General features: G+C 32.4%; 1 protein-coding gene across 7 annotated transcripts; it reads right to left on the reverse strand.

Moving 5' to 3' along the window:
* Positions 1-18549: 18549 nt before the first annotated feature.
* Positions 18550-106046, reverse strand: LOC139486850 (minichromosome maintenance domain-containing protein 2-like). Of its 7 annotated transcripts, none has more exons than XM_071271916.1 (22): positions 105975-106046; positions 95611-95730; positions 84092-84152; positions 80209-80267; positions 75900-76006; positions 75499-75603; positions 73219-73323; positions 66026-66093; positions 62901-62993; positions 59827-59924; positions 56724-56741; positions 54883-54949; positions 53834-53899; positions 51743-51822; positions 49604-49778; positions 47336-47425; positions 45696-45876; positions 38533-38674; positions 35570-35709; positions 29564-29673; positions 25380-25453; positions 18550-18720 (listed from the first exon to the last, which is right to left on the reverse strand). In XM_071271916.1, the coding sequence occupies exons 1-22, from the start codon at positions 105999-106001 to the stop codon at positions 18646-18648; spliced, it is 2061 nt and encodes a 686-aa protein (XP_071128017.1). In that variant the 5' UTR covers positions 106002-106046; the 3' UTR covers positions 18550-18645. The 7 variants fall into 7 exon arrangements, with proteins under 7 accessions (XP_071128017.1, XP_071128015.1, XP_071128016.1 ...); XM_071271914.1 differs by lacking the exon at positions 105975-106046 and adding an exon at positions 105754-105867 and having other exon boundaries at positions 80218-80267; XM_071271915.1 differs by lacking the exon at positions 105975-106046 and adding an exon at positions 105754-105867 and having other exon boundaries at positions 53834-53887.
* Positions 106047-126230: the final 20184 nt, after the last annotated feature.

Raw genomic sequence — 126230 nt, forward strand, 5'->3', positions numbered from 1 at the left:
TTTAATCACAATCCAAATTTAGAGCTGAATCCAGCTTGAATGTTGTGTCCATACTTGCCCTAACCGTTCAGGGTTCAACCTCTGCGGTCGTATAAAGCTACGCCCTGCGGAGCATCTGGTTTTTAGGTAAAGATCATAAATGCAATCAACACGCCTAATTGGGCCATATTTTCAAAACTGTTTAGCTAGCTATATTTTCCATACCGTTTCACTATTTTTGAGAGCTTAAACACTGTGCATTGAGCACATCAATCTATTCGATAACATTTAAAGAAATTTACCAATAATATATAGTTTCGGATTATTTTATTAGTGATTTTTGTGTTTTTATTAGTGAAGTCTCTTCAACACAAAATCAAATTATTATTTTACAAGTAAATAAAGGGTTTGATTGGGAGCAAATTATAAATTAAAAAAGTAAATTTTCTTTTAAAATGATAATCACCTATACTTGTTAAGACCAATAATATTAGAATTTTTACCATAAATTATTATACACAATCAGCTAATCTTAAACTAAATCAGTTTTTGAAATAGTTCTAAGCATTTAAAATCCTGAGAAAACAAGCTTTTTATTTTCACATAAGTCAGTTTGTTAAAAAAAAAAAAAAACTTTTTGAACTGGTGTTTCATTTTTTCTGCTATTGTTTGGTTTTGTGAAACATTTTAAGTGTAATGCATTGAGTTTAAAGAGAAAAATTATTTTTATCTCTGTAGGGAGAGGGGATAGATATTTCTATAAAACTATATTCTGATTCCAAACTTTCAAAATATTTTGATCAAGTAAAATGAAGAAAAATATTCTGATTTAGTTTTTGACATAAATTTTAATGTTAATTGTTTAATTAGGTGTAAAAATAATCTGAATAAAAGAATTCCTTTAAATGGTTGTTCCCTTAGTAAAACTTAATGATGTTAATGATTTTTGTTATGATAGATTGTTTTGTGCAATAATTTGTTCATATTGTTGATGCTTCAATGTTATATTCAAATTTAAAATCAGCAAATGCCAAAAAAAAAATATGTCAAAATGTATTAAAAAATAAATCATTGAACAATATTTTGTAATTATTACTGTTAGGACATATTAAGTACTTAATAAAGGCAGCAGCAGTATACCTCTGTTCAATAGTCATCAATCCATTAAGAGAAAACAAATCTGGGTTACAAACAAAAAGTGAAACACTTGACATATACACTCTTGAATACTGTTTAATAGACAGAGATATATGATCATCTCGAGAATATTGTTTTGAACATTTATTAGGATATGATATGGGCTTTTTGCTCAGTATTGAAGGCTGTGACCTATAGTTGTTAATTTCTGTGTCATTGTGGAGAGTTGTCTCATTGGAAATCCAACCACATCTTCCTACTTTTATATGAGTAGGCCACTTAAAAACTTGAATATGGTTTCATTTATTAGTGAGATTGACACAAATCAACCACTATTACTGTGGTGACATCCCATTAGTCCAACAACCATTATTCTGACAGCCTATTACTCTGACAACCCACTATTCTGACAGCCCATTACTCCCGACAGCCCACTATTCCGACAGCCCATTACTCCGACAGCCCACTATTCCGACAACCCATTACTCAGACAGCACATTATTCCGACAATGAATTTTTCTTATGTGTATGGGTAAATTTTCTCTAAAAAGACTCTGTTCTCTATAATATTAGTGATTGTCCGTTTTGATCCCAATAATTCTTTCCATGCGGGATATAAGTCTCAGTATATTGGAGTTGATACACATGCTTATTGCAACTGCTCAGTCCTTACCCTGGTCCCTCTTTTGTTTTACGTGTCTGGGTATTTTATTTTTCTTTACATTTCGTCGTTTGTGTGTCCACTGTCAGTCTGTGCTGTTCTAGTTCGCTGTGTTTTTTGTGTCTGTCTTTATCTTCCTTTTTTCACTAGATCGTTGGTTACCCCCTTTCGCGTATCAGGGGAGTGAGGTTTCATCACTTTTAACTACATAAAGAAATATATCGGATTTGGATAACACTACCTGCCCTCTTTGGTTGCAACACTTTCTACCCCATCACTCATCTGTGTTTTATTTAAATTAATTTTGTCGCAGAAATAAGGGACTAATGCAGCGTCAGTCAAATTGAGAAAACCAAAGAGACAAATACATACCCAGATCCTTAAAAATAAGATGACAAATAGGACGAAATATGTGCTCAGAAAAGATTACCAATTCCAATTATGAATACGGTATCATGTTCAGGAATGTGAATCCACGAAATACGGAGACAGTATATAACACTTCTAATAGCGATCGATCAGACATAGTCTGAGAGATGACACTCAATTTATTTGTAGTGATACCAATTGTATGTCCCGAGCTTATTTCAAAATCTAGAAAAATATGCCTCTTTTATAATGGTTGAAGGAAGTGTAGGACTGATGATTTACAACAAAACTTATTACGAAAAACAAATATGACAGACATTTCGGCAACTTCTATTTTTAAAAATATTCATCGGGTCGATGACTGTTTATGACATAGAATTATGTATACAGTCAACGTATTTTGACTGCTCAAATAGAACGAGTGCAGTATAAAAGCAATAACAACTAGTAAGAAATATAAGACAATGTGTGACATTCTTGTCCTGCTTGTGTTTTTCTCAAATTGTCTAATTGTAAAAACTTACTACATTATGTGTTTTGTGGCAAACTTGACACCTATTTTTCATATAAGGATTGTTTTCAAGGAGAAAAATATTTAGATATCATTGATTTTAAGAAAGGAAGTTCATATGTTAATTAAGAATCGGTGCTCACCCATTACATTAAGAATTGAAAATGCTAATTTCAAAAAATCGTAATGTACAGCTGATAAAGTTGAGGATGAGCGTCATTTTTCAATCGAATGCTCACATTATCAAAATTTGAGGGATGAACTCTTTCAGCGTATTCAGTCTAGCACATGTCAGAACTTTAAAAAGTTAGATAAATATGATAAATCTTCGATGTAAACACAAGACAACTTTACTATTATAGGGGAAAAATGATGATTACAATGTTAGTTCTTTTGAATTATGTAGTACATGGTTTGATACGACTATTATTTGTTATCAATGTGCTAGTTGATTTTTTTTCTATTTTTGTTTTGGGTCCGATTGTGACTGAGGCTTACGGGGTTATAAAGATAATTATATCATATTACTATGATATTAGTATTGTAAAGTCTTAATGTTGACCCAATCATTATACTGCTGCTTTACAAAAGTGGGAATATACTGTTTTACCTCTGTCTGTCCGTCCATTCAACCGTCCACTCGTCAGTCAGCCAGTCCATCAGTTCGTCCGTCCGTCCCATGGATATTTTCGTTGCATCTTTTTCATGAACGACATTACAAGGATTTCTGAAAGGTTTATTGAAGTCGGCTATATCATGTGATACGTTTTCAGATTCATTACTCAACAAATTCCTGTTTACCAAACACTTTTCACATGACAACCAAGTTGAAAATTTTCGTCACATTTTTCGCAGGAACTACAATACAATGGTTTCTGAAATTTGGTTTCAAGGTTTATATAAGTAAGGTATACGGTGTGAGGCTTTTTCAGATTCACAACTCAACAACGAAGTATTTGTGCGGGGCCGGCATCATCAGTAGCTCGCACCATCACTGGTTGTTTTTGATTTATATGGTGTTTATAGACCCTTTAATTTGGAAAATGAAATGATATTTCCTGTTCTATTCTATATACAGATTTCGAATTGAGTGTATAGAAAGTATTCGAACTACCTCAGATTCATGATATATATACGGAGTTATTTGTTAAAATATATTATTACATATCTAAACGTACAAGTTTTATTTTACCCTGATACCCTAATACTTGACTTGATAAGTGTCGGACTTATGGGTTGTCGGAGTATTGGGCTGTCGGAGCAATGGGTTGTCGGAGTATTGGGCTGTCAGAGCAATGGGTTGTCGGAGTATTGGGTTGTCGGACTAATGGGTTGTCGAACCAATGGGCTGTCGGACTAATGGGCTGTCGGAATAATGGCGTGTAACCATTACTGTCACAGAAAATGAGACATATGTGTTGCTTTTATGCTGAGACCACAGAGGTGTCAACAATTTGTTAGTTAGTTTGATGTGAACTACTTGTGATAAATCAATGATATTTTCAATAAAGTTGCATTCCTACCAGTATATATAAGTTTGACAACTGTTTCAAGGCCTGGCTCAGTAGGTAATGGTCCAGTGACTTTCAATTAGCAATGTTGCATTTTATTTTTTATTTTTTTGCCAACAGTCGAGACATATCTCTGTATCAATGGTTTATTTAAATATAAGTAGTTTAATTTTGAAGAAAAGTAAAACACAAAAAATATATATTTTAGTATTGACCTATTTATATGGCATGGTTGATACGAGGGTTGGCTGAAAACAAAACTTTACAATAAAAGAGATGATTTCAGCTTCCCAATTGTGAACCTTCCATTTCTTTGTAGCAACATTCTAGCAGTGACGAAGTATACATCTCCCAAAAAAGAGGGACGAAAGATACCAGAGGGATAGTCAAACTCATAAATCGAAAATAAACTGACAACGCCATGGCTAAAAATGAAAAAGGCAAACAGACAAACAATAGTACAAAAGACACAACATAGAAAACTAAAGAATAAGTAACACGAAACCCACCCAAAACTGGGGGTGATCTCAGGTGCTCTGGAAGGGTAAGCAGATCCTGCACCACATGTGGCATCTGTCGTGTTGCTCATGTTATAACAAATCCGGTAAATAGTCTAATTTGGTAGTTCACATTCATGAAAGGGAAGGGGATTGTAGTTACGACAAAAGGAACATATCCGATAGCATCTGTGAAACGGTTAGTTGAAACATATTTATTTATAGTGGATTGGGAAACAAGTTTTGCAACTTATATTAATCCCTTTCCACTTTGCGGGTGTGAGTGCTGCCTTGTAGCGGCATTAGTCTACACATTTTCGAAATCTACAAGGGTGTCTTTAACGTGCAAGAGATTTGGTTCTCTTTTTGATATGAGCGTCACTGATGAGTCTTATTTTAGACGGAACGCGCGTCTGGCGTACTAAATTATAATCCTGGTACCTTTGATAACTATTAACACGGATCAGCCATGTATCGCGCCCTTCCGACGGACTATCATCGTTTCCTCAAGACCATACTCGCAAATGGTGTCAAGGGAGAGCCGAAAATTCAGTCCCTGAAATTTTCATCCCAGAACGGGAGTCGAACCGGGAACCTTTGTGTTTATAGTAGTCCAATGCACTAACCACTACACCACGGCTCTCGCCAATAGTGAAACGGTTATTCCATTGGCGGTCAACCAACTCGTGATGGCGTCCGTAAAATTTACAAAGGGATATTTCAACTGCACCATTTGGAACTCTTGGTTTTATAGCTTCCTTTTGAGTAGCAACCCTCTATCAAGAAAATCATGATAGGAAATACAAGCACGGGAATATCGTATCCATTGGGAGATATATACCCGTATGCAGGTGCTGTTGGAATGTTGCTACTTAGAAATGAAAAATTCACAATTGGAAAACTGAAATCATCTCTTTTGTCGTAAAGTTTTGTTTTCAACCGACCCTCATTGTCAATTTATAGATGTAAGTCAAAATATGAGGCCGACTTAACTGTATCTGTATCTGTAGTATCCTTTATCTCTAGTTCGATTTTTTTTTTGGGGGGGGGGGGGGGGGACTCACAATTTACTATATATAGGCAACAGTAGTATACCGCTGTTCAAAACTCATAAATCTATGGACATAAAACAAAATCGGGGTAACAAACTAAAACTGAAGGAAACGCATTAAATATAAGAGGAGAACAACGACTCAACATTAAAATGTAACACACAGAAACGGACTAAGCTTTGACAAAATCCGATGAGAATAACAAATATAACATCAAAACCAAATACATGAATTTGGGATAGAAAAGTACCGTGACACGTCTTATAGTAATGTGAATTCACATTCAAATATAAGAGAAAATAAACGACACAACGGAAACACAACGTTAAAATGTAACACACACAGAAACGAACTATAATATAATATAATAAGAATAAATACACTGATGATTATCCTAAGACCATCATAATACACCTCTCGTGTAGTCCTAACTTTATGACCAACTTTAAGAAATGTCCTAATTTAGGACAACGTTGTGAAACCCACTTAGGACTAAGGAAGGACGTATAACTTACATACGTCCTTGGACTAAGATATGTCATAAGACCATCCTAAGACAGCTTCGTGAAACTGGGCACTGGTCCCCATCAAAATTTGATAAAAAATAAATATCCCACACATTTATATAAAAAAAAAAAGAAAACATTCAACAAATAACATTTTGATAAAACCGTATACTTTTTGAAGTTTTTCTGCTTGAGGATGGTAATTTGTAATGAATGATATTTTATATACTGACCGACTTTAGAAACGCAACACTAGATTATTTTTTATAATTCTCACTTTCAAATGATCAATTTTTTTGTAAGGTAGTGGCTATTTGACCGGTACCGGTCAAATAACCACTGCCTTTTTGTAAACAAACGTATGAACAGAATGTTCTTTCATTACTTCAATGTTTGAAAAAAATGCCAGGTCGAAAGTTGAATATATTACGTCATTTTCAACGTTCAAATGTTGTGGTATACACTGAAACTCCCTTTATCAATCACCGTGTAACCGTCAAAAGCAATGACTGCCTGTAACAAATGCCAAAATGATTATCAGAAAGGTCAACCAATTCGGTAGGTTTAATAACCAAAGGTAAGTCAGATGTTGATTTTTTCGAATGAGAAAGAAGTATGATAAGCATAAAAAGTAGTTGTATGAGGATCAAACATGATTTGGTAGAAAAAATCTACAAAATGAGTGTTGCGTTTTTAAAGTCAGTCAGTATATTTATTTTCAACTTTGTTCTTTTGAAATGGTCTCTAAAAAGTAAAATCACAAAAATACTGAACTCTGAGGAAAATTCAAAACGTGAAGTCCCTAATCAGATGATAAAACACATCAAACGAATCAATGGACAACAACTGTCATATTCCTGACTTGGTACAGGTATTTTCAAATGTAGAAAATGGTGGATTGAACCTGGTTTTACGGTGTTAAACTATTCACTTGTATGACAGTCGCATCAAATTCCATTATATCTTCAACTATGCGTGAAAAAACCCCCAGACATGATATGTTTAACCCCGCCACATTATGTATGTATGTACCTGTCCCACATTGTGTTTATGTTGTATGTATACTATTAGATTCTATATACCTTTCTGTTTACATCGTTCACATCGTATACATCGTGATGTTGACAATGTCGTGTCAACATCGTGTTTATGTTACATATATCGACTTTATACCTCTCCGTTTACATCGTCAACAAATTGTATACATATCGTGATGTTGACAATGACAATGTCGTTTTTATATCGTCAACATCGTATAGATGTTGTGAAACATGTCTTTACCTTTGTGTTTACATCGTTCACAACGTATACATCGTGATGTTGCCAATATCGTGTCAACATCGTGTTTATCGACTCTATAACTTTCTGTTTACATCGTGATGTTGACAATATATCGTCTTTATATCGTTTACATCGTTAACATCGTATTAATTATATGTACCAAGTCTATACCTTTGTCAGGGGCGGATCCAGGATTTTGGAAAGGGGGCAAATGTTTAAAAGATCAAAAATTTTGCGACCTTTTTTTGGCTAAAAAATATGAGATAAGTGCAATATATGCACTTTTAAAACGATTTCTGGCGTGAGGTATGCATATTTTGTAGTTCCTGAAAAGTGTAAGGGTTTGACATTTTCGATGCTGTATTCTTCCTATTAATTAATTGTCTTTCATGAAATGATAGTACGGATTTAAAGCTATGTACTGATAAATTTGATGTAGGACTTTTCAGTAAAAAAAGACATGGACAATTCTCGCTGGTTTGTTGTAAGTTTAGTTATCGTAACCTCACATATTTCATGTTGTTTACAAGATATAAGTCGGGTATATGAAGGACACGAGCTAAAAAAGACAAACATGCACTATTTATCCAAATGTTTGGTTGATATGTTTCACCCAACAAAATTAAGCGGGGAAGTGAGGGATTCCAAATCAACCAAAGGCTACGAATGAGTCTGAAATGACACCGAATTTATGAATGGCGGTCGAAAAATGTAGACATAAAGGCTACTTCCAGGAGGCAGGTTGCAGTCTGGTCTTAAAAAAAGTATTCAACATATCAGTTCGGCAAAACAGACCAATTCAGGGGTAGAAATCCAACAACGGGTTGCGTGATTAATATGAAAATTTCAGGCCAGATATATCTTCTCGAAATGAACAATTTTATTTCGCGTCAGATTTGCTCTAAATGCTTTGGTTTCAGAGATATGAGCCAAAAACTGCATTTTCCCCTATGTTCTATTTTAAGCCATGTCAGCCATCTTGGTTTGCGGGCGGGGGTCATCGGACACATTTTTTAAACAAGAAATTGGTTAAAGGGGTAGGTCCAGTAAGACCCCTTTTTGGCCCACAAATATAGCAGTTTTACAAAATTGTTAAAATGTAAACTTTTAGTTCTTTATTGGACAGTGGAATGCTTCTGCTACATGAATATGGGCTGTTTTTGACAATACAATGCACATATATCGGGTACTAGCACCATAAAGTCATGCTAAATTACTGAAATCTTCACAATTCTAGCATTTTAGTTAAATTTTAGGCGGTTTTCGTGTAAAACGAAAGTGGCCGCATTCGTGTTCATCCTTAATATTGAAATGTAAGTTGTATTTTATTATAATACATAACATATATAAAGATTGCGGATGAACACGAATGCGGCCACGTTTATTTTTGACAAAAACTAACTGAAAAGTGACATTTTTCGGCATATTTGATAGATTTTTCGTATTTGAGCTTGAATCGGATCGTTTTTAATGACTAAATCAGTTAAAATATTTCACATAAACTGATTGATTCAAATGAAATAGACACTTAAGTGTTTAAAAAGTGGTCAAAATCTTTCGTCAGATGAACCTGAAATTTGAGGCCAAAATCGGTCCTTACCGGACCTACTCCTTTGTATTAGTAGTGTCAGAGGAGGAGATTCTTGTAGGATTACAAAACTAGAGGTTCTTAAGAGTTTTTGTCGCTCACCTTGGTCTATGTCCATACATTATTGTAACATGTATTAAACAAAGGACACAGATGGATCTATGACAAAATTGAATTTTGATTTTAGTGATGTGTTTGTAGATCTTACTTTACTGAACATTCTTGCTACTTACAATTTTCTCTATCTATAATAAACTTGACCCTTTAGTTACAGACGAAAACATTTTGTAAACATTTTGGTCATGTTGACTTATTTGTAGATCTTACTATGCTGAACATTATTGCTGTTTACAGTTTATCTCTATCTATAATAAGTATTCAAGATAATAACCAAAAACGACAAAATTTCTTCAAAATTACCAATTCAGGGGCAGCAAACCAACAACCGGTTGTCCAATTCATCTGAAAATTTCAGGGCAAATAGATATTGACTTGATAAACAATTCAGATTTGCTCTAAATGCTTTTGTTTCAGAGTTATAAGCCAAAATCTATATTTTACCCCTATGTTCTATTTTTAGCCATGGAGGCCATCTTGGTTGGTTGGTCGGGTCACCAGACACATTTTTTAAACTAGATACCCCAATATTGATTGTGGCCAAGTTTGGTCAAATTTGGCCCAGTAGTTTCAGAGGGGAAGGTTTTTGAAAAGTTTACGGACGCCAAGTGATGAGAAAAGCTCTTGGCCCTTTGGGCCACGTGAGCTAAAAAGGGTCTTCTGAAGATTTTAACCCCTATGTGCTAGTTCTAGCTATGTGGGCCATCTTGAATGGCAGGCAGGGTCATCAGACACATTTTTTAAACTAGATACCTCAATGATGATTGTGGTCAAGTTTGGTAAAGTTGGCCCAGTGGTTTAAGAGAAGATTTCTATTAAAAAAAAAAACCCGGACAATGACACCAATGATGACTTTGTAAATTTATGATTTGGAGACATGTTGACTTATTTTTTGATCATTTTTGTTTTTTTTCACTTAATCTTTTAAAGATTCTTCACAGTGTAGATACTATTCTGTACGCTATCCGGAAGTCGAGATTTTCGAAGCGAGAACTTTTTGGATCACATTTTAAATTTGTTTGATATGCTATATTAAACGGTAAAATGTTCATCTGTACAATGCTTAATGATTAATTCAGCTGACATCTATATTCACAAATGGTTTAAAATTAAATTTAGCACATTCATTATTCGTATCTTTGCCTTAATCAAGAGATTTTCAAGTGCATCACTAAGAAAAATCAGTCGGTGAACCTAAAAACAATCTTTTTGAGATCTTACTGTACAAATTAGCGTAAGAACCAGACTTAATTTACTAAATAAAGTATATTTAAAGTTGTGGTAAAAGATTCAGCCAGTACTTTGAAGCCAGAAATAAGAAAATTACACTTGTTTGAATTTCTCACTGTACGATCAGTCTCGCTTGTATATTTTGAAACTGTATGATCAGTCTTTATTTCACTGTATTCTAGTGGTGATTTCAAAGTTATTTACGATACATTAGAAGATGGCATTTTTCTAAATAACACAAATATATTTAAATAAATTCACATCCTGAAAACTTATCAAACATGTTTTAGCTTGATAGCGTGTACTCGACTTACTACATTAAGTATAAGGATGTTTGAATGTTGCTGAAATAAGAGAAAGGTTTTTTTGTTTATATAAAATTCAAAAATGTCCTCCGTTATACTTAAAATTGTATTTTTATTTAATTGTTATATAAAAATGCATGTATCATAGTTTACAAACAATCGAGGCCGTACTGTAGCCTATAATTGATCACAGTTCTTTCACTTTGTTTTGGATGTAGATCCGTCTCTTTCACACTCAATTGTACACCACTTTGTAAAGCGGTGGTTTATAGTGGTAATGAAGTCCGTCTTTCCGTTCGTCCGTTGGACCGGTACAACATGTTTCGCCGGTTTTGTAAGCGCATCTCCTCATAAACCACTTAATTTACATTGGGGTTTCCAAACATTTTTAAATAAAGAGGAGGTCCAATCCAAGAGAAAAGTCATTAACAAATATAGGTCACCGTATGGCCTTCAACACATGATAAGCAAATCCAATACCACAAAGTCAGCTATAAAAGGCCCCAAAATGACAATGTAAAACAATTCAAACGAGAAAATTAACGGTCTTATTTATATAAAAAAACGGAATGTATTTCGAATTTTATTAAAAATCTTTTATGGGTTTTCAAGATACGGTCTTGAACATTGCATTATATGGGGGCACCCATCAGGTATTTCCAACCTTGACCTCCAAAACCAACTGTTAAACTTTTGTAAAATTGCTTCATTTTTAATCAATTAACGTATTATGGACCTTCTATTTCGAATTTTTGGTAAAAATGTTTTTGATATTTTTATATCTAAAATACGGACTTTGTCATAACCTTATATTGGGCGAACCTATTTTATATCCTACACTTCCTTCAGACACTTGTCATAACTTAATGAATCTTTTTTTTTCCAGATTCCTTATCATTAAATTCAATTGTGAACCTCTTATTTTGATTTTTCGAAAATTCACCAGTTTTCTATTTCCATGATAAGGACTTTTCCACTACCTTATTGGGTGGTACCCGTTTACTATACGCAAATTTAAAAAACTTGCCATATATTAATAAAACTTCCTCATATTCGTTATTAAATGACGCCCCTGTGCACCTATAATTTAGTTTTTTTGGTGGTTTATTTTTTTTCCAAAACATAGACTATAGAAGTGGCGGGGTATAATTTCGTTAATTCTTTCCTCAATACCGAAAGTTTTTAAACAAAGCTTTCTCTATTTATTTTTTTGTCATTTTAAAAGAGACAGGCTTGATGTATGTTATCACCAATTTGTCAACAGCAGACGGTGTAAATAGTCTTTAAAAATGTAATCGTTAAACATATAACTGCAACGACACAAAGGTCCACAAGAGAATCATGTATTGCTTTTTAGGCATTTGATTTTAAGTAAGACTGACAGGAAAAAAATATAATTATTTTGCCGTCTACAAAAATCATCAGAAATATATTTGTAATTGTCTGATGAAAGAATTTACACGTTATAGTTCCATGGACACAATCATAATATCACTTAGACACGTATATACCTTCAAATTGCCGGGTTTTTTTTTCTTCAAAATCACGACTGGTCATACAGACAAAAAATCTGAAATCGCTTCTAGAATACAGTCAGTTTTAGACTGATCGTACAGTAATTTATTTTGGGATCCTCAAGGAAAGCATATTTTTTATTTGAAATACGAACATTCTACTTAAATACGGTAAGAATATTGAAACAGTATATATTTAACTGTAAACTGATGCAAATATTTGCAATAAAAGATTAGTTGCTTTGTACTACGAGAGCAAAATTGTCAATCGATTTCACTTTTTTCTATGAAGTTGGCGTGATGCACACGTATATTTCAAATTCTACTGCATGTTTTTGTTACAGTTACTCATATTTATGATGCTATACATACTTTTAAGATGTGCAAAGCACTTAATAGATATAGGAGTAAACAAATGATGAAAAAAAGCACCAAAACAAAACCGTTCTGTTAGCCAGTTTGAAATCCTCGCTTCGAAAATCGCGACTTCCGGATAGCGTACAGAATAGTATCTACACTGTGTTCTTTAAAAATTGTGAAAATAAATATTTATAAACGGAACGGAAACGGAAACAGAAAGATATTTTTATATGGACGGAGTCTAAGTGGGGAATAAAGAACTATGACAATCAATAGATCTTGTCTTGCTGGTAATGTTTGGTAATACAAGCTTCTATCTATTCATTATATATTTGAATATAACAGGCGAACATGCAAGTGAGAAAATTCGTCATATAAGGTCGATAACTCCTATAAAAAGTCATCTGACCGTTTTGACGCGAATGGACAGAAGGTAGAGCTCAACATTCTAAAAACATTAGATGATGAAAACGGGAAACATGTCAAAGAGGCAACAACCCGACGAAGTGACCTTTCGAAGGCCACCATTGGGTCTTTTACGCAGCGAGAAAATCCCGCACCCGAAGGTGGTATCAGCTGGTCCCTAAATAAATTGTGTACTACTTTGGTGAAAATGGGCTTCACACTAAACTCCAACACATATAAAGGAGATTAAATTTAAAAAAATTAAAAGATTTTACAAAGGCCAGAGGTTCCCGACTTGGGACAGGCGCAAATTTTTTTTTGTTTCTTCTTATGTTCTTATGTTGTTATGTTATAACACTGCCCCATGTTAGGGGAGGGTTGGGACCCCGCCACATTCTGTATGTATGTCAAACATCAAACAGGTCCAACAGGCCGTTGATTCTAGGGTATCTCAAGGAACTGTTCTGGGTCAGGTGTTATTTAGTAAATGATATCAGTGATATCTTGGAAAATAGGGTGTTTGGCCAGTAGAAACATCCAAACGATCAGATGCATAGTGTAAAATTAAGCATCATTGCCTTCATTAAAAAAGAACAGAGCAGAATGACTTTTCAGTTGTCTCAAACATAGCACCAAAATCATTGAAGACTGTCAATATATAAATAAAAGTAACTTGCTTTCAAATTTCAATATTCCGTTTATGTAAATGAATAATACATGCTATGTTAACGGGTGTCACATGTGAAGCTGGGTCTATTTACCCTTCCTGAGCAACTGAGATCACCCCAAGTTTTTCGTGGGGTTCGTGTTGCTCAGTCTTTAGTTTATATGTTGTGTTTTGTGTACAATTGTTTGTCTGTTTGTCTTTTGGTCTTTTTGGTCTTTTTTCTTTTTTAGTCATGGTGTTGACTTTTTTTTTGTTTTTTTTCGACTTCTGAGTTTGAATATCCCTTTGTATAGTGAGAGATTTGTCATTTTTTTCTCTCATAAATATAAAGTATTATACAAGTTTCTATTCTAGTTCCCTGGTTTCAATGTCGGATTTTGTTACGTTTTCTTTCCATTATACAAGAAAAGATACAACGAAAACCACCAATGCAGAACAACGCAACATGACACACCACATCACTTATCTTGATTCAAGGCAATTAAAAAAGAAACAAAAGAAAAAAAAATGATGCAAAGGATTTCCCAAAAAATTTAGTTCTTCACAACCTATTTATAGAATCGAATGTCAATATTTTTTTATGCCTATAGAGATTTTTTTTGTGTTGTTTGGTTGCTATCTTATTGACATTGATCAAACTTTTTTTTAAAGGACAGTCGAACAGACTATCCTGAATCACAGGAACAACGTACGAAATGGCCTTATCACATATTCAGTTTTAAACATAGTCTCATCATCTCCTTGTAATTATTTCAATACTCCTTATGCTTTAAAATCTTTTATTTATTTCTCTGTTTGTGTCTTGTACACGTGTGTAATACTGTATAAAGCATGCCTATGTAGATAAAATAACCAAAAAGAAAAGATGTTAATTCTTTCTGTTTCCGTTTTCTGTTCCGTATTCCGTTTCCGCCGTTTAGCAACACCCTTTGATTTCAGCTGATATATTATTACTATATTTAGAATTTATCTTCATCTTTTATGGTTTCTATAAATATGGGTATTGTATAAATCATCTTCAAAACAAAATAAGAAAGGTTCAATTAATGATTTTGACAGGTTGGCTTATTTGTACTTGTAGATTTCATTGTGCTTAAAATTTATCCTTTTTTGATTTCTCTCTATCTATCATAGTAATCAAAAATGAAAACTATGTACATCATAAGCCTATTTGGCTGGCTGAAAATGACTTGTATATATGAATGTAATTGTTTGTTATAATGTTATATTTCAGGTTGTACTTTTTAAATATTAAAATGTTCATTCAGTCATTCTATCATAGTACCTGTAAAAAAGACAAAAACAAATGGATAACCAGATGCTCCGTAGGGCGCAGCTATATACGAACGCAGAGGTTGAACCCTGAACAGTTGGGGCAAGTATGGACACAACATTTAAGCTGGATTCAGCTCTAAATTTGGATTGTGATTAAATAGTTGACACAGCATAGGTTTCTGACACAGAATGAATGTGGTCTAATGAACTTAAAATATTTTTTTTGCCTTTGAGCAATTCACTATGCTGTTGAATATTAATCCTCTCAAAAAAATGTTTGAAGAAATTTTCTTTTTATTGTGAAATTAGATATTTCTTGCTATTGCGCAATACTGTGCAATTGAAAATATTTGCTATTGCACAATACTGTGCAACTGAAGATTTCTTGCTATTGCGCAATACTGTGCAATTGAAAATATTTGCTATTGCACAAAACTGTGCAATTGAAGATTTCTTGCTATTGCGCAATACTGTGCAATTGAAAATTTCTTGCTATTGCACAATACTTACTGTAATATAATAATTTTGGATCCTGATTTGAATCAACTTGAAAACTGTGCCCATAATAAAAAATCTAAGTATGTGTTTAGATTCAGCAGATCAAAAAAGCCCAAGGATTCAATTTTTGTTAAAATCAAACTACATTTAATTTTGGACCCTTTGAACCTTAATGTAGACCAATTTGAAAACGGGACCAAAAATAAGAATCTACATACACAGTTAGATTCGGCATATCAAAGAACCCCAATTATTCAATTTTTGATGAAATCAAACAAAGTTCAATTTTGGACCCTTTGGGCCCCTTATTCCTAAACTGTTGTGACCAAACCTCCCAAAATCAAACCCAACCTTCCTTTTATGGTCATAAACCTTGTGTTTAAATTTCATAGATTTCTATTTACTAATACTAAAGTTATGGTGCGAAAACCAAGAATAATGCTTATTTGGGCCCCTTTTTGGCCACTAATTCCTAAACTGTTGGGACCAAAACTCCCAAAATCAATCCCAATCTTCCTTTTGTGTTCATAAACCTTGTGTCAAAATTTCATAGATTTCAATTTTCTTAAACTAAAGTTAAAGTGCGAAAACCAAGAAAATGCTTATTTGGGCCCATTTTGGCCCCTAAAATTTCCTAAAATATTGACACAAAAACTCTGAAAATCAATCCCAACCTTCCTTTTGTGGTCATAAACCTTGTGTTAAAATTTCATAGATTTCTATTCACTTTTACTAATGTTAGAGTGCGAAAACTAAAAGTATTTGGACGACGACGACGCCAACGTGATAGCAATATACGACGAAAAATTAAAATTTTTGCGGTCGTATAAAAATCATTGTATAAGGGCAATAACTCACATTTTTTCCATCTTATTGCTCTTGTCATTTGTACACTTTAAAAATTTCGCTTAATCTATTAAGTCTTCATGATAAAAAGCAAAAATTTCAAAAAAATTGTAAAATTGATATTTCAAGGGCAATAACTCCAACATGATTTATCATTTTTTTTCTGAAATGGTTGTTAGAAATTAAAAATACTTTATATGAATGTGGATTTAATTTGATGTGGGATGATCAAATAATTGCTAAATCTGATAATATTAGTAAGAATGTCAAGAAATGTTTAAGTGATAAATTTATGTTGAACTGGAGTAATAATGTTATGAATTCTGCAAAATGTCTTAATTACAGAATATACAAATCTGATTTTTGTTTTGAGAAATATTTATCGGTGTTACCATCTGATCTAAGAATGTATTTATGTAAATTCCGTTGCCTTAGTAATAAATTGCCCATTGAAACGGGCAGATTTTTTAATATTGATAGATCTGAAAGACATTGTAATCTTTGTAATGCTAATGAACTTGGTGATGAGTTTCATTTCTTATTCAAATGTACCTTTTTCAACAATGTAAGAGCTAAATTTTTACCTTTAAATATATGTAAAAACCCAAATGTTTTAAAATTTAAAGAATTGATGAATACATCAGATTTATTTACACTTACTGGAATAGCAAAATTTTGCAAAAGTGTTAATTAAAACCTTTTAATACATGTGCTTAATCATGTTACTATAATTTGTACTTCCTGTCAAATATTTGTATTAATTTATATATATACTATTATTGCACCTTTGTTAACCATTTTGTTCTAATGTAAATATGTTCACACTTTTATTGTTTGTTAAAAAATGTTGTACTAACATACCCCATGTGGGGGCTTTAGTGAAATAAAATGTCTTATGTCTTATGAAAATTACATAGGAGTTAGACCTTGACTTGTTCTTCATGTTTATTCCTGACAGTTTTGCTGTTAAGTTGAGATATAAGCCAAAAATTGAAAGGAAAAGGTCCAGGAAGACCCCTTTTTGGCCCCAAAATATAGCAGTTTTACAAAATTGTTAAAATGTAAACTTTAAGTTATTTATTGGATAGTAGAATCATAGGCGGATCCAGGGGGCCCTGGGCCCCCTTTTCGTGGGAAAAATTTGGTTGATTATATAGGGAATCATTGAACCATGACTGGATTTTGATTTCATTAGTCTAAAACTGAAGTCGTCTTTAAAATCCAGATTAAAAAACTTAATAAACTGTTATCACAGAAATATGTCTCGCTTTTTTGCAATTTCAATAATGCAAATGTTAAAATTAAAATAGCAACACTTTAACCTGTATTTTGCAAATATTCAATGAACTATGACTGAAGATACATGGTTAAACAATCTTAATGGAAATGAGATGTGCCAATGCTGATACAACTGCATACCAAATACTATTGACTTATCATAAGTAGTTCCCTTTAAACAAACCTAAACAAAAACTAATACATGTAAACTAAGCAAAATCTCAAAGTCATTAAAAGAGGGACGAAAGATACCAAAGGGACAGTCAAACTCATAAATCTAAAACAACTGACAACGCCATGGCTAAAAATTAAAAAGACAAACAGAAAAACAATAGTACACATGACACAACATAGAAAACTAAAGAATAAACAACACGAACCCCACCAAAAACTAGGGGTGATCTCAGGTGCTCCCGAAGGGTAAGCAGATCCATGACTGAGGGGGCAGGGTCAAATAATCTCCATGATTATGAGATGTGCAAATGCTAATACAACTGCATACCAAGTATCGTTGACCTACCACTAGTGGTTCACCATAAACCAACCTAATCACAAGCTAATACATGAAAATTAAGCAAAAGTTTCAAAGTCAATAGACCATCACCGAGTGGGCAGGGCAAAATAATATCCATTTAAATGAGATCTGCAAATACTAATACAAATGCATTCCAAATATCTTTGACTTACCACTAGTGGTTCACCATAAACTAGACCTTATCACAAACATATAGGCCAGAAACAGCATACCTATGTCTCACTTTTTGAATCCATCAAGCGAGACAAAGAAGGACTGAAACATCCACAACTAGCCAAACTTCATAAGTGTACCCTTTCAACCAAGGGTAAAGATTCTCTTTCAATTCCATATCTCCAATCGTGCTATTAAATGAATAACAGACAAGTCAAGTCTACTTGTCATAAAATAAACTTGGCCTTGGGTTCTTTAAAAAAACAACAACATCTGATTCATAAACTGTTTATGCTCAACACAAATGTACCACCATCTTTAAATATGTTCATATGCTTTGTTCAGTCTTTGTTCACCAAATAAATCTTGTTCACTCCTCTCTGAATTGCTGGTTGTTACAGAATCTAATGAGATTTACATGGAATTGTCTCATCATATGGTCATTCTGGAAAAAAAATATTTTTAAATAATTTTGTACTCGTTGAAGATTAACATTTTTGTCTCCATTGATATGTGTAGCAGGAGACATAGAAATACAAGGCATTTGTTAGTTTGTCTGTCTGTTGGTAGAGCATCTTCTGTTGATAGCAGTTATGTGTGATTAGATACACATCTGAATTTGGATTGACATAATATAGGTTTCTGACACAAAATAAACTTGGCCTTGGGTTCATCTAAACTAGAGGCTCTTAAGAGCCTGTGTCGCTCACCTTGGTCTATGTGCATTTTTGTCATGTTGACTTATTTGGGGCAATATGCGCAATTGTTTCTACATAGGCGGTAATGGTAACGTTTTCTTCTGTTGCTCAGCCCATATCATAAACTTGTATATGTATGATGGCTTGTTTCGAAGCTGAGACATTTCGGGGTACGAAGTGTGATTTATTTTTCCGTAAATTAGCTAACCCCGAGTATTCTTTTGCGATGTGGCTCCTCATGGTAAAAAATCCCATTTTTGACACAATAAGTTCTTTAAAAATTTCATACTTTGAACAGATTTAATGGCTCCATAGTTTTTATACATTTATTCTGTGTTCCCTTACTTTCTAAATTAACACAAATGGTTCAGCTCAGTCATTTGTTTATCATAGAAATGTGTCAAATATCACTACACAGAGATTTTTTGTTTACACGTGACTTTTGAGTTCCTCATTTCAAGGCGCATTAGGGATATTGTCCCATTTGTAGATCTTACTTTGCTGAACATTATTGCAGTTTACAGTTATTCTCTATCTATAATAGTATTAAAGATAATAACCAAAAACGGCAAAATTTCGTAAAAATTACCAATTGGGGGGCAGCAACCCAACAACCAGTTCTCCAATTCATCTGAAAATTTCAGGACAGATAGATATTGACTTGATAAACAATTTAATCCTTTTAAGATTTTCTCTTAATGCTTTTGTTTCAGAGTTATAAGCCAAAATCTACATTTGACCCCAGTGTTCTATTTTTAGCCAGGGTGGCCATCTTGGTTGGTTTGGCGGGTCACCGGACACATTTTTTGAACTAGATACCCCAATGATGATTGTGGCCAAGTTTGGTTTAATTTGGCCCAGTAGTTTCAGAGGAGAAGATTTTTGTAAAAGTTAACGACGCCAGACAATGATGCCAGACAATGACGCCAGACGCCAAGTGATGGGAAAAGCTCACTTGGCCCTGTGGGCCAGGTGAGCTCAAATGGAATACAACATCTGATTCATAAACTGTTTATGCTCAACACAAATGTACCACAATCTTTAAATATGTTATATGTGCTTGTTCAGTCTTTGTTCACCAAATGGATCTTGTTCACCTCTCTGAATTGCTGGTTGTTACAGAATCTAATGAGATTTTGCGTTTGCACAATACTATGCAATTGAAGATTTCTTGGTATTGTGCATTTGGATATGTCTTGCTATTGCTCAATACTATGCAATTGAAGATTTCTTGCAATTGGGTAATACTGTGCGTTTTAAGATTGCGTGCTATTGTGCAACAATGTGCAATTGAAGATTTTTTTTCTATTGCACAATACTGTGTTATTGAAGATTTCTTGCTCTTGCGCAATACTATGCAATTGAAGATTTCTTGATATTGAGGAATACTATGTAATTGATGATTTCCTGCTATTGCACAATAATGTGCTATCGCACAAAACTTCATGTAATAATTTACACATCATGTTTGGTGTGTATCTCATGCCAGCCACATCAGTTTTTTATGCTTTTATATACAATGTATAAAATCAGAAATAATCAATGCAAAAATTCATTTTTATTTTTAAAACACAAAAAAATTATGAAAATATTCCCCTCCCCCTTTAAGTAATGACCCCCAACTCAATTCAGAGAGATTCATACACTTAAACACAAGTTATTGCCTGGAAACTAGAAAAATGCTTTTTTTTACCCCTTTTTGGCCCCTAATTCCTGAATCATTGACGCAATTACCCCCAAACTCACTACCAGCCTTCCATTTGTGGTATGGTATCTTGTCTTGCATTACCATTTCAGAGAGATCCGTATCTTGCATTACAATTTCAGAGAGATCCATACACTTACAAACTAGTTATTGTGTGGAAACTAGAAAATGCTTGTTTTTGGCCATTAATTCCTGAACGTTTAGGGCAATTACCCCCAAATTGAATCTCAGCCTCAAAGATCCATACACTAACACACAAGTTATTGTCAGGAAACAACAAACATGCTTGTTTTTGGCCGTTAATTTTTGAACTGTTGGTACTATAACCTCCAAAATCAATCCCAAATTTTCTTTTATGTTATTGAACCTTGCTGTAAAATTTCATACAGATTCATTCACTTAAACTAAATTAATTGTCTACAGACAATGCCTCTGCGACCACCCACAAATACATAAATATATGACACAAAACTTTGTTTTCTAAAAATTAGTGCTGATTTATATTTTAAAAAGAGAATGGTCCCTTGAAAATATTTATTAATTGAAAAATTGCATTGCAATCAAAAGTCAAAATTTTGCCTGATTTTAATCAAAATTTTATTAAGGTTTATATCAGCAATGTATCAGACAATTTAAACTAGATGCTCTAAAAAGCCTGTGTCACTCACCTTGGTCTATGCATATTAAACAAAGGACAGAGATGGATTCCTGACAAATTGTGTTTTAGTGATGGTGATGTCATTGTAGATCTTACTTTACTGAACATTCTTGCTGCTTACAATTATTTCTATCTATAATGAACTTGGCCCAGTAGTTACAGTGGGAAATATTTTGAAAAAATTTACAAAAATTTAATAAATTTATGAAAATTGTTTAAAATTGACTATATCACCCATCAGATTTACTCAAAATGCTTTGGTTTCAGAGCCAAAAACTGCATTTTACCCTATGTTCTATTTTTAGCCAAATCCCCCATCTTGGTTAGCTGGCCGGGTCATTGGACACATTTTTAAAACTAGATACCCTTATCATGCTTATGATGATTGTGGACAAGTTTGGTTAAATTTGGCCCAGTAGTGTCAGAGGAGAAGATTTTTGTAAAAGTTAACGACAACGGATGCCTGACGCCAAGTGACCTTCAGGCCAGATGAGCTAAAAACTTAAAAAGTACTAATAGCTCTTGATGGAAATAAAACATTATAAGGATACATTAACACTCTTGATGGATATGACATTTATAAGGATACATTAACACTCTTGATTGATATGACCATTATGTATCCTTACAATGGTCATATCCATCAAGATTGTTAATACATCCTTATAATGGTCATATCCATCAAGATTGTTAATACATCCTTACAATGGTCATATCCATCAAGATTGTTAATACATCCTTATAATGGTCATATCCATCAAGAGTGTTAATGGTCAATATGATATCCATCAAGAGTGTTAATGGTCAATACCATATCCACCAAGAGTGTTAATGAATCCTTATAATGGTCATATCCACCAAGAGAGTTAATGAATCCTTATAATGGTCATATCCATCAAGAGTGGTAATGAATCTTTATAATGGTCATATCAATCAAGAGTGTTTATGAATCCTTATAATGGTCATATCCATCAAGAGTGCTAATGTATCCTTATAAATGTCATATTCATAAAGGGTGTTAATGAATCCTTATAATGGTCATATCAATCAAGAGTGTTAATGTATCCTTATAAATGTCATATTCATAAAGAGTGTTAATGAATCCTTATAATGGTCATATCCATCAAGAGTGTTAATGTATCCTTATAATGGTCATATCCATCAAGAGTGTTAATGTACCCTTATAATGGTCATATCCATCAAGAGTGTTAATGAATCCTTATAAATGTCATATTCATAAAGGGTGTTAATGAATCCTTATAATGGTCATATCAATCAAGAGTGTTTATGTATCCTTATAAATGTCATATTCATAAAGAGTGTTAATGAATCCTTATAATGGTCATATCAATCAAGAGTGTTAATGTATCCTTATAAATGTCATATTCATAAAGAGTGTTAATGAATCCTTATAATGGTCATATCCATCAAGAGTGTTAATGTATCCTTATAATGGTCATATCCATCAAGAGTGTTAATGTATCCTTATAAATGTCATATTCATAAAGAGTGTTAATGAATCCTTATAATGGTCATATCCATCAAGAGTGTTAATGTATCCTTATAATGGTCATATCCATCAAGAGTGTTAATGTATCCTTATAAATGTCATATTCATAAAGAGTGGTAATGAATCCTTATAATGGTCATATCAATCAAGAGTGTTAATGTATCCTTATAAATGTCATATTCATAAAGAGTGTTAATGAATCCTTATAATGGTCATATCCATCAAGAGTGTTAATGTATCCTTATAATGGTCATATCCATCAAGAGTGTTAATGTATCCTTATAAATGTCATATTCATAAAGAGTGTTAATGAATCCTTATAATGGTCATATCCATCAAGAGTGTTAATGTATCCTTATAATGGTCATATCCATCAAGAGTGTTAATGTATCCTTATAAATGTCATATTCATAAAGAGTGGTAATGAATCCTTATAATGGTCATATCCATCAAGAGTGTTAATGCATCCTTTGATGGATATGACCATTATAAGGATTCATTAACACTCTTAATGAATATGACCATTATAAGGATACATTAACACTCTTGATGGATATGACCATTATAAGGATACATTAACACTCTTGATGGATATGACCATTATAAGGATACATTAGAACTCTCATGGTGGATATGACCATTATAAGGATTTATTAACACTCTTGATTGATATGACCATTATAAGGATACATTAACACTCTTGATGGATGTGACCATTATAAGGATACATAAACACTCTTGATGGATATGACCATTATAAGGATTCATTAATACTCTTGAAGGATATGACATTTATAAGGATACATTAACACTCTTGATGGATACGACCATTATAAGGATACATTAGAACTCTCATGGATATGACCATTATAAGAATTCATTAACACTCTTGATGGATATGACCATTATAAGGATTCATCAACACTCTTGTTTGAAATGACAATTATAAGGATACATTAACACTCTTAAAGGATATGATATTGACCATAAACACTCTTGATGGATATGACAATTATAAGGATTCATTAACACTCTTGATGGATATGACCATTATAAGGATACATAAACACTCTTGATGGATATGACCATTATAAGGATACATTAACACTCTTGATGGATATGACCATTATAAGTATTCATTAACACTCTTTATGAATATGACATTTATAAGGATTCATTAACACTCTCTATTGATATGACCATTATAAGGATACATTAACACTCTTGATGGATATGACCATAATAAGGATTCATTAACACTCTTGGTTGATATGACCATTATCAGGATTCATTAACACTCTTAATGGATATAACCATTATAAGGATTCATTAAATTTCTTGGTGGATATGACCATTATAAGGATTCATTAACATTGTTGATGCTTACACCATTAAAATTTATAAGCATTCTGGATGGATATGACCATTATAAGGATACATAAACACTCTTGATGGATATGACCATTATAAGGATACATAAACACTCTTGATGGATATGACCATTATAAGGATACATAAACACTCTTAAGGAGGCTCGAGGGTATAAAAATTTCAGAAAAAAAATAAATATTTGTTTTTCATTTCAAATTTTATTTGTTACCTTTTGTAGTTGTTACTTATCATATGGTACAAAAATCATTCAAAACAAACAATTCGTGTTGGCCCCAGATGACTTTTAAAATGTATACATCATTGAAAAAGTTCCAAATTATCTCCCTTTTGTGGAAAAATGCCATTTTTTGGCTTTAAAATTGAAATATCTTTTTTAACTCATAGGTGACCTATATTTTTTAATATAATTTCCATATAAGCTGTAAATAAACTAAATTATTGTAAAATTTGAGCGATTTCTGTAATAAATTTCTTTCTTTTTTTTCCATATTACCTTTATTTCTCCTATTACTTCAACAGAAACAAACCACCTTTACAAAAATGTATGCTTCTTTCGAAGGCAGATTGTGAGCGCAAATGAACGGTGACCCCACTTTTTTATTTTATTTTTTTGTTAATTATAAGATAAAGTTCATTTATAGAAAAATATAGAGAAATCCTGTATAAATGATTTAGACCCGCGAACCCCCTTAAAGGATATGATATTGACCATTAACACTCTTGATTGTTATGACCATTACAAGGATACATTAACACTCTTGATGGATATGCCCAATATAAGGATTCATTAACTCTCTTAGTGGATATGACCATTATAAGGATTCATTAACACTGTTGATACATATGACAATTATAAGGATACATAAACACTCTTGATGGATATGACCATTATAAGGATACATAAACACTTTCAAAGGATATGATATTGACCATTTACACTCTTGATGGATAGGTCCATTATAAGGTTACATAAGGATTTATTAACACTCTTGATGGATATGACCATTATAAGGATACATAAACACTCTTGATTGATATGACCATTATAAGGGAACATTAACACTCTTGATATCGATGGATGTGACCATTATAAGGATTCATTTACACAGAAATGTTTGTAACAATCACTAAATATACAAACCTCTTTTCCAAAGAACTGGTGTTTGTTGTCATGCTGAACATGTGGGCAGGGCTGAAGACTCAGTAATGAATGACCTATAATTAAAATAAATCTAGTAAAATCTCATACACATCAGCTCTTTACAACTGATTTTACAGATTGTCATTATAGTCCAGTCAAACTAAGTTTGAACCTCAAACTAATTGCAACAGAAAATGTTTTAGTTCTAATCTATATAGCATTAAGCCTAAAATATACACAGAAAAAGTCCCATAAAATCTAACTTGAGGAAAACTTAAAATCAGCATTTTTAATTTCTTAAGGAAATTAACATTGGAAAGGGAGATAACTCTGCAGAAATGAGTCTTTTTTGTCAGTTTTGGGTTGATTTTCTTAAAATTCTTGTAAAATAACATACTTTGATGGGGTTTTAAGTTTGTATTTGACTATAATATACAATCTTCTGCTGATGAAATGTAAACAAGAGGCTGTCACAACGACAGCAAACCGGATTTATTAACGTTTATTTGTGTCCTGCCAATATCACAAGAACCATAACTGATGAACGGTGAAAGTGAAAATCGTCAATATCAAATTTGACCTCCATTTTGTCATCAGTATCAACATATTAAAATTTGAAAAGCTTAGGTTGAATGGTTCATGAGTAAATGCAACAACATGAATGGAAACACCATTTTTCGATCTTTCAAGAACCATAACTCCTGAACGGTAAAAGTCAAAATGGACATTATTGAACTTGACCTCCATTTTGTCATCAGTAACAACATATTAAAATTTGAAAAGCTTTGGTTGGACAGTTCATGAGTAAATGCACGGACAAGACTGGAAAAGCCATTTTTCACTTTTTCAAGAAACATAACTCCTGAACGGTAAAAGTCAAAATCGTCATTATTGAACTTGACCTCCATTTTGTCATCAGTAACAAAATATTAAAATTTGGGAAGCTTTGGTTGAACAGTTCATGTGTAAATGCACGGACACGACTGGAAATGCCATTTTTCCATCTTTCAAGAACCATAACTCCTGAACGGTAAAAGTCAAAATCGTCATTATTGAACTTGACCTTCATTTTGTTGTCTGTAACAACATATTAAAATTTGAAAAGCTTTGGTTGAACGGTTCATGAGTAAATGCACGGACAACATTTGGTTGACGCCCGACCGCCCAGCCCCCCGACCGCCCGCCGTACATCCCCAAATTAATAACCGACATTTTTTCACAAAAATCCGGTAAAAAAATGAAATGTTATGGGTATTTTTTTTTTTTTTTAACTTTTCATTAAAGAAATTGCAAATTTATGGCTTCGTGACCATTTTGAAAAAAAATGTGAATATTTGGTATTGTTTATATCTGTAAATTATATTTTTTCAGCAGCTACCTTGTTTAAAGAAACTTTAAACCACAAAAAGAAGAATATCTGCTTAATTACTTTTATTCAATCTGAGATTCTTTACCTGATGGATGTACGTATATATATATATATAATTAGGTGATCTAAGGTAAAATTAAATAATTCAAGAATTCGAAATTCATAAGCTGAAAGAATATTAGTTGAGGATCAAAATAAGCTAAAACAATATTGATAGGTCATGGAGCTCCTTTTAAGAGATATTTGATTTATAAAATATGGCGGGAAAAGGCTGACTCGGATTTTTACCTTATACTTACATTGGTATTATTTAGGTCTCAAGTTAAAAAATAGATAATCCAGAATCTGCTTACATTTTTTCAAATGACCTTTTATGAGCTATGAAGTCTTATGCTAAAATATAAATAGATGTTATGGGGCAAAATATTTTACCTTGTATCATATGGAAAAACATCAAGAAGTCTGAACATTTGACACTTATTCCAAACCTCCTTAACATGCTGAAAAATCTAATAAATGGTCAACTTATGAATTATGAAATCGATAAAACATATGAAAACACCTTAAGAGTTGTTTGTTATACTATAAAGACGGCTAGAATATCAAGAATCAATACATTCAGTTGAATAGAAGTGGTAAAGTTATAATTTTGTATCAATTTTCATTGATATTTCTGCCTTGTGGCAGAGTTATCTCCCATATCAATGCAAATCTCCATAGAAATTTTCAAATTGTGATTTTTTACCAAATTGATACTGACAGAGAAACTCAAAATTGATATAGTAAAAGTCCGAGAAAAACGGAAGTTACAATTTCCTGTTATTGCTTTTGTGTCAAAAGGTAAATAGGTAATTAGCCTCGAGTAATCAATGAAGGTGTTAAGGATTAGACTGTATATACAGCAATTAAATAGTATTGGCTATTACCTGGTGATCAACTAGCAAGTTAAGACACAAGCCTGGATGATTAAAAGTGGAATACTGACAAAGATTAAGTTGTATAAATTTAACTTTAATTTGATGCTGTTGAAAACATTGAACAGTTATATTACTGAACCTCAAAGACAAATGTCTTTATGAACTCAAATATATTTATGCCTACCACACTTCTTGCAAAGCTGACTATGGTGACCCTAATGACTTGACCATACATATGGAGACAGCTACCCACGAGAAAAGTCACAAAAATCCATTCAACACCACTGTTCAGTAGTGCTACCAAAATTGACAATGTAGCTCAAGCAGAGATTGCATACTTCGATAAAAATTTCCAAATCTCCAGTTGTGGAGACAACTCTGTCACATGTCTGCATACATGGGCCTTTTATGGTATGGATTCATAAAGTATGTTTTACTCATAGTTGAAAGGTATACAGTGACATGTAGTTGTTTGTTCTTCAGAAAAAGAGCTTCATTGGCAATCACAACTTAAATGAGTTTTGTACAACCTTAGTAACTGGTACCCTTTTTATTAATTGTTTCAGAATATAATTAATAAATGGTCCTGGACCACAATTGTCGTCCCTTGATTTTTCGTTGTTCACGAATATAGTCCCTAGTGTTGACAGTGGGTTACTTGCCATTAATTTTTATACCCCTTCCAAATTTATTTCTCCTTGTTTAATGCCTCAAATTGCAAGTTCAGGGGTGAAATTACACTGTAAAAAAAATTGGGTCTAGAATTTTAAAGGAAATTAGTGATTTGGTCCAGCTGAAAAAAGTTAAAAATTAGCACTTCGGAAGCTGTCAAAAATTTTCAAGACGCCCTAAACATAAAATTGTCCATATTTTGATTTAGAGCCAATGAAGTTTTCTATAATTTTGATATAATTTGTCCCAAAAGTAGTACAACACACTGTAAAAGTTTCATTTAAAATTCTGGACCCAAATTTTTTTACAGTGTAATTTCACCCCCTACTTGCAATTTGAGGCATTAAACATGGAGGTATAAAATAGATGGCAAGTAACCCACTGTCAACACTAGGGACTATATTCGTGAACAACAAAAATCAAGGGACGACAATTGTGTTCTCGGACCACTTCTCTTTATACTCTTTTTTATCTGAATTAGTTGACAATGATAACATGTTGATTTGGAAAACATGTATCCTTATACAATAGAACTTTGTATGCCTGCATATTTATTAAGTTAATCTATGGTTATATTTATTTATTTAATTTTAGGTGTTTTAACGCCACTTTTAAGCACCGCTTTTGGGCTTCTTTTGTGACAGCCAGTTTTTATTGGTGGAGGAAGCCGAAGTGCCTGGAGAAAACCATGACCGTCGATAGGAAAACTAAGAATCCTATTCAATTAACCACCCGAGTGGGGTTTGAACTCACAACCCTAGTGTTGAATGGCTAGTGATTACAGTAGTAACTACTTAGTACTTAAACCACTCGACCACAGAGGTCCCCCGCTATGGTTATATGAATATCAGGCTGGTTTTCAAATGAATTTTTTTGACCGATAATAATGAAAAGTAAATTATCATGAAAAGAATGTTCAGATTTGCACCAAACAAAGCTTTCATAGTAATTATATATCAAATTGCACTATATTCTTGAAAAAAAATTGTCAAGCATTTTTTTGTGAATACCCTTTTTGTTTTTTTGAAAGTATAAGAGATCCAGGAGTTTTATAAAAAAATCATATTACATAATCCCTTTTTTTTCCTTAAATGATGTTGTCTGATATGAGGACTACCTCTGTTTATTTCATTTCTATTCAAGTAAGGTTCTAGAAAGACTTTCATTTTTGAACACTGTTATCGGTTCCTATAATATTTCCTTATTACTTAGCCCACTTTATGTACCTAATCTTTCTGTTAAGGACTCTTCATAGATCCAAATAGCCATTAAACCATCTTCAACTGTTATTTCACTTCTCAGACTAAGTCTAGCATGACTCATTGACAGGGAATATCTACAATATTTGTGATACAAAAATTAAAGCAAGCAAACTCAATAATTCTATCATAATATCTGGCTTTACTAACACCTCTAACATTTGGGGTTTTATAATCCCATATTTTCAACATTTTGCACTCACATGTAGGTGTGCAATTTTTATTATTTTATAATTTTTGAACACAAAACTAAATTCTGCTACCTTTCCACTCTAAAGGAGTTGGTTCAGTAAGACCCCTTTTTGGCCCCAAAATATAGCAGTTTTACAAAATTGTTAAAATGTAAACCTTTATTTATTTATTGGACAGTAGAATGCTTCTGCTACATAAATATGGGCTGTTTTTGACAATACAATGCACATATATCCGGTACTAGCACCATTAAGTCATGCTAAATTACTAAAATCCTCATAATTCTAGCATTTTAGTTAAATTTTAGACGGTTTTCATGTAAAACGAAAGTGGCCGCATTCGTGTTCATCCTTAATATTGAAATGTAAGTTGTATTTTATGATAATACATAACATATATAAAGGTTGAGGATGAACACGGATGCGGCCACTTTCATTTTTACCAAAAACCATCTGAAAAGTGACATTTTTTGGCATATTAGGTAGATTTTTCATATTTGAGCTTGAATCCGATCGTTTTTAATGACTAAATCTGTTAAAATCTTTCACATAAACTAATTAATTCAAATAAAATAGACACTTAAGTGTTTAAAAAGTGGTCAAAATCTTTCGTCAGATGAACCTGAAATTTGAGGCCAAAATCGGTCCTTACCGGACCTACTCCTTTGAAATGAATAATATTTGAAAGAACTATTATGATGTTGCCTTTTTAATTTTAATTTCATGACCAACAACATAAGTTATATGTTTTAGACAAGAAATCTTTGCAAAAGCCAAAAAAAATCTTTGTAAAACATTTTAACTGATTTGTGTCAAATTTTTTTCGGGTATGCTAAAGAAGGTAGTTATGCAAGTAGGTAGGCAACATCAAACAATTTAAATTTATTTTTGGCATTATATATGTTTCTAAAGCAAAAATTACATGATTTTGTAAAACTTAATTTTCTTGGCCAATATTATGGCACTAATCACATCTTATGAGCATTTCTACCATAAATATGACTTTGACTGGATTTTATTCATGATTCTACCACTATATAATTCATGATTATACCCCTATGTAATTCATGATTCTACGCCTATGTTATTCATGATTCCACCCCTATGTTATTCATGATTCTGTTATTTTGAGTTAACACTTCCTGTTTGTTGACTGGATGTTTATCTTTGTCTTTGTTGATTCTAGCTAACAAACATAGTTTTCCTGTTACTCAAAGCAACTGAAACAAGAGGCTCTCAATAATTATTTTTGCTTTTCAATATAAATTAATTAATGGCTTAAAAATTCTATCTAAATGTTCTTGATTAGTGTAACATTTTCTTCAAGAGCAAAAAATACATGTTACTCCTATGTTTCATTTTAGCCATAGTGGCTATGTTTCTTGATCTACAAGGAAATAAAATACAAAATTTATACTAAATACTCTGAAACTCCTTCAGCCCAATGTGTTGAATTTGATACAGCAGTTTCAAAGAAGAAGATTTTTTAAAGTAAGCAAACTAGATGAACAAATTGTTAAAAATTTTCTTTAAAGGGTCAGTGACAATTTTGGTCATAGAAACTTATTTGGAGATCTTACTTTGCTGAACATTTTTTTGCTGTTTACAGTTTATTTTAATTATTAATAATATTCCAGACAATTACCAACCAGATGATAATTATCGAACCCTGAACAGTTGGAGCAAGTATGGACACAACATTCAAACTTGATACAGCTCTGAATTTGGATTGTGATTAAATAGTTGACACAGCATAGGTTTCTGACACAGAATGAATGTGGTCTAATGAACTTAAATAATTTTTTTGTTGCTTTTGAGCAATTCACTATGCTGTTGAATATTACATGTATTAATCCCCTCCAATTTTTTTTTTATTTCTGAAATCTGAAATGAGAAAAATTGTTCCCCCCACCCCCTCTCCAATTTTTTTTTTACCTCCCCCTTTCCTGTATTCCAAAAATAATTTCAATTCAAATTTCTAATTCAGTTTGTAATACTACTCATTTAAATACATCATAAAATATTAAAATATAAAATGACATACAGTCATGGTTAAAATATTAATTAATATGGGGACAAAGTCCCCTATTACAGTAGAAAATTCAATAAAAAAAAAAAAAAAAAAATAAATAAAAAATCGGGAAAATTTCCCGAATTTTTCATTGGAAAATCGTTCAATTTTTTTTTTGTCGTGTTTTTTAATTTCCGGATCTGCGCAGAACACATAACTCTACTTCCTTCTTCCAGTCTTGTTGTCGTGAGACTTTGATTAGTCTAGTAAAATATAGGAACTCAAGGAACACAATACCGATATTTCATTTTTAATCATTCTTTGTCTTTGGTATGAATAAAAGTTAGGCCTACCTGATGCATTGCGTTTCTTTGTTTACATTGAACATGACGTCATAACTTAAATAACGTCACAAGTAAAATCCCTAACAACAGAACCAAAATCGGAAACGTTACGGTATTTCCGTATCTTTTTTTTTAACAAATATTTAAAATACAAAAAAAATAATTTAAACAAACTTCGTCCCCATTCACAGGTAATGCCTGCCTCATATTAGTAACTTCTAAAACAAAATTACAGCTTATCATCTCAAGACAATCATCATTTCTAAAATACATAATTTTCAAGCAGTGTAAGGGAGGTAATCAAACATATATATAACAGTATTCATAAAATGGAATTGGATTACCTCCATTAACCAGAAAAACCCTTGTTTTTTCCCCTTATTTGCTCCCATTTGCTCAATGATTTGAGCCAGCCTTACCTTTGTAGTAAGAAACTTTGTAGTACAATTTCAGAGAGATCTATTGTCTGTAAACTAGAAAAATGCTTGTTTTGGGCCCCTTTTGGCCCCTAATTCTAAACCTTTCGAACCATAACCACCTTTAGCAATCCCAACTTTCCTTTTATGGTTATAAACATTGTGTTAAAATTTTATTGATTTCTATATACTTATACTAAAGTTATTATCCGGAAACCATCTGTCTTCAGACGACGAAGACGTGATACCAATATACGACCAAACAACTTTAATTTTTGCAGTCGTATAAAAACTTACTTAAAACTTCCAATTTAGTGGCAGCAACCCAACAATGGGATGTTAGATTTATCTGAAATTTTTAGAGCTGATAGAACTAGACCTAATGAACATTTTTTACCTCACATCAGATTTGCTCTAAATGCTTAAGTGTTTGATATATAAGCCAAAACTGCATTTTACCCCTGTGCACTTTTTTTAGCCATGGCATCCATGTTTTTTTGACACAACAGAAAATAAAACACAAACTTTATTCCAGATATCATAAGGACCATTAAGCTTAAGTTTGATTGGAATTGGTTCAGTAGTATCAGAGAAAAAGATTTTTTGAAGTTAGTAAACATGATAAACAAATGGTTTAAAATTGTTCTCAAAGGGCAATAACTCCTAAAGGGATCAATTGACAATTTTATTTGAAGATCTTGCTGAACAATTTTGCTGTTTACAGTTTCTCTTTATCATTAATAATATTCAAGATAATAACCAATAAAATGATCTGCAGGGTGCAGCTTGATACAACCACAGAAGTCAAACTCTGAAGAAATAATGGCCAATATGGACACAACTTTCAAGCTTGATACAACTCTGAATTTAGATTGTGATTAAATATTTGACACAGAAGGAATGTGGTCTAGTGCACTTAAAAAAAAAAATTTCCTTTAATGGTCCAATATCCAAAATCTAAATACATGGATTGATTCAGCATATCAAAGAATCCCAAGAATTCGATTTTTATGAAATCAAACAAAAGTTTAATTTTGGACCCTTTTGACCTCAATGTGGACCAATTTGATAATAGGGCCCAAAATTCAAAAATCTAAATACATGGATAGATTTAGCATATGCGATCCCACTGGCACTTGAATCAGAATTTTTTTCCCTATATACCTCAATATAACACAAGGTACTTAACTCGCATTTTAGAAAAATGTACGGCGGTGACGAAATTTCGTTATATGCCGATTTTTCACCCAATTAGTAAAATTGTATAAGATACTGCGAAAAAAATCTAACAAGTGTTATTTGTGGTATGTCTAATAAGTTACGAGTTTCCTTTTTTAGACACAAATCTTCCCATTGACATTCTTGGTAAGGATTTCAACGGATGATTCCGACAACAAAAGAAGGCGTGTTATACACCATAGAGAAGATAAATCAATTTAGATTTACGACAAAACAAGTATTAGTGAGGTTGACAGCCAAGAAATCGGCATATAACATAATTTTGTCACCGCCTGACATTTTTCTAAAATGCAAGTTAGGTACCTTGTGTTAATATATTAAGGAATATAAGAAATTTTTTTTCTGAGACAAGTGCCTGTGTGAAAACCCCATACATTCAATTTTTGTTGAAATCAAACAAAGTTAAATTTTGGACCCGAATTTGGACTAACTTGAAAACTGGGCCCATAATCAAAAATCTAAATACATGTTTAGATTCCGCATATCAAAGAACCTTAAAAATTCAAATTTTATTTAAATCAAACACATTTAAATTTTTGACCCTTACGACCTTAATGTAGACCAATTTGAAAACGGGACCAAAAATTAAAAATCTAAAATCACAGATAGATTTGGCATATCAAAGAACACCAATAATTTGATTTTTCATGAAATCAAACAAATTCTAGTTTTGGACCCTTTGGACCTCAATATGAACCAATTTAAAAATGGGGCCCAAAAATCTAAAAACTAAATACATGTTTAGAATCAGCATATCAATGAACCCTGAGAATTCAATTTTTGTTAAAATCAATCTAAGTTTAATTTTAGTCCCTTTTTAATGTTGACCAATTAAAAATGGGACCCCAAATTAAAAATCTAAATACAGGGTTAGATTTTGCATATCAAAGAACCTCATTAATTCAATTTTTGATGAAATCAAGCAGAGTTTAATTTTGGATCCTTTGGACCTATGTGGACCAATTTAAAACCGGGCCCAAATTCCAAAAACTTAATACACTGTTAGATTTAGCCTATCGAAGAACCCCAAGAATTCAAGAATAAAACCCCATTGAAATTGGTCAAGAAATAAGCAATTTATACAAATAAACTCATAGATACCAGGATTAAATTTTGTATATACGCCAGACGTGCGTTTTGTCTACAAAAGACTCACCAGTACACTCATATCCAAAAAAGTAAACAAGAGGATCTCAAGAGCCTATAATAATATTGGTCACCTATTATTTTTTTGCTTAAATCTTTCATCAATGATTAATTTTGCTTTTCAATATATATTAATGAGTGGCTTAAAAATGTGATTTAAATGCTCATTGTATCTGTCATATTTTCTTTAAAAGCAAATAAATGCAATTTACCCATATGTTCCATTTTAGTCATAGTGTCTATGTTTCTTGATGTACAGGGAAATAAAATACAAAATTTATACTATATTCATTTGAGAAGATTTTTAAAGTTAAAAAACATAAACAACTTGTGTAAAATTGTCCTTAAAGGGCAATAACTCCTTAACAAGTAATTGTCTGGAACCTGAAAAAAATAAACTTCCTACTGTCCAGACAAAAAATAAACTACCTACTGGCTAGAAAAAAATACCTACTAGCTAGACACAAATGGAACCCTAAAACCTGTCCATAAGTATGAATATTCAATATCTAGACCCAAACCTAACTCTGGTTAATAATTGTCTCATTGGAAATGACAATTTTTCTTAAAATTAAAATTTGTGTAACTAAATCTTATAATCAATCAGCAAACAAGATGATACTTACAATGTTTTCAGGGCTGAAACAGGTACTTTAGAGTTACTTTCAGAACTTCTTGTTTTTCTACTGGCTAAGTAATATCCATGTAACAAACCTTCACATTCTTCAGTCATATTAGGACAAATAGCCTTCACATATCTGAGAAACTGAAAAGACTAGAGGCTCTCAAGAGCCTGTGTCGCTCACCTGTTAATGTGTTTACTGATGTCGGCCATCTTCGTTGGTAGGCGGGGTCATTAGACACTTTTTTTTAAAATAGATACCCTAGTATTATGATTGTGGCCAAGTTTGGTTAAATTTGGCCAAGTCGTTTTAGAAAAGATTTTTATACAAGTTACAAAAATGACGAAAAGTTGTTCAATATTGACTATAAAGGGCAATAACTTAAGGGGTCCTCTAACAATTTTGATCATGCTGACTTATTTGTAGATCTTACTTTGCTGAAGATTATTGCTGTTTACAGTTTATCTCTATCTATAATAGTATTCAAGATAATAACCAAAAACTGCAAAATTTCCTTAAAATCACCAATTTTAGGGCAGCAACCCAACAACAGGTTGTCCGATTCAACTCAAAATTTGTGAGGGGATATATCTTATTCTGATGGACATTTAAATCTTGAAAGATTTGCCCTAAATGTCTTAGTTTCAAAGATATAAAGCAAAAACTGCATTTTACCACTATGTTCTAACTTTAGCCATGTCGGCCATTTTGTTTGGCAGGCTGGGTCATCGGACACATTTTTTAAACTATAAACCACAATGATAATTGTGGCCAAGTTTGGTTAAACTTGGCAAAGTAGTTTTGGAGAAGAAGATTTTTAGAAAAGTTACAAAAAATGACGAAAAGTTGTTAAAAATTGACTATAAAGGGCAATAACTCCTTAAGGGGTCAACTGACAATTTTGGTCATGTTGACTTATTTGTAGGTCTTACTTTGCTGAACATTATTGCTGTTTACAGTTTATCTCTATCTATAATAGTATTCAAGATAATAACCAAAAACTGCAAAATTTCCTTAAAATAACCATTTCACAGGCAGCAACCCAACAACAGGTTGTCCTATTCGTCTGAAAATTTCAAGGCAGATAGATCTTGACCTGATCAACCATTTTACCCCATGTCAGATTTGCTCTAAATGCTTTGGTTTTTGAGTTATAAGCCAAAAACTGCATTTTACCCCTATGTTCTATTTTTAGCCATGGTGGCCATCTTGGTTGGTTTGACGGGTCACGCCACACATTTTTTAAACTAGATACCCCAAGGATGATTGTGGCCAAGTTTGGTAGAATTTTGCCCAGTAGTTTCAGAGGAGAAGATTTTTGTAAAAGTTTACGGACAACGGACGACAGACGACGGACGCCAAGTGATGAGAAAAGCTCACTTGACCTTTCAGGTCAGGTGAGCTAATAAAAAACTGTGCAGGATATTTTCATCTATTAATATATAGTAGTATTTAAACATTCAAACTCATCACAAAATGTTTACTTTCTGAAAGGACAACAGGAACTTCTAACACTGCCAGAGCCTTTCTGTTGTAACCTTTATAGTACCTATACGTTATCATAAGTATATTAATAACTTCAAATTACTTGATATAATTAAACACATACAATTTCAAAGCAATGCAAATAGAGACAAAAGTTTTAAAATCAAATATAACCTAAATATTTAGCTTAAACTCTCTCAAAAACTAACTCAGACTACTAGACCTGCGGTTGGTAAGATTAGTAATTCCAATATTCTGATTAAGTCTTACTTTTAAACATATTCTAAATTTTTTAAGGCATTGTATTTGATATACATAAATATTTGTTTTTGATCGTACTGTCATGTATTGTGAGTTTTATGTGAGGCCATGGAAAAATAATTGATGGTTTCCCCTAACAGTTTTTTCTGTTGTTTCCTGAATGGTATTATAATAAACATTTTAATGTAGAGGCACTATATAATGTTTGAGAGACAACACCAACAACACAAAACCTGTCATCTAGAGGTGACCTCATGGTCTTCAACACAGTGGAAACCCAAGCACTGATGACAAGCAGTAAGCTCTGAGTAGCCCCAGTGACAAAACATAGTGCACTTTACTTTATTTAAGATTGATCAGTGATGAAGGAGATCAAAACAGTTTAAATCTCCCCAAAATAAACGAGTGAAGTGCAGAGACAACTAAAAGTGTTGGAAATATGCAAGATTATAGTTATGCTATAGAAACAAAACATAAAGATATAAAATTATGCAAAGTAACAAAAAAAAAAAAAAAAGCCTGTCTGCTGGGTCTAAAAATAATTTCCATGTTAGGGGAAACAAACAATTAATTTTCCTTGGCCTGAGGGCCTCTGGAAGACTACTGACAGTTGTATTAAACCTTGTCCTCTTTGAATAAAGAATTTATTATTATGATTTACAGTTAAAATAATAAAGCAAGCAAACCAAAAGTTTAAATCCCTTGCTTGCTAACTTTGTTTGGTTGTTTGCTCAGACATTACTACAGTGAAACCTGGGTAAACAGAACCCTGATAAATCTGAATTTCAGTTTAAATCGAACAATTTTCAAAGTCCCACAAAATTTCCCTATCTGTTAACGTTCTAACTTGAAAAAACCGTACCCTGTATATAAAACATAGTTGATTGGACAATGGATAGTATATTGGGAACAATTTTGATATTCATTCACCAATCAAACCTTTGTGTATAGTAAACAGACTGTTATACTTCACCTACTCATTGAATTTAAGTGTCAATCTTAATTATAATGTCTGAGCAAACAACCAAACAAAGTTGGCAAGCAAGCTATTTAAACTCTTGGTTTGCATGCTTTATTATTTTAACTGTAAATGTCTTGTCAGCTAGAACATTATTTCTTGTGGCATTGTAGGCAATCATAAAGAAGACAATGTATTGGGAAACAGTAAAGGAGAATATCTATATTATAACGTTGACACGTTTCTGTACAAGATATACTACCTTATGAAAGTTGTCTTCTGAGATGTTAGATTTTAAGTTATGTCCCATGGATAAGGTCAACTGATGATGTGCACATTGTAAATAAACTTGTTCATTGGTATTACTGGGACCATAGTCTGTAAAGTGTACCACACTAAAACATCTGTCAAAAAATTACAAAATACAGTACACAAAAAGTTTTTTTAGAGCAAACTCATTCTTATTTGTCAAACTTCAAAGCAGGGGCGGATCCAGCCATTCTAAAAAAAGGGGGGGGGAGGGGGGTTCCCAACTCAGGATAAAGGGGGGGTTCCAACTACATGTCTCCATTCAAATGCACAGAAATTATTGCGAGATTTTTGTTATTGCAAAAAATGTGACAGAGTTGTAAACGCAATAATTTAAACTCGCATTTTGGAATATTTCATATGAACTAAACAGGATTTTTCTCAAAATCGTAAAAATTAACATCGCATTTAAAGGGGCACTAGCTACGAGATATATAAAAAATCTAAAGTTTGATTTTTTTCTGTTCAATCAATAATGAAAGTGAAATAGTGAAATAACAATTCTCTTTTTGCAGACAAAAAGGTTCAATTTTGTCAAATTACGCTAAGAAACATTGATAATTAGTAATTCACTTGCAAGTGAATGAGCCGACCTCTTTAAATCCGTATTCATGTGAACTTCAATTTAACCCCTAGCTAGAGATTGACAACGCATGCATTGTACGTGTACTGGTTATTTAAAGAAAAGAATGTCAACAATGAAAGTGAAACTACGGTAAAACATTTGATTACTAATTCGGTGCACATAAAATCATTCTTATACGGTTAAAAACAATGAGAAACATCTATTTTTAATCTATAAAATAAAATCAAACAGACCCATAAAAATCCAATTGCACGTGTTGGTTTAATCTATTCATATCTTTATTTATGTTTACATCGCTTATATGGTCATCTGAGGTCAAATCATATCGATAGTTAATTAGATGGCGTCTGGACTAAAATACACACGAAACGAACCTATATATTATCTACCCCATGCTCTGTAAATTGTTTATTTTAGACTTTTGATAGTTTGGATAAATGTTTTACATTGTTATAAATCAAATATGAGAATTTGAGTCAAATCCGTGACCATGAATTTGACAACTAGTGCCCCTTTAAGTCGAAAATGACAAAATTACAATAATAAATGCATGCAATAATTTCTGAATTTACAGTATAAATAGTCATTTAGGAGCAAATAAGTAGTCAACATTAAAAATTTGAAGTTTTGTCCTGCAAATCAATTTTGCTTGATAAAGTATCTCTCTTTCTGTTACAGTTTTTAAATTGATAGCCAAACTTGAGGCTCTGAAGAGCCTGTGTCGCTCACCTTAGTCTACGTGCATATTAAACATTATAGACAAGAAAAGAATTCATGACAATATTCTCTGTTTTGATGATTTTGTATTACTCATTTTAGTCTGTATAGTTTCTCTCTATCTTTTAAAGTTTTTGCCCAAAACACAAAAGGATAAAAAAAAATCACTCCTGTAAAGAGTGACAATCTACTTACTATTGGCAAAATTTGACTTGTTAGTAGATCTTGCCTTGCTGATTTTTTTTGAGATTTAATGTGTCTATTACAATTTTTATACTATAAGTCAAATAAAGGCAACAGTAGTATACCGCTATTTCCAAATTCATAAATCTATTGAGAAAAAAACAAATCTGGGTTACAAACTAAAACTGAGGGAAGAGCATTAAATATTAGAGGAGAACTATGACACAACAGAGACACAACATTAAAATATAACCCACAAGAGACGAACTATAATATAACAATGGCCATTTTTCTGACTTGGTACAGGACATTTCAAGAAAAAAATTGTGGGTTGAACCTGGTTTTGTGGCATGCCAAACCTCCCACTTTTATGGCAATGTTAAATTGCAATAAAAATTACAACATTACATGACAGGACTACAACACAAATAAATGGGAGAACAAAAGTACAAAGTTGAGGAGAACAAAAAGTGCAAAGTTGAAGAGCACAAAGGACCAAAAGTTCCGAAACGTTGCGACCAATACGGCTAGGGTTTTCTGCCTGGGTCAAGAACATCCTTATTATTGCAAAATGCAAAAAAAAATTGGTAATCATCATCATTTGAGGGCAATAAGTCTAATAAGGAGTCATCTGACAATTTCCCTTTAGTTGTCTTAATAGTAGAAATTGTCTTGCTGATCATTATTGTATATTTATTAAGTTTCTATCTATTTAATATAATTTTAAAAGATACAAGACAAAAATGCAAACAAGAGTGCACACACTGAAATGTCTCGCCTTCTTTGTTAATCATTGATATCATGTTGATAGTCCTAAATATAAAGATTTATTACAACTGTCACATAAACTTAACATTAATCACGAAAACTAAACATTGACCAACGAACCGTGAAAATGAGGTCAAGGTCAGAAGAACCATGCCAGGCAGGCATGACAAGCTACCAATTCTTCCTTACAACATATACAGTTGACTGATTGCTTATAGTTGAAGAAAAACACACCAAAACACAAAATCTTAACACTGAGCAATGAATCGTGAAAATGAGGTCAAGGTCAAATTAAACCTGCACGACGGACATATAAGTCATAAAATATTTCAATACACCAAATATAGTTGACCTATTGCACATATTATTAGAAAAAATTACCATAACTCAAAAACTAAACTTTTACCACTGAACCATGAAAATGAGGTCAAGGTCAGATGACACCTGCCAGCTAGACATGTACACCTTACAATCATTCCATACACCACATATAACATACAGTATAAGTAAAACAGACCAAAACACAAAAACTTAACTATAACCACTGAACCATGAAAATGAGGTCAAGGTCAGATGACACCTGCCAGTTAGACATGTACACCTTACAGTCCTTCCATACATCGAATATACTAGACCTATTGCTTATAGTATCTGAGATATGGACTTGACCACCAAAACTTAACCTTGTTCACTGATCCATGAAATGAGGTTGAGATCAAGTGTAAACTGTCTGACGGGCATGAGGACCCTGCAAGGTACGCACATACCAAATATAGTTATCCTATTACTTATAATAAGAGAGAATTTCACATTACAAAAAATCTTAACTTCTTATTCAAGTAGTCACTGAACCATAAAAATGCGGTCAAGGACATTGGACATGTGACTGACGGAAACTTGGTAACATGAGGCATCTATATACCAAGTATGAAGTATCCAGGTCTTCGCACTTCTAAAATATAAAGCTTTTAAGAAGTTAGCTAACACCGACGCTGCCTCCATCGCCGCCGACATCACTGTCCCTATTTCGAGCTTTCTGCAACTAAAGTTGAAGGCTCGACAAAAATAGGTAAAAATTGCCCTCATAGGGCAATAACTCCAATAAGGAGTCATCAGGCGATTCCCTTCAGTTGTCTTAATAGTAGATCCTGTCTTGCTGATCATTTTTGGATATCTAAGATTCTATCTATCTGTTATAACTTTAAGATATAAGGCAAAAATACAAAATATTGGTAAAATTCATCAGCTAAGGGCAATAAGTCAAATAAGTAGTCAACTGATGATTTTGAATATGTTTGACTCATTTGTAGAACTTGTTGGACACAATTTTTATACTAGATTCTCCTATAATAAGTGTGGCCAAGTTTGGTTCCAATAAGCCAAAGGACAATTGATGCCGCATAATGAGAAAAAAGTCATGTGACCTGATCAGCAATTTGAAGTTCATATAAAAACAAGTTGGACACTGATGCCTCCACCTTTATAATGTTAATGAGTAGAGGCTTACTCATGTAATCCTTTGAAAACTAATTTCAAGAGAAAAGAACTAAAACTAGAGGCTCTAAAGAGCCTGTGTCGCTCACCTTGGTATATGTGAATATTAAACAAAGGAAGCAGATGGATTCATGAAAAAATTGTGTTTTGGTGATGGTGATGTGTTTGTACATCTTACTTTACTGAACATTCTTGCTGCTTACAATTATCTCTATCTATTAAGATCTTGGCAAAGTAGTTTCAGTGGAAAATGTTAGTAAAAATTTACATATTTTATGAAAATTGTTAAAAATTGACTATAAAGGACAATAACTCCTTAGGGGTCAATTGACCATTTTGGTCATGTTTACTTATTTTTAGGTCTTACTTTGCTGTACATTATTGCTGTTTACAGTTTATCTCTAGCTATAATAATATTCAAGATAATAACAAACAAGAGGCTCTCAAGAGCCTGAATCGCTCACCTGAATTTTTTTGGTTTAATCTCTCATCAATGATTATTTTGGCTTTTCAATTTATTTAAATGTTCTTTGAATCGTCCTATTTTCTTCAAAAGCAAAAAAATAATCATTTTCTCCTATGTTCTATTTTAGCCATAGGAGCTATGTTTCTTGACATACAAGGAAATGAAATATAAAATTTATACTAGATACTCTGAAACTCTAAAACTCATTTAGCCTAAGTTTGGCTGAAATTGATACAGCAGTTTCAAAGGAGAAGATTTTTTAAAGTAAGTCAACATGATAAACAAATTGTGAAAAAAGTCTTTAAAGGGCAATAACTCCTTAAGAGGTCAATTGACAATTTTGGTCAAATTGACTTATTTGTAGATCTTACTTTGCTTAACATTTTTGCTATTAACAGTTTATCTGTATCTATAATAATATTCAAGATAATGACCAAAAACTGCAAAATTTCCTTAAAATTACCAATTAAGTGGCAGCAACCTAACAATGGTTTGTTTGATTCATCTGAAAATTTCAGGGCTGATAGATCTTGACCTAATGAACATTTTTACCCCGTGTCAGATTTGCTCTAAATGCTTTCGTTTTTGAGATATAAGCCAAAAACTGCATTTGACCCCTATGTTCTATTTTAAGTTATGTCGGCCATGTTTTTTGACGGATCAAAAATCGAAGCACACACTTTGTGCAGGATAATATAAGGAACAATCATGCTAAGTTTCATCCAAATCCATTCAGCAGTTTCAGAGGAGAAGATTTTTTAAAGTTAGCAAATATGATGAACAAATTGTGAAAAATTGTCATTAAAGGACAATAACCCCTTAAGGGGTCAATTGACAATTTTGGTCAAATTGACTTATTTGTAGATCTTACTTTGCTGATCATTTTTGCTGTTTACAGTTTATCTTTATCTATAATAATATTCAAGATAATGACCAAAAACTGCAAAATTTCCTTAAAATTACCAATTAAGTGGCAGCAACCCAACAATGGTTTGTTTGATTCATCTGAAAATTTTAGGGCTGATAGATTTTGACCTAATGAACATTTTTACCCCACGTCAGATTTGCTCTAAATGCTTTCGTTTTTGAGATATAAGCCAAAAACTGCATTTGACCCCTATGTTCTATTTTAAGTAACGGCGGCCATGTTTTTTGACGGATCAAAAATCGAAGCACACACTTTGTGCAGGATACTCTAAGGAACAATCATGCTAAGTTTCATTCAAATCCATTCAGTAGTTTCAGAGGAGAAGATGTTTGAAAAATTGTTAACGACGAACGACGACGACGACGACGACGACGACAACGACAGACGCCAAGTGATGAGAAAAGCTCACATGGCCTTTTAGGCCAGGTGAGCTAAAAACGGCAAAATTTTCTTAAAATTATCAATTTAGGGGCAGCAACCCAACAACCGGTTGTGAGGTTAATCTGAAAATTTTAGGGCAGATAGATCTTGACATGATAAACAATTCAACTCAGTCAGATTTGCTCTAAATGCTTTGATTTTTGAGTTATAAGCCAAAAACTGCATTTTACCCCTATGTTCTATTTTTAGCCATGGCGGCCATCTTGGTTGGTTGGCCGGGTCACGGAACACATTTTTAAACAAGATACCCCAATGATGATTGTGACCAAGTTTGATTAAATTTGGCCGAGTAGTTTCAGAGGAGAAAATTTTTGTAAAAGTTAACTACGACGGACGACGCCGGACACCGACGGACACAAAGTGATGGGAAACGCTCACTTGGCCCTTCGGGCTAGGTGAGCTAAAAATAATCAAGTTTCAATTTCAAGATTGACAACTATTGACGTGCTGAGATTATTAACTAAAGGCTCCAAGGAGCCTGTGTTGCTTACCTGATATTCTTATTTACAATTGATGCATGAAATACCGTATAGAGGGCTATTTTCACAGGTGTAAAATTTCGGGATTTTCATTGAAAAAGGTATACGAAATATTTTGGCAGTTATTATTTTGGCGGATTCAAAACTTTTATCAATACCTTTACATGTCCACTTTTAAATTGGCAGAACTTATTTTGGTAATTTTGTTCTATCTGCGAAAATAAGTGAAAATTTACACCCTTCAAAAATAACCCTCTATACAGTAATGCAACCTTTATACTTTTGCTTTAGTTTCAGAATAATAAGCAAAAAACTGCATTTACCCCTATGTTCTATACTTTTTTTTTAATCTTTCATCATGCATATTTATTAAACTGGATACCCTAATAATATTTGTGGCCAAGTTTGGTAAAATTTGTGTCAGTTGTTTAAGAGGAGAAGTCTTTTGTAAAAGATTACAAAAATTTACGAAAAATTGTTAACAAGAGCCTGTCCGAGAAACAGCAAGCCAGATTTTTCTGCAGATGTCAAACCCTGAACAGTTAAGCAAGCATAGACACAAAATTTAAGCTGAAAAGCTCTGAATTTGAATTAAGATAATCTTTCAAGAACCATAACTCGGTAAAAGTGAAATCGTGAATATCAAACTTGACCTCCATTTTGTCACCAGTAACAACATAATAAAATTTAAAAAGCATTGGTTGATCTGTTCATGAGTAAATGCACAGACACAGCATAAGAATCATTATACTGTCCAGAGTAAAATGAAACATGGAATCCTTTCTTTTGCTTTACACACCCCTTAGATATACTTACCGGGGATTTCTTTAATTGCGTGGGTACCAATGTTCGTGGATATTTTATTTCGTGGTTTTGCCGAGGTCTGCAAACAAGCCTATATAAGCTTTGTCATTCGTTGAACATTTAATTTCATGGTTTACCTGTACCCAAGAAATCCATGAAAATTGGTATCCAACATATATTTATGAATCCACAGTACTCCAGAGAATAATGAAACATGGAATCCTTTCTTTTGCATCACTATTATACTTACTCCAGAAGTGTATTTGAACTATCATTGATATTTTGTCCTTTGAATGGATCATTACTTTGTCTTTGTTTGAATGGTTGTGTGTATCCCCATACATGACATGACAGTGTCTCTTCTAACTGCTGTGGCAACCCACCAGTATATCTACTGCTAATATCAATGGTAAACTTCCTTTGTCCTAAACCTGTAAAACATTTGTATTGATATTCCTTTAAATTATGATCAATTTATCCTAAAATCAGCAAACTGTTATACAAATACAGAAATTAGAATCAGAAATCTAATTTGGCATTCAGTGAGATCATATCATAGGGAACATGTGTACTAATTTTCAATTTGATTGGACTTGAACTTCATCAAAAAACTACCTTGACCAAAAACTTTAACCTGAAGTGGGAATGACAAACAGACGAACAGACAGACGGACCAAGTTATACAGACAAGAAAAAATAATGCCCCTCTACAATTTAAAGTGGGGTTATAACATAATGTCAGTTACATTAGATTTCAATATAGAAAATATCCATCAACATTAGACTGTGAACCATAAAATTTTAGATTAAGTATAATATTATATTAGTTATAACAGAGGGACCTCAACATCATTCAAGACAAAGAAACTAAATTAAATCTCTCTGAAAAAAGGAACATAACATCGTCCTCTATTGGAAATAGATAGAAACAGTTGTCACTTTATTGAAGGTGCTCTTTTGTCATATTGTTAAAATTGGTGCTAACTGGAAATCACATCATCACCACATTTAAGCTTAGGGCCTCATCTGAACATTTGAGAGTCCCTACTGGTTACCTAAACTACACACAACAAGAGGCTGTCACAACGACAGCAAACCGGATTTATTAACATTTATTTGTGTCCTGGCAATATCACAAGAACCATTACTGATGAATGGGGAAAGTGAAAATCGTCAATATCAAATTTGACCTCCATTTTGTCATCAGTATCAACATATTAAAATTTGAAAAGCTTAGATTGAATGGTTCATGAGTAAATGCAACAACGTGAATGTAAACGCCATTTTACGATCTTTCAAGAACCATAACTCCTGAATGGTAAAAGTCAAAATCGTCATTATTGAACTTGACCTCTATTTTGTCATCAGTAACAACATATTAAAATTTTAAAAGCTTTGGTTGAATGGTTCATGAGAAAATGCACGGACACGACGGGAAACACCATTTTTCAATCTTTCAAGAACCATAACTCCTGAACGGTAAAAGTCAAAATCGTCATTATTGAACTTGACTTTCATTTTGTCAGCAGTAACAGCATATTAAAATTTTAAAAGCTTTGGTAGAACAGTTCATGCATAAATGCACGGACAAGACTGGAAACTCCATTTTTCAATCTTTCAAGAACCATAACTCCTGAACGGTAAAAGTCAAAATCGCCATTATTGAACTTGACCTTCGAATAGTTGTCAGTAATAACATATTAAAATTTTAAAAGCTTTGGTTGAACGGTTCATGAGTTAATGCACGGACAACATTTGATTGCCGCCCGCCCGCCCGCCCGCCCGACAGCCCGCCCGCCCGCCCGCCGTACATCCCCAAATCAATAACCGACATTTTTGTCACAAAAATCCGGTTAAAAATATAAGTATATTGAAAGGAAGCTTTTTTACCTGATTGAATTTGTTCCTTTGTTGATTTTTTATATCTTTCTATGTCTCCAATATAGCACACACCATTCTTTGCCAAATGAAATGATCCAGCTAAAACACAAATAACATACAGAGAGACAAATTAAACTTTTAGGAACTGTTTTACTGTCAAAAGTTGTCGCTCTTTCATCTACAGAAATCTATGATGCATTAGAAAGGTTTTGTCATGGCAATTTTGGGGACGTAAGTGACAGACTGGACAGCCAGAACTGATGGACACAGGATGGACAAGGGTAACAATTAATGCCCCCTCCATTGATGCAGGAGCTTTAAAAAAATAGTCAGAGTTTCATAACTTGTAAAAGAGGTAGGATAGGACGCACAGAGAACCGTATCATTTTTCGCATGAGGCAACACGCAGGGGATGTTACATGTACTATTTTTGAAAATTTTGCTCTTATCATACCTTATCCTTTATGGTTTTAGATTAGGTACATGAACAGTTTCAAATACCAAACAATTTGAATTGAGAAAAACAGACTATTTTTTTTGCTAGCTTACAGAGGTCTCTTATCCTTTTCCTTTTATTTACATAGTAAACAAGACATTTGATGCGTCCATTATGTTTTGCGTACACAATACCTGTCAACTGATCTGTATCCTGCAGGTGACACACAAGAATTTCACCCCTCACCTGGGATTTTTCAAATACCTGCTGGGTCGTTAAATAACTTGGGTATTCAGAAAATAACCTGATTTCACAGGGATTCTTGAGCCTTCAGACTGACTTTATTTTCATTTCCATTGTAATACTGGCAAATTCATAATTCTTTCTGTACAGGAAGTTCAAGTAGCTGTGTAAACTGTCAAAATAAGTGACCCACCAGGGGCGGATCCAGCCATTTAAAAAAAAGGGGGGGTTCCCAACCCAGGTTCCAACTTATGTCCCCATTTAAATGCATTGATCGGCCAAAAAACTAGAGGCTGTCAATTTTCATTGAAACGTCAATAGTGCATTTTTTTTTAATTTGATAAATAAACAGTAATAATTATGTGTGTTTTTATCTACATTTGTGAACATTTGATAAATATGAGTTATTTGAAAAAACAAATTGCACAAATTTATAAGACATTTATATAAAACAGAGTTTACAAATAATTAAACAGAAAACAGCTTGTGTCTTCTAAAACAAAAAAAGTAATGTATTTCTGTGGAAAGGAAAAATACTTAAAAAAATCTGAATTTTGAGCAAATATAAAAAATTTCGACCTCATTTTACTCAAAAAAGTAGCACATGAAGGTATATATTTCTTATTACATTATTACATATTTGATTTAATAAGGCAAAAAATAGCCTTTACGCAAATTGTCAGCAAAATTTCAATATTGGATCAAAACTGTATCGTATGCCCTTCACACCAATTACCTTTCCTGAAGGTCAGCAATAATTAGTATATTTCAAAATTGTTTGACAATCAAAAATTGAGTTACTTCCTCTTATTTTTCACCTTTCACAATATACTCCTTAAATTTATGTTGTTTTTTTTTAAAGATTAAATCTAAAACGAATTGAATACAAATATATATTAGAATACTACTTTTAATTATTTTTTCCGTTTAAATAACAATAAAAAAAATAAAAAATTTCTTTTTTTTCCTTTTTTCTCTACTACCTTTAAATTTTTCACTTTTTTTTCTAATAGATATAAGGAGATGTGGTATGAGTGCCAAACCAACCGTGCGAGGCCTGTAAAGCCTGTCAACGAGACAACTCTTCATCCAAGTCACAATTTATAAAAGTAAACCATTATAGGTCAAAGTACCGTCTTTAACACGGAGCATACTACTCTATTATTAACATAGTTTGTTTGTTTGTGATCTATAGCCAGTAAAGGTTGTTAAAAACTTCCATTATCACATTCTTTGAACTATATAGACTGTATATCTAAGTGTATCATAGGTAAACACAGAATGAACAACTTAAACCAGTTTTTGCTTGGCTTGAACTGATAAAGTATCAATCAGTATTAACATTAATGTAGCTATTGCTAAATAGGTGCAATGAATAATAATATAAAAAGTTTTAAATTATTTTCAGTGTCAGAATAATTATGTTTTAGAAACTGTTTGATTTAAAATATACAAAAATGTTTGCTAAATACTTATATTCTGCTGGAAAAAGTTTGTACACCTTGAGATTTTTTCTTCAATGCAGGTCATGACCTGCATTTTCATTTTCATAGGTAGACAGGTATATGATAAGACTACCCCTTTTTATCAATGCTTACCCTCAATGAAGTATGGGGAACTTTCATACTTGTCACATGTGACTTTTCCTGACATGTGATTGGTGGAAGTATGATTACATGTCTTATCTGCAAACTGTTTACCATACATCAATAACCTGTGTATAAGAACAGTATCCTGTCCAACAGCTAACAAATGTAAGGGGTAACCATCATCCTGTTAAATGAAAACACAAAAATTGTTAATAATATTTAATTGAATATTTCACTCAAGAACTTGAAGATCTATTGGTACTTTTCTTAACTAGAGGTTCCAAGGAGCATGTAATTCAAACCTGCCCACTTTGCATTCAATTGATACAATGCAATAATTCAAATAATTTCAAGCAAAACAAACACCAACAAATGTAATATAATCCTAAAAGGGCAATAACTCCTGTAAGGAGTTGACTGATGATTTCAGGATTGTTAACTGATTTGTAGATCCAAGTGTACTGTGGATCATTTTAATTATTTAAATGTTTTCCAAAAAGAAACATAAACTAATTAAAAATTATATTTGCCAAGTTGTCCTGAAAGTAGATCTTGTTCTGTTTTTAATATTTTCTATGCACAGGTTCTCTCTGTCTATTATAGTTTTCACAAGCATTTTCTTTCAATGACAATAACTCCTATAAGCGGTAGACCATGGATTTATACCATATGTCCTGCAGATGATTTCTGCTGCTTACAGTTTCTATCTATTTACTGTAGATTTAGCCATAAAAAATAACACAAAAACAGGGTATCTATTTATATCTATATTTATGTTTATATTTGGTTATATAAAGGGACAGTCTCACAAGGTCTAGACTAAAACACACAGGCAATGTTGATACATATTATAGAGCCATGATGCATTGTAAATTGTTTATTTAAGACTTTTAAAAAATTTGAGTTAAATTTTAGACGGTTTTCATCTTAAATGGAAGTGGTCACATTTGTGTTCATTCTTAATATTAAGTGTAAGTTTTATTTGATGATAATAAATAACATTTCATGATTGAGAGTGAACACAGATGCGGCCACTTTCATTTTTGACAAAAACCATCTGAAAAGTGATATATAATGACACATTTGATAGATTTTTCATATATTAGATGTAATGTTTCATTATAATACGTTATTCTGATTTGCTATACTGGAATCTCACATTATTCCTTAATCAACTTTATTACACAATAATTACATCAGATGTATGTTTCATTTTGATACTTTATTCTGATTGACTAACTGCACATCACGTGTTATTCTGTAAGCAATTGCATTGATCAATAAAACTATTCATTCATGATAACACGTGGTCCCACAATAAAGTGCACAGGTGAATTAAATAAAACAATAATAAAAATCATGTTTTCATGACCATTGCTAAAAAAATGTGATTATAAGTATTGAATGCTTCTTTTTGTAACTTCATAGGGTTGTAAAAGCGTTGACTGTGAGCACATTTTTAGTATGAAGTGCTTCGGCGCTTCATACAAAATGTACTTCGGTCAACGCTTTTACTCCCCAATAAAGTTACAAAAAGAAGCATTCAATTCTTAAATACAATTTATCATTGATGATGACACAAGGTCCCTCAATAAAGTGGTAAATTAAATAAAAACTTAATAAAAATCTTTCATGATCCTAGCTAAAAAAATGTAATCATAAGTATTGAATGCCTTTTTTTTTCTAACTTTATAGGGTTGTAAAAGTGTTGACCGTGGGCAAATTTTTAGAATGCAGTGCTTCCACGCTTCATACAAAATGTACTTTTGTCAACGCTTTTACATCCCAATAAAGTTACAAAAAGAAGCATTCAATTCTTAAAATAAATTCTGTCCATTTCATGATATTCAATTATTTCATTCCAGTTTCTAAACAAGAGCTATATATGAACTCACAATGCCCTCCATCACTAAGCAACCTTGATTACCTCCCTTTTTTAAAACAGAAAATAGAAAGGAGCGTTTTGTTATCCTTGTAAGCAAAGCTTGGAGACATGATGTGTATTTTTAACAGATTGTTAATGTGGCATTATAAAAAGACTATGTTTTAAGATTCTAAATTCATTTATTTATAGTACTTTTATAGTTAACTTAATCATTAATCAATTCTTCTATTTCATTGTACTTAATGATAAATGTAGTATTCTACCTGCTTATCTAATAGTGTTACTAAGCTCAACAGTATACACATCTTCAATCTGATGTACGTCCCAGGTGGGCAAATCTGATCTGTAATAACAATGCAAAGCAGTTAATCAAGGTTAATTAAAGATAGAATAAACAGCTGTGCCATGAGCGCATGATACGTCTGTTAACTTATGTGCGTTTTCAAGGAATACATTTCAATAACTTCTCAATGTCATATCAGGAATTTAAAAAAAAAACCTTAAGACATAATCTTAATAGATATAAATCAGTCACCAAGGTTTAATGAAACTGCTCAAAGCACTTAAGGATATTATCTGAAAACTGGAAAATTCCCCCTTTTTATGAATAATATCCAATAATTCAGAAATGTAAAATCTAAAGAAGTAGGCCTAATAAGTACCGATTATAAGGTTATCTGCATGTTGATATCGTAAAATATCAGCTGCGAGACATAATATGAAGCTTTTTGTCGAGTGAGCGTAGAGAACGAGATCAAAAAGCCTTCATATAATGTCAAGCAGCTGATATTTTACAATATAAATATGCAGATAATCTGATAATCGATTTATCGGGCTATATTTGCGTGTTTCGGAAGTGTTTTCTTTGTTTCACCAGCACACAAAAGATGACTTGATAAGTTCAGGTCAAAGTTATTAATGTCGGTTCAAACATTATGGCGTTGCTGATATGTCCTGGTCAAAGTTATTAAGGCCCGGTCAACGTATTTGACGTCACAAAGACATGATACGGAATAATATTAAGAGCTGAACAGAGTGATATAGACAGTGGGACGACCGATAAGACCCTTTTTATGGTCCCAAAATATAGCAGTTTTACAAAATTGCTAAAATGTAAACTTTTAGCTATTTATTGGCTAGTAGAATACTTCTGCTACATAAATATGGCCTATTTTATACAATGCACATATATCTGGTATAAGCATCATTAAGTCATGCTAAATTACTGAAATCTTCACCATTTCAGCATTTGAGTTAAATATTAGATGGTTTTCGTCTTAAATGGAAGTGGCCACATTTGTGTCCATTCTTAATATTTAATATAAGTTGTATTTGAAACATATATAAAGATTGAGAGTGAACACTGATGCGGCCACTTTCATTTCTGACAAAAACCTTCTGAAAAGTGACATATTATGGCATATTTGATAGATTTTTCATATCTGAGATTGAATTTCAGCTGTTTAATGACGAAATCAGTTGAAATCTTTCACATTAAATTATTGAAACGACTGAAGTAGACACTTAAGTGTTCAAAAGGTGTCCAAAATCTTTCATCAGATGAACCTGAAATTTGAGGCCGAAAACAGCCCTTAGCTAAATACGAAAATAAATATAAACAATTTACCAAAGTTTCAAGAAGACTGCTAAAAGCATTTTTGAGTTATTGTCTAAAAACTGGAAAATCCTCTTTTTTGTAAAGTACAAAACCCCATAACTCAGAAACATAAAATCTAATATTATAAAAAATTTTAAAAAGCTCTTGTCAAATAGATATAAACAATTCACCAAAGTTTCTTGCAAATTGGTGAAAGTGTTGTTGAGTTATTGTCCGAACACTGGAAAATCCCCCTTTTTAATGAATAAAACCCCATAACTGGGAAACGTTAAATTTAAAATTTATACAATATGAAAGGGAGCTCATGTCAATACATATGAACAATACGCCAAAGTTTCATGCAAATTGATAACAGTGTTTTTGAGTTAATGTCTGACATGTTGACGAAGGACGGACGACGACAGTATACCATAATAAGTCCCGTAAACAGGCGTAAAAAGAACCAGGATAGAAAAGTTTGTCCAAGTCTTAACATATTTTAAATAATAAAAAAAAGGTCCAGTGTTAGCATATCCAGACATGTATTTGTATGGCAAATATGACTGTGTTCATGGTTAAAGAAACCCTGCAACCAAAGTATGAAAAAAATATGGGTACTTTAACACTCAATACCAAATTTCTACTGTTACTCATATCCATTTTTTGACCAGAAAACCTCATTTTAATCTGTGTTTAAAAATTTTAATGGTCTTTGATATAAACTGTTAAAAGTTCTAGATCTAAAATAAAACCTTACCAGCAAAAGAGTAGGCTAAATTCAACACAAAACTCCATGGTGATGACTTACAATCTAAAATAGAAGCTATAGATATTTGTCATCACAGTATAAGTATAAATATGCACTGACTATCCAAACTTATCAACAACAAAAAAGTTAATTATTTGTTTGCACTTGATCCTCATTTCTTTCATGTCACTCTTGGACATATATAAACCACTTTATTCTACTACTAAATTTGACTATCAATTATTAAGTATATATAACGTAAATAAAAACTGATTTTTTTTTTTGTATTTATAAAAACAAATGTTATCTAAACTTTTGATATATTACGTAAATCATAAATTAATATAATTTATGTTTATGTTTATATCGTGTTATGTGACCGTAAGTTGTTTTCAGGTTCATCTTGACAGTTAATTAGATGGTGTCTAGACTAAAATACACACAAGACAAAGCTACATATTACCTGTAAGTTGTTTATTTTAGACTTTTTATAATTTGAATAAATGTTTTACATTTTTATACATCTAATATGAGGGTTTGAGTCAAATGGGTGAATATGAATTTGACAGTGAGTTCCTGTATAAGAGTGGTTCTTCTTCATTTTCTAGTGGCAAAACCTGAAATCGGACATCTTTCAAATACTGTAAATTCAGAAATTATTGCAATGTTTTTATTATTGCGAAAAATGCAACAGGGTTACAATTGCAGAAATTTAAACTCAATTTTTGATTTTATATATGAATTAAACAGGATTTTTCTCAATATTGCAGATTTAAAATTGCATTTTAGTCTTAAATGACAAAATGGCATAAATAAATGCACACAATAATTTCCGAGTTTTACAGTACCACAATCTAGCATCATAAGGTACTGTTCATTATTACATAGAATCAAAATTCCTTTTGGCCTCACCTGTTGCACTCATTGGTAGTGATTTAGATAGCAGAAAACCATTAAATCATCTCACATGTCCAAAAATAAGTCAAAGTACATGTATTTGACATGTATTAAACAGACTGTAAACCAAATTATTCATTACTAAAACATATTTACAATACCTTCATATAAATCTGTGATGTTCTTTGGAATTTCAGTTAAAAACTTAGGTATGGTTTCAGAGGTCACCTGTTAATTGAAATAATGTCTTGAAACAGTATGTAACAGTAACTTGAGTAAGCAAAGATTTTTCTCAAGTTTATAAATATTTCTAAACTTGAATAAAAGAGGTTGAACCCTGAAAAGGTGGGGCAAATTTGGACACAATACTCAAGCTTGATACTGTCTGACTTTGGATTGTGATCAAATTTTTGTCCAAAGTTTCTGACACAATAAATGTGGTCAAAGATCTTACCAATACTGTGCAATTGAAGATTACTTCCTGAAACTTTAAAAAAATTTGAACCCCTTAAAAAAATTGGAAAAAAAAATCCACTCCCTCAACTTTTTGAAACTCCTCTTAGAGCAATAACCTCAGAACTAAATCCCAGCCTTTCCTTTGTAGTATAGAACCTTGTAGTACAATTTCAGAGAGATCCATACACTTACACACAAGTTATTGCAAAAACAAGTCAGCACAAAAACCTAACATAAAACATAAAATTGACCAATGAATCATAAGAAGAGGTCAAGGTCAGATGAATTCTTTCAGACAGACATATACAACTTAATATCATTCTATACAACAATCATAGTTGACCTATACTGCTTAAAGTATCTTAGAAATAGACCTTAAATTAACTAAGAAACAATAGAAATAAGGTTAAATCAGACAGACATTGATACCTTACAATTATTCCATACACAAAATATAGTATGTCTTCTGCTTGAAAGTATCTAAGAAATAAACCTATTGGTCATAACAAAAACTATGACAACATTATCTTCTGAGAATAGAGATTTATTACGAGAAGGACATGAAATATTAGGATTATAAGAATGCTTTCTGCAGTATGTCACAAGTTTTAGAGATAAGAAAAAACATAGATTTTTTTATTTATTCAATGGCTTTGTGTCAGGAAATTTGTGGCATACATTGGTACAAAAACATGATTGGAATACAGTAATTGACACAAGTATTTTCAACAGTTTAAGTTTTCATTTCACTCAGTACTCAGTCTCAAAATATTTGTGATACATACCAACACATATGCTTCATTTTATGGGCACTACAAAACATAGCTTAGATTATAATAAAAAGAAAAATAAATTTGATGCAGGTAGTCTAAAAGAGAACATTTCTCCTACCTGCCCCATTTTTTCAAAAATCTGGATAAAATTTACTTGTTAATCTAAGTTGGCATTACCAATATACTTTTTTTGAAGTAGTTGTGGCAATGTTAGTTGATTGGAAGGATGAAAAAAAAACATTTTCATGTTTGAATGGTTTTACACTTTTTTGGACACTTTATAGTTGGCTGTTCGGTGTGAGCCAAGGCTCTTATGTTGAAGGATGTACTTTGACCTATAATGGTTTACTATTAAAAATGGTGACTTAAATGAAGAGTTGTCTCCTTGGCTCTCATAAGTCATCTTCTTATATCTATGAACTTTATACAAATGAGGATCAACCACCCAAAGTTTGGGGGGAATTGGGTTCAGCAATTTTGGAAAATATTTTTTAAAGTCTTTATGATGACAAAATCAAGTCTCAATAAAACCATGCAATTGTATAATTATGTGAATCTTCTTCATGCATTTGGACAATATAGATGTCTGATAACTTGTATAACGCACTTAAAATAACGCACATGGATACACCTCATTACATGACCTTTTTTGAAAGTACAGCCTATATTCAGATATGATAAATATGACCTTTGTTGACCATTTGAATACTGTATATGTCACAAATAAATTCTTATGATAGCATTTTGTAAACAATTTATATCTATTAACTTACCTTCATGATGTTGTTTGCCTAAAAAATTAAAAAAAAATTAAAGAACCTTGTTGAGGGCGCTCACATACCCACGTCTCCACATTGTCACCGGAGAAATAGAATAACGAAGAAAAAAAAAATTGTTTAAGAAAATAAAATGGAATCATAATTTCCTGTCCATATGCACAACTACATAGTATGTCCTTATCATCTACAAAGTTTCATGAAATTCTGATGTGCGGTTTCAGAGGAGTTGTGATGACAAAATGTTGCAGAGGTATATTGAAGCAAATAAGTTCAAAGGGTTGTAACTCCTAGAAAAAAATTGAATCATAATTTCCTGTTGATATGCACATCTATGAAGTATGTCCTACTATGTACAAAGTTTCATGAAATTCTGTTGTGTGGTTTAAGAGGAGTTGTGATGACAAGAAACGGGAGTGATGGACTGACGGACAGACTGACGGGCGGATAGGTCAAAAACATTATACCTTCCGCAACTTTGTTCCGTGGGGTATAATTATAAACAAATATATCTTTTTGATGATTAAGTTGGCTTATTGCTTATAGCATCTAAGAAACAAAATTTATTATGAAATTAAACATTGAACAATGAACCAAGTAATGAGGTCAAGGTGGAATGATACCTGCCAGACAGACATAAACACCTAATAATCATTCCGTACACCAAATATAGACCACCTATTCTTTATAGTTTAAGAAAAAGACCAAAAACCAAAACTGAACAATGAGCAATGAACCATAAAAATGAGCTTAAAGTCAGATGACACATATCAGTTGGTCATAAACACTTTACCAAATATAGTTGACCAATCACTTATAAGTTAAGAAAAACAGACCAAAACACAAACTCTTAACATCTAAGCAATGAACAGAGAAAATGAGGTCAAGGTGAGATGAAACCTGCCAGATTGACATGAACATTGTACAGGGATGGGGTAATCCTATAACTTATTTTAAGAGAGAAATCAAAATTACAAAAAAATCTGTAACTTTTTTTCCAAGAAGTCACTGCGTCTAGGACCATAGACTTATGACAGGTGGAAACATAATAACATAAGGCATCTATATACAAAGTATGAAACATATAAGTCTTCCATTTTCTAATATATAAAGATTTTAAAAATAGGTTGACACCACCACATCTACAAGATCACTATCTCTACAGAGGTCGCAGGCTCAACAAAAAATACCCCTCTGCACATAAAGGGATATAACTAGAGAACTATAAAAGTGATGTCATCCAAATTTGAATGGTCAGTTGGATGAGTTACATTTTAAGTAAGTTTTTAAGTGTATTTTTATTGTAAATTGGAATGTTGAGAAAAAGACTATAAAAAGCAACCCAAAAGCTTTGAATATAAAAGGATACAGTTTTGCTTTAAAACCTGATTTGTTCTGCTTAATATTTTTATTACTGCCCCAGACCTACAATTCTGTATGGTTAATATAGAGGGTTTCATATGGAAATATTGATTGAATTGAATTTTCTTTTGTTTTGTCTAATTTAATAAACAACTGCGCTACAAGCGCATGATACACCCGTCTTCTTGTGTGTGAAGTTTTATGCAATAATAAGTAGTTTCTGGGATACAGCACAATATGTGAAACCCCAGACCCTTTTTTTTTTTTTTACCAAAAACTCAATTACTCTAAATAAAATTTTGAATCATCACCAAAAAGTATACAGATCTGTTGATTAATATATAACTAAGAAGTGTGTAAAGTTTTAAGCAATAATCATAAATCATTTTTGAGAAACGGCACTACCTGTGAAAACACACACACACACACCCTTTTTTTTTTATTACAAAAAACTCAATACCTTATAAATAAAATTTTGAATCATCACCAATAAGTATACAGATCTTTAGATTAATATGACTAAGAAGTGTGTAAAGTTTTAAGGAATATAAACATTTATGGTTTTTGAGATACGGTGTGACATGTGAAAAAAAACTTAGTAACTCTAAAATAAAATTTTGAATCATCACCAAGAAGTATACAGATCTTTTGATTAATTTAATTAAGAAGTGTGTAAAGTTTTAAACAATAATCATAAATTGTTTTTGAGATACAGCGCGACATGTGAAACCCCCCCTTTTTTTACAAACTAGAGGCTTTAAATAGCCTGTGTCGCTCACCTTGGTCTATGTGCATATTAAACAAACAATCTGAAAAAGGACACAGATTAGTCCAGTCAAACTAAGTTTGAACCTCAAACTAATTGCAACAGATAATGTTTTAGTTCTATTCTAAAGCATTAAGCCCCAAATATACACAGAAAAAAGTCCCATTAAATCTTACTGGAGGAAAACTCAAATTTTGCATTTTTAATTTCTTATGGAAATTAACATTGGAAAGGGAGATCACTCTGCAAACATTAGTCTTTTTTTTGTCAGTTTTTGGTTGATTTTCTTAAAATTCATGTAAAGTATGATACTTTGATGGGGTAATAAGTTCATATTTGACTATATTATATAATCTCCTGCTCATGAAATGTACAAAACCAAAGTATTATGGGTATTTTTAATTTTTTTTTACACATGTTTCATTAAAGAAATTGCAAATTTATGGCTTTGTGACCATTTTGAAAATATAATGTGATATTTGGTGTTGTTTATATCTGTTAATTATATTTGTTCAGCATCTAACTTGTTTAAAGAAACTTTAAACCACAAAAAGAAGAATATATTCTTAATTAGTTATATTCAATTTGAGATTCTTTACCTCAACATGCTGAAAAATCTTATACATGGTCAACTTATCAATTATGAAATCTAGGTTGTAGCTTAATAAAAGATATGAAAACACCTTTAGAGTTGTTTGTTATATTCTAAAGATGGCTAAAATATCAAGAATAAATACATTCTGTTGAATAGAAGCAGTAAAGTTATAATTTTGTATCAATTTTTATTGATATTCTGCCTTTTTTTGCAGAGTTATCTCCCTTTTCAATGCACATCTTCATAGGAATTTTAAAATCATGATTTGGGATATAATACAATTAAGTCATCTAACTTCAACAAATGACCTCTATAGCTAACATGATGTTTCTCCCATTATATCTTTCCTTATAAGTCATCTAACTTCAGCATATTACCTCTATAGCTAACATGATGTTTTCTCCCATTATATCTTTCCTTATAAGTCCAATCACGTTGTATTTCTCTCCTAACTCAACACCTCTTGTTATGTCATCTGTAAACATAATGGTAAGGCTATTAGAAAAATGTATACCAGTCTTCTAAATGTTACTTACCAAATAAAATTGAGAAGGAAATGGGATATGTGTCAAAGAAATAACAGACCAACCAAAGAGCAGAAAACTGCCAATGGCCACCAATTGGTCTTCAATACAACGAGAGGCGAGATTCAGCTGGCACCTTAATAAAAATGTGTACTAGTTATTGTCCATTTGACTACCGGTACTATATATTTGCAGAAAAAAAATTTAAAATTATTTTTATAATTTAATATTTTTTCCTCAATGTATGTTTATATATGGTATAAACGAACTCTGACTATTAATTTCATAATTTTTGGTCAATAATTTAAAAACTTTCCCATTAGGTCTCTATGATAATTTTATTTTTTGAGGTGTTGATTACATGATGTAGTAAGTATAAGTAGTGTAACGGCCTTCCAACCAAAACAAAAACAATATACATGTGCTTTTTAATATTTGTTTATTTGTACCATGTGACCTTATCTGACCAGCAAACAAAATTAGATTTCATGTCAGTATGACCAATTCTATATTCAACATCGGTGTTAAAATTTGACGTTAAAATTGAAAAATTTCAACTATCAACATTTAGGGCTTTAAAAATCAAAATATTGCAGAAAAATACTTTTTAAATGCCTTAATATATAATATATCATGTATTAAAAGCAATAGAATACTCATTTGATCTATCAGACTTAGCATAATTACTCAAAAGTAAAATTTATATGAGCCTGTGCCTAAAAATGGAGGTTTTCCAATGAAGGGTGGCCTTACATGAAGATGTAATATTATCTAGCAGTTTTAAGTTTGTGAAGTTTTTTGGTTATAAATGATCTTTCAAGTTACATATGTATTTGCTGTACCTTAAATGGAAAGAAAAATTACAAATAGTATATCATATTAGTTTAAAAGGGTCTTAGGCCAAGTAAGACTGAAAACAATTTAGGGTCAATCTAGTGTAGCACATATTTACATTTAAAAATGCATACTGAAGCTATAGGAAATAAAAATTTGTGTCTTTTTCATCATTTCTTTACTCAGGTAACATGATACAATAAATATGAGCACAAAAGGACTCTTGAGTTCAATTTTTTGCAGACAGTATGGTCAGATGAAAAGATTTTTTTATTTTTAGTGAAAAACCTGCATGCATTTTTTGTTGCAATAGGCTTATGTTTGAAGCACTTGCTATCCTACAGAGAGAAAAAAAAAAGATATTACCGGGTATGTGAAATTTAATGGAGGTTTTCCAATGAAGGGTGGCCTTAAGTTTTCTATAATTTTCTCATCATCAGGTTAACTCACATACCAAACATCAGCCCAATATCTGAAGTCGTTTAGAAAAAAACTCTGTATAATGGTTTGTTGCAGAATTACGAAATGACTGAATTTCGGACAAGGGTAAAACTATATAGCACTATATGGTTATTGCTTAAAACTTTCTCAGAAACTATTTATGATTATTGCATAAAACTTCCACACAAGGCGTTGGGTGTATCATGCGCTAATGGCACAGCTGTTTATTATGGCCTGTTATGGCCCACAACGAAGTAAATATCACTAAAATAAAATTCTGAATCAAAACCAAAAAATATGCAGATCTTTAGATTAATAAAACAAAGAAGTGTGTAAAGTTTTAAGCAATAATTATAAATTGTTTTGAGAGACGGCGTGACATGTAAAAAAAACTCCCCCTTTTTTTTACAAAATACTCAATAACTCAAAAATAAAAAATTGAATCATCACCAAAAAGTATACAGATCTTAATATTAATATAACTAAGAAGTGTGTAAAGTTTAAAGCAATAATCAAAAATCGTTTTTGAGATACAGTGGGACATGTGAAAAAAACACACCCCTGTTTTAGTTAAAAAGTGCCGTAACTCAAAAAGTTTTAATCTTATTTTCACCAAAAAGTATACAGATCATTTGACCATCATAAGAAACAACTATATTAAGTTTCATGAAATTTGGATAAGTCGTTCTCAAGTTACGGTGCGACATGTTTACGCCGGACAGACAGACGGACGCAGGACATTTGTATACCATAATATGTCCCATCAAAATTTTGATCGGCATATAAAAAAATGAATTTTTAAGATTTTTTTTCTGCAATTACATGAAAATCATTAAATGAATATCATACTAAACTCCAAAATATATAAATGAACTAAAATTAATAGTCAGTCACTTATTTGAAGATGAAAAGTTTTTCAAGTTTATGCATATATGTGTGAAAAATTAAAACAGGACGATTTTGGTTGATTTATTCTAAGAAACACTGACAAATTATATCCTAATAAGGATAAAAATAGAGATTTATGTTAAGAAAATTACATTTTTTTTTTATTTCAACCACAATTATTCTTAAGAAATAGAGCATTGGTTAAGAAGACAAACTATATGTTCAAGTCAGAGAGATCATTTGTTACAACAAATAAAGGGACATCACTGAACTTGTCGCATTTTTTAAAAGTATTTATGCTATTAATGAGGTCATAAGAAGAATGCTTATATGTAAATTTTCAAACAAAAATGTCTATTTCCTACCTTTGTTAAGTGTTATAACATTGTGATTGTGGCCATTAAATAAAAACTTGATTGAACTAGGGGCAATATTTTGGCCTTGTGTTCACGCTTCTTTAACCAAAGTTTGACATAGAGGAACATACATGAAGACTATCAAGGGGAGACAATTAGAATTTTCTAAAGGTCAAACAAGTATTGTGTATCCAAATGAAATAATCTCACTATAGTAAGTGGACATCATTTTTATTCAAATGTTTCATTTTAGACGGTGTTTTTGTTTCTATAGTTGTATAATAATTTTGATATTCTGCTTGTGAATGTTTTTATCTTTTTGTACTGATAAATATAATGTTTTTAAAACAAGAGAGAAAGTGATTAGACTTACTGTACAGTATGGTGTATGGGTAAACTTTACTCTACCTCTTAAATATACAGGGATAGCTTGGATTCTGTAACTATTTGGTTCACCACATGAGTCAAGTTTATCAGGAACCACTTCTATCACCATCTTTTCTACACAAAAATATACATTATTAGTGTTTGTGAGGCTGTTTAAAAATATTGCTTTTGAGTGCAGCCTTTAGCTTGCCTTCAAATTACTACAGATCAAATATTCTTCTTCAATTAACAGGGCACAAACTAAAATGCCAATATTGTTCCTTTAACTTTAGTTATTGGAATAGATTTAACTCTAAATTCTAGTGTACTAATGTTTAAAAAATATAATTTGGCTTAAAAAAAATATCAGTTACACAACCTAAACATGTTTGCTAAGCAATGTGAGGAAGGGGAATTAACTGTTTTGAATGAAGAGGAAAAGTTTTAAGTACATTGTATTACATACCTGGCAAATTCTGAAAATGAAAATGCATTGAAGAAAAAAATCTCGGGTCATGACACAGACAAATTTTTTCAGCGGAATTTAAATATTTAGGGGACATTTTTCACATTTTAAATTGAACAGTTTACAAAATATGTATTTACTGAAAATATTTAAGTGACAACAATAAGGGGAGTAACTCCAATTTGAAATACACAAATTATTAATGAACTTCGGCTAACATGATTGGTGTTAATAGACAGTGTGTTCCACATAAGCTGTCATGTAAACCCATGCACGTATTGGGTCACTTAATTTGAGTTTACACAACTAGTTGTATTTTCTGTTTAGGAAGAATAACGAATTCTCCAGTATTTCAAAGGAAAAATCACTACACAATTTTATCATTTCATACTAAAAAAAGCTAGATATGGACAATGCCCCCCTTTTCTGCTCTGTAATATGCATGAGTATAGATCCACATATTTTAGATTTGAGAAATAGTGATGTTGGCATACAACTTGAAATTGTTACGGTGTCTTTAAGACACAAATGGTGCATGCCTGACTTTAGGACATTTTAAATGTAACACTATGTATGATGATGTAACTGTAGAAGGAGATAGTCAGACATACCATGATCTCTTTATGCAGCGTGTACCAACAAAATTACTGCCATGTTCTCTTTATGCAGCTTGTACCAAAAAAATTACTAAGTTCAACTACTGTTCATGTTCAGAATATTCAAAAGAAATCAAAATCGTGTGGCCATGCACACCTCCATTATGTGTATGAATATCCTACAAAATATTACAGTTGAACCTCAAAAACTGTAGGAGATAGCTAAAAAAAACCAATGTATTCCTAATCCAGACAGACGGCCACACCCATGGACAGACAGGGGTAAATCAATATGCCCACCAACATTTTGTCTTGGGGTATAAAAAGTTGCAAGGCACAACAAAACAGGTGACAGTCAGGTCAAATGCCAATATTAAAGTATATTTAATCATATAGGCAACTAAAATAAGCTCTTAAATTTTCATATATGAACTGCAATCTTCGGGTCAATTGACAGGTATGGTATTAGTTAAGGTAAAAAGAAGACCATTACTGACCATTAATTTTATGTTGATCAATATACAAAAACCTAATATTGACCAATGAAGCATGAAAATTGGATCAAGGTCAGATGAAACCTGCAAGAATGACATGTACACCTTAAAATCATTTCATACACCACATATAGTATAAATAGAAATAAGAACCCTGACAGTGACGCCACCCACATACAAACTTGATATGCGTTACGTGGTATTAAATAAGCAATGTATGTAAGTTTTATAACGTTTGGTTGAGGCAAACTAAAATTACAGAACAGACAACAATTTCAGGATGTTTATAAAGACATTCAAATGTAAGTACAGACAGAAAAAGATAATTCTTAGTCCCCCTTCATCCTTGGTAAAAAGGGTAAAAAACATCAATAACCTTTTCAAGGTTTTGATCATCAAATTCATTATTTTGACAAATTTCTATAGAGTTTGCAATGAAAGATCACAATGTTGCCCCTTTCATTTCACATTCAGAATTTCATGAGGAGATCAAAATATTTAGCATAAACAATACCCCTGGAGTCGACTACTTAAGAGATACCTGTATTGTATTTGAAGCACTGGGGACGTCCATTGGCAGTTTTACTGTCGCAAATTAAGTTTACCTAGTGACATTTATCTCTTTTCTAATGTAAAACAAGTTACTTTTGGGGCACTTTAAAGCTTGCTGTTTGGTGTGAGCCAAGGCTCTGTATTGAAGGCTGTACCTTAACCTATAGTGTTTTATTTTTATAAACTGTTTCTTGGATGGAGAGTTGTCTCATTGGCACTCATTCTACATCTTCCTATATCTATATAATTTATTTCAATCATTATTTCAATGTAAAATTTTCATTAAAGAAAATTACGCGAAAAGATGCTATCTTCTTTGGCCCCTAAACTAGGTGATGTCATAGGTATGCTTCCAGCTTCAAACACAAACAAAGGGTGTTTTCTGGTTACTTGGCGGCTTCAGAATGTAAATTGTAATAAAATTTGATAAAAAGAAGATTTTTAGGTGCAACATGTGAGTTTTTATGCTTATTATTGTAGAAATCACATGTCAATACTTTCCACAAAAAAATCAGCAATTTGTTCATTTGTAAAGGGGCATAACCCTAAAACGGTGCTTGTAAGCATTGAATGGTAAAGATTGCTTTAATTTAACAACAGGAAGTAAAATTGAATATTGCACTGTGTAAATCTTTGGTTGTAGTTTATTCAACTACCATTACAGACAAAGAAAGATAACTCCAATTTGCAAAGAGACTTTAAAATATTTATAGAAGTGGAGGGTTAAAATTACTTTAAGTTATCAGTGGAAGGCAAAATTAAACATTGCATTATATAAAGCATTGATTGTAGTTGGTTAAATTCATAATTCTAGAACGGTAAAAGTGACGCTACCAATGTTCTAACTTGATCTGTATTAAGTGGTAATAAGCATTGTGTATAAGTTTCATAATATTTGGTTGAGACAAGCTAAAGTGAGAGAACAGAAACCAACTTTGGGATGTATGTACATACGTACAGACGGAAAAGGGTAAAACTTAATGTCCCCTCCGCTATGGCAGGCGCATAAAAAACAATACCCCTGGAGCTGCCTACAATTTTAGTCTACACAAATAATACCTGATAAATATCTACAAGACTTCTCCTCTTCCAAACGTCTCCAACAAAAAGTACAGCTGAAGTCACTCCTAAAATATATAATCAAACATTGAGTGGATTGTTACATATAAATAATATGTGGTATGAGAGCCAATGAGACCACTCTATGTCCAAGTCACAATGTCTACAGAGTTAACAATTATAAGTCAATATATGGTCACAACACCTGAAACAGATACATGTACTTCATATTTTGTTGTTGTTTTGTTTCCTAACAGTAACTTGTATGCTTATAATCATCTTTAGTTTTTATTATTGGAAAGATATCCTAATGAGAAGTTTATTGGCTCATTTTCAACAGAAAAGTAATTCTTTGAAAAGTAAAAAAAATCATATATGTGCATATTTAACAAAAGACACTCTCGGACAGGAAAAGGATTCATCACAAAATATCTCTGTTTTGATGACTTTGTATTGCTGATCATTCAGTCTGTTTAGGTTTCTCTCTATTTCTTATAACTTTTTGCTCAAAACACAAAAGAGGGTTAAACAAGAATGTGTCCATAGTACAAGGATGCCCCAATAGCTCTCTCATTTTCTATGTTCAGTGGACTGTGAAATTGGGGTCAAAACTCTAATTTGGCATTTAAAGTAGAAAGATCATATCATCGTGAACATGTGTACTATTATATAATAAAGTTTCAAGTTGATTGAACTTCACATTTATCAAAAACTACCTTGTAGGCAAACTTTAACTTGATGCTGGACATACAGACGGACGAATGGACGGACGGACACACAGACCACAAAACATTATGCCCGTTAATGGGACATAAAAAATCCTCATTTGAGGGCAATCACTCATATAAAGAGTGATATACATAACATACAATTAGGAGACCCAAACATAGCCTTTGGCTGTTTGCAATCCTCTTTAAATAAATCTCTAATTTGGAATTAAAATTAGAAAGATCATATCATACAGAACATATATACTAAGTTTCAAGTTGATTAGACTTCAACTTCATCAAAAACTACCTCGACCAAAAACTTTAACCTGACATGGGACAGACGGACGAACGGACGAACGAACGAACAGACGGACGGACGCACAGACCAGAAAACATAATGCCCATAAATGGGGCATAATAAATAAAGAATTAAATATAATTGGCATGATCGAACGAGGTATACAGCCAGTACAAAAATTAATTTAAGTTGGTATCCAGGAATTTATTCACATAGCAACCTTATAAACCAATATTACACAAATCTGTTAGTCTGATGTTCTCGCTCTTTCCATTTTAGATGGAAAATAATATCATTGCATGGACAAATTTTTGTAATTCAATTTACTTTTATTTTTTTCGATTTTACTAGAAAGTGTTTCTTGTTAATTCCTAATGAATCGTGTCCTTGCTAATAAGGGACAAACATTGAATAGTTGAAGGTTTGAGTGTTAGCATGGGAGGTAATATTTTGACAATTGATTTCCCACTGAGTGAACGCCATGCATATTGCTGTGTAACACTTAAAGCTTTGAGTCTATTCATGTTTCTTCTGAACTTACTTGAAAGAAACATTCTGTAAGTTATACAACTTATTTATTTGTTTTGATAAACCTGTGTTCCCTTATTCAATAAAATTGAAAATGGAAATAGGGAATGTGTCAAAGAGAAAACAACCTGACCATAGAACAGACAACAGCAGAAGGTCACCAACAGGTCTTCAATGCAGCGAGAAATTCCCGCACTGGGAGGCGTCCTTCAGCTGGCCCCTAAAGTGATAATGAATGCCATACTAAACTCCAAATTGTACACAAGAAACTAAAATTTAAAATAATACAAGACTAACAAAGGCCAGAGACTCCTGACTAGGGACAGGCGCAAAAATGCAGCAGGGTTAAACATGTTTATGAGATCTCAACCCTCCCCTATACCTCTAGCCAATGTAGAAAAGTTAACGCATAACAATATGCACATTAAAATTCAGTTCAAGAGAAGTCTGAGTCTGATGTCAGAAGATGTAACCAAAGAAAATAAACAAAAAGACAATAATACTTAAATAACAACAGACTACTAGCATTTAACTGACATGCCAGCTCCAGATTTCAATTAAACTGATTGAAAGATTATGATGTCATCATATGAATATCAGGCACAATCCCTCCCGTTAGGGGTTTAGTATCATACAATCATGAGAAGAACATAACCCGTGTCATGCCAACAACTGGTTTTTAAATAAATGTGTTTAGTTCTGATGCAATGTCCAAAGATCCTACAAGTGAATCAATACTAACGCCAAAATATGCAATCTTTAATGACCTGACAACAGTATCGTAACTATATCCCTTCTTAATAAGTCTATTTAAAGGTTTTGTAAGCTTCTGAGGAGAATACTGGCATTTTTGTGCTTTATAAAGAATATTTCCATAAAAAATTGGATGTGAAATACCTGAACTTTTAAGAAGTCTGCATGTTGAGCTATATTTACGAATGATGTCCTTATACAGATGATAAAATTTAGTAAATGTTTTGACTAGTTTGTGATATCGAAAACCCTGGTGTTATAATTTTTCAGTAATACATAAATTTCTCTCATTAAAATCTAAACATTGTTACATACACAAGGGAAAGTACAAGTTGAGATATATAAACACAGTAAGATGTTTTATAAAGATCTAAAGAATAATTTTAAGGACTTAGTCTAATACGTATTCATCAATCAACTGTTTTGCATTTAATTGGCCCATAGACACTTATAATACTGTATCATATTTCACTGATTTAACACACCCAAAAGGTGCCTTTTAAATTTCGTCTTAATTTCCAGGATTAACTGGCATTGTTTTTATATAACATTGATAAAAGAATATCAAAATATGCGATTGTATGATTGCCAAAGAGACAACTATCCACTAGAGTTCAAATGAAGTAGAGGTGAGCATTTACTGGCAACCGTATGGCCGTACTTTATTCTGTTAAGAATTTAGAAGCTGCTTATAAAATGGACTGTGCTCTTTTTTTTATTTTGCTAAAATGGCCAAATTTTATAATCATAAAAACGCTTGATCTTTTCACTGATAGTCACTTTTTTGCGCTTAAAACCTTATCCAATATTGGAGCATAGCTTGTGCTTTAGAAAACTTCACACATCGATCATCTTCTATCAATTAACTACTGATAAAGGATATCTGTGACAAAATATATTAGTATAATAGTCACTGAGGATATCAAATATATATAGTCTTGATAAATACTTATCTCTTCAACAACGGTATAATGGTAATAAATATTCACTATATCAATCAATGACCTATTACGCAGGTGGTCATAGAAAAGAACAGATGTACTCTGAAAAGACTTCCTGTGTTCCGAAAGACTACGGAGGTCCCCAATATATACTGCGTAAACCCCTAAACAAAAATTTCAAAGTCAATAGACCATGACTGAGGGGGCGGTGCCAAAAAATATCCATGGAAATGAGATATGCCAATGCTTAAACAAATGCATACCAATTATCATTAATTTACCATTAGTGGTTCCCCATAAACTGACCTAATCACAAACTAATACATGAAAACTAAGTAAAAATTTCAAAGTCAATAGACAATGACTGAGGGGGCAGAGTCAAATGATCTCCATGGAAATGAGATATGCCAATGCTTATACAACTGCATACCAACTATCATTAACTTACAACTAGTGGTTCCCCATAAACTGACCTAATCACAAACTAATACATGATAACTAAGCAAAAGTTTTAAAGTCAATAGAGACATAACTGAGGGGGCAGAGCCAAATAATCGACATGGTAATGAGATGTGCCAATGCTAATACACGTACAACAGCATACCAAATATCTTTGACCTACCACTAGTGATTCACCATAAACTAGACCTAATCACAAACTTATAGATTGTTGACACCGCTGATGCTGGAAACAGCATATCTTAGTCTTGCTTTTTGACTCCGTCAAGCGAGACAAAAATCAATTACTTTCTAGCAATGTGTGTGCATAAATTCTGGCACAAAAAAAATGGTCACAAAACAATATACCTAAGCATCATTGAAACCAGACTTAATAAACTTATCAATCCTTTAAATAAACTTATTCTAAAAGGTTACCAATTTAACACTGTAATATGATCATTGAATATTGTTTTTATTGGTATAAATATTTATTTTATCAGTAAATTATGAGCAAACTTAATATTACTAGTATGTTATACCGTATTTGGGCATGTATAGTCCGCACTTTTTTCCCTTAAATATGTAGTTTGTACAAGGGGTGCGGATTATACACAACTACAGACGGTTTTTTTAATTTTATAAAAAAAAAAAATTTTTTTTTTTTTTTTTAATTTCGTTTTTTCTGCATTAATAATGTATATTGGAGACGTTTATTATATTTATTTCATTTAATTCTTATTCTTTTATTCTTTAATAACTTTTCTCTTCAAAATTGATTATTCAAAGTAAAGGTGTGACATCCTGCAAAGGTAATCAAGAGGGGTAATTAAGGATTAAGTATGGGTGTGTAGCAATTAAATAATGATGTCAAGTTTTGACAGAGGTTAAATATTATAATCCCAGGCAAAAAAACAACATGATCAATGAAAATATTATATAAGATTAAATATTTTTAACATTTTGATTACAGCTAATTAATTTAGAGAAATGTTTGATCTCTTTTTTCTTTTGTTCCATAATATTCAAATTATTTTTGTTATATAATATATCAGCTTGGAGACACTTAGACAAATGTTGGTTTTAACAGGGATCTTTTGATTAATAACTACTTTTATAAAATTATTTAATATTAATTACCTGATGAAAAGCTCTACCATTTCATTATTTTTCATGAAATAAATAAAACAATTTTTTTCTTTTTAAAAATACATGGAGAATAGGTCCCTTTCAATGGATTTTTACACTGAACTAGGCTTTTATAAACAATAAAAAAAAAAAAAATTGTAAAAAAAACTTTTTTTCTCGATTTTAAAGGGATGAAAAGGGAGTGCGGACTATACATAAATGCGTACTATACACGGCCGAATACGGTATACATATATACACATTCATGGATCTACAATCTGTCGATACCTGTATCTTGTCATTGCACAAGGTCATGTTTTTCTCCGACTGTTTATGACATCTTTACACTAAATCCATTGGATGTTGGATGTGTATGGATTGATTATTTAGTCTTAGATGCATGATTTTTTAATTAGGTGTTAGTGGCTTTGAACTAGCTGTCAGTTAACTGTGAGTACTCTCAGATCTGTACCTAGTGTCTTTTTGTTATTGTCTTTTTGTACACGTCCACTTGTATGTTTATCCATCTGAGCCTTTATTCTATTTTTTTTTGTGATTAGGTCTAGTTTTTCACCTGCTTAATAGATCGTTGTGAAGTTGTACTGTTATACCACTGTCCCCGGTATAGGAGAGGGTTGGGATCTTGCTAACATATTTAACCCCGCCACACTCTGTATGTATGTGCCTGTTTCAAGTCAGGAGCCTGTAATTCAGTGTTTGTCGTTTGTTTATGCGCTGCATATTTGTTTTTCGTTATTTTTTATACATAAATGAGGCCTTTAGTTTTCTCATTTGAATTGTTTTACATTGTCATTTCAGGGTATTTTATAGCTGACTATGCGGTATGGGCTTTGCTCATTGTTGAAGGCTGTATGGTGACCTATAGTTGTTAATTTCTGTGTCATTTTGGTCACTTGTGGAGAGTTGTCTCATTGGCAATCATACCACATCTTCTTTTTTTATTATTGTATGGTCAAATGCATTCTTTCTGATTAACATTTCAATTGATTTGAATACTGTATACATGGTATATGATTCTTAACAGCATTTCAAATTTCCCCATATTTTTTCATAACAAGATTTTATGCTAATGAAGGAAAGTTTTGGTTCAGATTTAGAATTTAGCGTGTTTGAGTTTATCATTAAGATTGAGTGTAAAATTTCAAAAACTATTATGAAAAATTAGCAAAAATATTCATTTTTTATTCATTAAACTTCTGGTTTTCATATAAAACATTTAATCTATCATACTAATATCCAACGTTTTATTTTATCTATTTTACTAAAACCCAAAGTTATATTTTATAAATTATACTGATATCCAAAATGTTATTCGATCTATTATACTAATACCAAAAGTTTAATTTTATATTTACATTAGGCCAGGATCTTTTAATTTGTTGGTTTACAGATCTGCGGACCCGATTTTGCCGATTTGCAGAATAAAAATAATATTGACTTTTCATGCTTTTTTATTCCACCAACCCTAAGAAAAACATTATCTCTAAACAATTAATAAAACATCTTTTTTTTATGAAATAAAATGCATTAAACACTAGCAGAATTGACAACACTTTCTGTTTAGTTGTGAAAACTAAAACTTCCAATTTACGCATTTGAAAATAGACAAATCAATCATAACTGACCTTAAAATGTTGTTTGCGCAAATAATTTTGCGGAACGAAACCGGTGTTTAAAACCAATTACACATTAAGTTTGTTTCCCGCTTTGTCATCATTCCATAACATAGCAAATTGGAAAATGAACTAGCTTGTCTAACAATGGAAGACGTCAAGTTGAAGAACTTAATTAAAACAAATCCTTTGGAATTTTCTTCAGACTTGTGTCATTGATAATAAAAAAAAATCGTCCATTTGGACATAAAAAACGGGAATGCATGACAACTGATAAACCCGATATCCTTGTTTTTCCTGTGGATGAGTTTATTATGTTTTTGACATGTGTGTTGACACTTATTTCCGTACAACGGTTTTGATTTTTTACTTTACCAGTTTCAGTTTTCGTGTTTGAAGATCATTAACCACCAAGTTTCCTGAAATTTATTAAGGGCTATGTTTGTGAAATGACGGTTTGATTATGTCTTTATCCGTGGACACAAACCCCCTTTTTTCACAGAAAATTATTAGACGATGTCATGTGATGTTTATGGCAGCTGAGCAATAGGTCATTTCTGGAATCATGTCTTTCACCAGAACTAATATATAAGAAATGATGAACAAATAGCAAACCAAACATATTGTTAGAAAGGTGAAATATATTTTTTTTTAATATTTTTCTGTCTTGAGATATATTTTTTTTCTTTTTTTTCCTGACTGACCATCGACTTTTTCATGGGGAAAATCCGTAAATCAACAAATCAAAAAAACCTGGCCTTACCTTATTGTCTGTGTTTCAGATGCACCGGTGACATGAACTCTGATAAATTGGTTTCCATGATGACCTTCACATTCTTCATCAGGACATCTATATTTAGTACTCTGACTAAAACAAAAACCTTTAGATTGATTGTTAGTTGCATTTGACATACATGACATATGGCAAATATTAAAGAACTGTAAATTCAGAATTTATAGACAGGGAGAAGATTTTTGTAAAGTGAATTAAATGCCAAATTCAAAAACTCACTATGGTCTATGTGATCAATGGAAAATATGACCTCTATAAATACTTAAATTATTTTTATGATCTCCATTTTCATTCTTATCTGCAAGTCAAGATCACCTGATCACCTTTTTTTGTAGGTAGAAAAGGACCCTGAACACATCTCTTCCTTTGATGAGGGTGGTATAAAATAATGCAAAGGTTTTTTTTTTAAGTATACGAAATTGGAGAATGATTATTTTCTCAACAACAACAAATATATAATTGATAAGTTTTCTCCCCAAAACATGGTTCCCTTTCTTAGTTTTTTTATTATGTCAAACTCATATATGGCTTTGATGAGTGAATCATTCAAATTTCCATTGCATCGGAAATACACATTTATTCTAAAAACCAGTTGTTGGCATGATACGGGTTATGTTCTTCTTATATATTTTATGTTGGTATGATTCTAAACCCCTAAAAGAAGGGATTGTGCTTGATTTTCATATGATGAAGACAATCTTTCAATCAGTTTAATTGAGGTCTGCAGCTGGCATGTCAATAACTGCTAATTTATGTATCATTGTCATTTTGCATTGTTTCTTTTGATTATTACCTATTCTGACATGGGACTCAGACTTCTTTTACACTTAGTTTAACTGTTGGTATTGCTGTGTGTTTCTTTATTCTATACTAGCTATTGGTATAGGGGAGGTTTGAGATCTCACAAAACATGTTTAACCCAGCTGCATTTTTGCACCTGTTCCATGTGAGGAGCCTCTGTAAGTCTTGTAAGTTTTCTAATTTTAGTTCAGTTTTATGTTTTGGAGTTTAGTATGATGTCCATTTTCACTAGACTAGTATACATTTTTATTTAGGGGCCTGCTGAGGCCCACCTCCGGGTGTGAGATTTTCCTGCTGGGTTATTAGTAAGATATGGAAAAATAGAAGAAAAAAAAACATTTTCAAAATATTGATTCAGACATTATCTCATAAAAAAGCTTCTGTCCAAGTTTAAAGAATCATATGAACGTTTGAAAAAGTTATTGATACCTTGAAAACTTTTACTGTAATCTGCCTTCAATGTTAACTGCAATTACAGGCTCTATAGAGCCTGTGATACTCACTTGCATCTTCAACAATACTTATTGGTCAATGTCATCATTAAAGGGCAATAACTCCACAACTTTGATGACAAAGTTTCTATCTATTCATAATAATATTCAACATAAATAGTCAAAAACACAAAAAAATTGGTAAAAATTTTCATTTAAAGGTCAATTACTCTAAAAAGAAGTTAATAGACGATTTCGGCTAAGTTGTCTTATTTCAAGATCTTGCCTTGCTGATCATTTTTACCATTCAAAGTTTCTGTCTATCAATTAAAGTTTTCAATATAAAAAGGCAGAATGGAAACAAATAATAAAACACAACCTTGAAGGAGAATAACTACTATAAGAAGTCGTCTGGCAAATGTAATTTGATAGAAGGTAAATCTCAACATTTCAATCTTTTCTGTCAGATTTGTTTCTATAGTGATTTTCTAGATAGACAAAACTTGTTACCCCAAGGATGATTGTGACAAAGTTTGGTTCTAATTGGCCCACCAGTTTTAGAGGAGAAGATTTTTGTAAAAGTAAACAGAAGACAATGGATGCCAGGTGATGAGAAAAAAACATTACTAGATCCTTTGATTCAGTTGAGCTAAAAACAATGTAATCCGATACTCTCTTCATCAGTAAAATACTGAAACTGAAAACAAATATTTTCATAAGTTTGCTCTAGAAACCTTGAATCTGTTCCAAGTTATAGATACAATTTCATAAAGTTTGACAAAGTTATTGATGTCTAAAATAAGTTTAAACACAGACTGAATCTAAATTTTGTCACCACAATGGAATTTAGGACCCCTTTGTCTACTCACACAAATAACCAATCCACAGATTTATAAAATTGCTGTTTATGGAAAACTTAAATTGTCAATCTTTTGGGTTTTTTGGGGAGTTTTTTAGTTGGTGTTTATTTGATGCATAACCCATATCTCTAACAATTAATATTTGATATTTCACTTACGTATATTTAGATGGCGCAGTCATGCCTATTACAATTCCAGTAAATTGAACAAAGCCATGTATTGAAGATAGTCTACTCAGATCTGTACTACTCTGTATTGTATTACTGGAAAACAAACCAAATCATAAAGAAAACAAAACAATAAACTTATAGCGTCTGTTTAACACATATTCAATGTCACAGTTTTTTTTTGCAAAGCTGATTTGGGTGTTTGCCTTTCTTACAAACTTCTAAAATGACCAGCAGTAACCATGTAAAAATCAAGTTTCTAAATCAAAAAGCATTTTTATAGCAAGAGTTTTTAGACTATATATATATATCCTTGATTTATCAATTTTTCTGTGTTCAATAAGTATTTTTTGTTCTCCATGCTGTCATTGCTCATTAAGTGTAACATTTACCTTTGACACAGTGAGGGAAGTTGATTAAGTCTGATAATAACAGAAATCTGTGGAAAAGTCACGTCACTAGGTAACAGTTCTAATAATGTCACTATCTGAAAGACAACCTGAAAAAAATGTCTTTAGTATTTAAAAAAAGTGAACTTCTGCCTCTATAGAAAAATTAAAAATTAAATGTCCAATTGACTGTATATATTCGAAATACTAATTAAGGTAGCAATATACAATTAGGAAAAAATGTAGAAACTTAATCTCATAAATTTTACCATCACCTTTTTCTTGCTTTCTTACAAATTAAGCTTACCGTTAGTGTCATATGTATGTAATCAGAATCTTTCATAGATTTGATATTTATTTTAAAATGGTAAAATATCATTTGTTTGGTGTATCTATGGCAACAATCTGCATTTATTAGTTTTAAAATAATGCAAAAAGGGGGGAAAAGATGGCACATATTTCCAAAAAAAATTACCTTTACTGAAACTGTTTACATATATCTATAAAGAAATGCAATAAAAATCATATGTCTCTTGTCTCATTTTTATGTGTGTCAAAAACTTCATGTAGAAAAAAAGTGTCTGTAAACATTACTCTAATTTCTTTACCTATGGTCAGTCTAGCTATGAAAATACTGAGAGTCAAACAGAAAAAAGCCCAAAAAAACATGTAATAAACACTCTTGGTGTTATAGTACGAAGGTCATCTTTTTCTTCATTTTATTATTTGGGCATTGCAAATATTGAATTAAACGTATTTGTTTTTTTGTTTTTTTCTTATTTTTTTCTGAGGGAAGTGGACAATGTATTTGCTTTGGTATTTTCTTAGGTTAAATAATTAATGCAGCATTGTAATTTTACCTGGGGGTATTATATTCTGACCAATTGTACATCCCGAAATCCTATATATATATAGAAATTTACAGATCTAACATTGTTGGGTTGATGTTTAGACGAGTTGTATATACATTATGTACACAGCCATGTATCACCATCATTGATGGCGATCCGATGGATACATCTGTTGTAGGGTTGTCACTGACTCAGACGTACTTATAAATATAATTATTTTCTGTGACTGTATCTTACATTCATTTGTAGGATCCTTTACTATAGATAATTTAGCTGATCTGTAACAATAACATCTTCATGCCTTATATATCATGTACTGCAGTACGCCGCTAGATTAAAACTGACGTGGAAAGGTAACACACGGCCAGCGAAAGCTCTTTTTTAGAGAGCCCAGGTGGTCGTGTGGTCTAGCGGGACGGCTGCAGTGCAGGCGATTTGGTGTCACGATATCACAGTAGCATGGGTTCGAATCCCGGTGAGGGAAGAACCAAAAATTTGCGAAAGCAAATTTACAGATCTAACATTGTTGGGTTGATGTTTAGACGAGTTGTATATATATATATATATATCTCAGAAAAATCTTATTTAATTAGTGTCATTGCATGTATAATAATAGTCCTTAATAGGCTAACATTAGGGTGAAATGCCATCAAAGTTCCATGACGATCATTTAAATATGTCAGAATAAAGAATACCTAAATGTGTCTTACATTTGATTCGTCAAGTGAACTTTTGCAAATTGTATGAAAGCTCAAAAAGAACAAAATAAAACATGACCTTTACCGGAAAATACTAACATTCACACTAATGAACAAAATTAAAAAGTGTTGCAAGTGGAATGTAATTATCAGTAGCATAGGAAGGCCATTTTTAAGGGTTCTAATTGCTTAAGTATAAAAGTATTAGTTTTCTCATTTTTTAGGGCTTCATAGCTAGTGCAGAATGAAGATCAGCAATCTAAGTGTTGTCATACTTCTATGTATAAATATGTGTCAGGTTTTTACTCATTACCGTTTTTTTATATTTCGCTTCTTATATTCATAAGACGTGGTACCTGTGCGCTAACCCTGAGGATATACTACCATAGGACTCATAATAGCTGCCTAAAATAAGGATTTTGTTTATCTCTAACAATTCTACTAATTTTCATTTATAGTTTTGTATTTTAATGTTTTTAACCTATTTGGTATTCTAACAAAGTGCACCATGCCAAGAAATTCTCGCTCAAAACTCCAGTGGACCTCCTACGGCACCCATTAGTAGATAAAGATTTAGTTTCATTCAACAAATTAATTTATGACCTACATGTATGTGTGGCTTAGAACACGGCAATGTACCAAATGGTCAATATTTATCATCCGTGTAATTTGCTCTATGGGATATTTGCAAACTTTCCACCAAGGCAATTTCATGGCATGAGAGAAGCAAAAATTACCATTCACAATTGACTTACGTTTTTTTTTATTAAATAAAAATAATAAAACTTTTAAATATAAGAGTTCATAAGACGCAAATATTCCGTGTGGAACCCATCCTTTTGCTCCCTACCTTGAATGAGGCTTACCAATTTAATATTGCTTTCTAATCGATTAATTCATGTACAGGATTGGCACTCTCTTGATTTAAAATTAATTCAGGTATGACATGCTTCTTTAGCTTTGTGAATAAACCAACGCTCTAAATCCAATAAAATTTGTTTGCACATGCATATATTGACTACTGTAGAATAATGAATTTTATCAAATTGGCATGCATTTAATATATTTCATTAACTTAAAAAACTTCCAAACTCTTAAATGATGCACATGTTGTTACTAATTCATTCATCATGCGTTTGAAATAAACATGAAATATTTGCCCCTTTACCCTGTCTGTTTTATGAGTCCTAACACTGAGCTACCTATTACATGCCAAGAAATCCTCGCTCATAACTCTGGTGGACCTCCTACAGCACCAATTAATAGATAAAGATTTGATTTTAATCAAACAAATTAATTTATGACCTGCATGTACATGTTGCTTATGCAATGTTGCACTTTTTCACTAGAATTAAGGGTAGGCCATTTTTTCTCCTAATTTTGCCATAATGTTACATGGGCAATGGAAAAAAAACCAGTTTTGTACCTTTCAACATGCTGTGCCCAACAGGTACTTGTTTTTGTCTTGGATTGTCAGGATATGCCCAAACTGTCCCCTAATCACATAAATGTTGGATGCAACTGTGCCAGAGAGTACAAGAAGCTCACTCTCTGACCAGTGTAGCTTTCTTTTTGTTATTTCCATGGACAAGTTAAATTAGGAATATCTAAGTGGAAAGTATTCCGTCGCAATTTGTTTACATAGGGAGTTACCGCTGTGCATGCTTCGATGAAGTAAAAGTAACGTTGGTAAGGTACTTATTTCTCAAGAGTGGTCATAAGATAAGACGTAAGATTTAAGGGTAAGATTGGTCTTAACTTTAGGATTAAAACTTACGATATGCTTTGTGGAATTGTCTTAGGAGTGCACTTAAGACTTAAACTTACGATGTTTGTGAAATTGACCACAGGTAATAAACATTACTTTTAACAAAGAGGTTTAAAGCAGATGCAACTGGGAACAGTGGTTTAAAGTTTAAAGATATTTAACTTTTTGTGAATCGTTTATTTGTGACATTAATAGCACCACGTCTGAAGGTCAATGCCATAAGATCATAGAGTATAAAAGTTTTTACAGCAGACCGGAATTGGACAGTGTATAAAGTATAGACTGTCTCTGCAGCAGGGAAATTGGACAAAGTTTTAAAAATGTAAACTCCCAGACATGATGTAGGTCCAATAGGCCTTGAGATTTTGGATGACAAATCCTGACAGACCATGGCCAGCTAAATGTAGAATATGAGTCAGCAACCAAACAATGTTACAGGTTCAATAAAAATACTCTCTGCTCCAGTTAAGTATGCTCAATGCAGATACTGAAGGTTAATCCTTTTGTCAATGAATGTTCCAAACAAGGATGTTATTCCAAAATATTTTATAAAAACGTTCATGGTCTTAATCCATTTTGCATGCCTTATGTTAATTTAAATAAATAAATAATAAATAACATAAACATCATTAACAACATCATTAACAACATACATGAGTGTCAACTTTCAAATCTTAAAAATAACAAATAAAAAAGCATATACATTTAATCAATTAAGTTGAACTCACTTGCAATAACAACATTTGTTTATAAAATTAAAAAATCATAATAATAATCAGATGTAATCATTGATTTGATGTGTCATTAAAAAACTGTATAGTTTTGTTTCTTACTTTTATATACATCTGTCTGTTAATAACTAAATATGTATAATTATTACAGGGCCAATACTGACAGTTATGAGCATTCTCACTTTTTAGGAAGTTAGAAACTCATGATTACCTGGAGAATGAAAGTTGACACAAATGCAATTTTTTTTTTTTAAAGTATATTACCTCCTTTACCAAGAATATTACATCATTTGGAGAATTTAACAGTGAATTTCCTAGTTCAGCTAAAATATTATTTAAAATATCATACATATCCACACCTCTTCTATACAAGAGTGCACAACTGAAAATGTCTTGCCTTCTTTACTTATCATTGATATTATGTTGATATACCTAAATATAAATCTTTATTACAACTGTCACATAAACTTAACATTAACCAAGAAAACTAAACATTGACCAATGAACCATGAAAATGAGGTCAAGGTCAGATGAACATGCCAGGCAGTCATGTACAGCTAACAATTCCTCAATACAACAGATATAGTTGACCTATTGCTTATAGTTTAAGAAAACAGACCAAAACACAAAAACTTAACACTGAGCAATGAACTGTGAAAATATGGTCACGGTCAAATAAAACCTATGCAACTGACATATAGATCATTTCCATACACCAAATATAGTAGACCTATTGCATACAGTATTAGAAAAACAGACCAAAACACAAAAACTTAACTATAATATTACCACTGAACAATGAAAATGAGGTCAAGGTCAGATGACACCTGCCAGTAAGACATGTACAGCTTACAATAAATCCATACACCCAATATAGTAGACCTATTGCTTATGGTATCTCAGATATGGACCATGAAAACGTAACCTTGTTTACTGACCCATGAACTGTCAAAGTCAAGTGAAAATTATCTAACTGGCATGAGGACCTTGAAAGGTATCACATACAAAATACAGTTATCTTAATTATTACACATAATAAGAGAAAATTAAAAATACTAAAAATCTTTCTTTTTAAGTAGTCACTGAACCATAAATGCGAGGTTAAGGACAATAGACAAATAGCAGACGGAAACTTCATTACATATGGCATCTATATATAAAGTATGAAGGATTCAGGTCTTCTACCTTATGAAATATTAAGCTTTTAAGAAGTTGGTAAATGCTGCCAGATCACTATCCCTGTCAAGCTTTCAGCGACAAAAGATGCTGGCCTGACAAATCAACAGCTGCCCCAAGAGCACATGATACGCATCATGCCCATTGCATTTTCTAAGAACAAAGTTCATAACTTCTCAATGTCATATCCGAAATTTATAAAAAATTAAAGGAAATTATTTTTATTGATATAAACCAGGCACCTAAGTTTAATAAAAAATGCTCAAAGCACTGTAAAGGTATTGTCTGAAAACTAGAAAATCACCCCTTTTCGATGAAAAAATCCTGTAACTACGAAATGTCAAATGTAAAATCTATAATAATCGAAAAAGAGATTATAAATGTCAATAGATATAAACATTTCACCACAGTTTCATTAGAACTACTGAAAGCATGTTTGAGTAGTTTTGCAAAAACTTGAAAATCCCCCTTTTTTTTTAATGAATAAAAACCCCATAAAAGTAAAATCAAAAATTTATTAAAATTGAAAGGGTGCTTATGTCAATGGATATAAACAATTCACTAAAGTTTCTTGTAAATTGGTATAAAAAGCATGTGTAAGTAATTGTGCAAAAACTGGAGAAAAAAACAACCTTTATTAATATGAATAAAATCCCATAACTCAGAAATGAAAAATTAAAAATTTATAAAAAACGAAAGGGAGCTCACATCAATAGATATAAACAGTTCACCAAAGTTTCATGCAAATTGGTGAAAGTATTTTGGAGTTAATGTCTGACGGACAGACAGACAGACAGACGGACAAAGGGACAACAGTTTTCCATAATACGTCTAGTAAATGGGTGTATAAAACTACTTTTGGCCCCTAATTCCTAAACTGTTGGGACTAAAATACCCAAAATTAATCCCAACCTTCCTTTTATGGTCATAAACCTTGTGTTTAAATTTCATAGATTTCTATTTACTTTTACTAAAGTTAGAGTGCGAAAACCAAATGTCTTTGGACGACGAAGACGATGACGACTACGGACGACGACGACGCCAATGTGATACCAATATATGACCAAAAAATTTTCAATTTTTGTGGTCGTATAAAAACAACTCATAAGATTGAGAATGGAAATGGGAAATGTGTCAAAGAGACAACAACCCAACCATAGAGCAGACAACATGTTTGTGTTCAATCAAAACATTTGTAGAGTGTCTTCCAATCAATTATGTAGTTTCAAAAACAGAACTTTTAATCTGATTTTTTATGTAAAGAGAGTGCCAGGCTCATGGGGGGGGGGGGGGGGGGGGTCATCAACATGGGATTTTGGGTACAGGTGTTCAGCTGGGATTTTAAAAACACCCCCCATTCATATATTGAATAATTGTGAAATCCCTACCTATACATATATTTCACAGCGAAATCATAACCCATTCATATATAATTCTTTCATCAAATTAAAAGTGATTAAGCAAGACACACAATGTCAATGATAATAGACGCAACAAATTATGTGCAAATATATCGATGTGTTACGCAGCTAGTGCAAAAGGTTCGATATCTACTGGGTAATTTACTGAAGATTATTAATTGTGACAGTGTAATTAAATTTAATCAATATCAAAACTTGTGTAAATAAGTTTCAGCAGATGTGGAAATTTTAATGACAAAGAGTTTGGGAAATTCAGTGAAGATCGTTGCACAACAAACTGAAATTTATGACCCATTGATATATCACAATCGGTCAATTACTACCTATTGATATATTTCCTCGGTAAAATTGCACCCCATTGATATATTTGACGGATCAAAAAAGGGACCCATTCCAGCGGCACATATGTATATACCTTTATATAGGAAGAGACCCCCCCGGGTCAGGCTTTCTGCATATCAAAGAATCCTTGCAATAACTCTATTGGGGGCAACCTTGTACAAGGTAAAATTTCTACCACTATCCATCATACCAAATTCATTCCAGTAGTAGTCTTATATCTCCGGTAAGGGTTTATTTTGGCCTAAAATTTGAAATACATCTGATGAGAGATTTTGACATTTTTAAACACTTAAGTGTCTTCTTTAGTCAATACAATTAGTTTATGTAATAGTCAAAATATTTGAACTGATTTGGTCACTAAAGACACCTAAATTCAAGCCTATGTACGAAATTATATCAAATGTTCCACATAACGTCACTTTTCAGATGGCTTTTTGTCTAAAATGAAAGTGGTCGCATTTGTTATATCTGACGGACAGACAGACAGACAGACAGACAGACAGACAGACAGACAGACAGACAGACAGACAAAGGGACAACAGTTTACCATAATAAGTCTAATAAATGGGCGTATAAAACTAACAGACATATATATACACCTAATATGGTAAAAAAATTATTCAGTTCTATATAAAAAAAAAATTATAAATAGCTGCTAAATCATTATTTGTTTATAAAATATTTTTAAGTTTCTACTTCCTGATACCATCTACATTACAAGTTTAATTTACAACTCAACTATATATAATAAACAATTTTTGACCGTGTCAAGTTTCATCAAATTGAATTACCTTGATTTGTACCTGATCATAACACACCTTTGTAAGGTTTCAATCTGAACCCTTTTGTGCATCTTTTCATAGTTATGATCAAATTGTCAAGCTCTTTAAACCAATTGATTTGTCAATACATGTATAAGTTGTCAAAGACTACAGGTTAAACTACATTACTATGGTATTTTCAAAGATGCATCTATTGGTTAACTGGTTGGTTATGTGTCACTTGTAGACATCTATACTAAACATTCTGCTATTTTCTAAAAATGACTTGCTTAGGCTATTTACAATTTGAAGCTATAACAATTTCTTTTTCATTCAATCAAACTTTAAACAGTATGGGTATATAATACTAATAGTCAAGTTAATTTACCTTTCTATTAAACTTGAATCTTGTAAAAGTTATTAACACTAAAGATTTAAGTTACCTACCATTGACTTCTGTCAGTAAAACAGGATCTATCAGTAATTTAAAGGTGTAAACCAGTAATCCCTGAAATTATAGAATCAAATATATCTTACCTGTCATTTCATATCAAATATATCTTACCTGTCATTTCATATCAATTATATCTTACCTGTCACTTCATATCAAATATATCTTACCTGTCATTTCATATCAAATATATCTTACCTGTCATTTCATATCAATTATATCTTACCTGTCATTTCATATCAAATATATCTTACCTGTCATTTCATATCAAATATATCTTACCTGTCATTTCATATCAATTATATCTTACCTGTCATTTCATATCAATTATATCTTACCTGACATTTCATATCAAATATATCTTACCTGTCATTTCATATCAATTATATATTACCTGTCATTTCATATCAAATATATCTTACCTGACATTTCATATCAAATTGGTTAGGAAAAAGCATAAATGATGTGGCAGCAAGTTGAACCAGATGCTCCGCAGGGCACAGCTTTATACGACAGCAGAGGTCCTTGAACGTTGAACGGTTGGGGCTAGTATGGACACAACATTCAAACTGGATACAGCTCTGAATTTGGATTGTGATTAAACAGTTGACACAGCATAGGTTTCTGACACAGAATGAATGTGGTCTAATGAACTTAAAATGTTTTTTTTGCTTTTGAGCAATTCACTATGCTGTTGAATATTAATCCTTTGATATTTGAAGAAATTTTCTTTTTCATTTCTGAAATCTGAAATAAGAAAAATTGAACCCAACCAATTTTTTTTCACCTCCCCTTTTCCCTTATTCCAAAAATGATCTCAATTCAAATTTCTAATGGAATTTTCAACAATAACTACTCATTTAAATACATCATATAATATAAATGTCATACAGTCATGATTTAAGTTGATTTGACTACTATTCTGGACAAAGAAAGATAACTCCAATGCAACATTTTATATTGGCAAATTTCCAATGAAGTTCATTAAACTAAAGTTTTTGGCAAATTTCCAATGGAAGTTATTTTAATAACAAAGTTTTTGGCAAATTTCCAATATACATAATTTGAGACCAGTTTAGGTGAGCTATTAAAATGAGTTTCAATTACCAACCTTACACTGCTTTTAAATTATGTTTTGTACTTAAGTTATTGTCCATTAACCTGGAAACCCTTTTCCCCCCTTTTATGCACCATATTCCTTAATGGTTTGAGCCATAACTCCCAAAGAAAATTCTTAACAGAAGAACCCCAAGAATTCAATTTTTGATGGAATTAAATAAAGTTCAATTTTGGACCCTTTAGACCTCAATGTGGACCAATTTGATAACCGGTCCTACATATTAAAAATCTAAATACATGGTTAGATTCAGCATATTGAAGAACCCCATTTATTGAATATTTGTTGAAATCAAACAAAGTTTAATTTTGGACCCCGATTTGGACCAACTTGAAAACTGGGTCCATAATCAAACTAGAGGGTCCAAGGACCCTGTGTCGCTCACCTGATATTTTTATTTACAATTGTTGCATGATAAATGCAACTGTTGTACTGTTGTTTAGTTTCAGAGATATAATACTAAAGAGTGCATTTGAAACCTATGTTTTATTTCAGCCATGTGGGCAGGCAGGGTCATCATACACAGTGGTCCCTGGATATCCTAGTGGTGATTTAAACCAAGTTTGTTTAAATCCGACAGTTGTTCAGGGGAGAATTTTTGTAAAATTTATCTAACAAGAAATGCAACGTAATGAGAAAGTTGTGAAGTAGTTTTGTTGTTGCGCAACCCCCCCCGCCTTTGCCAAAAAAAACAAAAAGGTAATAAAAAATTATCATATAAGGGCAATCTATCCTATAAATGATTTCTGCAAAATTCAGTTGATTGTGCAACGGTTGTATAGCCAGCTGAGGTCGTTAAAAACTCTCTTTCTTTTGTTGTTGCAGATAGATCTTGACCTGATAAACAATTTTACCACATGTCAGATTTGCTCTAAATGCTTTGGTTTTTGAGTGATAAGCCAAAACTGCATTTTACCCCTATGTTCTATTTTTAGCCATGGCGGCCATCTTGGTTGGTTGGCTGGGTCACCGGACACAATTTTTAAACTAGATACCCTAATAATGATTTTGGCCATGTTTGGTTAAATCTGGTCCAGTAGTTTCAGAGCAGAAGATTTTTGTAAAAGATAACTAAGATCTACGAAAAATGGTTAAAAATTGACTATAAAGGGCAATAACTCCTAAAGGGGTCAACAGACCATTTTGGTCATGTTGACTTATTTGTAGATCATACTTAACTGAACATTTTTGCTGTTTACAGTTTATCTCTATCTATAATAATATTCAAGATAATAACCAAAAACAGCAAAATTTCCTTAAAATTACCAATTCAGGGGCAGCAACCTATCAACGAGTTGTCCGATACATCTCAAAATTTCAGGGCAGATAGATCTTGACCTGATACACAATTTTACTACATGTCAGATTTGCTCTATATGCTTCAGTTTTTGAGTGATAAGCCAAAAACTGCATTTTACCCCTATGTTCTATTTTTAGCCATGGCGGCCATCTTGGTTGGTTGGCCGGATCACCGGACACAATTTTTAAACTAGATACCCGAATGATGATTGTGGCCAAGTTTGGTTTAATTTGGCCCAGTAGTTTCAGAGGAGAAGATTTTTGTAAAAGATAATTAAGATTTACAAAAAAATGGTTAAAAATTGACTATAAAGGGCAATAACTTCTAAAGGGGTCAACAGACCATTTTGGTCATGTTGACTTATTTGTAGATCTTACTTTGCTGAACATTTTTGCTGTTTACAGTTTATCTATATCTATAATAATATTCAAGATAATAACCAAAAACAGCAAAATTTTCTCAAAATTACCAATTCAGGGGCAGCAACCTATAAACGGGTTGTTCGATTCATCTGAAAATTTCAGGGCAGATAGATCTTGACCTGATAAACAATTTTACCCCTTGTCAGATTTGCTCTAAATGCTTTGGTTTTTGAGTTATAAGCCAAAAACTGCATTTTACCCCTATGTTCTATTTTTAGCCATGGCGGCCATCTTGGTTAGTTGGCCGTGTCACCGGACACAATTTTTAAACTAGATACCCTAATAATGATTTTGGCCATGTTTGGTTAAATTTGGCCCAGCAGTTTCAGAGGAGAAGATTTTTGTAAAAGTTAACGACGACGGACGCAGGACGACGGACGACGACGACAGACGACGACGGACGCCGGACGCCAAGTGATGAGAAAAGCTCACTTGGCCCTTCGGGCCAGGTGAGCTAAAAACTAAGTACATGGTTAGATTGAGCATATCAAAGAACCCCAAGAATTCAATTTTTGTTAAAATCAAACTAAGTTTAATTTTGGACCCTTTGGACCTAAATGTGGACCAATTTGAAAACAGGACCAAAAATTAAGAATCTAAATACACAGTTAGATTCGGTATATCAAAGAACCCCAATAGTTCAATTTTTGATGAAATCAAACAAAGTTTAATTTTGGACCCTTTTGGCCCCTAATTCATTGGGACCAAAACTCCCAAAATCAATCCAAACCTTCCTTTTGTGGTCATAAAGCTTGTGTTAAAATTTCATAGATTTCTATTTACTTATACTAATTAAAGTTATTGTGCAAAAACCAAGAAAAATGCTTATATTTGGCCCCTAATTCCTAAACTGTTGGGACTTAACCTCCCAAAATCAATCCCAACCTTCCTTTTGTGGTCATAGACCTTATGTAAAAATTTCATAGATTTTTGTTCACGTATTCTAAAGTTATTGTGCAAAAACCAAGAAAAATGCTTATTTGGGCCCTTTTTGGCCCCTAATTCCTAAACTGTTGGGACTAAAACACCCAAAATTAATCCCAGCCTTCCTTTTATGGTCATAAGCCTTGTGTTTAAATTTCATAGATTTCTATTTACTTTTACTAAAGTTAGAGTGCGAAAACCAAATGTCTTTGGACGACGACGACGATGACGACTACGGACGACGACGACGCCAACGTGATACCAATATATGACCAAAAAATTTTCAATTTTTGTGGTCGTATAAAAACAACTCATAAGATTGAGAATGGAAATGGGAAATGTGTCAAAGAGACAACAACCCAACCATAGAGCAGACAACATGTTTGTGTTCAATCAAAACATTTGTAGAGTGTCTTCCAATCAATTATGTAGTTTCAAAAACAGAACTTTTAATCTGATTTTTTATGTAAAGAGAGTGCCAGGCTTTCTGCATATCAAAGAATCCTTGAAATAATTCATTCCAGTAGTAGTCTCCGGTAAGGGTTTATTTTGGCCTAAAATTTGAAATACATCTGATGAGAGATTTTGACATTTTTAAACACTGAAGTGTCTTCTTTAGTCAAAACAATTAGTTTATGTAATAGTCAAAATATTTGAACTGATTTGGTCACTAAAGAAACCTAAATTCAAGCCTATGTACGAAATTATATCAAATGTTCCACATAACGTCACTTTTCAGATGGCTTTTTGTCTAAAATGAAAGTGGTCGCATTTGTTGTCAGTCTCAACCTTTATACTAGAACACACCTGTGAGGCTTGTATAGGGTATATTGGGATACGGGATATTTGCCATTTCAATTTTAGGAATATGGGATATTTGTCCTAAAAGTAAATGGGATATGGGATATTGATGCATTTATAAGGATATTGAATTTTTAACATGAAAAATAATAAGTGGAACTTAAAAGTTAAGTACAGAAATATTTACATCTCACTTGATAAAATTGCCCCAAAAAAGTTTAATATTAAAGGTCATTTTAGTGCTTTGTAGATTTTAATTGAGTTTATGGTCGTTTTATTTAAAGGTCATCCAAACCCAAGCGAAAAGTATTGATCTATTTTCGATATTTATATGCTCATATGTACTGATAATTTTAAAAGTATTTGTTTTGCTTTCCATACTTCGTTCCTTATTGTTAATTTTCCTTTTTTTGATGGTGATGTTCCTTTGGCACTATCTTACGGTGTTTGTATATCACAACACCTCCGCTTTGCCCGTGGCTGTTGTAACGTTTTGGATTTAAATGAACGAAGTCTATGTATTACTGGTAATTTATTAAGTCAGGGATTTCGTTACCACAAATCACTTAAAATCTTTACTAAATTCTAGATTTGGTTTTGAAGTTTGGTTCTACCTGTAGAAAACTTATTTTAAACGGGTAGCACATCCTCATTTGTACGGAGATGTTTACCGTGCCATTGGATGCTGGATGTGTAATGATTGATAATTTAGTCTCAGATGCATTACTTTTTATTAGTTGTAATTGGCTTTGAACTGGCTGTCAGTAACTGCGAGTACTATCAGATCTGTACTTAGTGTCTTTTTGTTGATGGGATGTACAAGTACTCGGTCACGTCCACTCTCTGTTTTTGTTAAATGTATTTCTATTTGTATCCATCTGATGAGTTAAGCCTTTTTCAACTGATTTGTATAGTTCGTTCTTATGTTGTACTGTTACACCACTGTCCCAGGTTAAGGGGAGGGTTGGGATCCCGCTAACATGTCCATTCGTTTTTGATGCGTTTTGTTATTTGATTTTGCCATGTGATTATGGACTTTCCGAATTGATTTTCCTCTGAGTTCAGTATTTTTGTGATTTTACTTTTTAACCTCGCCACATTCTGTATGTATGTACTTGTCCAAAGTCAGGAGTCTTTAATTCAGTGGTTGTCGTTTGTTGCTGTGTTACATATTTGTTTTTTGCTCATTTTTTTATACATAAATTAGAGCGTTAGTTTTCTCGTTTGAATTGTTCTACATTTGTCATTTCAGGACCTTTTATAGCTAACTATGCGGGATGAGCTTTGCTCATTGTTGAAGGTCGTACGGTGACCTAAAGTTGTTAATTTTGCGTCACATGGTCTCTTGTGAAGAGTTGTCTCATGTGCAATCATATAACATATTTTTTTTTTATATTATATGCTCATATGCATTGATAATTTTCTTGAAATAATCATAGATTTTTGTTAGATGTATCCATCTGATGAGTAAAGCCTTATTGTTGTCAATGTTTTTATTTGTTTTGATGCTTTATATGATTACAGGATATTTTCTAGTGTTTTACCTCTTATTTTTTACGTGGCGAAGATCTTCAGAGGTCTCCACGTTTCACAGATTGCTCTGTTTTGCCAGACAAGCTGGGCCGAGGCACGTCAGAGCACGTCCCATATCAAAAAGTAGATATTTCGCCGTATAAACTATGTTAATAACGAATAATTACTAAATAATCAATGTAAATTAATATATTTCTTTCTATTACTGGTGTTGTGAGGAAGGAAATTTAAAAAAAGTAACAAAAATATTGGGATCTATGTAATTCATAAAGTTAAAGATCACAGAGTCAAATGCTGTGTTATTTCTTTGCAAAACAAGGGCTGAGCAAATTTTGCCTGCTGTAAAAATATTACAACATTGAAGTGTAATAAAGGTACATTAGCAGAAAGCTTTCTTGTGTTAAATTTTGAGTTATTGAACTTGCATGCTAAATATCCACTTTTTGATATGGACGTGCTCTGACGTCCCACAGTCTCAGCTTGTCTGGCAAAACAGCCGTTGGATGTCAGAGCAATCTCGGACAAGAGACAGGGTTGATTCCTTCTGTTCTTTCCAACATAGGTTAACGTGTAGGATGAAGTTTCTTATCAATGAAAGAAGATCAAAATGAAATTTTACAGTCATATGCATCACGGTTTGAACAATTAAAAAAAAGTCTGAAATTATACCCCTTACACTAAATTTATCGTTTAAGATCACATAAAAAGAGTTTGTTATACAAGGCTCTAAGATGGAACACTTCATCTTTTGGACACATACATGTATATTCTTATGTAACACTGGAAGTATGCACTGTAAATTTCCTTAAACACAGTTTGTTTTCCCAGTCAAAATTGTTGTCGTTGTGATGATGAGGAAAAAAATGGGTATGGGAATGAATTTATAATGATTTTTTGGGATATTTCAAAATAGTTTTAGGGATATGGGATATTTGTAAACAATGTTTTTTGGGATATTAGGGGTAAACATTATAAGGATACGGGATATTGGGATAAAAACTTAATGGGATATGGGATATTGATACCCCCCCTAAACAAGCCTCACCTGTGAAATCGCTGGTCTGTGACTAAATTAAAGTATTTAACTATGTGTAAGCCTTATTTTAGCCTAGATATTTAGTATTGATATTGTCATCTGATAAAGTCATGCTGATTATAAGATGCATACCAATTCAGGGGCAGCAACCCAACAACAGGTTGTCTGATTCATCTGAAAATTTCAGGGCAGATAGATCTTGACCTGATAAACAATATTAACCCTGTCAGATTTGCTCTAAATGCTTTGGTTTTTGAGTTATAAGCCAAAAACTGCATTTGACCCCTATGTTCTATTTTTAGCAATGGCGACCATGTTTGTTGATAGATCATAACTTCGGATACAATTTACAAACTAGATACCCTAAGGAACATTCAAGTAAAGTTTGGAAGTATTTGGCCCAGTAGTTTCAGAGGAGAAGATTTTTGTAAAAGATTACTAAGATTTACGAAAAATGGTTAAAAATTGACTATAAAGGGCAATAACTCCTAAAGGGGTCAACTGACCATTTCTGTCATGTTGACTTATTTGTAAATCTTACTTTGCTGAACATTATTCCTGTTTACAGTTTATCTCTATCTATAATAATATTCAACATAATAACCAAAAACAGCAAAATTTCCTTAAAATTACCAATTCAGGTGCAGCAACCCAACAACGGGTTGTCTGATTCATCTGAAAATTTCAGGGCAGATAAATCTTCACCTGATAAACAATATTACCCAACGTCAGATTTGCTCTAAATGCTTTGGTTTTTGAGTTATAAGCCAAAAACTGCATTTGACCCCTATGTTTTATTTTTAGCAATGGCGACCATGTTTGTTGATAGATCAAAACTTCGGATACAATTTATAAATTAGATACCCTAAGGCCAATTAAAATTAATTGATAGATTTTCATCCCCGCCCGCCCCTCTGAAATCTTCCCGCCCCGATTTTTTTTATTTTTGAAAAAAATACGATTTCCGGATTTTGTTCATTTCCGTTACCGGTAACCGTCGATAATTTCGTTTCATTACCGTAAAATTTCTTGTTTCAAATTTCGGTTTTCGTATTTCTTAGAGTATTCTTACTGAATGATTAAGTCAATATATTCTGCTGATCTATGATGACAACATCATTTACCGAGAATAGAGATTGATTACGAGAAGGGCATGAAATATTCGGGTTACGAGTAATACGCTGTGTTCAAGAACGGAAATCACCGCAAGTCACACCTAGCTTCGATCTATTTTATTTATACAATGACTTTGTGTCAAGAAATTTGGACTGTGAATGAAACCCAAAAGCGTAAGAATCGTGGAACACATTTGACTGGAATAAAAAAATTGACACGAGCATGAACTTTTTAGATTGGTGACCGTATATTGAGTTCAGAAAATCGACAAACATACGCATTTTTAATTTATTAATTTTAGCAAGCTTTTAATAGATTAAGAATTAGCCATGTCTTTCGTTTTTTGTAGAAAAAACAGCAAACATTATCTTTCCCAATACCCATGATAAAGTCATTAAACAACTTTATGTTCTACATTGTAACTATATATGCATCTAATGATCTTGCATATTAAGGACCAAGCCTATTATTTCAACACCGTTTGAGTTTTCATTTTATTCTGTACTTATCGTACTAGCATTGCATTGCATACCAATGCATTTGCTTCATTTTATTAGGACAACAAAACATTGCTTAGAAAGAAATACATTTGATGTAGGTAGTCCAACTGAAGAAAGCATTTCTCCACATTTCTGCTGTGTTCTATAAAATAGGTTTCTAAAGCGGCAATTACATGTAGAACAGTGGTTGCCAAATCATATGGAGTATATGTGTCTCAATTGATACGTGACTCTAAATCTAGCTCAAAGTACGTTGATTTTTGTTGAACGAGGAATACTGCTTTCTCAAAAGTTGCTTAGACAGGGCTATAAGTCAATCAAATTAAGGTCATCACTCAAGCAATTTTATGGTCGCCATCATGAGCTGATAGGCCATTATGACAAAAGTGTGTCAGCAATCATATATATCTCTGTGATATTCTTCCTTAGTCGTAACAACCTTCTATCATTACCGAGCTGAACAAAGAAATAACATGACGGGTGTCGTATACGGTGCAGGTAATGCTTACCCTTCAGGAGCATTTGATTTCACTCCTGGAATTTAGTGGAGTTCGTGTTGTTTTTTATTTCTTATTTATAACTGTTAATGTAAATGTCCTTTGGTTTTGTGAGTCTTTATTTACTCCTTGGTTTTGATTGTTATAATTATTGTCTAAATTTAGTATTAACGTTAATTATCTATAATTTATACATTAATGATTATTAATTAATTTCTAGATACATGTTTCCTACTTATTATTTGTAACTGTTGATGTAAATGTCTTTTGGTTTTATGAGTCTCTGGTTACTCCTTGGTTTTGATTGTTATTGTCTTATATAAAATACTTTATGGATGTATTTACATGATATAAGCTTATTATTATACTGCATATATGAATAACACGTGACAAGAAGGTTTCATATGAAATAAAATTTAAAAAATAAAATCCTCCCACCCGCCCCATTTTTTTAAAAAATTTGGATGAAAATCTACCAATTAATTTTAGTTGGCCTAAGGAACATTCAGTTAAAGTTTGAAAGTATTTGGCCAAGTAGTTTCAGAAGAGAAGATTCTTGAAATAGTTTACGACGACAGACGACAGACGACGACAGACGCCAAGTGATGGCATAAGCTCACTTGTCCCTTCGGGACAGGTGAGCTAAAAATGCCACCTTCTGATGTATCGTAAATAACTTTGAAATCACCACTAGAATACAGTGACATAAAGACTGATCATACAGTTTTAAAATATACAAGCGAGACTGATCATACAGTGAGAAATTCAAACAAGTGTAATTTTCTTATTTCTGGTTGCAAAGATCTGGTTGAAACTTTTACCACCACTTGCAATATACTTCATTTAGTTAATTAAGTCAGGTTTTTACGTTAATTTGTACACTAAGAGGGTAAAAAGATTGTTTTTAGGTTCGCCAACTGATTTTTCTTAGTGATGCACTTGAAAATTTCTTGATTAAGGCAAAGATACGAATAATGAATGTGCGGAATATAATTCTAAACCATTTGAGAATATCGATGTCGGCTGAATTAATCATTAAGCAATGTACAGATGATCAACTTACCGTTTAATTCAGTATACCAATCAAATTTAAAATGTGATCCAAAAAGTTCTCGCTTCGAAAATCGCGACTTCCGGATAGCGTACAGAATAGTATCTACACTGTGAATATTAGTTATAAATAAATTTGAATTCTTTGTTTCGCTGTTTTGCATCATGCAGGCTAACAAATTGGAGGCTGTATCTATACGCTATAGATTTTTAGTATTTGTATTGTCATCTTTTAAAGTCATACTGATTAATATACTACAATAGTAAACAATGTGACAATGATAGAATTTAGTAGTGTCAACCTTGTGATTAAGACCCGTGTATATAGCAAATCCAAAATACACCGTTTGGTGGTGCGCCTGTCAGATGCGGAACGTACATATAAGGTAATAGGTAACAGGTGAATATATACTATAATTGGTATCGGTATTGATATCGGATTCGACCCGAAACTTGTTAATTATTGGCAATATTAATTGTGTGGAAAACAAAAGGGTCCTATATTAGCTATATATTAAGTTGAATTCTTTGATTTGTTGTTTTTACCCCATGACGACTGACAAATTGGACCTCGTTATTTCAGTATTATAGATATATGTTATGTATCATCATCACTTACAACTTATATATTTAGTTTAAACAGTTCTTATTACTGAAAAATTATAATTAAGAAGTAACATATACAATGTAACATGAAATTCAAATACCATGAATAAGGGATTTGGATACAACTTTGGAAAAACTTTTATAAATCTGCATCCTGTATATAGTTATATGTTTGAACATGAAGATTGAACACAAGGCCACTGCCATTTTAGAAAAACAGTTTCTAAATTTAGCACAAATAAAAACAGCTCATATTTATGTAAGAATTCTTCAATCTAATAAATAACATGACATTTACAACTAATATTTGATATGTTATAATTTGGGGCCAAAAAGGAGTCTTTCTGGCCCGAGCTTCTCTGTTCTTGTCCTGAATTAAAGCATGAAATGATTGGCACTTGACGTCAATCAATCAGAAGAAAAAGAAAACTTGAATTTCCATGGAATTTCAATTTCAATTATGAATATTATTTCTCAAATTCCACCAAGTAGAGATTTCTCTTGAAACATGTACAAGTTGTCCTAGGTTTGAGAGAGGATTATAAACTATGTCATATTGCCTGACTAACTGACAGACTGAACAACAGATGGACAGATGACTTATTAAACTAACCTTGTTCTGTGAATATCTTGCACACTGTTGTTTGATCAGCCTTATATTTCCACTGGTTTCCAAATATTCCACTAGCATGTAAATCATCTTTAACTTTTTATCTAATGATTCAAAGGACATCTGTGTATCAAGAAAATTTAACATGTTAATCTCAATCTAATTGGCCTCTAATGTTAGTTATTTTTACATATAGTTCTAGTCTTCACTTGGGAGTAAACACTTTATTGTACAGGGTAAAAAATAGTGGAACATACATTTTGTAAATGTACCAGTAACCCCTTGATGTCCTTTCAGTAAACTTATTTTAATAACTTGCTGTTTTGTTTAGTTTTATTAACTTTTATTGGACACTAGAAATTACTCTGACCAAAGATGATTAATGCACGACGTCTTTTAAAATTGTAAATTCAGCCTTTAAATTGTCACTTTTGCTGCTTAAATTTTTAAACAAGAAATTGAGTTTCCTCCATTTTGAAAGTAATCATTGTTGGAGGACAATACTTGCATTTTACCCCAATGTTCTATTTTTAGCCATTGTGGCCATTTTTATTGATGACAGGGTCATCCGTTACATTTTTTAAACTACAAACCCTAATGATGATTTAGGTCAAGTTTGTTTCAATTTTGCCCAGTAGTTTCACAGGAAAAGATTTTTGTAAAAATTTAGTAAAATTAAGAAAAATTGTAAAAAGTTGACTTTTAAGGGCAATAACTCTTTCTAGGGTCAATTGAACATTTTGGACTAAGTTGTAGTTCTAACTTTGCTGAACAATTTTGCTGTTTATAGTTTATCTTTATCTAATATAATGATCAAGATAATAACCAAATACTGCAAAATTTCCTTAAAATTACCAATTTAGGGGCAGCAACCCAACAAAGGGTTGCGTCTGATGCGTCTGAAAATTTAATGACAGATTTATCTTGACCTGATGAACCTTTTAACCCATTTCAGATTTGCTCTATATGCTTTAGTTCAGAGCTATATGCTGTATGATTTGGTGTATTAAATTGTTCTTTAAAACTCGATGAATTCCCTTGCACTTGAACAGGTACAAAATTGCAAATTTTGATAATAATGGTTCAACACACTTGAGTTACAGATTAAACAGTTTACTTATACCCCTTACAAGCGTGGTGGACAGACGGACGGACGGACGGAATCAAGTGGAAACTGTTAATACACCTGACTTTTGTACTGATGTAGTATGTTCTTTGTTTCGGAAAGGTAATGTTTTCCAGTTTGTGGTGGGCATTACACAAATATACGAGCTACTGTATGAAATCTACGTAAAAATACAGTGACCTCATAGCTGGATTATTTGTATGTCAAATGCTCGTTGACATTTACCAAACACGTCATACTATTATTCATATAATCAAAGGAGTAGGTCCGGTAAGGGCCGATTTTGGCCTCAAATTTCAGGTTCATCTAACGAAAGATTTTGGAGACTTTTTAAACACTAAAGTGTCTATTTCAATTGATTCGATTAGTTTATGTGAAAGATTTTAACTGATTTAGTCATTAAAAACGCTCTGATTCAAGCTTAAATATGAAAAATCTATCAAATATGCCAAAAAACGTCACTTTTCACATGGTTTTTGTCAAAAATGAAAGTGGCCGCATCCATGTTCATCCTCGGCCTTTATATATGTTTTGTATTATCATCAAATACAACTTATATTCAATATTATGAATGAACATGACTGCGGCCACTTTCATATTAGACAAAAACCGTCTAAAAATTAACCAAAATGCTTAAATTTTAAAGATTTCAGTAATTCAGCATGACTTAATGATGCTAGAAGTTTAAAAAAAATCACCAAAATTAGCTTTTTCATGAGGATAAAAAGTTATTAGAAATTCTTTAATATTACAAAAAAATATATACAATGTAATCATAAGTAATCACAAGTAATCATGATTACTTTAAAGAAAAGTAATCTAATGTAATCAATTACATTTGAAATAATGTGTAATTGTAATGTAATTGATTACATTTTATAAGCAAAGAAATTGTAATTTAATCGATTACATTTTAAAGTAATCGACCCCATCCCTGCCTAGAACGCGATATTTGTGCATTGTATTGTCAAAAACAGCTCATATTTATGTAGCAGAAGCATTTTACTTTCCAAAATATAGCTTAAAGATTACATTTTCACAATTTTCTAAAACTGCTATATTTTGGGACCAAAAAGGGGTCTTACTGAACCTACTCCTTTCAAATCAATTGATTTTACATACGGAAATATTATTGTGACGTTATTAAAATAGCTATACTTATCGTTTTCTAATTTGCTTGGTGAAAGTTGATTTTTATATTTTTTACTCGTTTGTTTTTTTATTTTATTTTCCAGCGTAATTTATTATTTTTTTACCCCGCGAAGTGCACACCATGGCATGACAGCATATATGGAGCTACGCCCCAGTCTACATGTCATCAGAGCAGTGGCGGATGGAGAGGGGAAGTTTTTTGGTGTTTTTTTATGATCAATGCATTTGATCGCATTTGCAGACCACATCTTTTCTGTGAAATCTATTGTCAGCAATTATAAATCCAAAAACAAAACAAAATTTGCTGCTTTCATTGATCTTAGAAAAGCGTTCGATACAATTTGGAGAATAGGATTATTTCATAAACTACTTCAAAGTAATGTACCAAAACATATTTTCAATATAATATTTTCAATGTACTCTAATACAAAATGTAGAATTAAATTTTTTCTAATGGTCTTAGCCCATCATTTGAATCAAACTGTGGTGTTAAACAAGGAGATGTATTGAGTCCTCTTCTTTTTAATTTTTTTATAAACGACATTCTTAAAGGTCTTGGAAAATATCAATGCAGATCCAGTTGTAGTTGGTGATGTTTCATTAAATGCACTATTGTATGCTGATGATATTGTATTATTATCAGATAGCAAAGAGGTTTGCAAAATTGTCTCAATACATTAAGTAATTATTGTTCTTTTTGGAAATTACAAGTCAATACAGAGAAATCAAAAGTAATGGTTTTTAATTCAAACGGAAAGTCTTTTCTAAATGAATTTTATTATAATGGCAAATCCTTAGAGACAGTTAGTACTTATCGTTACCTGGGTATTAATATTAGATTTAATGGCAGTTTTAATGTCACCATCACCCAAGTCAAAGTGAACTGCAGTTCTTTAGCAGTTAATTAGCATTCACAGTTCCCACTTGACAGTAGTTATTTGGCAGTTTATTAGCATTCACAGTTACCAAATATAAGGCAATGATTAATTTGCATAAAGGCATTCCAATAGCATTCCATAGCTGTTTCTTAGCAGTTTATTTAGCCTTCACAGTTCTTTGGCAGTTATTTTTAACGAAAAATTTAAATGAGATCTGAATATTCATGAGAACTGCTATAATAACAGCTATCAAATAATGAATATTCATGAGAACTGCTATAATAACAGCTGTCAATAATGAATATTCATGCCAACTGCTAAGTTTTACATCCTAATATGGTTTTATAAACTGCTAATAACTGCTGTGGAATGCTATCAGATCTGCCAAAAGTTGCAATAGTAATACAAAGGCGACACATGAATACTGGTAATCAATATACAGTGTACAAGATATGAAAGCAAATATTATTAAAATTCTAATATTTTACTGTAAGTCTTATGTGAAATTTCAAAAAGTTGTACTTAAACTTATATTTGTAATTAGAGCAGTAACTATACAATCTAATAACAGACTTAATTTTAAGGGAATGTAAAAAAAAAAAGAGTAGCACTTACTTTAGCTGGTCTTAGACCCTTTAATAATTATATAAGTGGCTGTAATGATATAGGAACAATTAAAAATGCACTTTAATTATCAAAACTTTTAAAAAAGCAACTTATTTAAGAGCTATTACTGCTAAGAGGCTTATCACTACCTTGACTAAGTGATTTTCAAATAAGAAGTTATTTCATTGTTTTCATTATTTTATTACCAAACATGCCAAATGTACTGTTTTTATTCTATTAAATGTGGACCAAAAGACAACAGTTAGATCCTCTTTCTCTTTTGGAATTTTAAACAAATAAATTCTTGATACATGTAATATATATTATGTTTCTTTTTTCTGAAACAAACTAAAGTAAAATTATATATTATAAATTAATTTCATTAAATTGATTGTTTGGACAATTTTAACCAATCAGCTATTTGCAGTCTAGGTTTACCTATGAATTCCCTCCCCCTTTTTTCAACTCTCGAATATGATTAGATTTGTTTTTTTAACAAAATAATAGATTAAAATAATCATATCTATTTTTTTCAAATAACATCTTGAACTGTAAGTATATATATGCTAGTATTCTAATACAATCCTGTCAACATCAGATATTCTATTTAAGTAAACAACTATCCCCCCTTTTTGTGGGCTTTCTGTATGATTTCTGTTTCCCCCAACAAAGTTATGTCAGAATATACACAAGCATTAAATGTAACTTTCAACTTACTGTACTGCAGGTGTGTAAAAGTATTCAATTCATCCAAAATTAAGCTTATAAATGACAAAAATACAGTTTTTCACTAGCAAGTATTTCCACACAACATGGAGCCAAAATGCACATTTGAAAATGATCAAATTATCTTCAAATAAATGTTTAACTTCAAGCTGAAAACATAGCCAGATCCAAGCATTTTTATAACAAAGATTAATAGGTCAACTGCTATCGAACTGCTGTCATAACTTTTGTCCTGACTGCTAAGAGGAATGCTAAGATGAATGCTAAGACGAATGCTAAGTCGAATGCTAAGATGAATGCTAAGACGAATGCTAAGCCGAATGCTAAGAAATGGTGAAATGTGGCAGTTTTTCAAACTGCTATTAGATTGAATGCTTAGAACAGCTAAAGGACTGCTAAAAATATGAAGAACTGGCAAATAACAGCTAAAAAACAGCTAATAATAGCAGTTCAGTTTGACTTGGGTGCACTTCTCTTATGGAAAAAGCTAGGAAAGCATATTTTAAAATAAAGAAAACAATAGGCATGATAGGATTAGATATAAACCCTTGTAAACTTCTGGGGAAAAAAATTTGATTCCTTAGTAGCCCCTATTCACCTTTATTGTAGCGAAATCTGGGGGATTATTTCGACATTTAAAGACAGATATGCCTATGAAGAGTTGCATATAAAATTTATTAAAGAAATCTTGGGAGTACACTGTAAGGCCTCAAATGATGCATGTCGTTCCAAACTTGCAAGACTGTCATTGAAAAATAGGATAATGTTACATGTATCTAGTATTAAATTATGGGACCATTTAATCACTTCAGAAGGAAGTTTAGTTCACCAAATATATAATGCTACAAAAAAGAGCAACCCATGGGTCAAAAGGTTAAATATTATTATTCAAAACTTAGGTTTATCATATTTGTCAAATGATAACCTTACTATTAAACCCCTGTTTGGTTTTATAAAACAAAGACTAATCGACCAGGGTTTTCAGGAACAACATGCAAATATTTCAGCATCTCCAAAATTAACATTTTCCCAGGGTGTTTACAAAATGAGTGAATGCATGGGCAGGTTATGTTGATGCTTAAAAAAATAGATCAGATCGAACATCAATGTGTAAATTAAGAGTTAGTGCTCATAACCTTGCCATTGAATGAGAAAGAATTTGTGAAATCTGTAAAACATGCTGCTACACTGCAGAGGTTACTTCAGTATTAGAGAGACTTTTGTATTAAAAATGGGGCGTATGACATTTGCGCCGATTTTGAAAATATTCATTCTTTCATTTGCGCCGATTTCATTTTTTCATTTGCGCAGATTTGATTTTTTCTCCTAATTGGATTTACAGGTAAGTTACAGGTAAGTTACAGGTAAGTTAATACTTTTACATGGGCTAAGCAGAGTATAAAGACAAATTAAGCATCATTGGTAAATGGCTATCCCATTTTTTCGGGTTACGATTCCTTCCCCAAAATGAAATCAATGACTGCTTCACGTTTGACAATATGTCTGACGCTCCTTCTGATGACAAATGTCTTACATTCGTAGCCTACAGACTAAGTACATATATATGCACACTGTAACGCTATCCACCTCATTTCTGAGCAGCTTCACCCCAACTTACATGTATATGTTTTTACAGTTTTTATCAAGAAAATCCAGGCCGTAACGTATGTTAAAATGCGAACTCTATAGAAATGCTCGCATCAGTACGTAAGCCAGACAAAGAAAAGATGGACCCCGTTAGCGACAATTATATGAATATATATATTAGATGTTTTGCCTATACACACTCGACAAGAACAGATTTATGATTTGAATGTATTCCGTTGTAATGGATTTGAATCCTTCATTTTAGCATTAACAGAGTGCTTTTATCTTAGGTTTTTACTTCTTGATTTTAAAGTATGTAAATATATAGCTTTTACATTGACTTATCTTGCTCGAAACCCTACTTCCACCTCCCCGTAGTGAGCAGAGGACAACAGTTATATACATGTTATGATTGACAATTCATAAAATTTGTACAACTGGCTTACAGAAGAGGTTGATAAATGGTAAATGAAAGAGGGACGAAAGATTCCAGAGTGACAATCAAACTCATAAATCACAATAAACTGACAATGCCATGGCTAAAAATGAACAGGACAAACAGACAAACAATAGCACACATAACACAACATAGAAAACTAAAGAATAAACAACTATAACATGACTGGGATAGAGAGTTGTCTCATTGGCACTCATACCGCATCTTCTTATATCTTTTCACCTGTAATTTACCTGTAAAAAAAATCGGCGCAAATGAAAGAAAAAATCGGCGCAAATGAAATGCAGATCGGCGCAAATTCAAAACGCCGTAAAAATGTTCCAAATTACAGGAAAAAATATAACCACATTGTGCGATAAAAATAAAATAAATCTTATACTTAATAGTACATAATATAAATATGTTTTATTTTAAGATAGAAAATTTAATGTTTGTATTTTGTAAAAATTTATTAATCTGTTTAATTAATTTTACCTATGCTGTGGCATTAGTACTCGAAATGTCACAGTTTGCTCAAAGCACTTTATTTTGAAATATTAATTGTAATTAGCATATGTCACTAGGACATGTTGTACTGTAAAATCAATCATCCTTAATCAGAACGATAGTTGTATGTGTGAGTGTATGCGAGTGGGAGAGAAAGGCTTTTTATTTTTACTTTATGTGATTACATGCTTGTTATGAGCCCTATGATTAGGAAATAAAATATCTTTCTCGTGTCATGTCGAGTTATTTTGTGTTTTAGTATAAATATCATTATGAAATTTTGGAAAAGCAGTCACCTTTTGGAAACCTAACCTTTCACTACTAAAGTCTATTATACTGGATCTGTAAGACTGTCGATCAGTCTACTAGTTGACTTTGTAGTGTTTAGACAAAAATGTATTTTGACTCACCTTTTATTTTTGAGAATATTTTTAGAAAAACAGTCAGTGTTTCGGAAGCGTAACCTCACACTACTCATGTCATTATACGGGCCCTATAAGACTGTCTACCAGTCTACCAGTTGACTGTGTAGTGTGAGACAAAATTTATCTCTGACTCATAATTTAACTAAAAAAAAAATACTTTTGAGAAACATTTATTTTAAGACTTTATATTTTGAAATTGAGATCAAGTACATTTTATGTTTTAGTAGTTTTGGCATTTATTTTATATTTTACATTTTAAGGAGAAATAACTTTACTTTGGATTTGATATTTAGATTTGATACTTTGTACTTTAATTAGATATTATTTGGAATTGTTTACTAATTGATTTGTTATCATTTCGTCTAAATTGTTATAGTAATTAAATTATGAAAACCTTCCTTGCGTTTTAGCTATACCTATCAGAACATTAAGTCTAGCGATAGACTGACCCCCTGTCCCTTGGTTCCAGCACATACGAGTTAGCTCCCCCTTATCTAACAGTGCTCTGGAGTGGACCTTGGTGACACATCTTATACGGCACTAAAATTATCTTCCTCTTTCGTAACAAATTGTTTAAATGCAAGAAGTAAAAAAATGTAATATATTGCAATAGATTTTCATTATACCTTTAATCTTTTATTCACATATATATATATATATATAATTGTTTGTATTTTACTAGTACTATGTATTGCAAATTGTTTATCCATTCGGTCATTACCATTTATAATTTGTATATGCGTTTGTGCCAACAAAATATTGTCTTGTCTATTGGAACATATGTTCAATGGGGGCATATAGTTTGAACCCTCTCACCTTTTATACTGGGTTGTGTACCATGGCTTGATCAGACCCAGTTAGATACATGTACCTAAATAAGTTTTTTTTAATAAGTCTAATATATTATTATGAGACGAGACATCGCATTACGACAATCCAAGATGAGGGGTCAGTAGAAGCCGTTGGCTTATGAAAGGACCGAAGTTTAATAAAGGGATAAAGGTATAATATTAATAAGGTAAACGTGACGGTGTGCCAATGGCAATGGTACTGGGTTTAGTTCAATATCGTAGCAGTGCTACGTAGATTACGTAGATTTTGACTATTGAACGTGTAGCTACAGACTAGTTGCTACATAGATATTTATAGGCAGTGGCTATTTGACCGGCACCGGCAAAATAGCAAATTTGCTATTTAGCCGGCACTGAATAAAACTGTTCATTGACATGATTAGTAGAGAATGAAAAATCTTAATTATAATTTTAAAATCATTTTATCACAATCATGACAATATCAAGCATTAAAAATACAGTACAATCAAAAATAAAATATTGAAGATGTTTATAAGTAAATAATTTATAACTTTATGATATTAATTAAAAGCATGAAAACACATTTGTATATACATTATAAAAAAAAATTTTTTTTAAATATTTATAAAAAGTTGATTTTCAAATCTGTATAAAAATCTATGGTTAAATATCCTGCCGTGTGATAAAAATAGTATTATGTAAAACCAAGGATTTGTATAGTACATGTAACTATATAGTTACTATACAAATCCTTGGTAAAACTACATCATAAAACAGACATGACAGACCGGTCACAATATTAAAAGTTATTTGCTATAAATTTCAAATGGAATCATGATTTAACATTTGCAATTGTTACAAAACCAATTCTTTGCCTTTGGAAGTTGTTTAAGTCTAGCCCAAATGTTGCCACTCCAAACAGACACTACACATTACACTGGCTTCTTTTGAATCTGCATTATGTGTGAATAAAAAAATTATGTTGCATATGAAGATAGAATTTTTCTTCTCTTTAAACATGCTCTTAAAAATGCATCTTTTTGACAATACTTTTTGATTAAATCAATATTTACAATTGAGTCCAAACAAGAGGCAGTTAAAAGTTCAGGTCTTGCTGAATCAACTTGTTCCTCTGTTATTAAAATGTTGTTATTTACAGATTTTTTTGCTAAATTGCTTTAAACAAACCAGTCTAATATAAAAAAGAATCCCATTTCTTTGGAACTTTTTTATGAAATGGTACACAAATGCTGTTTTTACCATATTGTTTTTACGGGTACACTTTTTTGGAAGACCGATCGATGACAGTTTGGGTCAAACCTTTTGGCCTCCCAGGTTTCTTGATATTTGGTGGAAGTAATAAGTGCGAAACATGCCACCCACAACAATTGGAATCCAGTAGGTGTTCTTCTTGTTGAGCTGTATCTCGTTCTTAATTCTTCTTGCGAAACTAGTTTTCGTGAATTTTCAAACATATCAGATTTGCCCTAAGTCATATACAGGTACCGTACATAATGTTTTTTTCTAAAGGAAAGTTTAATTTTAAGAATATATTGAAGTTGATAGTTAAAAGTTTAAGTGTTTATATGAGTAACAGTAACAAAAGTTTTTAAATAGAAGATTTTGATCATTTTAATTACAGTGAGATATAGTTTTTATCAGAGCCGGCTAAATAGCAAATTTGCTATTTTGCCGGTGCCGGTCAAATAGCCACTGCCATATTTATAGCAGCTACTTTATAGCAGCTACGTAGCCGCTGCTACGATATTGAACTCAACCCTGGTCTCTTAAAAATTCCCATTCTTTTTGTGCATAACATGTGTAAATTACACATTCGGTGCAATTTGGGTGCTGTGATGTGTATAATACTTGCTAGGTCACATATCCATACTTTTATGGGTTTTTTTTCTGGTGGAAACTGACTGGTATGCCTAAAGTTGCCTACAGCAGCAGCAGGTGTATCTCGCGCGATTATATGTTGCATCCACATCGGTAAGATTATTCAAATACAGAACCTACTTCACTGATGACTATAACCGAAAAAGCACTCAACATCGGACAATAATCAAAGTGATGGATGGACCTGGAGTCGATTTCACAAAAAAAACTTACGACTAAGATTGGTCTTTTAAAAGTCATGAACAAAATAGTATACTTATCACGCCTGGTAAACCATCTATTAGTAATCTCAAACCAAATGGTTGAGACGGGAAAAAGTATTCTGGCACTTCCTGTTGAGCTTTTCTGGTTCAAAATATTGAAAATAAACACAGGGTAGGTCGAATTTTCGTCGATTTACTGAAAATCAATGACTTTTTTGTAAAATCGGAGAATGTCATGCCATAGATAAATTATATTTGTAACTAAGGCAGCTACCATTTGATTTTTAGGGGGGGGGGGGGGGGGGGGGGTAGGATAAAAATTTTGTCCTGCATTTTTTTTAGCTGTAATCTCTGTCCTGTCTTTTTATTTTTCACTCTAATCGGTCCTGCCTTTTTTTTTTTAGTTTATCCTGACTTTTTTTTACCTAAATTGTCGTCCTGACTTTTTTTTTTTGCAAGTGTCACATCCTGCCTTTTTTTTTTACTCAAAACTCCTGTCCTGCCTATTTTTTTTCAAATTTCATCCTTTTTTTGTCAAGCCTACTCTGAGCAGAAAAATAAAAAAAATATAAATGGTTGAGATATGAAGGTATTGGTTGAGTCTTTCTGTCACAATGTTGAGACTTTCTGGTTGCGCTGTACTATTCGAGTTTATCTTTTTTTACGGTTAACCTGATTCATGTTTTCTGTCTGTGGTAACTCTAAATACACTCAGATACAATTCTAAGCATTGCCGATAGAAAAATGCATGCCGTACAAATATAAATAAGATTATTTTACAATGGTTATTTATTAATATGATTTGGATGAATTCGATTCCTAACAGACTTCAAAATTTATTTAATGCCGAAAATGCGTTCATTTATAAAGAAATAAAATAGTTAAAAACTAAACCATCGAACAGGACACCTTTTCTAGGTTTATTTTATCGTACACATTATTTCAGGTAAAAGGTGGTGATAACTTACATATGAGTAAAAGATGTCATTTTTGTCATTATAATACTTATCACAAAAAAAATATGATTCGATTTTAAAATTGCTTTGTAAGTACTATAAGGGAGCTACCATTTGATTTTTATGGGGGGGGGGGGGTTGACAAAATTAAAGACAGAGTATTGTCCCTGCTAACCTGAAGAGTGTAGGTTTCAGTTAAAAAAAATTGAGGTACAGAAAATCAGATCATTTCGTCTTTTTCTATTTAATTCTTTGAGTGGCTTTTTTGCTTTTCTTTACTTTAGTATGCATGACATGAAACTTTAAATTCATGTTCTAAAACAATATTTACGTGTGCATTGTGCTTCAATATGAAAATATGGGATAAACGTCAGTGACACAGCCACCTAGTGACAGAAACAACCAAAAGACATGCATGCGCTCGGTTTGACGGTAAACCAGATATATGCGAGATAGCCCCACGGGATAAAAGGAAGAAAGAACCTTCACAATTTGCCTTACAATTGTTTTTCCCTTTTTTTTTTTTTTTTTAAATAAATAATTAAAAAAAACTTTCTATTGTAGAGTTCCTAAGATAAAAATATTCCCTGTGGAAGAACCCGCCCCCCTTTTTTTTCGTCCTCTCCGATTTTAACTCTCAAATTAAGCTTTCCAATCTAATTAAAATTAAAACCTTGCTTTCTAACCGATCTATCCTTGTACTGGACCGGCAACTTTCTTCATTTAATAAGAAAATATACAGCTGCGTTATAAAACATGCATGTTGTCTGCTGGGAGTCCCCGCCCGAAAAGAAAGAAATGGCCTAACTCCAAGATACAATATTCCTGCACCACGTGATTTTTGCCACGTGGAGTTTACATTAAAATGAATACCGAATATGGAAAGTGAAACTACAATTCAAAACATAAAGTCCAAAGCCACATGGATGAAAAAGATTTTTTTTTTGGCAAAGGGTGCCGGGGTAATCTTCTCTGTGTTCATAATATACATGAAATATTTGCCACTGCCCCTTGTCTGCTCTATAAATTCTTACCCTGAGTTTTCTATCTGTTACATGCCAAGAAATCCTCGCTAAAAATTCCGGTTGACCTCCTGCGGCACCTATTAGTAGTTAAAGATTGGATTTCATTCAACAAATTAATTTATGACCTGCATGTACGTGTCGTTTAGAATACGACCATATACCAAATGGTTAATAATAATCATCCATGTAATTTGCTCTATGGGATGTTTGCAAAATTTCAACGGAGGCAATTTCTTGGCATGACGAAACAGCCTTCTAGCGATAAAATAATATGTTTGAAAGAACTATGCACTCGGCTACCTTGTTTTCTTCAAATCGTTTTTAAAACGTCTTGGTTTCTTCAATTTGAATAATAGAAAACAAAACTATATATCAAACGAAAACTGGATAAAGTGAGAAACAAGTTTCTTTCGTTAGTAAAAATTACTACTTCACTGCTTATTTCAGAGTTCGAACCCTACGTGTGGTAGCTTGGTTCGACTCCAATCTTAAGTGACTAGGATTGACAGTTTCCCTGCCGAAAGTTAGTGGTTCTCTCCGGGCGTCTCAGCTTTCTACACTCAAAAACAGCTGGGCGCTATGAAATAGCAAATAATGATAAAAGTGGCATTAAAGACCAACAATGAATACACCAATCATTGTACATCAGATCATAGTTTTATTCAAACACGAATCTATTTATTTGAAATTGAACTTGACAATAGCAATTTTTCCCGCATCGTATAACGATGAATTCGGATAACACTGTAATATGTGCCGCTGGACATGAAAAAAGCTTAACCTTTAATAATTTTAAATAATAGAAAGATTACTAGATGAATTTTAAAGCAGAACTGCTTAAAATTAATGTCAGATGTTTAAGGGGAAACCAATAATTAATAAGAAGATATTTAAAAAAACAGCTGGGCGCTATGAAATAGCAAATAATGATAAAAGTGGCATTAAAGACCAACAATGAATACACCAATCATTGTACATCAGATCATAGTTTTATTCAAACACGAATCTATTTATTTGAAATTGAACTTGACAATAGCAATTTTTCCCGCATCGTATAACGATGAATTCGGATAACATTGTAATATGTGCCGCTGGACATGAAAAAAGCTTAACATTTAATAATTTTAAATAATAGAAAGATTACTAGATGAATTTTAAAGCAGAACTACTTAAAATTAATGTCAGATGTTTAAGGGGAAACCAATAATTAATAAGAAGATATTTAAGATTTCCAAGGATAAGGGAACATAATTTTAAGGGTACTGTCATTAAAGGTTGGTGTGTCCATCATATTACATATGTGGCAACCTTTTTGTTTAAGTTTTATAACAAATTAAACTTTTCAAAGTTATTCAAGTTCCATTACTAACTTAAAATCGACACCTTATAATGTAGAATATCTATTTTAAATAGAAAAGGGTGTTTTCTATGTCAAAAGATTGCAAACTTTTTGAGAATGAATAGAGCTGTCCCTATTCGAATGCAGCATTCGTTAACTTAGTAGACATGTCTTTGATAAGCAATACTTTGAACCACTGACAGGGTCTTTAACGATCCAATGCGCAAAAATGACAAAATTAAAGACAGAGTATTGTCCCTGCTAACCTGAAGAGTGTAGGTTTCAGCTCGAGAGTTCCCAGTGAAGACATTTTTTTTTGTTTCAGTTAAAAAAAATTGAGGTACAGAAAATCAGATCATTTCGTCAAGTCAAAGATTGGATTTCATTCAACAAATTAATTTATGACCTGCATGTATGTGTTGCTTAGAACACGGCCATATACCAAATGGTTAATAATAATTATCCATGTAATTTGCTCTATGGGATGTTTGCAAAATTTCAACGGAGGCAATTTCTTGGCATGACGACACAGCCCTCTAGCGATAAAATAATATGTTTGAAAGAACTATGCACTCGGCTACCTTGTTTTCTTCAAATCGTTTTTAAAACGTCTTTGTTTCTTGAATTTGAATAATAGAAAACAAAACTATATATCAAACGAAAACTGGATAAATTGAGAAACAAGTTTCTTTGGTTAGTAAAAAATACAACTTCACTGCTTATTTCAGAGTTCGAACCCTACACGTGGTAGCTTGGTTCGACTCCAATATTAAGTGACTAGGATTGAGTTTCCCTGCCAAAAGTCAGTGGTTCTCTCCGGGCGTCTCAGCTTTCTACACTCAAAAACAGCTGGGCGCTATGAAATAGCAAATAATGATAAAAGTGGCATTAAAGACCAACAATGAATACACCAATCATTGTACATCAGATCATAGTTTTATTCAAACACGAATCTATTTATTTGAAATTGAACTTGACAATAGCAATTTTTCCCGCATCGTATAACGATGAATTCGGATAACATTGTAATATGTGCCGCTGGACATGAAAAAAGCTTAACCTTTAATAATTTTAAATAATAGAAAGATTACTAGATGAATTTTAAAGCAGAACTACTTAAAATTAATGTCAGATGTTTAAGGGGAAACAAATAATTAATAAGAAGATATTTAAGATTTCCAAGGATAAGGGAACATAATTTTAAGGGTACTGTCATTAAAGGTTGGTGTGTCCATCATATTACATATGTGGCAACCTTTTTGTTTAAGTTTTATAACAAATTAAACTTTTCAAAGTTATTCAAGTTCCATTACTAACTTAAAGTCGACCCCTTATAATGTAGAATATCTATTTTAAATAGAAAAGGGTGTTTTCTATGTCAAAAGATTGCAAAATTTTTGAGAATGAATAGAGCTGTCCCTATTCGAATGCAGCATTCGTTAACTTAATAGACATGTCTTTGATAAGCAATACTTTGAACCACTGACAGGGTCTTTAACGATCCAATGCGCAAAAATGACAAAATTAAAGACAGAGTATTGTCCCTGCTAACCTGAAGAGTGTAGGTTTCAGCTCGAGAGTTCCCAGTGAAGACATTTTTTTTTTGTTTCAGTTAAAAAAATTTGAGGTACAGAAAATCAGATCATTTCGTCTTTTTCTATTTAGTTCTTTGAGTCGCTTTTTTGCTTTTCTTTACTTTAGTATGCATGAATTTAAAATTCATGTTCTAAAACAATATTTACGTGTGCATTGTGCTTCAATATGAAAATATGGGATAAACGTCAATGATACAGCCACCTAGTGACAGAAACAACCAAAACGACATGCATGCGCTCGGTTTGACGGTACACCAGATTTATGCGAGATAGCCCCACGGGAGAAAGGAAGAAAGAACCTTCACAATTTGCCTTACAATTGTTTTTCCCTTTCTTTTTTTTTTTTAAATAAATAATTAAAAAAAAACTTTCTAATGTAGAGTTCCTAAGATAAAAATATTCCCTGTGGAAGAACCCGCTCCCCCTTTTTTTTCGTCCTCTCCGATTTTAACTCTCAAATTAAGCTTTCCAATCTAATTAGAATTAAAACCTTGCTTTCTAACCGATCTATCCTTGTACTGGACCGGCAACTTTCTTCATTTAATAAGAAAATATATAGTTGCGTTATAAAACATGCATGTTGTCTTCTTGGAGTCCCCGCCCGAAAAGAAAGAAATAGCCTAACTCCAAGATACAATATTCCTGCATCACGTGATATTTGCCACGTGGAGCTTACATTAGAATGAATACCGAATATGGAAAGTGAAACTACAATTCAAAACATAAAGTCCAAAGGCACATGGATGAAAAAGATTATTTTTTTTGGCAAAGGGTGCCGGGGTAATCTTCTCTGTGTTCATAATATACATGAAATATTTGCCACTGCCCCTTGTCTGCTCTATAAATTCTTACCCTGAGTTTTCTATCTGTTACATGCCAAGAAATCCTCGCTAAAAATTCCGGTTGACCTCCTGCGGCACCTATTAGTAGTTAAAGATTGGATTTCATTCAACAAATTAATTTATGACCTGCATGTACGTGTTGCTTAGAACACAGCCATATACCAAATGGTTAATAATAATCATCCATGTAATTTGCTCTATGGGATGTTTGCAAAATTTCAACGGAGGCAATTTCTTGGCATGACGACACAGCCTTCTGGCGATAACATAATATGTTTGAAAGAACTATGCACTCGGCTACCTTGTTTTCTTCAAATCGTTTTTAAAACGTCTTGGTTTCTTCAATTTGAATAATAGAAAACAAAACTATATATCAAACGAAAACTGGATAAAGTGAGAAACAAGTTTCTTTCGTTAGTAAAAAATACTACTTCACTGCTTATTTCATAGTTCGAACCCTACACGTGGTAGCTTGGTTCGACTCCAATATTAAGTGACTAGGATTGACAGTTTCCCTGCCGAAAGTCAGTGGTTCTCTCCGGGCGTCTCACCTTTCTACACTCAAAAACAGCTGGGCGCTATGAAATAGCAAATAATGATAAAAGTGGCATTAAAGACCAACAACGAATACACCAATCATTGTACATCAGATCATAGTTTTATTCAAACACGAATCTATTTATTTGAAATTGAACTTGACAATAGCAATTTTTCCCGCATCGTATAACGATGAATTCGGATAACATTGTAATATGTGCCGCTGGACATGAAAAAAGCTTAACCTTTAATAATTTTAAATAATAGAAAGATTACTAGATGAATTTTAAAGCAGAACTACTTAAAATTAATGTCAGATGTTTAAGGGGAAACAAATAATTAATAAGAAGATATTTAAGATTTCCAAGGATAAGGGAACATAATTTTAAGGGTACTGTCATTAAAGGTTGGTGTGTCCATCATATTACATATGTGGCAACCTTTTTGTTTAAGTTTTATAACAAATTAAACTTTTCAAATTTATTCAAGTTCCATTACTAACTTAAAATCGACCCCTTATAATGTAGAATATCTATTTTAAATAGAAAAGGGTGTTTTCTATGTCAAAAGATTGCAAAATTTTTGAGAATGAATAGAGCTGTCCCTATTCGAATGCAGCATTCGTTAACTTAATAGACATGTCTTTGATAAGCAATACTTTGAACCACTGACAGGGTCTTTAACGATCCAATGCGCAAAAATGACAAAATTAAAGACAGAGTATTGTCCCTGCTAACCTGAAGAGTGTAGGTTTCAGCTCGAGAGTTCCCAGTGAAGACATTTTTTTTTTGTTTCAGTTAAAAAAAATTGAGGTACAGAAAATCAGATCATTTCGTCTTTTTCTATTTAGTTCTTTGAGTCGCTTTTTTGCTTTTCTTTACTTTAGTATGCATGAATTTAAAATTCATGTTCTAAAACAATATTTACGTGTGCATTGTGCTTCAATATGAAAATATGGGATAAACGTCAATGATACAGCCACCTAGTGACAGAAACAACCAAAACGACATGCATGCGCTCGGTTTGACGGTACACCAGATTTATGCGAGATAGCCCCACTGGAGAAAGGAAGAAAGAACCTTCACAATTTGCCTTACAATTGTTTTTCCCTTTCTTTTTTTTTTTAAATAAATAATTAAAAAAAACTTTCTAATGTAGAGTTCCTAAGATAAAAATATTCCCTGTGGAAACCCGCCCCCCCCCTTTTTTTTCGTCCTCTCCGATTTTAACTCTCAAATTAAGCTTTCCAATCTAATTAGAATTAAAACCTTGCTTTCTAACCGATCTATCCTTGTACTGGACCGGCAACTTTCTTCATTTAATAAGAAAATATATAGTTGCGTTATAAAACATGCATGTTGTCTTCTTGGAGTCCCCGCCCGAAAAGAAAGAAATAGCCTAACTCCAAGATACAATATTCCTGCATCACGTGATATTTGCCACGTGGAGCTTACATTAGAATGAATACCGAATATGGAAAGTGAAACTACAATTCAAAACATAAAGTCCAAAGGCACATGGATGAAAAAGATTATTTTTTTTGGCAAAGGGTGCCGGGGTAATCTTCTCTGTGTTCATAATATACATGAAATATTTTCCACTGCCCCTTGTCTGCTCTATAAATTCTTACCCTGAGTTTTCTATCTGTTACATGCCAAGAAATCCTCGCTAAAAATTCCGGTTGACCTCCTGCGGCACCTATTAGTAGTTAAAGATTGGATTTCATTCAACAAATTAATTTATGACCTGCATGTACGTGTTGCTTAGAACACAGCCATATACCAAATGGTTAATAATAATCATCCATGTAATTTGCTCTATGGGATGTTTGCAAAATTTCAACGGAGGCAATTTCTTGGCATGACGACACAGCCTTCTAGCGATAACATAATATGTTTGAAAGAACTATGCACTCGGCTACCTTGTTTTCTTCAAATCGTTTTTAAAACGTCTTGGTTTCTTCAATTTGAATAATAGAAAACAAAACTATATATCAAACGAAAACTGGATAAAGTGAGAAACAAGTTTCTTTCGTTAGTAAAAAATACTACTTCACTGCTTATTTCATAGTTCGAACCCTACACGTGGTAGCTTGGTTCGACTCCAATATTAAGTGACTAGGATTGACAGTTTCCCTGCCGAAAGTCAGTGGTTCTCTCCGGGCGTCTCACCTTTCTACACTCAAAAACAGCTGGGCGCTATGAAATAGCAAATAATGATAAAAGTGGCATTAAAGACCAACAACGAATACACCAATCATTGTACATCAGATCATAGTTTTATTCAAACACGAATCTATTTATTTGAAATTGAACTTGACAATAGCAATTTTTCCCGCATCGTATAACGATGAATTCGGATAACATTGTAATATGTGCCGCTGGACATGAAAAAAGCTTAACCTTTAATAATTTTAAATAATAGAAAGATTACTAGATGAATTTTAAAGCAGAACTACTTAAAATTAATGTCAGATGTTTAAGGGGAAACAAATAATTAATAAGAAGATATTTAAGATTTCCAAGGATAAGGGAACATAATTTTAAGGGTACTGTCATTAAAGGTTGGTGTGTCCATCATATTACATATGTGGCAACCTTTTTGTTTAAGTTTTATAACAAATTAAACTTTTCAAAATTATTTAAGTTCCATTACTAACTTAAAATCGACCCCTTATAATGTAGAATATCTATTTTAAATAGAAAAGGGTGTTTTCTATGTCAAAAGATTGCAAAATTTTTGAGAATGAATAGAGCTGTCCCTATTCGAATGCAGCATTCGTTAACTTAATAGACATGTCTTTGATAAGCAATACTTTGAACCACTGACAGGGTCTTTAACGATCCAATGCGCAAAAATGACAAAATTAAAGACAGAGTATTGTCCCTGCTAACCTGAAGAGTGTAGGTTTCAGCTCGAGAGTTCCCAGTGAAGACATTTTTTTTTGTTTCAGTTAAAAAAATTTGAGGTACAGAAAATCAGATCATTTCGTCTTTTTCTATTTAGTTCTTTGAGTCGCTTTTTTGCTTTTCTTTACTTTAGTATGCATGAATTTAAAATTCATGTTCTAAAACAATATTTACGTGTGCATTGTGCTTCAATATGAAAATATGGGATAAACGTCAATGATACAGCCACCTAGTGACAGAAACAACCAAAACGACATGCATGCGCTCGGTTTGACGGTACACCAGATTTATGCGAGATAGCCCCACGGGAGAAAGGAAGAAAGAACCTTCACAATTTGCCTTACAATTGTTTTTCCCTTTCTTTTTTTTTTTAAATAAATAATTAAAAAAAACTTTCTAATGTAGAGTTCCTAAGATAAAAATATTCCCTGTGGAAACCCGCCCCCCCCCCCCTTTTTTTTCGTCCTCTCCGATTTTAACTCTCAAATTAAGCTTTCCAATCTAATTAGAATTAAAACCTTGCTTTCTAACCGATCTATCCTTGTACTGGACCGGCAACTTTCTTCATTTAATAAGAAAATATATAGTTGCGTTATAAAACATGCATGTTGTCTTCTTGGAGTCCCCGCCCGAAAAGAAAGAAATAGCCTAACTCCAAGATACAATATTCCTGCATCACGTGATATTTGCCACGTGGAGCTTACATTAGAATGAATACCGAATATGGAAAGTGAAACTACAATTCAAAACATAAAGTCCAAAGGCACATGGATGAAAAAGATTATTTTTTTTGGCAAAGGGTGCCGGGGTAATCTTCTCTGTGTTCATAATATACATGAAATATTTGCCACTGCCCCTTGTCTGCTCTATAAATTCTTACCCTGAGTTTTCTATCTGTTACATGCCAAGAAATCCTCGCTAAAAATTCCGGTTGACCTCCTGCGGCACCTATTAGTAGTTAAAGATTGGATTTCATTCAACAAATTAATTTATGACCTGCATGTACGTGTTGCTTAGAACACAGCCATATACCAAATGGTTAATAATAATCATCCATGTAATTTGCTCTATGGGATGTTTGCAAAATTTCAACGGAGGCAATTTCTTGGCATGACGACACAGCCTTCTAGCGATAACATAATATGTTTGAAAGAACTATGCACTCGGCTACCTTGTTTTCTTCAAATCGTTTTTAAAACGTCTTGGTTTCTTCAATTTGAATAATAGAAAACAAAACTATATATCAAACGAAAACTGGATAAAGTGAGAAACAAGTTTCTTTCGTTAGTAAAAAATACTACTTCACTGCTTATTTCATAGTTCGAACCCTACACGTGGTAGCTTGGTTCGACTCCAATATTAAGTGACTAGGATTGACAGTTTCCCTGCCGAAAGTCAGTGGTTCTCTCCGGGCGTCTCACCTTTCTACACTCAAAAACAGCTGGGCGCTATGAAATAGCAAATAATGATAAAAGTGGCATTAAAGACCAACAACGAATACACCAATCATTGTACATCAGATCATAGTTTTATTCAAACACGAATCTATTTATTTGAAATTGAACTTGACAATAGCAATTTTTCCCGCATCGTATAACGATGAATTCGGATAACATTGTAATATGTGCCGCTGGACATGAAAAAAGCTTAACCTTTAATAATTTTAAATAATAGAAAGATTACTAGATGAATTTTAAAGCAGAACTACTTAAAATTAATGTCAGATGTTTAAGGGGAAACAAATAATTAATAAGAAGATATTTAAGATTTCCAAGGATAAGGGAACATAATTTTAAGGGTACTGTCATTAAAGGTTGGTGTGTCCATCATATTACATATGTGGCAACCTTTTTGTTTAAGTTTTATAACAAATTAAACTTTTCAAAGTTATTCAAGTTCCATTACTAACTTAAAATCGACCCCTTATAATGTAGAATATCTATTTTAAATAGAAAAGGGTGTTTTCTATGTCAAAAGATTGCAAAATTTTTGAGAATGAATAGAGCTGTCCCTATTCGAATGCAGCATTCGTTAACTTAATAGACATGTCTTTGATAAGCAATACTTTGAACCACTGACAGGGTCTTTAACGATCCAATGCGCAAAAATGACAAAATTAAAGACAGAGTATTGTCCCTGCTAACCTGAAGAGTGTAGGTTTCAGCTCGAGAGTTCCCAGTGAAGACATTTTTTTTTGTTTCAGTTAAAAAAATTTGAGGTACAGAAAATCAGATCATTTCGTCTTTTTCTATTTAGTTCTTTGAGTCGCTTTTTTGCTTTTCTTTACTTTAGTATGCATGAATTTAAAATTCATGTTCTAAAACAATATTTACGTGTGCATTGTGCTTCAATATGAAAATATGGGATAAACGTCAATGATACAGCCACCTAGTGACAGAAACAACCAAAACGACATGCATGCGCTCGGTTTGACGGTACACCAGATTTATGCGAGATAGCCCCACGGGAGAAAGGAAGAAAGAACCTTCACAATTTGCCTTACAATTGTTTTTCCCTTTCTTTTTTTTTTTAAATAAATAATTAAAAAAAACTTTCTAATGTAGAGTTCCTAAGCAGAGGCGGATTTAGAGGGGGGGCCCAGGGGGCCCGGGCCCCCCCTTTTTGGGAAAAAAATTGGTTGCTTATATAGGGAATCATTGAAGCGTGACTGGAGCGGGCCCCCTCTTAGGTCAGTCAGTGGGCCCCCACTTATGAAAATTTCTGGATCCGCCACTGCTAAGATAAAAATATTCCCTGTGGAAACCCGCCCCCCCCCCCTTTTTTTTCGTCCTCTCCGATTTTAACTCTCAAATTAAGCTTTCCAATCTAATTAGAATTAAAACCTTGCTTTCTAACCGATCTATCCTTGTACTGGACCGGCAACTTTCTTCATTTAATAAGAAAATATATAGTTGCGTTATAAAACATGCATGTTGTCTTCTTGGAGTCCCCGCCCGAAAAGAAAGAAATAGCCTAACTCCAAGATACAATATTCCTGCATCACGTGATATTTGCCACGTGGAGCTTACATTAGAATGAATACCGAATATGGAAAGTGAAACTACAATTCAAAACATAAAGTCCAAAGGCACATGGATGAAAAAGATTATTTTTTTTGGCAAAGGGTGCCGGGGTAATCTTCTCTGTGTTCATAATATACATGAAATATTTGCCACTGCCCCTTGTCTGCTCTATAAATTCTTACCCTGAGTTTTCTATCTGTTACATGCCAAGAAATCCTCGCTAAAAATTCCGGTTGACCTCCTGCGGCACCTATTAGTAGTTAAAGATTGGATTTCATTCAACAAATTAATTTATGACCTGCATGTACGTGTTGCTTAGAACACAGCCATATACCAAATGGTTAATAATAATCATCCATGTAATTTGCTCTATGGGATGTTTGCAAAATTTCAACGGAGGCAATTTCTTGGCATGACGACACAGCCTTCTAGCGATAACATAATATGTTTGAAAGAACTATGCACTCGGCTACCTTGTTTTCTTCAAATCGTTTTTAAAACGTCTTGGTTTCTTCAATTTGAATAATAGAAAACAAAACTATATATCAAACGAAAACTGGATAAAGTGAGAAACAAGTTTCTTTCGTTAGTAAAAAATACTACTTCACTGCTTATTTCATAGTTCGAACCCTACACGTGGTAGCTTGGTTCGACTCCAATATTAAGTGACTAGGATTGACAGTTTCCCTGCCGAAAGTCAGTGGTTCTCTCCGGGCGTCTCACCTTTCTACACTCAAAAATAGCTGGGCGCTATGAAATAGCAAATAATGATAAAAGTGGCATTAAAGACCAACAACGAATACACCAATCATTGTACATCAGATCATAGTTTTATTCAAACACGAATCTATTTATTTGAAATTGAACTTGACAATAGCAATTTTTCCCGCATCGTATAACGATGAATTCGGATAACATTGTAATATGTGCCGCTGGACATGAAAAAAGCTTAACCTTTAATAATTTTAAATAATAGAAAGATTACTAGATGAATTTTAAAGCAGAACTACTTAAAATTAATGTCAGATGTTTAAGGGGAAACAAATAATTAATAAGAAGATATTTAAGATTTCCAAGGATAAGGGAACATAATTTTAAGGGTACTGTCATTAAAGGTTGGTGTGTCCATCATATTACATATGTGGCAACCTTTTTGTTTAAGTTTTATAACAAATTAAACTTTTCAAAGTTATTCAAGTTCCATTACTAACTTAAAGTCGACCCCTTATAATGTAGAATATCTATTTTTAATAGAAAAGGGTGTTTTCTATGTCAAAAGATTGCAAAATTTTTGAGAATGAATAGAGCTGTCCCTATTCGAATGCAGCATTCGTTAACTTAATAGACATGTCTTTGATAAGCAATACTTTGAACCACTGACAGGGTCTTTAACGATCCAATGCGCAAAAATGACAAAATTAAAGACAGAGTATTGTCCCTGCTAACCTGAAGAGTGTAGGTTTCAGCTCGAGAGTTCCCAGTGAAGACATTTTTTTTTTGTTTCAGTTAAAAAAATTTGAGGTACAGAAAATCAGATCATTTCGTCCTTTTCTATTTAGTTCTTTGAGTCGCTTTTTTGCTTTTCTTTACTTTAGTATGCATGAATTTAAAATTCATGTTCTAAAACAATATTTACGTGTGCATTGTGCTTCAATATGAAAATATGGGATAAACGTCAATGATACAGCCACCTAGTGACAGAAACAACCAAAACGACATGCATGCGCTCGGTTTGACGGTACACCAGATTTATGCGAGATAGCCCCACGGGAGAAAGGAAGAAAGAACCTTCACAATTTGCCTTACAATTGTTTTTCCCTTTCTTTTTTTTTTTTAAATAAATAATTAAAAAAAACTTTCTAATGTAGAGTTCCTAAGATAAAAATATTCCCTGTGGAAGAACCCGCCCCCCCTTTTTTTTGTCCTCTCCGATTTTAACTCTCAAATTAAGCTTTCCAATCTAATTAGAATTAAAACCTTGCTTTCTAACCGATCTATCCTTGTACTGGACCGGCAACTTTCTTCATTTAATAAGAAAATATATAGTTGCGTTATAAAACATGCATGTTGTCTGCTTGGAGTCCCCGCCCGAAAAGAAAGAAATAGCCTAACTCCAAGATACAATATTCCTGCATCACGTGATATTTGCCACGTGGAGCTTACATTAGAATGAATACCGAATATGGAAAGTGAAACTACAATTCAAAACATAAAGTCCAAAGGCACATGGATGAAAAAGATTATTTTTTTTTGGCACAGGGTGCCGGGGTAATCTTCTCTCTGTTCATAATATACATGAAATATTTGCCACTGCCCCTTGTCTGCTCTATAAATTCTTACCCTGAGTTTTCTATCTGTTACATGCCAAGAAATCCTCGCTAAAAATTCCGGTTGACCTCCTGCGGCACCTCTTAGTAGTTAAAGATTGGATTTCATTCAACAAATTAATTTATGACCTGCATGTACGTGTTGCTTAGAACACGGCCATATACCAAATGGTTAATAATAATCATCCATGTAATTTGCTCTATGGGATGTTTGCAAAATTTCAACGGAGGCAATTTCTTGGCATGCCCTATTCTTTACCTATTCGTCACATATTCCCTATTCCCTATTCGTTCCCTATTCGTTACCTATTCCCTTACCTTATTATCGATTGCTTTCATGTCTCTGGCGGTAATTAAATGGACGTCAAGTTGGTTACTTATTCCCTATTCCCTATTCGTTACCTATTCCCTATTCCCTATTCGTTACCTATTCGTTACCTATTCCCTATTCCCTATTCGTTACCTATTCCCTATTCCCTATTCGTTACCTATTTGTTACCTATTCCCTATTCCCTATTCGTTACCTATTCCCTATTCGTTACCTATTCCCTATTCCCTATTCGTTACTAACTCCCTATTCCCTATTCCCTATTCATTACCTATTCGTTACTAACTCCCTATTCCCTATTCGTTACATATTCGTTACTAATTCCCTATTCCCTATTTGTTACCTATTCGTTACTAATTTCCTCTTCCCTATTCGTTACCTATTCGTTACCTATTCCCTATTCGTTACCTATCCGCTACCTATTCCATATTCCCTATTCGTTACCTATTCCCTATTCGTTATCTATTCGTTACCTATTCCCTATTCCCTATTCGTTACCTATTCGTTACCTATTCGTTACTAATTCCCTATTCCCTATTCGTTACCTATTCGTTACTAATTCCCTATTCCCTATTCGTTACCTATTCGTTACTAATTCCCTATTCCCTATTCGTTACCTATTCCCTATTCCCTATTCGTTACCTATTCCCTATTCCCTATTCCCTATTCGTTACCTATTCCCTATTCGTTACCTATTCGTTACCTATTCGTTACCTATTCCCTATTCCCTATTCGTTATCTATTCGTTACTAACTCATTTTAACTGTTATATATGCGAGTATGTCTATTGTAGAAAAAAGGATGACGGGTAAAATTGCGTTTGTTAATTTACTTCAAAAGTTTTGAAAGTACGAAATAATTGATTAAAATGTATGTTTGAACACAATTTAATAAGAATATAACTTTCTAATATATAATCACAAGATTAAAGTCCAAAAAAGTGTAATTAAAGCAGGTGAATCCATTATATTGTCGACTGGATGGCTATTCATTTTAACTATAGATGCGATGAATTATCACTGAAAGTGCAATCATTTCTGATGTGGATTTTTTTGGAGGTGCGATGAATTTTCATTATTGTTTTATATGATAAATCGACATGCAACAACTGAAAATAGTCTTGAAAAATTATTTAAATACTGATAATATTTGCAATGCAAGCTGGTCGTAGATTCTCACTTGAATATACACGGGTATTTAAGCAACTTATGGTTGATTTCGGACATTGTGTACTGTTCATCGATATTTTTCTGTACTTTTGTTTTTTCGTCATAGTTCTGTATAACTATGTTCTCGATGTTTTACTTACGAACGGTAAGTAAAACATCGAGAACATAGTTATATACAGATGTTCACATTTGTGGTCCTAAATCCTGTCGATACTAGGCATTGCACATGGCCATGATTTTCTCTGGCTGCTTATAAAGTCCTAACACTAAATCTGTCGGAGGTAACGATTTATGAGAAATTCAAACATATATCAAGGTGGCTCGATCTTTCTTTACTGACTGTATAAGATGTATATAAAATGGCATTACAAAAATCAATTATACAACCATTCAGACGTTAAATGCGCTTGACAAAAACGTCACCACTCAGACGTTACGCCAGTATTGGTGCCACTCAGCGTTACACAACGTTCCGAATAAAACGACGATCTTGACGTTGTTCCACGGAAAGTTTCAAACATTAACCTTAGAACATACTCATGTGAAAATGCCGCTTAAAGTGACCGTATAATTTACATTATTCTAATAAGTATTCATCTTGCAGAGATTTTCGAAGTTGCTTCTTTACCTGCTTTTATTTTTTTAAGCCGGTGTATACTTCAATTGAATTAATACAAAATTTAAAATACATACACAAATTTTAATTTTGCGAAAAAATTGTCTCCAACAATGACACATAATAACAATGTTTTCAGTTTCTTCTCTTTCTAAAAAGCTAGCAATGTTTTCTCTGCCAGAATACGTCTCCAATCTTGGCTAGACTAATCAGGGGCGTAGCTGCCCGGAGGCACGACAGCACGCGCATCCACGTCGTTTTCACAAATAAAAAAAAAAGAAAAGCAGAAGAGAGAGAGATGAGTTGGTCAATCGGAATCGGAGACTGTTGGTGTCTTTTCCGTCTATCCCGGATATTAGTTTGACAACCTAGTTACAAGTGTTGATGAAGCTGTTCATTCAGAAAAAGATCGTAGCTCCGAAGTTGCGTGCACATTGATTCGGCATGCAAAAAAAGAAATGGCAAAATCAAATTTTATAAATTGAATGTTAAAGGAAACACCTATGTTGTCACTTTTTTTAATTAATGAAATATCATTAGATAACGAATTTTGGTTTCAAAATATTTTTTTTTGTTGAGATTATGACAAAATCGGAAGGTTACTTGTATCTTTTACAAGATTTTTACTTTTGAATTTGTAATACTCAGTCTATTCTAAGATATGTAGTTTTGTAGTACATTTTACAGTGTACAGTTCATCAGTTTGGAATGAGATGTACCAATCGGCATTAGAATTATCAGAACCCTTCGATATCGTTGAAAATATGCCGAGGCGATGTGGTAGACAGACTACCGGAGCCAATCACCGTACAAACACGCCAAAACAGTATTGGAAAGTCTCATTATATTTGCGTTCATAGACCATATAAGGGGACTGGAGAGTGGAGTCGAGTCTAGTATTATCAGAAAATCGCTTCTTTGCGCTGTATCTGCTTCATCGTATTGTTTGAAATATAACAAACGAACAAATCTCAACATTGTCTGAGACATACGAAACTGACCTGGCATGTAATTTTGACGAATTCAATTGGGAGGTCGCTCGATGCCGAACACGTTCGCTGGTTTATAACACGGCTTGCGAGTGCTACCATGGAGATCTATCAGTGTACTTCGTATGTGAAAACAAATTTACGACCAACAATGAACGACAGTTACTAGCATTACTGTATGTTCATCGGGATTTCAGCTAGTGTGAATATTGTCAAAGTAATAGAGAAGTTTGTTTCTGTCTAGACCCGGAGCAGATTTTAGACAATTTTGAGTAAATTCTGTATCACAAATATGTGTTGTTTATGTATTACTCTATTCAGAAGATTTATTAATAGTTTTAAATTCATAATTTTTTTATGAGTCCTATCTACATATATTTTTAACCTTCCTATCGCCGAAAACCGAAAAAAAAACCAACATTTTTCTGCATAAAAGGTTCCCAATTTTTTTTATTTGTTATATATTTTATTTGAAAATATTTTTTCATATTTGAACCTTTTATTAACTTAGTTTTATTTATTTGCGTGTTCAAAGTATTTTCAATGCGATTTAACAATAGTATTAAAAAAATCATCTCTATCCTTTTGTGGAAGAAAAGGATAGAGTAAAAGTAAAACTAATTAAATGAGTTGAAATATGAAAAAAAAGGCTTCAGGGAACCTGTGTCGCTCACCTGATATTTTTTATTTACAATTGATGAATTATTATAAATCAATGCAACCGTTATACTTTTGCTCTAGTTTCAGTACATTGCACTTGTCTGGTAAAAAAGGCCTTTTTCCATTTGATTTCCCTTCATGTGAAGCTAGGTTTAGATTCTCCTCATATTTTTTTTTTATTTTACGATTACTTACTCGTTTTTATAATTGAATAATTTAATTTTGGATGTAACGCGTCTTTTGATTAGCTAACGTTGTTTTGTTTATCAGCCCATTGACATAATATTTGGCCATGTGACCGTGACTTCATCGACGTTTTTTTCATGGTTTACTCCGGTTTAAAATAGATTTCGAATTAAATAATAAGAAAAATCTGTCTATTCGAAATAACATTTAAAAAAATGTGGTGCATACTTTAAAACAACCCGCTAATCAGTATAGAACACATTTGTTATGTTATTTCTTCATAGACAGAAAAAATATTACAGTTATTCCTTAATTAAATTATTAGTGATTATTTGAATACCAAGTATTTCATGATGATTATTTGATAATCTAAGACTGGTTTTTTTTATTATTTGATTATCTTGTTAATCTTTTTTTAATGACTATGTGATTATATTTTCAAAAACTTTGTAATAACTTGTTTACTTGGACACCCCCATGAGGGGTTTGGTGTACATGCTTTACATCATTCCAATGGGAACAAATTGTGCCCCTCTTCTTATACCGACTTGTTTCTTTATTATTTTGAGGCTAACCTCATACAGGAACTTCAAGTCTTAGGAAGAAAGATGAAAAGTTAGCAATATCCTTTAACACTACTTTCCGCTATAAAGATGATGTTCTTTCACTAAATAATTCAAAATTGTATTGAACGCATCTGCTAGTATCCCATCGAACTAGAGATAAAGGATACTAAAGATACAGTTAAGTCGGCCTAATATCTTGACTTACATCTAGAAATTGACAATAAGGGTCGGTTGAAAACAAAACTTTACGACAAAATGGATGATTTCAGCTCTCCAATTGTAAACTTTACATTTCTAAGTAGCAACATTCCAGCAGCACCTGCATACGGGATATATATCTCCCAATTGATAAGATATTCCCGTTCTTTCATTTCCTATCATGATTTTCTTGACAGAGGGTTGCTGCTCACAAGGAAGCTATTAAAGAAGAGTTCCAAATGGTGAAGTTGTAATCATCCCTTCGTAAATTTTACGGACGCCATCACGAGTTGGTTGACCGTTATGGAATAACCGTTTCACAAATGATATCGCATACGGAACGTATGTCGTAACTACAATCCCCTTCCATTTCATGAATGTGACCTACCGAATTAGACTATTTACCGGATTTGTTATCACATAAGCAACATGACGGGTGCCACATGTGAAGCAGGATCTGCTTATCCGTCCAGAGCACCTGAGATCACCCGTAGTTTTTGGTGGGTGTTGCTAAACGGTGGAAACAGAATACAGAACGAAAACGGAAAACAGAAACAGCGAGAATCAAAATCGTTTCTGTTTAGTTATTTTATCTACATAGGCATGCTTTATATAGTGTAACACATGTTCACAAGAGATAGAAACAGAGGAATTATACATTTAAAATAAAAGATTTTAAAGCATAAAGTATTGAAGTAATTAGCAGGAGATGATGAGACTTTGTTTTTTAAATATTTGATAAGATCATGCGTGAATAATGATATGATAGTTGCTAATTAATTTGATATGATAGTTGCTAATTAATTTGATATGATAGTTGCTAATTAATTTGATATGATAGTTGCTAATTAATTTTACATGTTTTAGACATATTATGGCTTTTTCTTCTGGTCCTCATACTTTTGATGTATTGAGTCCATATTCTAATTGTTTTCTCGCCCCTGCTTAAGTTATTATACAAAAAAGAAGATGTTGTATGATTGCCAATGAGCCTGACAACT

Source organism: Mytilus edulis, chromosome 8 (genome assembly GCF_963676685.1).
Source record: "Mytilus edulis chromosome 8, xbMytEdul2.2, whole genome shotgun sequence".
Lineage (NCBI taxonomy): Eukaryota > Metazoa > Mollusca > Bivalvia > Mytilida > Mytilidae > Mytilus > Mytilus edulis.

What these genes read in the sequence shown, in the direction of transcription:
- LOC139486850 (XM_071271913.1), bottom strand. Translation starts at nt 105,852, where the DNA reads ATGTGGATGCAACATATAATCGCGCGAGATACACCTGCTGCTGCTGTA. An exon ending in ACTGCGCCATCTAAATATAC is followed by an intron (nt 73,324 to 75,498) that starts GTAAGTGAAATA and finishes TTTTTGTTTTAG; the next exon opens with TCAGAGTACTAAATATAGAT. An exon ending in GTCCTTAACAGAAAGATTAG is followed by an intron (nt 25,454 to 29,563) that starts GTACATAAAGTG and finishes TTTTAATTATAG; the next exon opens with GTCATTCATTACTGAGTCTT.